General features: G+C 44.0%; 2 protein-coding genes and 2 non-coding genes across 7 annotated transcripts; 3 read left to right on the forward strand and 1 right to left on the reverse strand.

Annotated features, from left to right (window-relative positions):
* The first annotated feature begins 6,679 nt into the window (after positions 1–6,679).
* Cluh (CLUH binding protein of NUMT mRNA) lies at positions 6,680–29,382 on the forward strand. Of its 3 annotated transcripts, none has more exons than XM_006977370.3 (26): positions 6,680–6,922; positions 13,602–13,804; positions 14,325–14,496; positions 16,807–16,950; positions 17,092–17,216; positions 17,301–17,455; positions 17,554–17,679; positions 17,968–18,115; positions 18,290–18,382; positions 19,214–19,908; positions 21,581–21,807; positions 21,939–22,043; positions 22,634–22,734; positions 23,367–23,519; positions 23,605–23,667; positions 23,780–24,024; positions 24,267–24,351; positions 24,499–24,652; positions 24,731–24,870; positions 25,618–25,698; positions 25,782–25,907; positions 26,017–26,138; positions 26,340–26,433; positions 26,523–26,657; positions 26,742–26,815; positions 27,975–29,382. In XM_006977370.3, exons 1-26 carry the CDS (start codon positions 6,823–6,825, stop codon positions 28,156–28,158), a joined length of 4,050 nt encoding a protein of 1,349 aa, XP_006977432.1. In that variant the 5' UTR covers positions 6,680–6,822; the 3' UTR covers positions 28,159–29,382. The 3 variants fall into 3 exon arrangements, with proteins under 3 accessions (XP_006977432.1, XP_042138318.1, XP_006977431.3); XM_042282384.2 differs by lacking the exon at positions 6,680–6,922 and adding an exon at positions 7,167–7,412; XM_006977369.4 differs by lacking the exon at positions 6,680–6,922 and adding an exon at positions 10,198–10,989.
* Positions 29,383–36,151: 6,769 nt separating this feature from the next.
* Pafah1b1 (platelet activating factor acetylhydrolase 1b regulatory subunit 1) lies at positions 36,152–98,306 on the reverse strand. 2 transcript variants are annotated; one of them, XM_006977371.4, is made up of 11 exons: positions 98,164–98,306; positions 65,347–65,563; positions 52,768–52,852; positions 52,179–52,253; positions 51,134–51,340; positions 44,513–44,681; positions 42,424–42,526; positions 41,331–41,559; positions 39,941–40,042; positions 37,930–38,086; positions 36,152–36,338 (listed from the first exon to the last, which is right to left on the reverse strand). In XM_006977371.4, exons 2-11 carry the CDS (start codon positions 65,376–65,378, stop codon positions 36,265–36,267), a joined length of 1,233 nt encoding a protein of 410 aa, XP_006977433.1. In that variant the 5' UTR covers positions 65,379–65,563; positions 98,164–98,306; the 3' UTR covers positions 36,152–36,264. The 2 variants fall into 2 exon arrangements, with proteins under 2 accessions (XP_006977433.1, XP_076398997.1); XM_076542882.1 differs by lacking the exon at positions 98,164–98,306 and adding an exon at positions 97,347–97,996.
* On the forward strand, positions 62,774–62,880 carry LOC121831840 (U6 spliceosomal RNA). The gene has a single exon (XR_006075444.1). It is a non-coding gene; the product is annotated as a U6 spliceosomal RNA (small nuclear RNA).
* Positions 98,307–102,546: 4,240 nt separating the features above from the next.
* Positions 102,547–102,653, forward strand: LOC121831864 (U6 spliceosomal RNA). The gene has a single exon (XR_006075466.1). It is a non-coding gene; the product is annotated as a U6 spliceosomal RNA (small nuclear RNA).
* Positions 102,654–144,179: the final 41,526 nt, after the last annotated feature.

Raw genomic sequence — 144,179 nt, forward strand, 5'->3', positions numbered from 1 at the left:
CCCTCTGCTACACACAAGGTCCTGTTTTAAAAAGAGGGGCAGTGGGAGCTGGAGAGATGGCTCAGTGGTTAAGGTCAAGTATTGCTCTTCCAGAGGACCTGAGTTTGAGTTCCAGCACCCATGAGTTCCAGTTCATAGACACCTGTTAATTCCAGCTCCAGGGGATCTAACACCTTTTCCGTTTGTTTTTGTTTTTTGAGACAAGGTTTCTCTGTGTAACAGTCCCGGTTGTCCTGGAACGTGCTTTGTAGACCAGGCTGGCCTGGAACTCACATACATCTACCTGCCTCTGCCTCCCAAGTGCTGCTGGGATTAAAGGTGTGCTCCACCACACACAGCTCACATTTGCTTTTAAGTCAACAAGATTGATTTGTGGGTTTTTCTTCCTCCTCTTCTTCTTCTTCATCTTTTGTGGTCTTGGGATTGAATCTGGCATATGTACTCTACTATTGAGCTATGGTCCCACATCATTTCAACTTTATTAGTATTAATTTTTAATCAGTATTTATGGCTTGTTTATTTTATTTTGTTTTTGCCTTGAGTCTGGGTCTCATTGTGAAGCTCTGGCTGACCTGGAACACTCAAGTCCTCTGTTTCTGCTCACAAATGCTGCATTATAGATGTGCACCACCACCACCGTGCTTTAATTAGTTAGGTCTTTGATTTTTCATTATTTTTGAAATACAGGTGTTTTTCCTGCATGAATATATTTGTAACACCTTTTGTGCCTAGTGCCCACAGAGGTCAGAAGAGGGTACTGGCTCCCCTGGAACTGGAGTTATGGTTGTTTGTAAGATATCCTGGGGGGTCTGGGACCAAATCCTGGTTCTCTGAAAGAGCATCTAGTGCTTGTAATTGCTAAGCCATCTCTCCACCACCCTCCTTAGTAATGGTAGTAGTAGTTGTTGTTGTTGTTTGAAACAGGGTCTCATCATAATCCCAGGCTGGCTGGCCCCAAACTTGTTATGTGACCCAAAATGACCTGAACTCCTGATCCTCCTGCCTCTGTCTCCCAAGTGCCTGGCTATGGCTATTATTTTAGAGATGGGAATTAATATGCTGCCTAGGCTGGTTCCAAACACTAAGGCTCAAGTGATTCACCGACTTCTGTCTCCTAACTACCTGGTACTAAGGGTTGCACGCCACAACACTCAGCTTCTCCTTGTTATTTTGAACTCAGTTCTCTGCTTCAGTCTCTAGGACTCAGGTGGACCAGCACATTGTCTGTAGCAAATCCAGAGTATATAGCCCAGGCCTCTGTTTGTTCCTGGTGCCTAGTCTCTTAGAAGGGTGTGGTCTAGGGAAGAGAAGGCTCAAGCCTGGATAAACATCTGCCCAAGACTCTTGGTGTCAACTAGAGTTTGGAAAAAAAGGTGAACGAAGAAGAGGAAGGGAGAGAAGGGACGGGTTTTAGGGTTGACATCTGCCACCATGAGGTGCCAGGGGCTACTTGGTTATGCCCTGTTCAGAGCCACAGTTTGAGGTGGAGATGTGAAAGGTCAGCATGGGATAACTCTCAGAGATCATCAAATAAAAAGGAACCCTCTCATTTTACAGATGGGGAAATTGAGGCCTGGGGCTTCTCCCTGCTGTCATCCTTCTTTCCTGGCAGTTCTTCATCTTTTCTTCTCGATCCCAAAGTTCAGACCTGGAAGTTAGGGGGCTCATCCTGCAGTCCAGGGACTTTGGGGTCCAACCTCACCTCTCCAGCCACCTAGGGAACTCCACTGGGAAAGAAAGGGAGAAGTGGGCGGAACCAGCTGAGTAGGTGTATCCATCATAGCAATAATTAGGAAGGTGGGAGGCTTTGAGAAGACTAATTATGTGGGCCAGGCTTTAGCCTAAATAAACCTTCCTCTGTACTTCTACGGCATGTTTGTGTGGGGCTTCCAAAACAGGGAAACTGGGGAGCCAGGCATCCCTAAGGCAATCCAAAGAAGGAGTTATCTATGAGGGTTGAGAGGACGGGGGTGGGGGGGGTGGGAGGGTGGGGGGGCGGGGGGGCCGGGGGGTGGGTGGGGTGGCGGGGGCACCAAGGACAAGAGGTGGATCCCAGGCTGCAGACCTGTAAGGCCGGCAGACACTAGGCATGAGAAGGCTAGGCAGAGGGCTTCTCCTCCTTCTCTGAGACAGGGTCTCAAGTAGCCAAAGCTGGCCTTGAATTCCCGATCCTCTTGCCTCCACCTCCCAAGTGTTGAGATCTGAGGTGTGCACCACCACACCTGGGCACCTGAGGTAGGAAGGGAGTTTCTGTTAGCAGCCTGTGTGGACTCAGGCTGGTGGGCCTCAATCCAGCATTATGAAAATGATCCGAAGCCCTGGACAAAGGTCAACAACGCTCAGCGCTCAGCACACAGAGGAAATATCTGCAAGGAAGGCCGGGTATTATAAACACTGGTGGAGATCAAAGGTAGCACTGGAGACAACCACAAAATTTCCCCTCCTGAGCCTTGTGGAGCCCTCAGAAGGCCTGCTCGACATTCCCTATGCCTGGATCATCCACGTGGCCACCAAACACGTCAGGCACCTCACCTGCATCAGACTCAGGGAGTATGCTGGGGCCACCCGGATGCTCTCACAAAATCCCGTCTCCACAGGGGGGACATCCCCTGTTTTGGGACTGGAGAGAAAGCTCAAGAGCCTTTGTTGCATTTGCAGGGAAGCCCGGTTTGATTCCCAGCAGCAACAAGGTAGCTCACAACTGTCTGGCTCCTCTGGCTCCTGCATGCATGTGGTACACAGACAGGACATACATGCAGGTAAAATTCCCATACGCATAAAATAAATAAATTAAAAAAAACAAACAAACTCTGTTTCCTTACTCAAGAATTAGACATGCCAGTCTGGCCAAGCCAGTTTCAGTTTATACTATTATGGTTACTAGTTTGAGACAGGGTCTCATAACGCCCAGGCTGGCCTCAAGCTTTCTATGTGATGAGACGTGACTCCTGATGCTGAACGTGGGCTTCTAACCCCAGCTGCATAGGATGGGTACAGCTCTTCAAAATCCTAGAATTTCCTGACAACAAGCCAAGAACTCATCAGAGGTTAGTTAAAAAGACTGTGCTAAAACTACACACTGGGCTATTACTCAGCATAAAACGGATCAAGAAATCTCTTTGCATACTGATATGGAGCAATCTTCAGAATATTGCTAGGATGAAAAAAAAAAAATCAAATCAGGGTGTGGCTGGCTAGCTGATACAGTGGGTGAAGTGTTTGCCGCCAAGCCTGGTGCCCTGAGTTGATCCCCCAGATCCACAAGGTGAAAGCAGAGAATGCACCCCTACAGTTTGTTCTCTGACATCTACTAGTGTCCCCAACAGTAAATAAATGAATGTAACGTTTCTCCTTTGAAATCAGGGTAGAGACTGGATGCCCTATGTTTCTCTAACAAAAAGGAATGCTGGGGTGCTGGAGAGATGGCTCGGCGGCTGAGTTCTTGTTTTGAGACAGGGTCTCTGTATGTAGACTGGGCTAGCCTGGAACTCTCAGAGATCCACCTGCCTCTGTCTCCCTAGTCCTGGGAGCAAAGGCGTGTGCCTCTATGTCTGACTGCACTGGCTGCCTCGCAGAGGACTGTGTTTCTTGTCCCAGTATCCATATGGTGGTTCACAATCATCTATAAGTCCAGCCCAGGCAAAACACCCTCACACATAAAATAAATAAGTAAGTAAATAAAACTAAAACAATCCTTTTAAAATTAAAAAAGGGAATAGACTATAGGGAAAAAAGGGAATATATATATATTATATACACACACTTTACACGCTATCTCTCTAGTAAAGTATAAAAATTAGTAACTTGGGCTATTTGGATGGGAGCCAACAAGATGGGTGTGGTGGTGTGTTCCTGTAATTCTAGCGCTCAGAAGGCTGCAGGGGGATTGCTGCAAGTTCAAGACCAACCTTGTTTATGTAGTGAATTCCAAGCCAGCCTAAGCTACAGAATAAGACCCCTTCTTCCCAAAACAACCTAAAGAGCCTCTGAAGGCCTTCATTCTGCACATGACATTGCTTGGAGCTTTCTGGATCAGCAATAGACACCCCTAAACTCTTGCAATCTGTGTTTGAAAGAAGGAATAAATCACGAGTGTTAGTACGATGCACTTTTCAAAGTGTGTTGACAGCCACTGTCCGTTCCCAACAACTAGGTGAGGCTAGATGGCTAGGTGTTTTTATCTGATAAAGAAAGCACCTTTGGGTTGGGAGTGTAGCTCAGAGGTAAAGTGTTTACCTAGAATGCATTAGCCCTATTTTGACCCCCAAAGCCAGAAAAACAAACAAACAAAAGACAGGACGGGAGTAAGCTAGAAAGATGGCTTACTGTTAAGAGTGCTTGCTGCTCTTCCAGAGGACCCAAGGGTGGCTCACAACCAACTGTAACTCCAGCTTCAGGGGATGTGACACTCTCATCTACCTCCACGGGCGCGAGTACACACACACACACACACACACACACACACACACACATACACACACACAGAGATACACACTTGACACATATACACACACGGATACACATGTGGCACATACACACACACAGGGCATATACACATACATTTAATTAAAAATAAAAATAAATCTTTAAAAACAAAAGAAACAGGGCTTGGGAGGTGACTCAGTAAAGTAAAAAGCCAGCGTGATCCCCTAGAATCCCAGCACTGGGGAGATGGAAACCTGGAGAGTCCCTGGGACTTGTTAACCAACTGGCCAATTTAGCCAAGTGCTGAGCTCCAAGATCGGTAAGAGACCTTATCTCAAAAAATAAGGTAGGGTGAGGGCCACACACACTCAGTAAAAACGTAATAGTAGTTTTTAAAAAAGATAAGTTGGAGAAACGAGGCAGACACCTGATCTCCACTCGGACAAGAACACACAGACACACAGCACAACACCTGAGATCCAGCAGGATGATAATGAAATGATTTGCTCAAGTTCACCAAAAGAGACAGGTGAAGGTTACTAGGGACTGACTTCCAGTCCAGCTCAGGGGTAGCTTCACACACCACCTTGCTTGGCTTCCTTTGTTTTTGCCTGTGTGTTTTCTTGAGACAGGGTCCTAACATGTAGCCTAGGCTAAGCTCAAACTTTTTCTACTTCTCTCCTTGCCTTCTGAGTGCTGAGAGCACAGATGTGAGCCGCTGTGCCGGGCTTTCTGCCTGCCTGCCTGCCTTCTATGTGCATGTAGCAATAAAGTCTTGATCGGTTTTCCAACTTTCTTGTGCAATAACCTGAAATCACTTCTTCCTAGTCCTGGTTAACTCCCCTTTACCCTCACATAACAGCCAAAAGGATCTCTCAGACAAATGCCTCTTACCATTTCCCCCTCCCTTCCTCTTATTTGGAGGTTTCCTTCTTCAGCTGGCTACAGTTTTCATCACTTACACTCTAGGGCAAAGTGGACTTCCTATTTATTTTATTTTGACAGTGTATTACTAAGTAGCCCAAGATAGTCTTCAACTCCAGATCCTCCTGCCTCAACCAATCAAGAGCTGGGATTACAGGCTTGTGCCATCACATTGGATCCCTAAATCTACTTTCCTTTGCAATTTATAAAAGGGTGCATGTAGACCCCTTCCATCTCATCTTGAGATTCCCAGGTTCCATTAGCTCCTAGCAAGTGTAAAGACTGTGCCTACCAACCTCACAAAAGGCTTCCTCCACCTGTGCACGGAAGGCTTACCCCGCCTCCCTCTCTACCTGGAGAACTTGAGCTGTCTGGCGAGACCTGGCTCAAATTTCACCTCTGGGACTAGGGGTGGGTGTCTCTCAGTGGTAGAGACACCTTCACCATGCCAGGGGTCCTGAATTCAGTCCTCAGCAGGGCACACACGTCACCCCTTCAGCAACCTCCGACCTCACTCCTTATTCACCACCCAACCAAAGGAAGAGAAAAATAGAAACTATAGTAAAGACGGATCTGTAGATTCAGATTAATCCGGGCCTAAAGCTGTTCTCTTATATATGACCTTGGCCCTCAGCGTCCTTCACTGTAAACCAAGATATTGGTCTGGAAGTGAGAACCCATCTACTGTGCGTGTGTGTGGAGGGGGATACGGGAAGGGGGAGGCTGGAAGTGAGAGCCCATCTACTGTGTGTGTGTGTGTGTGTGTGTGTGTGTGTGTGTGTGTGTGTGTGTGTGTGTGTATTATGAGGGGAAGAGCCCGAGGTGCCCAGTACAAGTTTTGATAGTCTGTTCCTGACACTTTATGCTCATTTGCAATCCTCGCCCTGCCGCTGGCGAAGACCCTGTCTACCTTTCTCAATAATCCAAATACACTCTAGTCCCTTCCCTTCCGTAGGAAAGAGCCCACTCGGTGAGGAGAGCGCTGAGGATCGCAATAACAACGAGGACACACACGGCGCGGACTCTTGGCAGACTCGCAGGAGCAAGCCGAGGGTCACTGGGGGAGGGGAACAGCGAGCGAAGGCAGTCCTGGACGAGTCTCCACCCAAGGTCACGGCGCCCGCCCGCCCAACAGGCAGCCAACCTAGGCGACGTCTCCCGGAAGCCCCGCCTCACCAGGGGGCCGAGGCGTCTCTCCTCGGAGCCCGGACGCGTTGCCTTTAAGGCTTTTTGGAAGAGTCGCTGTTTCGGTGGACTGACAACGGCGTGCCTCGTGTTTTGTCCCTCGTCGGCCGCCGTGGGCCGGCCGGGCGCGAGGGCGGGGCAGGGGAGCGGCGGTGGGGTCAAAGGCCACAGCGCGCACCACGTGGGCCGGTGACTCCGTCCTTCCCGCAGCGGCCGCGGCGCGCAGGGCACTTAGGTTAGTGGCGCGGCGTGCGGCGCATACAGGCGAGCCGGACGCCCGCTCCCGCCATGGTCATCAAGACGGACGAGTTGCCGGCGGCCGCCCCGGCCGACAGCGCCCGGGAGCACGGCTCGCAGGCCGGCGGCAAGGGGCGACCGGGCGCGGCTGGTGAGTGGACCGGGGCCAGGGGCAGCTGGGCTTGGGACTCGGGCTGAGTCGGGCCGGAGGACTCGCAACTCGGCGTGGACGGGCGCCTTCCCTCCGCGTCCCTGTGGGCGGTACACCGGGCCGCCCCCGCGCTGAAGGTCACCTTCACTGGCACCCCCCGGCTGCGGTCGGGACTTCGCACGTGGGGTCCGTGGGAAGGGCACCCACAGCGGACACACGCGTGCAAGATCGTGGGGACACGTGCGCGCACACGCGGTTTGGTTCCAGGGTGCGCCGCCGCCGCCGCCGCAGGACGACGGACTCGGCGGCCCCACCCCCTCCGCGCCCCTGCCTGGGGAGCCCCCGGGGCTGGGGACGCTGACCCCTGCGGCCCAGCCTCCGTCTGGTCACTCTTGTCCTAGACGTTCCTGTGCGGCAGAGCTGCAGCCCGATGAGTGAGACTTAGTTTGGAGCTGCCCAAACTTGGACTGTGGGAAGAACGCAAGTTGGGGTGTGTTGTGTGGGGGTGTCTCTGGTACACTCCGAGAGACAAGGGCTGAACCCCAGGTCGTCCGCTATGGGCGCTCTTCTTTTAGTAACTGACCTGCACTTGATTTGGGGGCCGGGGTCCTGCCGGTCTGTGGGGGCGAAGCCTGGTTCTTTGGCAGGGGAGGTGTTTGTGCCTGAACTTGATCATTAACCTGCCTTATTGCGAAAAGTGGGTCAGACCAGAGCTGCTGTTTTTAAGGCAAAGGTCATTAGCGTGGAGTGGAGCGCCTAGCTCTCCCCCGTGGGGGCTGTGTGGTAGTGGCTTTGGGAGTGGCCGGGGCTTGTCAAGGGGTGGGGCCTACTTCTCTCGTACTTCGCCTGTGCCCTTTCTGTTACTTTCACCAAGTCTAAGATACCACCAGCCTTGAAGCTGGAAGCCCCTCCCTAGGCCTCCTCACTTTCCGTCAGGGCCAGGCTGGACCCCTCCGCCAGGATGTCAGTGCAGGTGCAGACCCACTTTATGCCTTGTTCTCCTCAGCTCTCCACCATAGGAACTTGTCGGCTCATCTCCATCATTCCTCCTGGCTTCAGGGAGCAGACCAGGGCTGGCGTGGGGGTGCGGATGGGCCTAACACTTGCTATACCGTTTGCCATCGCAGTGGATTTACCTTGCCTCGACAAGGCCAGGGTTTGGGCAGGACAAGAAATCATGGAAACATCAGCATACCAGGCTGATGTGGTTCTGAATCCAGGGGAAAGCTGGATAAGAGGAAGTTGGGGCTGGCTGGTTTCCTCACCATCAAAGAGATCTGAAGAGATATGAAGCAGCTTGTCCAAGGTCATAGTGATTTCATTGTCTAGGGAAGCATTTGGGCTTCCAGCTTATGGCCAGCATGGCAAACCTACCCCAGCCTGGCAGAGGGAGCGGAGACAGGCGCGCTGGTTTGTCATGTGTGTGATTCAGTGAACTTAGGAGCTGGTGGTGGAGGATTCCTGACGAGTACCCAGGATGAAGTTCCCTTCTTAGTTATGTGCTGAGGGGCTTTTTCTCGGGGCAAGGGGAGCCGGGTTGGGGTCAGGGCATAGCTCTTCAACTTGGGGTACAGGACTTCCTAGTGTGTAGGACCTTGGCTTCTCTGTCCCCAGAAAAGCTGGTATAGATAACCGAGACTCACTTTATCTTGGAAGGTACATTAACAGAGCCCCCTCCCATTCTGTTCCCCCTGGTCAGGCTTTTGTATGGATATCAGAGTGCAGGCCCCCGACCCTCAGCCCCTATTTCTGGAAGCTCTCCAGTACCTTTGAGGAGGGGATCAAGACAGGCAAGGGTCAGTTACCTTCTTAGGGAGAAAGTAACTTTTAGGGGTTAAGAGAACAGGCAGGTTTTTCAAGTTCACAGTGGTGTGTCAAGTTCCTTCTGCACAGGGGAGGGCTCCCTGAATTGGGCGTGGAAACTGAAGGGGACTGGCAGACTAGGGGAGAACTGAGGGGTTTATAAGCTCTCCAGCAGGATCTTAAAGCTCTTCTTTTAGGTGGTGTCTGGGAAAACAGTGAACCACACTTGGACCTTGAAGACCTGCTTCTGGCCTGTGGAAACAGGAAGGAAGCAAACAGGGTCTTCCACAGGCTGCCTGCTGGCCTCTGTCCCCTTGCCTTAAAGCCCTTGGTTCCTAGGATGGATGATGTATCTTCTGGGGGTCTACTTCCTGCTCTAGCCTCACCTGCTGATTCCTTAGCTAGGGTGTGGCCTGGCCTTGCCATGGTCTCTGAAGACTGTCAGACTGGGAAGGCACACTCAGGCTACTTGTGGGTACTTAGAGTCCTTTGTCAGTCTTGTCTGTGACCATCTCCGGCCCAGGGAGGGCACGCACTGTCTCTCCGCCCTGATCTGTGCTCCTGGAGACTTGAAGCAGGAGTTAGTCAGCACATGCACCGAGTGCTGTTCAGGCTCTGGCCCCATTCTGCAGAGGACTGCCTTCTTTTTCTTCACTTTCCCTAAACCCTAGGTTCTCAGAGGCACGCCTGGGATCTGAGTGCAGGGGTGTAGAGGCTTTATGGCCGGATGCACCACCCAGATGCAGTCCTTCAGCCTGGTCCCTTGGCGAGCACGACAATAGATTATACTCTAAAAGTGGTACCCAGAGGTCTGGGTTTGGGCATCTGAGACACCCACCGCTTCTTAGACTTAGCTGCACTGCCTTTTGCTTCCGTGACCTTAGACAGCCCACTTACTAGTCTTGTGGAGCTTCAGCAGTTTCCTTGAATGAGTTTGGATGGTGATCTGCACCACCATCTCCTCTTCAGAGGAGAGGACCTGGAATGAACACTGGCCCAGTGGGAACTGAACTGGAGACAGGGTTAGCATCCTTTGACATTATTACCAGTCTGCGTGCTTCTCTCCCAGGGTCAGGCTATATTTGGGGAGGGGTTAGAAGGAATGGAGCTGTCTGGACCTGGCCCTTCTTGCCTTAGGTCGCAGTGTGAGACTCAGAACCTGCTAGGGTTGAAGAGAAGCCAAGGGTCTGCTTGGCCATTCCAGGGACTGTAGGGACCTGGAGTGGGAGCTTGGCTCCCCTCCCCACACCCATGCTGGTTAGTATGGATGCCAGAGCAGTCCTCACTGGGCCCTGGCAACAAGTCAGAGGCCCTGGGAAGGCTCCCTGGCGAGGCTGGGCATGCTGCTTCTCTACAGTGCGATGGCCTTCAGCCTCTTGCTGGCAGCTCTCTTTTCCCCAGGGGAGACATTGGTTTTCTCCTGGCAGCGCACAGGCTGCTGGGAAGAGAAGAGGTAGTCTGCCAGCTTCATGGTGCAGCATGGAGTCCTGAGGCATGGGTGCAGTTGTCCTCTGGGAGGTTGGGAGCCCATCCCCCTCTCATTAGAACCAGTGACTCTCAGGAAGGGGCCAGCTGCCAGGTCACCTGCAGGGGGCAGCAGGAGCCAGAAGCCTCAGCCAGTCCCTTGACCTAGGAGGAAGAAGGCAGGGTGCTCTGTGTCGGCAGCTGGTGGAAAAGGGGTGGCTGTCTCATGGCCTGGGCCCGGGTCTGTGTTAGCTGTTGTCAGCAGCTGGCTGAAGCGGTCTTGCCCACTGCCACTGTGGGTGGAGCAGAGGAGAGGACCCCCTTGCTGAGCCCGGCTCCCGCCAGCCAGTCCCCTACGCCTTCTATCCTAAGGGGCCCAGGTACCCCAAATGCCGTGTTCCTCTGCTCTCCCAATGGCTTCACTAGCAGTGATCCCTTTCCTGAGGTGTGTAGAGAGGTGGGCCTGAGTGCTGATAGCAGTTCTTCCGAGGGTCCTGGAGCCAGTGGGGCCTCCTGGCCCGCAGCCGTCCTTCTGGCCGACCTTGAGCAGAATGGGAGGCAGGGGGAATGTGCCCTTCCCAGGGCTGCCCCAGCAGGCCTGGCCCCACTGAAACCTGAAGCCAGCTGGAGCTCCAGCTCTGAGCCGACCAGCTGTATCACCACAAGGGTTGAAGCAGAGGCCGGAACAAGAGACAGAGTCGGGCCTGGGCCTGGGCCTGGGCAGGGGAGCTGGCCGCCTTACTGCCATGGCAGTCCTGAGACTCCAGAGCCAAGAAGAACGCAGCTGCTGACTCGACCAGGTGGGCTGTGGGGCTGTGTGGACCCAATGACTGACCACAGAGATCACTTGACACTGATTCTGTGGTGGAGAGGCCTTCAGGGCTCCTTGGAGGAAAGAAAAGGGCCAGGACTGGTTGTCCCCCTGGGGAACATTCTCTTCCATCTGACTCTCCCAGGGTACAGGCCCCTGGCTTAGGAAATAGGGCTGGGGTCACCTTTCTGTCCTTTTCCCTTGTCCTCTCTATTGCAAACATTGGAGGAGCACAGACTGTCAATTGAGGTCTAGGCCTAATGCCTACTTTTGTACCTTCAGAGCTGAGAACGGTCTCTGCATTGCATGGGGGCCTTTGCAGCATCTGTCTCCATTCTAGGGATTGCCGACCTGGATGGACATCTCCAGGGACCCAGCCAGGGGAAGCTTCTCCTGTCCACACCCCCTTGTTGCTCTTAGCAACCTAGCCACCACTGTCTTTGTCTGTTCTGTCCTTAGAGCCAGACAAGGGTTCACTTTGGGTGGGTTATTCATTTCTAAGGGCTGAAGCCTTCCTGCCAGGGGTTGCTGGGTCACTGAAAGGGGCATCCTGTATGTCTTGTGGTTCTTAGATGGCACTCCTGTTTTGGAGGGGGAATGGTGTGGTGCAGATAGCATTATTGGAGGCCCGTAGTGGCCAGTGGCATGAGCTGGGGAATCTTTGTAGGTGTCACTGACCCTTTTTGGGATAAAGGAGTAGGTACTATATCTGAAATCCTAAAGGTCCTATTTACCGAGTATTAAGGGGGACAAGGAAAGGGGTGAGCTTCTCTCCATGGCCCCTGGCATGCCTCTCTATTTTGAGTCAACCTGCCTCCTTGAGGCCCTTGATTTTTGGTTTTTTTTTTTTTTTTTTTTTTGGAGACAGGGTTTCTCTGTGTAGCTTTGGAGCCTGTCCTGGGACTCGCCCTGGAGACCAGGCTGGCCTCAAACTCACAGGGATCCACCTGCCTCTGCCTCCCAAGTGCTGGGATTAAAGGCGTGCACCACCACTGCCCGGTGAGGCCCTTGATTTATAGACAGATACTACACAGCTTTGGGGTAGTGCACCCTGTTACCCCTCCTGGTGACAGGGTAGGAAAGAGACCCTGGGGTCTGGATGGGCTGGGCTGACATCTAGAATGTAACTGTTCTGTCTGTAACAGTCCTGCTCAGAGCCGGGACAGTGGGGCTGCAAACCAAGGGGGCCGCTCTGGCTGACAGGCAGATATTGGGGCCAAGGTCTCTGTTTGCCAAGTGGACATCCAGGGAGGCCTATGTTTAGCTGGGGGGTTTCTGAGCAGGTCCTTGGCTTTCTAAGGGTGGCGGGGCCTTTCTTTGTTTCTCTTAGTGCCTGGGGGGGGGATGGGACGTTCTGTCACTTGTTTCTCTCTTCCTACAGCATGTTAAGTTGGGTGCTGTTCACAAATATTGGGCTGTATGGGACTGAAATGTAGACTAGCGTTAATTAATTAATTAATCAATCGGATATCTTTGCATTGAGCCAGGGGAAGACAGAAGGTGGGGCAGAGAGCTGCTGCTGTTCACCGCCACCCACAGTGTAGCAGAGTGGCTGCTCCTGAAGGCAGCGCGTGGACTCCGGCAGTGGTGGGGCTGGGACTTCTCCCAGCAGGAGTCACTTGGGCAGGCTCTGGAGAAGAAAGTTTATTCACTTAGGACATAAGAATGAGTGGAGGGGGCTAGAGAGATGGCTCAGTGGTTAAGAGCAGTAACTTCTTCCAGAGGAACCAGGTTCAATTCCCAGTACCCACATGACAGTTCACAACTGTCTGTAACTTCTGTTTCAGGGGATCCAACACCCTCACAAAGTCATACATGCAGGCAAAACACCACTGTACATAAAATACAAATACATTATTAAAAAAGAATGGGTGAATTTGCCCCATGAACCAGTGTATCATGAGTGCGAGAGAGTGTTTTTGTGTGTGGAGGGAGACGCAATCAAGAGCGCAGAGGTGAGGAGGGAAGGGAGCTGGCGGAGCCGAGGCTGGTTTTAGGCAGGTGCCCTTGAGTCATCTGTGCTTTATCAGAAGGGTTCCAAACTGAGCTCTTGATGTTGGAAAACTGTACAAGGCCATGGCTGCAGAAGTCACTCCCTATGACTAGCTACTGGGGAGAACAGGGCCTGGGCTCTGGGGGATGATGGAATTCATTCTAACAAAATGAGCCTTTGGTGCTATCTAAGGGGAAGTCACATGTTAATGTCAGTTGTCTCTGTTGAGAAACTTGAGCCAGGTCAGCACTAGCCACGTGAGCTTACAGATGGAGCGTATGTGAATCAATACAAGAAATGAGGTTAGGAGAGGCTGAGGTCAGCCCACAGCTCAGGATCGCTAGAGAATGGATTGGAAGAGGAGATAAGAGTGTTTCCTTAGATAGAAGAGCAGTGGCCTTGCTGCTAGAGAAGGTTGACATGTGGCATTGTGCCCTGGGGAGGAGTACTGACTGGTGGCCTGAGGAACCGTGGATGGAGAAGGAGGGCACAGAAAGTTGTCTGCACATGTGCAGTGGGTGGCGGTGGTCTCTAGTAGGTCTGTGGGGTGTTCTCCCTACTGGGTGTGAGGCAGAAAGCCCAGCTGACGCAGCTCTCACCTTCCCCAGAGCCCCCCTCAGTCATGCTGTTGAATGGAGACTGTTCAGAGAGCTTGAAGAAAGAAGAAGGGACAGCTGAGCCACCCAGGGAAAATGGGCTGGATGAGGGTGAGCCTGGAGATGAGACCACTGGACAGGAAGTCATTGTTATTCAGGACACAGGCTTTTCTGTGAAGATCCTGGCCCCCGGCATCGAGCCCTTCTCCTTACAGGTAAGATGGAGGAAGATGTGCTGGGAACCAGCTTCTACTACGCTGCTGGAGAGGAGCATGTTTGAAAGCCAAGCTTTTGTCTTTGCATGTGCTGGCCTTATGGGCAGGAAGATCCTGGCTTTTGCCCAGGGTCTGGCCCAGCGCAGTGGATGAGCTAGATTCAGGTCATTGCTGCATTGCTGGGGGGGCAGCAGCAGCTGGCAAGGCCTTAGTGTTGCTTCCCCGGTCCTTCCATTCTCCACTTGAGAGATTGCTCTTGGTTTAGGCCTGGGACACTGGGGCCGAGGTCTGTCTAGTAAGCTCACATATGTGTAAGTCTGTGTACAGACACAGATGCAGATGAACATGGCGTTCCTACATGGGGCTTGGAATTGAAAATTTAAAACCCCCAAAGTAACAAAGTGGGTATTTGGGGTTTTTATTCTAGGGTCACAGGTACTTTGGCCTGGGAGCAAGCAGGTAGGTATGCTCACGCACCCTGCCATATAACTTCTTACCGGAGTGGCCTTCTCCCTCGCAGGTGTCCCCCCAGGAGATGGTGCAGGAGATCCACCAGGTGCTCATGGACCGTGAGGACACTTGTCACCGTACCTGCTTCTCCCTGCACCTGGATGGCAACATGTTGGACCACTTCTCAGAGCTGCGCAGCGTGGAGGGGCTGCAGGAGGGCTCGGTGCTCCGAGTTGTAGAAGGTTGGTAAGCTGGCGGTGGCCAGAGGAGGGCCCAGAGTTAGGTCACACAGCCTGAGAGACCCCAGTCCTGGGGTCTCTGTGCACCTGAGCACATGGGGGTGGGGCTGGTGTCTAAGTGTGCTGCTCAGGCCATCAGACCCTTTCATTTTTCACTGCATGATGCACAGTTTAAAGACCAAGAGTCTCCATTTTTAAAAATCCAGCCAGTCCCAAACTAGGACTGAAATCAGCCTATCAAATTCTGAAAAGATAAATGTTGCATCTTTAGGAACCTAAAAAGTTTTGTATTTCTCTTTTTTTTGTTTTGCTTGTTTGTTTTTTGTTTTGAGACAAGGTTTCTCTCTGTTACCATGGCTGTCCTGGAACTTGCTATGTCGATCAGAATGGCCTTGAACTTACAGAGATCTGCTTGCCTCTGCCTCCCAGTGCTGGGACTTCTCATAGTTCTTGAGGGAGGACATCAGCCCCTTGCAGAGCCATCTGCTCTGGTATGGTGAAGCTGGTTTGGTAGTACAGTAGAAGTTCCTGTAGCAACTCAGAAGGAATCCCCAGGACTGTCAGCTTATGAAGAGCAGATATGGAAAGCAGGGTACAGTGCTCATGCCTGTAATCCCAGCATTTGGGCAGCTGAGGCAGGAGGATTGCTGTGAACTGCAAGTATACATGGGCTACAGAATAAGACCCTGTTTTAAAAAGCCAAAAGGGAGCCAGGCGGTAGTGGCTCACACCTTTAATCCCAGCATTCGGGAGGCAGAGCCAGGTGGAGCTCTGTGAGTTCAAGGCCAGCCTGGTCTACAGAGCGAGATCTAGGACAGGCACCAAAGTTACACAGAGAAACCCTGTCTCAAAAAACCAAACCAAACAAACAAAACAAAAAACAAACAAAAACCCAAAAGAGAAGATAAATAAGTAAATGATGTGGGGAAAGTCTGTACCTCAGCTGACTCCACAGTTGATCACAGAACTTCTTTTCATCTTTGCAGAAAAACCATTACAAGTTCCACAAAACATACACTGTAGGACATTGTTGACTCTGGGGGGTCTTGGGCTGTTCCACAGGACTGGAGGTATCGGAACAAAAAGCCCATGGCTCTAATGGGTTCTTCAGGGCCTGTGTGGGCTTCAAAAGGCGGGTGGTAGAGTGTTCTTTGCTAACAAGGACCCCACTAACAGACAGACGGTGTGTTTGGAAATGAGAAACATACCTTATACGTTCATCATAGTAGAGTTTTGGGATTGTGTGTGTGGTAGAGAGACAGACAGACAAACAGAGGCAGGGTCATGTATCCCAGACTGGCTTTCTACCTGATACACGAATTCCTGGTCCTCCTGCCTCCGCAATTGTTGGCAGCATTGTTAGGTGGCATCACAGCTGGCTGACAGGAAAATTAAAAATGGGAAGCCCAATTAGAAAATTCACCGCTGCATGGTTCAGTCTATGGTTCCTGCTCTTCCAGAGGACCTGGGTTCAGTTCCTAGGACCTGTGTCAGGCGGCTCACAACTGCCAAAATTTCAGTTCTAGGGGTTCTGATGCCCTCTTCTGGCCTCCGCAGGCACTCCCACAGGTGTGGCCTACAGTAACACATAAACATAAATTAGCACCTATAACTAAAAACACACCTCTTTTATTTTGTTTTGTTTTAAGTTTTTCAGTATAGGGTTTCTTGATGTAACCATTCTGACTGTCCTGGAACTCACTCTGTAGACCAGGCTGGCCTCAAACTCACAGAGATCCTCCTGTGTGCTGGGATTAAAGGCATTCGCCATCACTGTCTGGCTCTAAAAATACATCTTTAAAAAAAAAAAAAAAAGCAAAAACAAAACAAAAACTTGAGCAGGCATGGTAGTCTTTGTCTGATAGTGGCACTTAGAGGCAGAGACGAGTGCCACTGTGGATCCACGCTGGCCAGAGCTACCTAAGACCCTGTCTTCGGCTTGGTCCTTCTGCCCCGCATCTTGCTAAAAAAAAAAAAAAGAGAGAGACATTTTGAGCTGGCCCAGGGGCTGCAGATTCAGCTTAGTAGTAGAGCATCCTTGCTCCACCCTGGCATTATAGGAAGAGAAGGTGGGGAGTGGTGACTTTCTGCCTGCGATCTCGGTCCTCGGGAGGCACAGGCAGCGGTAGCACGAGTGCAGGGTGGCCTGGGTGACGCAGCCGCAGGGTAGCATAGGCCAGAGAGAGAGCTTGTCTCAAGATTTCGACCAACCAGCCCCTCCTCCCCCCCATGACAGCACACTGCAGAAGTCCCCCTTGCAAGACAGGTGACTGGGAGGGCTTTAGTAATGCTCTGTCCTCTTTCTTCTGGCAGAGCCTTACACAGTTCGTGAGGCCCGAATCCACGTGCGTCACATCCGAGACCTCCTCAAGAGCTTGGACCCATCTGATGCCTTTAATGGAGTTGACTGCAACTCCCTGTCCTTCCTGAGTGTCTTCACTGATGGTGACTTAGGAGGTGCGGGGAAAATTGGGACAAAGGCCTGCAAGTCACCTCTGCGTGGGAGTTTGGGGGTGGCTGGAGTCAAGGCAAGCCAGGGCCGCATTGAGTCCCAGAAATAGTTGGTTCCTGGCTGACCACCAGCCTTGGGTCCCTCAGACAGTGGGAAGCGGAAGAAGGGCTTGGAGATGGACCCCATTGACTGCACGCCACCTGAGTATATCCTGCCGGGGAGCCGGGAGCGGCTGCTGTGTCCTCTGCAGCCCCAGAACCGAGACTGGAAGGTAGGACTCCCGAAGGACCAAGGAAGGAAGGCCCTGGTGGGGAGCCTGAAAAGCTTGTCTCCGCATGCGTGGCCATTTCTGCAGCCCCTGCAGTGTCTGAAAGTGCTCACCATGAGTGGCTGGAACCCACCTCCTGGGAACCGCAAGATGCATGGGGACCTCATGTACCTGTTTGTGATCACCGCTGAGGACCGGCAAGTCAGTATCACTGCGTCCACGAGGGGCTTCTACCTGAATCAGTAAGTCTGCTGGTCCCCCATGTCCATGGCACGTCCTCCTGGTCTGGGTCTAAGGACAGATACTCGGGGCAGCTGCTCAGTGACTCTCTTCCTTGCAGGTCCACAGCCTACCACTTCAACCCCAAGCCTGCCAGCCCCCGCTTCCTCAGCCATTCCCTAGTAGAACTGCTCAACCAGATCAGCCCAACCTTCAAAAAGAACTTTGCTGTGCTGCAGAAGAAAAGGTAGCACCTTTGCGCCGTCATTCATGCCTGTCCTGCCCTGCCTCCAGTCACAGGCTGGCCCCCACACCAGCACCTCTGCCTGAGGGAATGGTGCCCCAGTACCCAAGAGTCCCTGGTTCAGGGGGGCAGCAGCCCTGGGAGAGGGACCCATTTGCTTCCGTCTAACTTCAGGGTGGCATCTCTAGGGAAGAGATGCCAGAACAGTGGGAGCCTCAGAGAAGAGGAGCTCACAACTGGGCATTGCGCTTGGAGGGGTATCCCATTTCCCCATTCCCTCACCTGCTGCAGGGTCCAACGCCACCCGTTCGAGAGGATCGCCACCCCGTTCCAGGTGTACAGCTGGACAGCCCCTCAGGCAGAACATGCCATGGACTGTGTGCGTGCCGAGGACGCCTACACCTCAAGGCTGGGCTATGAGGAGCACATTCCTGGACAGGTGCTACCCGGCCCCGCCCTCCCAGCCAGCCTTCCTGGTGCCAGGCTCCTTCTGTGCATCTTCAGGAGGCTCCCAATCTCTGGGCCTGTCCACAGGGAGGTGGAAGAAGGGGTGGCTCAGAGCAGGTCAGGAGACACGTGCTGAGCCCGCGTCTGCCTCCCTGGCCCTCCACAGACCCGGGACTGGAACGAAGAACTGCAAACCACAAGGGAGCTGCCCCGCAAGAACCTGCCTGAGCGGCTGCTTCGAGAAAGAGCCATATTCAAGGTAACTGCATCCCCTGGGAAGCACAGCCACAGCCTGCCTTGAACTGGGCTTGTAGGTGAAGGGAAAACTGGAAGCTGGCACTGGTCCAGCTTGGTTGGCAACATTGGAGGTGAGCCTGCAGGGTTCCTCCTGGAACCACCTCAGATCTTTTCTATGGCTAAATTTGGGAACCATAAAAAGGGAGGGACCTGTCTTTCTTTGGGTATGGTAAGTTCCAGCCATCTTCATGTCCTCCTGCGAGACACGGTGCTCTCATTGAACTACATGCTGTACTTCTGGGGCCCTTCTGGGGGCAGCAGCACATAGTATAACACTTTCTGGAATTCTTGACTGGGAGTAGGGTGGCATGTGTGTGAGTGTGAGAGTCGGTTCTCTCCTTCCCTGGAGGTCCAGGGATTGAAGTAGGTGGTCAGGCTTAGTGGTACGCTCCTTGACCTGCTGAGCCATCTCTCCAGCCCTGCATACTCCCTTTTGGTCCGAAACTGTTCTTCCAGTACAAGTGTTGAGGTTTCAAAAGGGTTTTAAGAAGTGATATTGTCGGGGTTGGGGACTTAGCTCAGTGGTACAACTCTTGCCTAGCAAGCGCAAGGCCCTGGGTTTGGTCCTCAGCTCTGGGGGCAGCGGGGGTGGGGGGGGGCGCGGGGGTGGGGGGTGGGGTGGGGGGGATGATATTGTTGCCCTTTTCTAAATATGAAGAAACTGAGGCTAGAGTTCCTTGACTCTCAGGGCCTGGCTGCCTTCACCATCTAGGTGACCTGGGCCAGGATAGGATGTACCTTGGTGTTCTTATACCTGGGACCTGTCTGACCTTCCCAACCTTGGCCTCCACAGGTGCACAGTGATTTCACGGCAGCAGCCACAAGGGGTGCTATGGCAGTTATTGATGGCAATGTGATGGCCATCAACCCCAGTGAGGAGACCAAGATGCAGATGTTCATCTGGAACAACATCTTCTTTAGCCTGGGCTTTGATGTCCGAGACCACTACAAAGACTTTGGTGGGGACATGGCGGCCTATGTGGCCCCCGCCAATGACCTGAATGGTGTGCGTACTTACAACGCTGTGGATGTGGAAGGACTGTACACGCTGGGCACAGTAGTAGTGGATTACCGGGGCTACCGTGTCACAGCCCAGTCCATCATTCCTGGCATCCTGGAGAGGGACCAGGAGCAGAGTGTCATCTATGGCTCCATTGACTTTGGCAAAACAGTGGTGTCACACACACGCTATCTGGAGCTGCTGGAGCGCACCAGCCGGCCCCTCAAGATCCTGCGACACCGAGTGCTTAATGACCGAGATGAGGAGGTGGAGCTCTGCTCCTCAGTGGAGTGTAAGGGCATCATTGGCAACGATGGGCGCCACTACATCCTTGACCTGCTGCGCACTTTCCCACCGGACCTCAACTTCCTCCCTGTGCCTGGTGAGGAGCTGCCTGAGGAGTGCACCCGTGCTGGCTTCCCCCGAGCCCATCGACACAAGCTGTGCTGTCTGCGCCAGGAGCTAGTGGATGCTTTTGTGGAGCACAGGTGAGGAGCGGCTGCTTCCTGCACTGACCCCCGGCTACCTCAGGCTCATGTCTGCTCTGAGGATGCTCCTGGAAGAGAGACTCTGGCCTGCTCCCTGGAGCTGGCCATACACCAGCCTATGCCTGCCTCATGTCCAGGTGCAGAAACGCAGGGCTTCTGTCAGGTGCAAGCTAGCAGGGAGCGAAACTGACGTTCAGCACAGTGGTCCTGGATCGTCTGGAAAGCTCGTGGGGTGGGTTTGAATGCCGGGGCAGGGCTGGCTGTGTAAACATGGGGACCTATGTTCACATCCCCAAGCCATCAACATACAAGGTTGTGTAGTAGCATGTGGTGGAGCTTGTTAGCTAAAATGTACGCACAAGTTCATTAACCCCAGCACTGCGGAGAGGGTGCAAACAGGAGCTTGTTACAGGAGCTTGTTAGCTAAAATGTACGCACAAGTTCAGTGAGAGGTCCTGTCTCAAGGGAGTAGGATGGAGAGTGATACAGCAGGACTCTGTCCTCCAGTGGCTTCCATGGACGCATACAAAGCTGGGTGTGGTGGTGCACCCCTTTAATCCCAGATTGTGGTGGGGCAGAGGCTGGCAGATTCCTGAGTTAGAGGCCAGCCTGGTCTACAAAGTGAGTTCTGGGACAGCCAGGACTACAAAGAGAAAGAAACCCTGTCTCAAAAAACCAAAAAGTAAGTTGGAGGGTGATGGCGCACTCCTTTAATCCCAGCACTTGGGAGGCAGAGGGAGGCAAATCTCGGTGAGTTTGAGGCCAGCCTGGTCTACAAATCGAGTTCCAGGACAGCCAGAGCTGTTACACAGAGAAATCCTATCTTGAAAAACAAAAACAAAACAAAACACAACAACAGAAAAAAAACAAACAAGGACTCACAGCGGAAGAATCTCAAGTACAGGCCTGGGAAGTGGGGCTTAGAAGTGTTCCTGCAGCCGGTAATGAAGGCACCCTCTGCTGTGTCTCCACGGTGAACTCTTGCAGGCCGCTGGCGTTCCTGTGCTGCGAGCGCACTGTTGGGAGCCCTGCTCCGCAGCCTCTCCCCCCCCCCCCCCACGTGCCCCAGCTGTCCTCTCACTGACGAGAGTTGACTGGGGTTTCTTACTTTGTTTTTGAGGCAGGGTCTTGCTGTGTAGCAGAAGCTGGCCTGGAACTCACAGTCCTCCTGTCTGAGCCTCCCTAGTGCTGGCTGGGATTATAGATGTCCATCACACTTTGGTTTGCTCTGACCGGCTGTGTGGCAGGGTTGCTAGCCTGGCACAGGCACACATGCACTCCCACATGCATACTGGACAGATGTCCTTATGCTTACAGGTTTCCTAGTGCCAACAAACAGTTCTTACCCCCAAAGGTCTGGAGCCTGAGCCTGACCTTTTTTTTTTTTTTTTTTTTTAATTCTTTATTTTAGAGTTATTTGCTCTAGTTGTGTGTATGAATGTTTTGCCTACATGTATGTATGTGTACCACATGTGTGCCTATTTCCTGTAGAGGTCACAAGAGTGGTCACGAGGGCATTGGATTCTCTGGAACTGGAGTTACGGATGGTTGTGAGCCAACATGTCAGTACTGGGAATTGAACCTGGGTCCTCTGTAAGAGCAGCAAGTGATCTTAACCACTGAGCTGTCTGTACAGCCCCCGTGTCGTCATTTCTGCTCTGTTTTGCTCTAGGTACCTTCTCTTCATGAAGCTGGCTGCCTTACAGTTGATGCAGCAGAAGGCCAGCAAGGTTGAGACCCCCACCTCCCTGGAGAATGGTGGTCCTCCCTCCTCAGCAGAGGCTGAGTCTGGAGACTCAGTAGGACCTGAGGCAGGAAGTGAGGAAGAGGGCAGCAGTGTGAGTGGCCTCGCCAAGGTGAAGGAGCTGGCAGAGACCATCGCCTCAGACGATGGCACAGGTAGGGTTGCTGTGCTTGTCGGGGACAGCCCAAGCTGGTCCTGGCAGCTTAGCCCTAGGTGGCTCATGACCTGAGAGGGCTGTGGGGCATGGGAGCCCAGCTCTACCTCCTATCCTCACACATTTCCGCAGTCGACCCCCGAAGCCGGGAGGTGATCCGAAATGCCTGCAAGGCTGTTGGCTCCATCAGCAGTACGGCTTTCGACATTCGCTTCAACCCTGACATCTTCTCCCCAGGCAAGTGTGTGTGTCTGCGTCTGTGAGTGTGTCTGTCTGTCTGTCTGTCTGTGTGTCTGCGTCTGTGAGTGTGTGTGTGTGTGTCTGTCTGTCTGTCTGTGTGTCTGCGTCTGTGAGTGTGTGTGTGTGTCTGTCTGTGTGTCTGCGTCTGTGAGTGTGTGTGTCTGTCTGTATGTCTGTCTGTGTGTCTGCGTCTGTGAGTGTGTGTGTGTCTGTCTGTCTGTGTGTCTGCGTCTGTGAGTGTGTGTGTCTGTCTGTCTGTCTGTCTGTGTGTCTGCGTCTGTGAGTGTGTGTCTGTCTGTCTGTCTGTCTGTCTGTGTGTCTGCGTCTGTGAGTGTGTGTGTGTGTGTCTGTCTGTCTGTCTGTGTGTCTGCGTCTGTGAGTGTGTGTGTCTGTCTGTCTGTCTGTGTGTCTGCGTCTGTGAGTGTGTGTGCGTGGGGTGGTGAGTCAGTGAATGAACCCTGCAGGCAAGGGCAGAACATCATGGGATAGCCTTGGGGCCTCAGCAGCAGAAAGCTGCCTCCAGGTGGCTTCTGTCTTGGTCCTGATGTTACTTGCTTGGCTCAAGCCTTCCTGTCCTCCCTCCCCAGGGGTTCGCTTTCCTGAGTCCTGCCAGGATGAAGTTCGGGACCAGAAGCAGCTGTTGAAAGATGCAGCTGCCTTCTTGCTCTCCTGCCAGATCCCTGGTTTGGTGAGGGAGGGGCCGGAGGGTGGGGGCTGCAGGAGGGCTGTTGCAGACCTTGGTGCCTCGTGCTCTCGGGCTCTCACGTAGAACCTTCATACAGTGCTCTCGCTTCAGCACTTCCTAGCCCCTGGCTGGCAGGCCTTGAGAAGTCAAAGGAAGAGGCAGCCATAGGCTCTGCCCTGCTGAGGCTGGGATTCTGGTCCTTTGAGCCCCAGATAGCAGAGGCCTAGGATTTCCTGTTCCGTTGATCCCACTAGCTTTCTGCCTAGGCCCCTGAATGAAAGCTCGATTCTTCCTGGCTGTGTAGCCCTTGGTCAGGTGGCATGCTTATCTCAGATTGTAAGCCTCTCAGGATGACTGGAATAAAGCTGTAGCTCCTTCCCAGATGACCCTGTGCCACCTGTGGGTCCAAGGTCTTCACCCAAGGGCCAGGTTGCTTCCTGATGGCAGGGCCCTCTTTTCTGTTCCCTTTGTGTAGAAGGCAGAGACAGGTTCCGGTGCCCTTTTCACACCTGTCTCCCTCCCTCCTCCTGCATGGAAGCTAGGGCCTTAGTTCTTTCCTTCCTTAGAGCAATGGGGAAGCCCAGGCGGGAGGGGCAGAGGCCTGGGGCTGGTCTTGACCTGATGCAGCCCTACAGGTAAAGGAGTGCACAGAGCACGTTGTGTTGCCCATGGATGGGGCCACACTGGCTGAGGCGATGCGCCAGCGTGGTATCAACATGCGCTACCTGGGCAAGGTGCTAGATCTGGTGCTGCGGAGCCCGGCCCGTGACCAGCTGGACCACATTTATGTGAGTGGGGCTTGGGCAGGAGGCAGTTGCTGGCTGCAGCTAGAGGTCTGGACTTGCCCAAGACTTGGTTCTTTGACCTCCTTAGAAAATCGGTATTGGAGAACTCATCACACGCTCCGCCAAGCACATCTTCAAGACATATCTACAGGTGCTGCCACTCTTCCCAAGTTGGTGGGACCTCCCTGGGTGGCATGGGCCCCGGAGAAGAGCCCTGGGTGGGGGCCTAGGGCCATCCTGACTTCAGTCAAAACTTGGCTCAGGGAGTGGAGCTCTCAGGCCTCTCAGCCGCCATCAGCCACTTCCTGAACTGTTTCCTGAGCTCCTACCCCAACCCCGTGGCCCACCTGCCCGCTGATGAGCTGCTCTCCAAGAAGAGAAACAAGAAGAGGAAAAACCGGCCTCCAGGAGCTACAGACAACACGGCCTGGGCTGTGATGACCCCCCAAGAGCTCTGGAGGAACATCTGCCAGGAGGCCAAGAGCTACTTTGACTTCACCCTCGAGTGGTGCGGGCACAGGGGACAAGGGTTACCACAGGTGTAGGGGGCTGGGAGTTGGGGTTCAGGCAGCATCTAGGGCCTATGGTCACAGGGCAGCAGTGTACGGACTGCAGGTGACCGGGCAGAGATGTGGGGACCAGCATGGGGAAGCAGGGCTGTGAGAGTCAGTGCTGAGGGGTTCTGGAGGTCAGCAGCTGTCCAGAGTGGCGGGGGGTGCAGGGCTGCTCAGCCCCCGCTCCTACCCGCAGTGATTCTGTGGACCAGGCTGTGGAGACCTACGGGCTGCAGAAGATAACATTGCTTCGAGAGATCTCCCTGAAAACCGGGATCCAGGTGGGCCCTCGTTTCTAGCCTGGGCCGCAGGGCAGGGGAAGGGAGCTTTCTTGGGATGATAGTCTCTGGACACATGCTGGTAGGCTGGGGGGGTGCTGTCTTTCTGTGTCCAAGGCTGAGGCTTTGGGTGGTGGACCCTGTCCCCAGATTCTGCTGAAGGAGTACAGCTTTGACAGCCGCCACAAGCCTGCCTTCACTGAGGAAGACGTGCTCAACATCTTTCCTGTGGTCAAGCATGTCAACCCCAAGGCCTCAGATGCCTTCCACTTCTTCCAGAGTGGGCAGGCCAAAGTACAGCAGGGTGCGTGGCACTGTGGGCTGGGGGAAATGGGAGTGTCTCTTGCCCAGCCCTGACCTTGCCACCCGGGCTATCTCGTAGGCTTCCTGAAGGAAGGCTGTGAGCTCATCAGTGAGGCCCTGAACCTGTTCAATAATGTGTACGGAGCCATGCATGTGGAGATCTGCGCCTGCTTGCGTCTCTTGGCCCGCCTCCACTACATCATGGGTGACTATGCTGAGGTGTGTAGGCTGTGGCATCTCTGGCTGTGCTGTAGTAGTGGTTGGTGGCTCCATGAAGGGCCTAGGGGCTCCATCATCACCCTGTTGAGACGGGAGAGTGCTCTTCCTCGGACTTTGAGGTGGGGAGTAAGTGGCATCCAGAGAGCCCCAAAGTTTTCGTTTTATGAGCCAATCCAGCCTTCACTTGCTGTCCTTGGGAGAACTCAGCAGTTGCCTCTTTGCTAAGGTGGACATGACTCAGGGTAGGCCTCTCAGGGACAGTGGCAAGGGGAGATGCTGAGAGCCTGTGGTGAGTACGAGCTGTGGCACAATACCTGACCTTGGAGTAACCGGGAGAAAAGCAGCAGATGGTTTCTTCTGTTTTCTTCAGTGTTCTGTGGTTGTGTTCCAGCTGTTTCATTGGCCCCCTAGGCTTTGAGAGGGTGTTCTGGGAGTCAGTGTACACCAGGCCTCCTCTGCTCTCAAGTAGAGCAGAGGCTGTCTTAAAACTTTTCAGAAATCAATGTATATGCAGTGCACTTTTGATCTGTTTGTGTTTTCGTAGATTTTGTTAGGGAAGAAGACAAAGAACCATAGAATTTCAGATGGTCTCAAGAGTTTCAGAGACCTCCACAGTCACAGCAGCTGGCTGCCCACTCTGCTGCCTGTGTACATGCCAGTTATAGAGATTGCAGGGTAGACCATGCGGTGTGGGACGGCTCAGGTGAGGGGCAGTGAGCATCTGAGAGTGGTGCCTTCTCTCTCTAGGCACTCAGCAACCAACAGAAGGCAGTGTTGATGAGTGAGCGGGTGATGGGGATCGAGCACCCCAACACCATCCAGGAATATGTGAGTAGTCACTTTGGAATTGGTGTGTGTGTGGGGGGGCAGGTGCTTGGAGCTACTCTGACCCACCATGACCCCACCTGCAGATGCACCTGGCCTTATACTGCTTTGCCAGCAGCCAGCTGTCAACAGCCCTGAGCCTGCTGTACCGTGCACGCTACCTCATGCTGCTTGTATTCGGGGAGGACCACCCTGAGATGGCGTTGTTGGACGTGAGTGTTGGAGAGGGAAGGAGTGAACAAACAGGTGTCCCTCGGTGGACACTAGCCTTTGTGCATGGACGGGGAGGGGAACTGACTTGGCTCCTTCCCTATCCCCCAGAACAACATTGGGCTGGTGCTGCATGGTGTAATGGAGTATGACCTATCCCTGCGCTTCCTAGAGAATGCACTGTCTGTCACTACCAAGTACCATGGGCCCAAGGCCCTTAAGGTGGCTCTCAGGTGAGGCAGTACTAGCTGAGACACCTAGCAAACTCTTGGTGGCATGGGGAAGGGACCTAGTCTTGTCTTCTGCCTTTGAGAAAGGTTCTCTGTGCCCTGACCTTGAGTGGTTCCTCTCGAGCTCCAGGGAGGGGAGATCTAGTCCCTGGGCGGTCTCCACCTCTTGTCCCTCCTTTGCCCCTTATATTCTGCTCCTTCCAGCCACCACCTTGTCGCCCGCGTCTATGAGAGCAAAGCTGAATTCCGGTCAGCCCTGCAGCATGAGAAGGAAGGCTACACCATCTACAAGACGCAGGTGGGCATCAGCAGGGCTGGGAAGGTCGAGCCTGTGCTTGTGGGCGTGCAGTCCTGACCCCCCTCTGCTTTGGCCCTCTTCCTCTGTAGCTAGGTGAGGACCATGAGAAGACCAGGGAGAGCTCTGAGTACCTCAAGTGCCTGACCCAGCAGGCGGTGGCTTTGCAGCGCACCATGAATGAGATCTACCGCAATGGCCCCAGTGCCAACATCCCACCCCTCAAGGTATGGACCTGGGCTGAGTAGGGGTCCAGTCCCCTGGCCTCCTGCCAGACTGCCCTAACCTCTGGCCTTCCCCACCACTCTCAGTTCACAGCTCCCAGCATGGCCAGTGTCCTGGAGCAGCTCAATGTCATCAACGGCATTCTCTTCATCCCTCTAAGGTGAGCCAGCCCCCCACCGTTCCCCAGTCTGGCAGTCAGCCAGCCTTAGGTGCTGTGGGTTGGTTGTTGTTTTTTTCCCCTCAAGATAGTTCTCTGTGTAACCCTCGCTATCTTGGACTTACTTTCTAGACCAGGCTGTCTTTGAACTGCCTCTGCCTCCTGACTTGAGTGCTGGGATTAAAGGCCTGCTCCACCACTGCCCAGCTTAGGTTCTCCTGAGTTAAATTGGCAGAGCTCAGACTTTGAAAGTATATGATCAGCAGTTTTTTATGATTCCTCCCAGGCACTTTGTAATCCAGGAAATACATAGCTATAGTGTTCTATTTTCTATTTTGTTTTTTTTTTTTTTCCTGTCGTGAGACAGCTAACTCAGGATAGCCTTTTTAATGCTAGCCCAGGCTAGCCATGAACTCATTATGTTGCCCAAGCCAGCCTCATACCTGTGGCAATCCTCCTGCTTCAGTCTTCTGAGTGCTGGGATTAGAGTGAGCTGGTTTCAGACACACATACAAGCTTTTCGTATGTTACGGTCACAGTTGAATTATGTACCACCACCTGGTTTCTTTTAATTTTTTAGCATACCTTGCTCAAATTTGTTTTGTTTTGTTTTAGACAGGGTCTCAGGTAGCCCAGGTTTACCTCAAACTTGCTATGTAGCTGAGAATGACCCTGAGCCCCTGTTCCTGTTTCCCAAGGACTGAGATCCCAGGCTGTCACTGGACCTGGCACCCTGTTTTCCATTATCTTGGTGATCTTTCCCTCCAGTCCCTACACAGTGACTCTATTCTAGCCCCCTGTTTTTCCAGTGCAGGCAGGGCTGTGCCCATCAGCTAGCCTTTGGAGAGTACCTCCTCCTAAGTGTGGGAGATGGGGTTGGTGGGGTGGCCAGCAGTAGGAGCACCCCTTCCTGTTTTCTGCACGGGGTCTGCTGCAGAAGCCCGAGTTAAGAGCAAATTGAACTTATGGGTAGGGGTGGCATACCCTCACCAAATGCTTTGTAAAGTGTAGGGAGCACTCCACCTCTGGGAGGGGCATCCACCCATCTTCCACTAGCAGAAGCAAAGAGCTCAGTAAAGTCCCAAGTGTCGCTGTGATGGAAGCTGCAGGGTGGCAGAGGGCCCAGGCTGCTCTGACTCCACCTTTGCCTCCTAATGCTCAGCCAAAAAGACTTGGAAAACCTGAAGGCAGAGGTGGCCCGGCGACACCAGCTGCAGGAGGCCAGCAGGAACAGGGATAAGGCCGACGATACAGCTACAGATCCTGAGCCAGCGAGAGCCCTGGAGGACATGGTGGGCTCCCCTCAGACTACCAAGGAGGATCCTTCTACGAGCTCACAAGGATAAAAAAGGAGAGAAACTTGGACAGTCAGCAGCCCCGTTACCCAGTGATGCAGACAGATTCCAGGAGCAGGGGCACGCCCTGCAGATTGGGAGAGGAAGCTAGTCCTCCACTTTCCACCCCTACCCCACCCCCAGGGTCTGCCTGGGCCCGCCTGGGCCCGCCTGCCCCTAAAAGATGTTTTGCACTGGTTCAATGAATACTCGATGCAGAGGCCTAATTGAAGACACGAGGATGGAGTGTGCAGGCATCAGCTCCAGCATAGGGGCAAGTGCCCGCCAGCCTCCTGCCTCAAACAGGTGTGTGTGTGTCCATGCCTGTGGGTGTCTTGCTCCGTCCTTCCTGATAGACATAGCCCAGTCAGTTCTGAGTGGATGACGTGCAGATGCAACTTCTCAGGTCATTTGTATGTTTGACATTACGGCTGCTGCTTTTGTTGCCACTACTCCTGGGCCCAGCCTGGCTTAAAGTCCAGGTTTAAGCCAAAAAAGATGGGGGCTTTCCTGTGTCCTGGGAGGGAGGGAGCCAGATCCCTGGTAGAGTGCAAGGTAAGACCTGCAGTGGCTTCACTGTGATTGGGCCTAGCCTGCCTGTAGCCTCAGGGTAAGGGAAGGGGCCTTCAGTGGTAGACCCCACACATCCATGTGCCTGGCCGTGGCCAAGCAGAGGAGGCACTGCCATAGGCTCTGACTTGCCTCCCTGCTCCCTGTAGCCCAGGTGGGCCTAACCTCGGGGGCCAACAGTCTGAATGTATCTTCCCCATTTTAACCTGAGCTGCCTAATGCACAGTGGGAGGTAGCTGGGTGAGGGGCCAGGCTGAATCATGGATCCCAGGGAACGTGCCATGCACAGGAGTGACTGTCACCTCTGTGGAGCCAGGCTCCTTACTTGGTCTTTGCCATATAAGCACTTCTACAAAGAGGCTCTGGGGTGACAGGGCTCCTCCTGCCTGGCTGCTGTCTCTCCCAGCCTGCCTGTGTTGCTTCTCTTTGTCTGCTGTCCCTGAAGGAGATGGCCACCCTTTGAGCCTGAGGGAGCTGTTCTAGGCAGAGCCCCTGCTTGGGGTTTTGCTGGAGCTGCTGATGGATAGTATCTGTCCAGGGACCTTGTTTCAAAGGGAATGGGCGTGAGCCAGCAAGGCATCCCCACAGCTATCAAGAACGTTTTCTTGTTTTTAAACCATCACGTCTTCATTTCACATTGGAATAAAGTGAGTTTTTGAAACCTGCTGCCCCAGCTCACCTGTGTGCTCTGTGAGCCAGGCGCCTAGGTCTTGAGTGAGGCTGTCAGAAATGCTGCTAGGAGAGAATTATGTATATATTGGGTCAAATTCAAGGTTATGTTGATCAAGTGAAAGGCATGGAACTCCAGTTGTTCAGCTGGGCCCTACACAAGAAAAGCTGCAGTGAAGGGTGTGGGAGAGGCATTGGGGCAGGCTTTGGGTTCCTAGGACTTGGTAATCCTCTGACCATCTAACTGGCTAGGTTTGTGTCTCATTGCCTCCCCTTGCAGCCAGTAGGTTGGGCAACACTCGGTTTGGAAAGCAGAGTGCTGCTTTTGTGATTAGTCAGAGCCGGCTTATGCAGGGCTGGTGAAGTAGAGGGAAGAGGTGGCCAACTACTAGGCCTGAGGACACAATGGTGGCTGCTTCACAGAAGGCAGGCCTTGGGCCTCATGCATCTTTAACGTGCTTTCTTGCTTAATGATGCTCAGGAATCGCAAGATCCTAGAATCTCATTTTGATGTGTCTTTGATGTCTTAGACTTTCTGAAAAATGCCACTTTTAATTTGTGGTCCTTTTTTAACCCAATGGGAGAAAGATGTCCCTGATCTTGATACTAAGTAACATCCATAAGTGCCCACCAATGATTTGATCATTTGAGGCAAGGTCTCTAGAGCCTAGGCTGGCCTTGAAATCCCTTTTAAGCTGAGGGTGACCGTGACCTCCAATCTGATCTTCCTGCCTCTACCTCCCAAATGCTGGGCTTTCAGGGAGACCATAATGCCTGGCTCATTATGTTCTAAACATGTTTACTCTGGGTCTTGTTGGACATACATCACTTCTGGAAAGGGTGTGTGTATGTCCAACATACATACATGTTTGTTTGAGTCTGCTGTGGATGAGTTTACCTTTGTAATGGAATCAGGTGCCTACTAGTCACCATGGAGGCCCATTTTTCTAGGTTGTTCCCTTAAGCATATTAGCGTTGTTAAACACTTTGTATAGTATTGTGGGGGTTGGAGAGATGGCTCAGATGGTTTGTTTTTGTCTTTTTGATGGTTTCTCTCTGTGACAGCGCTGGCTGTCCTTGAACTCAGAGATCTGCCTGCCTATGCCTCCAGAGTGCTGGGATTAAAGGTGTGAGCCACCAACTGCCCGGCTTTAAAAATCTTAAAATTATGTGTAGATATGTGAGTACAGACACATGTGAACTCAGAGGATGATTTGGGGGAGTTGGTTCTCCTACCACAGTGGGTTCTGGGACAGAATTCAGGTCAGGCTTGTACAGCAAGCACTTTTACCTGCTTAGCCATCTCACTAGCCAACCAAATCTTTTGACAGCTCAAGTGACAAAGAGCTATTGTTGAAGCCAACAAGACAACATGAGGAATTTCTAGATGTCCTATAGCTGAGAATAAAGTATCTTGAAGTGAACCAGTGCAGCTCCGCACCTGGATCTAACTCTAAATCAAAGCAGCGAGGTACTCCACTGACAGCCACCAGGAAGCTGGATGTGGTGGTGCATGCTGAGGCAGAGCTATCACTAGACTTCCAGGATAGCCTGAGGTAGGCACAGACCACTTCAACCCATGCTACATCCTTACCCTCCCACCCCCCAAAAATTGAAGGGTATTTTCCTGGTCTCTTCATACTGAGGAACAGAACAAACAGGGTAGGCAGATATGGTGGTGGTGCATGCCTTTAGTCCCAGCACAAGGTAGGCAGAGGTGGATGTCTTGAGTTCCAGGTTTAGAGTTGTTTATTTATTTTTTTAAAAGCAGCTATTTCGCCAGTGAGACACTTTAGCAGAAAAAGGCTCTTATTGTCAAAAACCTGACTCCACTTGGATGGAAGAACCCATTCCCAAATGACTTCTGATCTTCAGAAGTGTTCACAAATATGTAAGCAAATTTAGTTTTAGAAATTTAAGGGTGGTAGTACTTTTTTAATCCCAGCACTCTGGAAGACAGGCAGGTGGATCTCTGAATCTGAGGCCAGCCTGATAAGAGCTAGTTCCAGGACAGCCAAGGCCAAAGAAACCCTGTCTCAAAAAACCACAAAAGAAATTTAAATACCAGCTATTTTCATTCCATGGCTAATGTTCATTGATAGGCCTAAGTGACCACATAGAAATGACAACAGAAAGGCACAAATCACCCATGTAGAGAGGCAGAAACTGGGGGTGTGGCTCCCAGGTACAAGGGAGGGGAGCAAGAACGGAGTGTGTGGTCTGAACTCAAAACCCTGCTATGGGACCCTGGATGGAGAGACATTTGTTCTAAGCTTTGGCAAGAAATCGACTCTCAGTAGTTTCCAGACTTAAGCCTCATTAGGCTACTCCGGAGGACATGTTCAAAAGGCTGGTCTGTACTGGCTCTTAGTAGGTCTTGGGTGGGCCCCTAGAACTTGCATGTCTAATGATTTCCCAGGGGATGATTATGCTGGCTCAGAGAACAGAACTGCTGCCAGCAGTTAATTCATGTCTGCACATGTCAGTTTTCACCAGACTAACGAAGAAGGATGTGGCATCATGGATGCAATTTTCCCTGTCTTCAGGAGGGAGGCAATGTGTGCCTTCAAAGTCACCAAAGGAAAGTGAAGTCCAACGCTAGGTTCTTAGCAGAAGTGAAAAAAGGGGGAGGGGCACATAAGTGGGAAAGCTGGCAGATACAATCCTGCCCAGCTTTTTGGCTGGGAAGGTTCCTTCCAACAGGAGGTACCACATTAACACCTGTACTGTTGTGCATAAAAGGCTGGAGACAACTAAGGATATGTGCTATCAGGATGAGACAGGGACCTAGAACAGTGATCGAGTGTGAAGGTGTATTTTGGCCTTTCAAAGGTACATTTCATAAACTTGAAAACAACATTAAGGGTGTTTACAGCTCCAAGGCAAGAGATGCTAGCTAAAAGGCTCACTTAGAAACAAAACAGGCAGGAAGCTACCCAATAGTCAGTGGTGCTAGTTCCCTGCAAGCCTATTGCTAAAAGACCCCTACTGTGCGCTGCTCCCTCCAAATAGGGAGCAGACAACAAAATAGTGCCAGAAAAGCTCCCAAAGACTCTGATGCCTATGGCCAAGTCTTGTTCTTTCTGTGCCCGGTGCCAAGAAAAAGCCTCACTTGCTACCAAGATCTGTGCACAACACAACCCCACCCCAATACCCACTGAAAAAACCCCAGCACATCTAGTTTTATAGGCATTTAATAGTTTACCAATTGGTACAATAAGATTTTTAATATGCAGAAAACATGAATAAATTTTGTTTTACACAGTCTGAGAGCAACAAATCTTACTGTAAAACACAAGAGCAATATTATATACATTCCTTGACTGATTTTGAAAATTGTGTCGTTATCTTCAGTGAACTCTTACAATCTGGGGAACTGTTCTCTCCAATGACCACCTCCGCAACGTTCATAGGAAATCAATGCTTGCCTTCATGTCAGTGTCAGGACGACTTCTAATTCGTAGAGTTTGTGTTTATTTCTAACATCTTCAGAGTGAGCTTTGGGGAGCCTGAAGGATAGGCAGGCGAGAAGAAAGCAGCTACTTACATGATACAGTGGAAGGATAAAAAGGCCAGTTCCAGTCGTGACTTGTGAGTCCAGCTTCCCCAGCCCACCCCACACAGCCCACTGGAAAAACCCAAAACCTTTCTTCCAATTTTGCCCATGTTGCTTGTCTACCAGGATATTCTTCTTTGCACCATCTAGATTAACCAACACATTGGGTTTATATACAGCTGGACAGTAGGAGTAACCATTTTAAGTGCCTTTTCCTTCTATTTCAACTTCAGTTGCTTAAGGATTATCAAGCCACCACTGTCAACAAACAAAATGTCCTTATTTTTAAATAGTTTTTCTTTAAATTAAAAAACAAAAAAATAAACTTTTTAGTGAGTGGTATCTGGAAGTTCACATGGAAACAGAAAGAGGCAAACAGGAGACTGGGCTTGGTGAACCTAGAGCCAAAGCTTTCAAAGGACTACAGTACGCCATGGCCCAGGACGGCTTGCTAACACTAGCAATTGTGGGTAGTGCTCTAGGCACACCATTGGTCACACCACATGCAGACAGGACGGTCTTAGTCTCCTAAAGTGCAAGATGCCAAGTCAAAAGCAACTATTCTCCAGGCCATGTCTACACAAACCTCTGCAGCTTGCACTCTCCATGCGGTAAGGACTTCTTGGGCACGCTGTGCTATATAAGTGGCACTGGAATGTCTGTTTACACACACAGTCAACATCATCCTAGGACACAATTCTACCAGCTTTTTATTTCTTGTGGCCAATCTGACTCGAGAAAGTAACAAAGCAGCAGTGAACCGCTAACCAATTCATAAAGTCCTCTACTTATAACCCAAACCAATAACTTTATCATTGTCCTTATCCCAGGCAAGGCACAGGGTTAGACAGCAGACAGAGAAAACAGTAACATAAGAGTAAGGGCATCAACAGGGCAGTGTCGAACAACAGTGCAAGAAACCTTTGCAAATCTGACGCCAGATGTGGATGTTGCCCCCCCTCCCCCTCATTACTCAAACAGGGCTCATTACGTTTGGATCCAGCTGTGGACCATCCCTGAGATTCAATGTTTGCTGCTGCTTAAGTGGAGGATGTCAGGTAACTCAGCTAAGCAGCAGGCTGTGGCGATCTCCCAAGTAAGGACAGCGTTGTTACAGAGCACTCCCTCCTCCACTGTCAGTGAGTCACTGCTGCAGGGAGGAGACCAGAACAGCAGCTCTGCTCCTCTACATTGGTACCATTCTTTATTGTTTCTATAAATGATGTATAGATGTTGTGGCTTACCCTTAAAACAATTCATGTTGCTACATGCTAAAACTGAATTAAAAGACATTTAAACACAAACAAATGTTAAGATGCACCATTTCTATGTATTTATATTCTTGAAATAGGACAGGAAATAGCAGCAATGAGAACAAAGGTATTTTCCATAGCTTTTGGAGAAAAATCCAGTCAGAACAGCTAAGGGAAAAAGACTTAAAGGTAAGTAGGGGTGTGAGGCAATGTTGTCCTGAAAACTAACCTACAATGTTTGCGGAATCAAGACGAAGTTTTTGTCCTCAAAAATAGCCATTTATTTCTCAAAACCCTTTTCCTTTCTAGAGACGTGTTTGAGGAGTCTTAAGAACAAACAAGTGAACAGAAGGACACACGCTAGACAGTAAGCTGCTCCTAGTGGCCTAATCTCTGTTTATCTACAGGACATTAACTCTCACTTTTTGTCCTTTCAGGAATCAAATTTCCTTTAAATACTTAAAGGGACATTTAAAAAAAATCATATATTACACAAATGAATAAAATGCAGACCAGAAAAAAATTATCAGTTAAACTGTTATTGTTATTTCATTGTTTTTGTTAACTTTTCAAATTGATTTTCTTTAAAAAAAAAAAAAAAAAAAAAAGGCTGGTTAGCTAGACAATGGAATTCTTTATTAACAACTGATAATGGAATAGTGTTCCAAAAGTCATGGACCAACTCTCTTATTCCTACTGTAGTAACTTTGGATCAAAATATACAACATATCAGGGATGTGTAAAATGTTGAATGGCCACATTAGAGTGGAGAATAAAGGAGGTGGCTTTCTTTTAGCTTAGAAAAGGCCCTCCGAGCCAGAGGTGTCAGAAGCGCGGCTGTGGTTGATACTCCACAGCAACATTTCCTCTACTCGTATGATTTAGCACTTCTTCAAAAATTCAAGACCCAACAACATGGAGGTTGTATGTGTGTGATATACATATATAGACATATCCACTTATAGATAGGTCCATATACTTATAAACATTTACATATAAACAAAGATGAAAAAAAAAACAGTATATTTCTATGCACGCTTCATTAAACCCTGTCACACTTTTTATAACTTTACGTGAAGCAGTTCAAATTGTTATCAGGTTCATGTTAGAAACTGCTGTTTCTCCTGCTCCTTTAAAATGGGCACGCAACTTTGTCAGCATTTGTCATTCTGAAATGCACATTGCACATCCCTAAAAACATCATAAACACATAGTGATTTGTACCATGACACTCAATGGGAAGATCAAATTCTACTGGGGAGTCACATCACTACACAGTCCAACAGTATGGAGCTACAACTCGAAGAGTGTCTAGTGTGGAGAGAAGCTTAGAGTAGGACAGTGTTCCTGACCTGTTTACAAAGCAGTAAGACCCAAAGGGAAAAAGGACTCACTATTAGCTGCTGAGATTTTTCTTGAGATTTACGATCATTTTCTTACATAAATATACCACTAGCCTTTGCTTGATAGGCTGCCAAAACAAACATATCCTATTGATTTGGCAAAGGGGTCATGACAAAAACTTCAATGTGTAATCCCCATTAATTACACAGATGGAGCAAAAGATTCTGAATTGTAGTCTTATTTATCTAACACCCTTAAAGATTTATTAAGCACACTTAAGTGATGTTACATAGATACACATTTCAGAAAAAGCCCTAATAACCACCACTTTCCCCAAAATGAGGCCATCAAGTCAGGCACCAACAGATAGCAGGAAGAAAAACAATAATTAATAATCCAACATAAAATGACACTGTCAACTATTCAGTTTAGTGCCCTAGTTCAATTTATTCAACTTCTGCCCTTGTAGGCCTGGTGTGACCAATGCCAGCCCAGGTTTTTAAACCCTATGGTACTTCTAGACAACATATGTAAATTTACAGTATACAATTTGGATTCACCATGCATGAATACTTTGTGTGTAACATTTAATAAGCTCAATCTACATCCAGAATAATTTACATGAAAGGACAATATTTATTTAAACAGAGCTCAAATGGGGTAACCATGGTATCATCAGAGTGCATCCAGAGGAAAAAAAGGGAGGAAGAACCAAACGAGACTCAATCAACGGCACTCCCACACCTTTACTGTTTGATCTACACTGCCAGTAACCACATAGGGTGCCGTCTTGTGGAAATCTGAAAGAGAAAAGAAAAGGCTTGTTTTCAAACCACACTAAGCCAGACAGAACTTTTTGCTTGTTTTTGAGACAGGGTTTTGTATATAACCGTAGCAGGCTTCCCAAACACTGAGATTCTATGAGCATGTGCCTCCACATGTGGATACAATATCCCTGGTTTTCTTTATATACATACCCATACTCCCTGGAAACTACTGAGATCATCAACTGGGTTAGGAAGTTGAAACTCAATGATGAAAGCCCACTCGATACCACAAGTACCATCCCAAATGATGCTCAAAAAATTGAATGAGGGCACACTCAGCATATCCATTTACTGAACAGTGCTCTAGGCTTAATACTAATGCTTTATGTGAACAACTAATACAACACTCCTGCTATTTACCAAGGGCTTTACTGTAGTCACCACAAGATCCATCCAAAATACCCTAGTATATTATAACTTAATGAATTCACTCCTATGAATTCCATATGATACTGAGGATACGACACATACAATTCCCCAAGTTTCCAGTACATGGCGGTGCTTACTTGTCATAGGAAAGCCCTAGTTTTTTTTGTGTGTTTGTTTGTTTTGTTTTTTCCTTTTTAAAAAACAGGGTCTTACCATATATCCTCTGTTATAGAGATCAGGCTGACCTCAAATTTGGGACATGAGCATCCTCCTGCCTCTGCTGTCCAAATGCTGGAGTGTGTCACCATGCCTGGATGGGGTTTGCCTGTGTTTTTTTTTAAATATTTATTCATATTTTGTGTGTGTGTGTGTGTGTGTGTGTGCGTGTTTGTACACGTATACACATGTAGGCTCAAGTACAGAGGTCAGAGGACAATTCTCAGGAGCCAGTTCTGTCCTGTTACTGTCTGGGATATGGGGATCAAACATAGGTTTTTGGGTCTGCCCCAAAGCACCTCTGCCTTCTGAACCATCTTGTCAGCTCCTTTTGTTTTTTTTTTCTTGAAACGGTCTTGCTATGTATCCCAGGCTATTATTTAAAATTTCTTTTGTTCTTCTTCTGCAGTACTGGTGTTTTTGAAACTAGTGTCTCAGTCAAGATATGCTGTTATACCATGGAGTAACACCCACAGCATTATGACTTCTTTTGATAAACTTATAAACTAACAGAAAAGAAAAAGCTAACACTCAAGAGTGTGATTAGTAAATATCACTTTCCTAAGTCTAGTTTCTAAAACCAATGTACAACAGAGAAAGTAGTATTTTTTTGGGGGGGGGGGGGTTCGAGAGAGGGTTTCTCTGTGTAGCTCTGGCTGTCCTACAATTCACTCTGTAGACCAAGCTGATCTTGAACTCACAGAGATCTGCCTGCCTCTGCTTCCAGAGTGCTGGAACTAAAGGCATGTGCTACCACCGCCCAACTGAAAGCAGCATTTTTTATTATAAGCTTAATTCTAGAAAGAGAAATAAATCTAAAGGTACTGGGTAGAACCCACAAGGGTAAAATATGCCTTTTCTATTTCACACTTAAAGAACTCAGTCATTTCTCACCTGGAAAAGTTCATAAGGTCACATAAAACTGTTACATCTGGCACTCCAGAATTCAAATGTGGGAGACCTCACAATGTGTACATACCCAAGGAGGTAACAAAGTGTTCATGCGCATTGAGGGTCTTCATGCATCGCTTGTTCTTGTAATCCCATACACGGAGAGTCTTGTCATCAGCACAACTCAAAATAAACTTCCCCCCAGAATGGAACAGAACTCCACGTACCCAATTATCATGACCCACCTTAAAGACAAAAGGTATTTGACTTATTTAAAGTAACATTTGAGAAATAATACATTTTATTTTGGTTGTTCAAGACAGGGTTTCTCTGCGTAGCCCTAGTTGTCCTGGAACTCAGAGACCTGTCTATCTCTGCCTCCAGGGTGCTGGGATTAAAACTAGACACTATCGAGTTTGAGGCCAGCCTGGTCTACAAAGCAAATTCCAGGACAGCCAGAGCTGTTACCCAGAGAAACCCTATCTCGAAAAAAACAAAACAAAACAAAAAACAAACTAGACTCTATATTAAAAAAATAAAATAAAAATTAGTTAAAAACTGAGGAGCCAAAGAGATGACTGAGAAATTAAGAGCAAGTCAAGGAGCTAGGCGTTGGTGGCTCATCATGCTTTTAATCCCAGCACTCAAGAGGCAGAGGTGGGCTTCACAGAAAAACCTTGTCTCCAAAAAAAAAAAAAAAAAAAAAAAAGGCATGTAGAGGAGTTGACTAGGCAATTAAATGCATGTATGTACTGCTACTCTGTTAGAGGATGTGAGTTTGGTTCCCAGTACCCATGACAGGCAGCTCACAATTGGCTGTAACTCCTGCTTCAGGAGGATCTAATGTTTCTAGCCCACCCAGGAACTGGCACACACATGTGCATACACACACAAAGACATATATATGTACATAATTAAAACCTGGACATAATCCAGTGACTTTATTTATTTTTTTTTTTTTTAAGATGGGTCTGGACTATGCAGTAATCCTGGCTGAACTGCAATTCTACATAGAACAGGCTGGCCTCAAATTTAGAGTGCTGGGTATTTCTTTTATTTTTGTTTTTCAAGACAGGTCTCTATGTAGCCCTGTTGTCCTGGAACTCATTCTGTACACGACACTGGCCTCAAACTCAGAGATCCACCTGCCTCTGCTGGGATCAAAGGCATTGGCAATTCACTTACAGTAATGAGTTTTCCTTTTTGAGCAGCATTTACACTCAGTTTTGGTTGACCCTGTCCTGCTCCTTCCCCACATTTTTTTGACCCCTTTTCTTCATTGCATCCCTCTCTTCCAGTATTCCCTTCTCATCAGTCCTTTAGTATACTTTACCGTGTGTCAGTCATAGTCTACAGACAGATCTGGTTAGTACCTAGTTCCTAAAATCATGAATGACTTATTATAAGACTTGCTACTAGTTAGCAATATCCACAGACCCACTTGGAATTTCTTAGGCAAACCAGAATGTCCCAATAACCCCCTTTCTTATATGGAATCTCCAATGCTGCTACAATGACTTTTAACTCATTAAGCTATAATAATTAATTTCACAATAAGAAAATAAACCGCCGGGCGGTGGTGGCGCACGCCTTTAATCCCAGCACTCGGGAGGCAGAGCCAGGCGGATCTCTGTGAGTTCGAGGCCAGCCTGGGCTACCAAGTGAGTTCCAGGAAAGGCGCAAAGCTACACAGAGAAACCCTGTCTCGAAAAACCAAAAAAAAAAAAAAGAAAATAAACCAAATAAGAAGTAGATGCCAACAAAAAGATGACAGCTAAAGAATTAAAACAGAGTAAACAAGTCTGTAAGAGCTTTCTCCTTCAGAGTAGGTATTACACAGTGAGCTAAGACACCCCCCCGCCCCCCCCCCCCCCGCCCAGTATTGACTGGTTTTATAGATTTATTTTATTTAATATTGCATTCTGTAGAACATCACTATTCCAGTATAATTACAAAACATTAAGGAGGTTTATAAATCTATAAAGGATTTATTTTAAAGTCCCAGGATGGAAATTTAGTAAGAAGCACAGAGTATCTAATCCAAAGAGTTAAAAGCACAATGAAGATGCCAAACATGTATTGAGATCATGCAAACTTACAAGAGTCATAAGGCACATGCCAGTACTGACGTCCCACATCTTAATAGTTTTGTCTCTGGAACCAGATAGCAAGAAGGGTCCAGGCTTGCCACTTTTTTTAGTCTACAGAAAATATAAAAATTATTTTTCCCATGCAAGAAATAAGTGCTTAAACAACTTCTATTATGTAATGACATTTATTTCAAATCTTGCAAAAAGGCTGTTTGCATCTATTTAAATACACAACTGTTCTGACACTATACCTAACCTACAAAGAAAAATAGGCCCTACCTAGATAACACCAACAATGATAAATGTACTGTCCAAGACTTCTGCAATCAGGGTTAGGTATATCAAGCTAAGTGACAGAGTATTCACCTAGCATGAAGAAGAGTTTCAGAGTTGGTATCAAGTCTATGCTCAAAAAGGAGTTTTAAACTAATCAGACACAGACACACAGACAGAAGACACACACACACACACACACACACACACACACACACACACACACACACACCCCATCAAATTTAATTATACACTGTATGTAACAACCACCAGAGGGCAGTATAAATTTTATTTAGAATTTATAATAGTCCAAATGAAGAGCTAACTATTAATTTAGAGCCAGATGTGGTGATGCATTCCTTTAATCCCAGTACTCAAAGAGGTAGAGGTAGCTGGATTTCTGTATATTCAAGGCAAGACTGGTCTACAAAGTAAGTTCCAGAATAGCCAGGGCTACATAGTAAGCCGCCCCCCCCCCCCGCCCCCCCAGCTGAGGACCGAACCCAAGGCCTTGCGCTTGCTACGCAAGCACTCTACCACTGAGCTAAATCCCCAAACCCTGGAAAAAATTTTAAAAAGCCATTTTTTGAAAAAAAAAAGATTCATTCAGAGCTTTATTAAGATATACGATATTTGTTTGGTTGTTTTTGTTTTTGAGACAGGGACTTGCTGTAAGCCTTTTGTCCTCAACCACTGAGGTTATAGGCAAGGGCCATCATCATACCTGGCTTTAAATGATCACTTCTCTCTTTAGTAGATGATCTCCAACATGTATCAAATCAATAGTGAGCTACTGTTTTATTTATCTATTTGTGTATGTACACAATTCATGCCAGGGCATCCAGGTAAGGTCAGAGGACAACTTGAGGGAGTTGGTTCCCAACTCCTACAATGTGGGTTCCAGGAATAAAACTCAGGTCACCAAGCTTGGTGGCCAGTGCCTCTACCTACTGAGCCATCTTACTGGCCCAATAATTGATTTAAATATTGATTTAAAATTCAGAATTTTAGGCTCAAGTCTTAGGTACTTTAACAGACATCAGACTGAGAATCAGAAAATTTACCTAAGGCTCTGTCCTATGGCACAATAAGAAAATCAAACAATGACATATAAATCACACAGTACCTCAGATCCTGTTGCTTCAGAGATGGAAGAATATGAACTTTCCGGAGCCCAGGAAATGCATTCTACCACATGCTCGTGTTCTCGGAGCTCAGCCTTGCATTCCTTTGTTGCTACAACCCATACACGCACAGTCTGGTCATTGGAACAGCTGGCTATCAGAGTGCCATCCTGATTTGGCCGCACCATACGTACCCATTCTCTGTGTCCTGTGAATGTCTTCACACAGTAGCTGTTAATGTAAATAATAAGGCACATTGTGAAATAAATGGCAAGCGTTAGGAAACTTTCCAGAAATGATACAAAATTATGAATCAGGATAAAGAGAATAGCATTAGTTAGAGAAATTACAGCAGTCAACAAAATAAATGTAAAATTTTGGTTAATAAAAGATGGGCACCAGCCAGAAGTCAAAAAGCACTAGCTAAAATAGGCTGACAGAAAATATACAAATTAACAAAATATGGAATTTAGGTAAAATATATAGAAGGCATAAAATTTTCCAAAACTAAACACATACAAAACTTCAAGTCCAGCCGGGTGGCGGTGGCGCACACTTTTAATCCCAGTACTCGGGAGGCAGAGCCAGGAAGATCTCTATGAGTTTGAAGCCAGCCTGGTCTACAGAGTGAGATCCAGGATAGGGGCAAAGCTACACAGAGAAACCCTATCTCAAAAAAACCCAAAACACCGGAAAAAAAACTTCCAAGTCTAAGGTCTACAGTCTAAGGTATATACAAAAGTATATCAGCATAAATGTTATTTAAATTCTAATTTAAACTCCGATCACCTTGGAAAAAAAAACAAAACTGAAAACAGTAAGAAATTGATATCACACACACCTGGCTTTCAAGAATCTTTCTTATAGTGCACACGTTTCTTTTAAAGAGGAAGTTATTTTTTGAGATCTATATGTATAAATATGTATAAATTGTCAATTTGGTGCTGGGGATGAAAGCTAAGGCCTTGTGCATGTTAAGCAACTATGCTACATGTCATGCTGATCATTCCAGGTTAAAGATAAAATTACTAAGCACTTAGAAAACAATCTTGTTAAAATCTTTTTGGCTAATGCTTTCCAACTAAATGTACTTACCCAGTTTGCACTTCCCACATTTTTATAGTTTTATCCCTTGAGGCAGACACTATATGATCTCCATTAGGCATGATGGCTACTGAAGAGACATTGTGGTCATGGCCTAAAACACATAATACAGGGAAACATTTAAGTTTACTGTGGGTTTTTACTATGTTATTTAAACAACTACAGAAAGTACTTTTACACTGTAAATTTGACAGGATTATAAAAAAGTAGGAAGGGAAAAAGAGAGTGTGGAAAGGGCAGAATTTGGTCCTCTATTTAAATAGTGGTTGAAATTTATCTTTATTTGATATTAATGTTCAACAGGAGTAAATGCCCTGATAAACACTGCTCACATTCCAAACTAGCTATGCTTCCTGGAAAAAGCTCAAGGTATGTATTTTTCAAGAAACTTTCCTGTCTTTTTTAAAGATGGGATCTCGGTACAAAGCCCAATTCTGCTGCAGTCCTAAAAACCTAGGATCAAGCCGGGCTGTGGTGGCACATGCCTTTCATCCCAGCACTCAGGAGGCAGAGGCAGGCCTGGTCTACAAAGCCAAAACAACAATAAAAACCTGGGATTATCAGTATGTGCCATCATGCCTCGCAAAAACTTTTTTTTTTGAGACATCTCATGTATATATGCCATGTGGACCTCAAACTTGCTATGTAGCCAAGGAAACTTTGAACTTTTTGATCCTTCTGCTTCTATTTCTTTTTTGTTTGTGTTGTTTTTTTGAGACAGTGTTGTTTTTCTCTGTGTAATAGTCCTGGCTGTCCTGGAACTCACTCTGTACACTAGGCTGGTCTTGAACTCACAGAGATCTGCCTGCCTCTGTCACCTGAGTGCTGGGATTAAAGGTGCGCGCCACCACACCCGGCTTCTACTTCTTAAGTAATGAAATTATAGGGGTTTACTACCAACCAGGATCCAACTAAGGGCTTTGTACAAGTGACAGCAGTAAGATACCCGCAACTTACAGATTTTTAGATAACACATTTACAAAAGAATCTACCAAAACTCCTTTAGAACTAATTGGATGCAATGTACTTCAATAGTTGAAAAAACTCAAACTTCAACCATATACTCCATGTAATAAGCCTGTGTACTAAATACCACCAGCTAGTCTTTTTGTTTTGCTTTCTTAAGAACAGTGTACTGTGCAGCTCAGTTGGGCTACAACTTGCTTTGTAATGAAGGCCAGCCTTGAACTAGTAGTGATTCTCCCAGCTTGGCCTCCTGCCTGCTGGAATTATGTATAGGCACCAACACACCTGGCTTGTTGTTAAATCACTCATATAGCATTTGTTCTTACATATATCTAAACAACCATATTCCACATCTTTAAAGAAAACAGAGCCAAGCCAAGTGGTGGTGGCACATGCCTTTAATATCAGCACTCGGAAGAGGCAGGCGGATCTCTGAATTCAAGGCCAGTCTAGGATAGCTAGGGCTACACAGAGAAACCCTCTCTGGGGGAGGGGAGGGGAGGGGAGGGATGGGACAGTGCCAGGTGTGGGGGGCACACCTTTGATCTCAGTACTTGAGGTAGGCAGAAGCAGGCAGACCTCTTGAGTTCAGGCCAGCCAAGTCTACACTGAGACCATGTCCCAAAAACCTAAAAATGACAAATGTTAGTATCTCCTATATACCCAGATAATTAAATTATGACTCATTTTATCTTTTTAATTCTATGACATAGGTATTACCCCCTGTATTTTCCAGATGAAATAACCTAGAGACACTTAAAGGTACCACAGCAGGAGGACTCTGGCTTCCAGCTTCCACACTAGCCGTTCTCTTGATGAAAAACAAAAGAAAAAAGAACCAACAACCTCAGTAAATTAACTGTCCTTTTCTGCTGGAGTAATCTGACCTGGCAGTTTTTCTTACCCAAATGTACTTGTGAATACAAATTAGTATTTCATGTAAACCTTAACCTCTTCTAACAAGAAAATCTCTATCACCAAAGTTTGTTCTTCAAACTTGCCCATCAGTGCAGACAACTAAGAGTTAAACATAGGGTACCTATATATGTTTAGCAAATTATTTCTGCTCTCAAGTGTCCTACCAGAAATTAAAGTACCATCCTCTACCACTTACCATGCATGGTTCTGATGCACTCAAAGCCCTGAAAATCCCATAGTTTAATCGTCATGTCTGCAGAACAGGAAGCCAGAAGCTTGCCACTGTGGTCAAAGGAAATGTCCTGTACAGAGTCTGTGTGCCCCTTGAGTGTTCGTTCAAAATCTCCAGTCTCATAGTCCCACACCTGTCAAGTGAATAGAAAAATGGTCAACACCAATCCATCACTTCCTCCTTTCACATTTACACCCAGCAGCTTAGTCTGGCACCTTACTGACTAATTAACAAATAACGATAGTAATCTGTTAGAAATATCTAATCTTCAAGTACAAACTGGCCTTTCTCAACAGAGAAAATTGAGCTCCAATTATCCAAGCAGACCTCCACTGTCACATCTGTTAAGAATCTACCACTTAAATATGCTAATGAGAAGGTACAGAAAGTCAAAACACACTAGTCTCATAGTAAGCACTAGACATAAATAAGGAAATTAAAGTACAAAAAGGATGTGTTGGGGCAATGACAGGCATTTGTATGTGTCATTCCAATTTTAGTATATGTGCTGCCAAAGTGAGCACCAGGCATTTCTATGTACAATAGTGAACTGATTTAAGTTCTTAATTCTACTAGAGCAATAGAGCACAGATAGTGAAAGGACCAAGGAAAAATTTTACAAAATACAAACTATTCCTGAATCATATGCTCATGATTAACAAAAACATTTCATCTGGAAAAGTCTTATTTTGAAAAGACATTTTTTTCCCTAAAATTATGAGTTACCAAGAATTAATATTACAGAGATATTACTCAAGAACATACTAAATCTTTGTTCTGGTGGCCAAATTGTAGTCTGATTGAAATCATTTTTAAAAATACTGATTACAGAACTTGCTTTGCATGCAACAAGTCCTAGGTTCAATTTAATCTCCAGTCCCTCAAAAAAACAAAAACATTAAAAATCCAAACAAAAACACTCAAAAATGGAAATAACGAAAAAAAAAAATCAAACACTGATTTCATGCTCTAAAATGAAACAGTTGCATCCACTTTACCCACAGTAAATACTAATTTAAATGTAATAAGGGGTGTGTGTGTGTGTGTCAATTTGGGGAAATATTTTTAAAAAAAACTTTTCTAGGCAATACATTAAAAAATAATTTATTTTATTTTATAAGTATTTTGTCTACATAACATGTATGTGTACCACATTCATACCTGATGCCCTGTGAGGCTAGAAGAGGACCCTGGATCCCCTGGAACTGGAATACAGATGGTTATAAGCCACCATGTGAAAGCTGAGAACCAAACCTTGGACCTCTGCAAGAGCAAGTGCTCTTAACTGCTGAGCCTTCTCTCCAGTCCATTTTAAAAACTTAAAACAGTCAACATAAGAGGATTGATTGATAAATAAAAAACCTACATTTATAAGGAATTTCTAGTATAAACATGATGTTATGTAAAAAGTACAAATTTATATCACACCACAACTATATAAAGTATTTTTCCTAATTTTGTTGCTGTTTTTTTTTTTTTTTTTTTTTTTTTTGTTTTTTGTTTTTTGAGATAGGGTATCATTGTGTAGACCAAGCTGGCCTTAAACTCAGAGACCTACTTGCCTCTGCCTCATAGGTGATGGAACTAAAGGTGTGCACTGTATGACCAACCAGTTTTTTTGCTTTGTTTTGTTTTGTTTTTTTGTTTTAAAAGTAGCCTAAGCTATCGTGATTTCATGAATCATCTGCCTCACTCTCTGGAGTGCTAGGAACAAAACATCATCATGCCCAGCTCTAAACGAATGAAACCTTTACCACCATTCAAACATTCCATCACTTCCATATGAAAGAGGTCACTGTGTGTTTAATTCTGTGCTGGCCTAGCTGGATTCATCCCTGAGTATATCAGGGGGGTTTTGTTTATTTTTATCTTTTGAGACAGGGTTTCAGGTGGCCTAGCCTGACCTCAAAACTTGAATTCTTGATCTTCCTGTTTCTGCTTCCCAAGTGCTAGGATTATAAACATGTGCTACCTACCACCCCCAAAACTATTCATTTTTTTATTTTTAAAGATTTTAAACATCTCTGTTTTTGTGTCTGTGTATGTGGAGATCAGAAGCTCTGGCTGTTCTGGAACTCTCTTTGTAGAACAGACTGGACTCTGCTGCCCAAGTGCTGGGATTAAAAGTGTGTAACACTACATCCGGCCTCTTTTTACTTTTTATTTAAAGACTGTCCCATTAAATTGCCCAGGCTGGCCCTGAACTTAATCTGTAACCCACACTGCCCTTAAAATTCTCTTGCCTCAGCTTCCCAAGCAGCTGGAATTTCAAGCCACCACACCACAGTATGGTTAGAGCAGTGGTTCTCAATCTTCCTAATGTTGCAACCCTTTAATACAGTTCCTCATATTGTGATGAACCCCAACCATAAAATTACTTTCATTGATACTTTGTAACTGTAATTTTGCTGCTGCTATGAATCGTAATGTAAATACCTGATATACAAGATATCTGATATTCAACACCCAAAGGGGTTGTGATCCATAGGTTGAGAACCACTGGCTTAGAACAATGCTTTAAACATACTCTGCAATAAAAACTTTTGGGGGCTAAAAAGACGGCTCAGAGATTCAGAGTACTGGCTGCTCTTTCAGAGGACATGGGCTCAATTCCTAGCATCCATGTGGCAGTTCACAACCATCTGTAACTCCAGTTCCAGAGGATCCAGGGTCCTCTCCAGTTCTCCATGGGTACCAGGCACACAAGTGGGCATAGACCTCCCCACCCCACAGGCAAAATAGCCATACATAAAATAAAAGTAAAAAACAAATAATCTTGTCTCTTCATAACTACAAATAAAACTATAATATAATGTACTGCTATGAAGAGAAAAAAAATATACATGCCTCTACTCCTGGCACTCAGGAGGCAAAGATAGACGATCTCTGTATGAATTTGAGGCCAGCCTGGTCTACAGAGTGAGTCCCAGGACAGCCAGGGCTACAGAGAAACCCTGTCTCAGGATATATTATACATATTAATATAAAAAAGCCACCAATGATGTGGCTTTTCCTTTTGCCCTATGCTTTCTAAATCACATAGACTATGCCTATTACAGCAGTCTCCCCTTATTCATGGGTGACACAATTCCAAGACTACAGGTGAAGCCTAAGAAGTACAAGTAGCATCAAAACATATACACTAGATTGTTCCTATACACACATACTTATGAATTTATATTACAAATTAGACAAGTAACATTTTAATAATAACTAATATAAAATAATCATAATCATACAGTGTGATAAAATAAACATGTAAATGTGCTTATTCTGGTATTTTAGACTGTAGTACACCAGGTAATAAAAATTATGAAAAGTAAATAAAAGGAGGACTTAATGATTTTATTACCACAACTTTCTGTTTCTTTTTTCTTTCTTTTTTGGTTTTTTTCAAGACAGGGTTTCTCTGGTAGCCTTGGCTGTCCTGGAACTCACTCTGCAGACCAGGATGGTTTCGAATTCATAGAGATCCACCTGCCTCTGCCTCCGTGGTGCTAAGATTAAAGGTGTGTAACACCCCAAACCCCCATTCCCTATCTGCAGACTATACTTCTGCTTACCAAAGTACTTTTTCCATGTCACTAAGATTTATCCAGGCTGAGCATGGTGATAAATGCCTTTATTCCCACCAGAGGCAGAGGTAGGTGGACCGCTCTGAGTTAGAGAGAGCCAGGGCTACAAGGTGACTCATTGTCTGAAGGGTGGGGAGGGGCCAAGAAACCAGGGGCTGATGAGATAGCCGGAAGTTAAGGGCACTTGCAACAAATCCTGATGAGTTCAATTCTGAAACCCACACGGTCAAAGGAGAGAACCAACTTCTACAAGTTGTCCTTTGACCTCTATATCCATGTCACAGCACACATGCATAGCAATATAAACATATACACACTATAAAACTCAATGAGGTTGAGGATTTAGCTCAGTGGTAGAGCACTTGCCTAGCAAGCGCAAGGCCCTGGGTTCGGTCCTCAGCTGGGGGGAGGGGGCGGACCTCAAGCCTGCCCCTTACTAAAGAAAGAAGTATAAAATTTTGAAGTCTTTCATGTAGTTTGTTAAATTATTGACTGAAATGTAGTAAGAATGTATACTTTCATCATCACTGGAAATTCTTGTTTAAAATGTAAAAGAGGGGCTGATGAGATGGCTCATCGGGTAATGAAAATTGCTGAACAAGCCTGGCCATCTGAGTTCAATCCTCAGAATCCACATAAAGTAGATAGAGAGCCAGGTGGGGGTGGTGCACACCTTTAGTCCTAGCACTCATGAGGTAGACACAGGTGAATCTGTTGAGTTTGAAACCAGCCTGGTCTATAGATTAAGTTCCAGAACAGCCAAAGCTTTACAGAGAAACCCTGTCTCGGAAAACCAAAAATTGGATGAAGAGAACTACTCTACCCAAATTGTCCTCTATTATATAACCATTGTGTGTGGTACACACAATCTTTACACAGAAATACACAATAAATAAGTCCCTGACTGTTTGATAAAACACATGTAATTTCAATCTACATTTTTCTTCTTGCATTAGTAGTGAGGTCAAAACTACTCAAATTACTTTTAACCTTGGTTACTCATAGTCTTTATCTCTACCTTCTGAGTTTTGAGAATACAGATACACAACACCACACTAGCAAGGCCCCTGGATTTGATCCCCAGCCCAACTTCCTCCTTCAAAACTACTACTATGAACTGTTCTGAATACTTATCATTGATCCATTTTCCTCAATTATTGTATCTGAATGTTGACAGTATTATAACTGAAAGGCTTTAAAGGTAAAACATGGAAGAGAAGTTGGAGATATGGTTCGATGGTTAAGAATACTTGATGTTCTTTCAAGAACCTGAATTCAGTTCCCAGCATCCCATAAAGGGTGGCTCACAACTTTCTGCAACTCCAGTTCCAGCATACCCAACACCCTCAACTGAGATCCATATGCATGGTGCACACACATATAAAGATTTTTTTTTAAAAAAATCTGTGTGTGTGTGTGTGTGTGTGTGTGTGTGTGTGTGTGTATGAGTGATTGAGTACAGGCTCCCTTGTAAATCAATGAGCCTCCAGGACCATCACATTAAGACTATGTAACACACTGGGCACGGTGGCACACAGCTTTAATTCCAGCACTCGTGAGCCAGAGGCAGGCAGATCCCTTAATTTTCAGGCCACCTTAGTCTACACAGTGAGTTTCTGGACAGCCAGGGCTATGTACAGAGACCCTGTCTCAAAATAAATTAATTAATTTAAAAAGAATATGTTAAACATATTCAATTTGAAAAATTGGTAAAACATAGTCACACTTAAGTCATGCCTGCATCTTAGGTAAGACTGCTGTTACTACGGGGTATAAACAATGACATTTTCTTAATGCTTTACAAGTAGAACTTAATAGCCTTAGAACAAAGGAACTAATCTATATTCTCTCTCCCTCTCTCTCTTTATTAATTACATATAGTATCCTGCCTGCATGTATTCCTGAATGCCAGAAAAGGGCACCAAATCTCAGTATAGATGGTTGTGAGCCACCATGTGGTTGCTGGGAATTGAACTTATCTTTCTATCTTTTTATGGCTTGCACAACTGTCATTTTATTATGGATAGATTAAAGAAAACTGTACATTACTTTACACTAATGCATTTTGGAAGAATGGCCTTGCAAACTACTATTTTCTTACTGCCTGCTTTAAAATATTCTTATTCTCCAAGAACAGAAACTATTCAAGGATAAGATGATCTACTGCCAAACTAAATTAAAAACACCCCAAATTTTCTCAAATACATCAGTTACTTATTGGCAGAATGCCTCTCTAGAGCTCTAATGTTTAAAATTTAATGACTAAAGTTTAAAGTCTGGCTTTAAAGTTTAGAACCAAATCACTTATGTAGTTTCAAAAGGGCAACTGCCACCAAACCTGACATCCTGAGTTTGATTCCCAGGACCCATGTCCTAGAAGGGAGAAACAACTCCCATAAATTGTTCTTTGGCAATCACACATATGACATGGAAGGTATGCATACATACACAAGAAGCGCATGCAAATAAACAACAGAGATAAACTCAAGAGCTCCCCTCAGCTTAGGTCCTTGTTTTCCAAAATCTTTTCTTTCTTTTACCTAATTTACATCAAGTCTACCTCTACGAAAAACTTGCAGCCGGGCAGTGGTGGAACAAGCCTCTAATTCCAGCACTTGGGAGGCAGAGGCAGGTGGATCTCTGTGAGTTCAAGGCCAGCCTGGTCTACAGAGCTAGTTCAGGACAGGCTCCAGAGCTACAGAGAAACCCTGTCTCGGAAAAAAAAAAAAGAAAAGAAAAGAAAAACTTGCCTCTTACCTGGGTGTGGTAATCCATGACTTTAATTAATCACAGCATTTAGGAGTTCTGTGAGTTCAAGGCCAGTCTGATAGCCAAGACTGCATAGAGTCAGTCAGTCTGTGTCTCTGTCTCTCTGTCTGTCTGTCTGTCTGTCTGTCTCTCTCTCTCTCTCTCTCTCTCTCTCTCTCTCTCTCTCTCTCTCTCTCTCACACACACACATACACACACACACACACACACACACACACACACACACACACACAGAACTTGCCTTAATTGTAGCATCTTCTGAAGCAGAGACCATAACACTGAACACAGGATGGAAAATAACTCGAGTGACTGGACTCCTATGACCACTCAATGCGTATTTCTCTGGTGGACGGGGAATCCATTCTTTTGGGTCTCGTTTCTGACCAAGAGGACCACCCGACGTAAATTCTTCTTTTGCTTCATTTAGTTTTGATTCTAATTCCATAACCTTGGGGAGGGAACATGAAGTTAAATAAAGATGCATTCTATAACATATTTGGTTTTTTGTTTGTATGTTTTTTGCTTTTAGGTAGGCCCTCACTATGAAGCTTAGAGTAGCCCAGAACTCATAATCTTCCTACATCAACTCCCAAGTGCTGGGATTACTATGCCCAGCCTGAACTATTTCACTGAAAGACAATTTTCACTTACATTTATTAATAGAGAAGATCAATGTATTTGCCTTGCTCCCTGCCATTTTTAGTGTGATGTGTCCCCACCCCCCCACCCCCGTCCCGTACCACAGTTTATTATTATTGTTAGAGGCAGTAATATTCACAACAAAAGCTAATATTTACTGAACAACTACTAGGTGCTGATACTTGTCTATGACCTTAGTATAGCTGGGCGTATATCAGAACGTTATCTATTCCAACTTTTCATGTGAAGAATACGTATTTTAGAAATGGAAGAGCATTTGTTACTTTTGTCTTTCATGTTAAAGAAAAAACAAAACAAAACAAAACTCAGAGGTAAGAATGGCTCATGTGAGACTATACTTTGAGCTCTTTTCCCAGTTCCAAGTAGTTATGTCCTTCTAAGAGCACAGGTGATTCCTTAAGCATCAACTTCTCAGTCAGGCAATGCAGACTCAACCAAGGCATTGCCCCAGGCTGTCTGAGCTATTGTGCATCAGTCATGACCTTACAATCAAAGTTGTTATGAAGCAAAGAAATGTATTTTCTAAGCTCAGATACGAGTATCAGCAGATTAATAATTTATGGTAATGCTTTCAGAAAATTTATAAGAGCACACTGACTGACCACAACAGACTAAAGAAGACTTACCTTTTTTTGTAATCTAATAACAGATGTCCATTTTTTTTCCAAAAGACCAGCATACTTTTTATCTAATTCTTCATTCTAGAGGATAAAAAGCAAGATCCTTTAAAAAATGGCTCAACCATGACATCTTTAAGCCTAAACATGAATTTTTTTTCTTGTTTTTTTTTCCCGAGACAGAGTTTCTCTGTGTAGTTTTGGTGCCTGTCCTGGATCTCACTCTAGACCAGGAGCTGGCTTTGAATTCACAGAGATCCACTAGGCTCTGCCTCCTGAGTGCTGGGGTTAAGGGTGTGCAGCAGCAGCAGCAGCAGCAGCAGCAGCAGCAGCAGCAGCAGCAGCAGCAGCAGCAGCAGCAGCAGCAGCACCACCACCACCACCACCACCACCACCACCACCACCACCACCACCTGGCTCAACTATTTGATTATACAAAAAAAGTAGGAAAATTAAGTTCAGTGCTAAGAGATCACCATAAAAACTGGCAAGATTTGAATAGCTGAATTGACCTAACTACTACAAACTTAAGTAAAATTCATCCATTAACTATACTATGAATAACTAGAGGACTGTTTAAAAAAAAAGTCAAGCATACCATATCTAATTCAGCTTCCTTTTTAAAAACGGAATATGCCTCTTCATAGCCATTTGAACGAAGATAATCTGCTATAGCTCGATTTCTGAAAGAAAACAAATTCAAATGAGTTCTAAAAATACCTGTTTCTATTTAAGGAAATACACACATTAAAAATCTTGGGTTTTTCATTTATTTTTTTTTTTGAGACAAGGTTTCTCTGTCAGCCCTGCCTGTCCTGGAACTCATTATGTAGACCAGGCCAACCTCAAACTCACAAAGATCCACCTATCTCCACCTTTCTCAAGTGCTGGGATTAAAGGCGTGTGCTGCCACCACCTGGCTTTTAAAATCTATTAAAAAGAGTAATTCTTTCCAAATTATACAAATCTTTCTTGGGGGAAAAAAAAACAGACATACTTTCAAGGGTTCTGAAACATTAGCCACTGTCACAGTGTATCTGTATTATTTTTTAGCACCCCCCCACCCCGCCAGAGATGCTAGGGACTGAACTCAGGACATCTGTGCATACTAGGCAAGTGATCAACCACAGAACTACATTCCCAGCCTTTGACATTTTATAAGTTTCTAACTTACTGCTTAGCTTATCACTTGTGGGCATGACACAGCTAAAAATATATTTCTATACCTAGATAACAATTGGTGAAAGTAACCTTCAGTTTTGCTAGTGTTCACATTGACCTTATCTTACTATTTGATATACATGCTTAAGCATTGGAGATTACAACTGAGTTTTGCATAGAGTTTCTCTGTGTATCCCTGGCTGTCCTCAAACTCAGAGATCCACCTATCTCTGCCTCCGAAGTGCTGGGATTAAAGGCATGTGCCACCATGCCTGGCTTAGAAATGTTTTGATAAAACTAGAGCAAGGATATGGAGAGAAGCTCGGTGGTTGCACATGCTTTGCCGTGCAAGCGTGAGGATTGGGGCTCCTGTCCCAGCACTCCTGTACAAGGTTAAGTGTTCTGTACAAGTCTACAGATCTAGCACTAAGGTGGGTGGAGACAGGAGGCTCTCTGGAGCTTGCTGTCTTCCTGACTAGCCAAAATATTCCAGGTTCAGGAAGAGACCCTGCTGTTCAAAAGGAACAAAAAGTGACAGGAGGACAAGCAAAGTCTTTGTCTCCAGCAGACACACATGCATACATTATAAAAATACATTTCAGGCACAATTACCCCACCACCAAGTACTTTAGTCTTAGAAATAATTCCAAACCATTACAATGGACTAAAAAATGCAAAAATACAAACAGTATACTATCTTAGAATGGCATTAATTTAAAATTATAATTCAAAGGCAGAAAAGCTGAAATGGCTTGAAATAATGTCTTTTCATGCTTCTCTTTCATTCTGTCCTGACAGAATATAGGCAAGCATCCCTGCTCTCCTATGTCAACGTTTCTCAATTATTCTGAGTCTTTAGTCACAAAATTATAGAAAAGGTTAATTCTGGATTCCTCTATAAGACTTTAAACTAACTTAAATAATTAAAAAATTAATGGCAGCTGGGTGGTGTATGCCTTTAATCCCAGCATGCAGGAGGCAGAGGCAGGTAGAGCTCTGAGTTTGAAGCCAGCCTGGTCTAGAAAAAAAAAAGTTACTACCGTGCGCTTAAACAAATTTAAATATACATATATACTGATAGTATCATTACATCCTTTGCCCCATTTTGTTTATCCTTTTGAAGCTGGGCCTTTGTCTTGGCTGGCCTTGAATTTACAGAGATCTGTCTGTCTCTGCCTCTGAGCGCTGGATTAAAGACATGTGCAACTATGTCTGGCCCTCCCTGCTTTTATAAAACCAGCATTTGTGCATCCCAGGTTGGCCAGAAACTACCTAAGTAGGATGACCTTAACTTCTGAATACCTGGCCAATTCAAGGCACTGAAAATCAAATCCAAGGATTTGTGCATGCTGTATCCCCAGCCCTCCCCAACAGGGCCATATCTGCCACTGACCTCCAATATTTCATCATAGCCAACCACTATTGTGTTTTATATGTTATCCCAGAGATAATCTACTCAAAACCTATAGTGTTCTAGATTACTGCTTATTTTTGGGGGGTGGGAGTAAGAGACAAGGTCAAACTACATAGTCCTAGTTGGCCTGTAACCACTTGATGTAAATTCTTTTGCTTCGTTTAATTTTGATTCTAATTCCATAATCTTGAGAACAACATGAAGTCAAAATAAGATGCAGTCTATAAAATAGTTGGTGTGTTTTTTTCCTTTGAAGTAGGATCTCACTATGAAGCTTAAGGTAGCCCAGAACATGATACTGTCTCAGCTCCTAAGAGCTGGGTTTACTATTTCACTCAAAGACAATTTCTATACATGCATTAACAGAGAAAGGTAATAAACTTATTTCATTTTATTTATTACTATTGTCTGTGTATGTGGGTTGAGGATGTGAGGGGAGGGGGATCAGGTCAGGTGGGTGAAAGTCAGAAGAACAACTTTTGAGAATTGGTTCTCTCCTTCCACCATGGGTTCAGGGAATCTAAACTTTCAACATCATGGTGCGACAGGCACTAAGTCACTGAGCGAGCCCTCTAATAAGATTTTCTTAAATATGCTACAACATTCCAATGAGTCTTAGGGAAGGGGGAAGCACAAGCATGGCAAATTTCTGACCTATGTATTATATTCCAGTCCATGATAGGTCCTAAGAACTGTGTCAACGGGTTATAAGATCACCCTTCATGATTACATGTCATCATACAATATTAAATTCAAAAAGGCAACTCACAATTCAACTACTATTGAGTCTTAAGATGAACACAAGTCACAGAAAGGATACTACGAAGGGCAAATGGACCTTCAACTTCACTATGGAACAAACTGCAGGCTATAATTACCAGAGACATGGGTGTGTGGAATATTCCTTTACACTGTGATTGGTTTAATAAAAAGCTGACTGGCCGGTAGCCAGGCAGCAACTATAGGTGGGACAACCAAATTAAGAATGCTGGGATAAAGAAGGGCAGAGTCAGAGTCACCAGGAGACACAGAGGGAGCAAGACATGCTGGAAGACAGGTAAAGTCATGAGCCTCATGGCAATACATAGATTAACAGAAATAGGTTAAATTAAGTTGTAAGAGCTAGTTCATAATAAGCCTGAGCTATCGGCCAAGCATTTATAATTAACACTAAGCTTCTATGTCAGTTATTTGGGAACTGGCAGGCAGGACAGAAACTTCCACCTACACCCGAGTCTTTTAAGATTCTGATACTGAACCCAGCCTTCCACCTGATAACTGCAGTAACATTTATTAAGTATATGTCATCTTGAAATTCTTTTAAATACTCAAACAGAAAAATATGATCCATTCTTATATTTCAATTATCATTACAGATACGTAATGAGCACTGGCTGCTTTTGCAGAGGACCAGGTTAGATTCTCAGCACCCATATGGTGGCTCTCAACTGTCTGTAACTCCAGTCCCAAGAAAACACTCATCCACATAAAAAGATTTATTTTATGTATGAGTCCTCTATCTGTGTGTATGACTTTATGCCAGAAGAAGACATCAGATCCCACTATAGATGTGGGTGCTGGGAACTGAACTTCTGGAAGAGCAGTTAGTACTTACTCTCAGCAGCCTCTCCAACCCAACAAGCACCTTTTAAATATCGGTTCTATGTTGTGACAGAGCAGGGAGGAGGGCTAGTTGTTGTTGTTGGTTGTTTTGCTTCTGAGATAGGGTCTATCTACATAGCTCTGGCTGGAAACTCAAGCTGTAGACCAAGCTGTCCTCAGATTCACAGAGATCCACTTGCCTCTGCCTCTTGTGTGTTGGAGTTAAAGGTTTATGCCACCAGTCTGGCCACCTTCTGAATCTTCTTGAGCCTGTTAAGTTTCCTTAGCAAGTGCCACCACCTGGCTGACAGAACAGTTTTTATCCTGAATGAACTTGATAGTCAAACATCTACAATACTGTTTAAAACTGACACACATTTTAAGACTCATTACTGGTCAAGCCTTGGCTATCCTGGGAACTCTCTCCGTAGACCAAACTGGCCTCAAACCTCCAACTCAGAAGTGTGTACCACCATGCCCAGATTGGCTTACTGTTTTACCTTTAATAAGTATAAAAGAGAGAGGGGAAAAATACTGCTACTACATAACAGTTTATAATGATTTGTTGTCTTAAATAATCAAAGTACAATGACTTTTACTGAATTTCAATTAAAATATTTTCAGGGGCTGGAAGGTGGTGGTGCACACCTTTAATCCCAGCACTCGGGAAGCAGAGGCAGGCAGATGTCAACGTGATCTACACATAAAGTTCCAGGACAGCCAAGGACAGCTAAGGCTACACAGAGAAACTCTGTCATGAAAAAAACCCAAACAAACAAACAAATAGAATCCAAGGGCTGATGAGATGGCTCAGTGGGTAAAAGTGCTTGCTTACAACCCAAGTTTACCCCTGGGACCCCATATCCCACACACTCTCGTTAAGTTGTCTTCAGACATTTACATATGTGTATGTGCATACAGACACACTAAAATATAACTAAATTTCGCTCAAAGAATAAAAAGATTAAATATGGGTTGGCAAGATGGCTAAGTGGGTAAAGATGTTCTGCCAAACCTGATAACCTTCATCCCTGGATCCCACATCAGAGAAGAGAAGAGATCCTACAAGTTATGCTCATGTATCCACATCTGCTTCTCTCTCTCTCTCTCTCTCTCTCTCTCTCTCTCTCTCTCTCTCTCTCTCTCTCTCTCTCTCTCTCACACACACACACACACACACACACACACACACACACACACACACACACACTTACTTAACTCATCCATATGCAAAATAAACAAATATAACTAACTATGTGCATGCCTGGTGCCCGAGGGGGTTCAGAAGTGGGTGTTGGATCTCCTAGAACTGGAGTTAGAATTGTGCTTGTCCTCTGCAGGAACAAGTGTTCTTATCTACTAAGCCATCTCTCGAGGCCCCAACACTAGATTTTTAGCTTGCTTTGCTTGTTTTTTACTTTTAGTTTTATTTATGTGGGTGTTTTGCCTGCATGTATGTCTATGCATGTATGTCAAAAAAAGGTGTTGGATACCCTGGAACTGGAGTTACTAACAGTTGCTAATCATCATTTGAGTGCTAGGTCAGGTATAGTGGTGCTTGCCTTTCATTCCAGCACTTGGAAGGTAGAGGCAGATAGATCTCTGTGAATTCAAGGTGAATCTGGTTTACAGAGTGAGTTCCAAGCCAGGATGAACTACAGAATAAGACTCTAACTCGAAAGCAACAGAGTGCTACATAATGAAAAATAGTGGCAAGTCAATTTTAGGAGAGGAAGAAGTAAGTAAGAGTTATGGTGTGAGAAAGGTATATGGAATTTTTCTTCATATCACTTTGTTTCATTATAAAATAAAAACTACTAAAGGCATTTAAAACTGTTTGTTGAAATGTTAAAGCATGCCGGGCAGTGGTAGCGCACACTTTTAATCCCAGCACTCGGGAGGCAGAGGCAGGCGGATCTCTGTGAGTTCAAGGCCAGCCTGGTCTCTAAAGAGAGCTCCAGGAAAGGCGCAAAGCTACCCAGAGAAACCCTGCCTCGAAAAACCAAAACAAAGAAAAAGAAAAAGAACAAAAATGTTAAAGCACATTCATTACAAAAATGGTTTTATATTGAAAAAATTAATTTTAAAGCTTGTTTAGAAGAACACAAATTGTAGAGAAGACCTTGAAATATTTTAAAATAATAATAATAATAAAAAAAGTCAGGTGTAGTGGAGTCTACCTGTAATTGAGGTAGGAGTTCTTGGTCAGCCTGGGCTATATAATAATAAGGAAAGAACTACTTGGTAACTGTTGGACAGGACATATGGATAGGAACATAGGGAAAACATCATTTCCTCTATACAAGCCACAATAAGCAACCCCAGATGGCTTTGAATATTATAGAAATGTAATAACATAATTGTACATTACAAAGTTAGAAATATTTATGTAATCATAACAGTAAGGCACATCTGAAGGATGACTTTTTATTTTGTTTTCTTTTTTCAGACAGGGGTTCTCTGTTTAACAAACAGTCCCGGCTATCCTGGAACTTCCTTTGCAGGCAAGGCTGGCCTTGAACTCACAAAGATCCACTTGCCTTGGGTTCTAGAATTAAAGGCATGCTCTACCATGCCCAGCTCAAAAAAAATGACTCCGAAGGAAAGATGCAAAGAGCATAGCTTTCATTGCACGACAATTATTTGCAATGCTTGACTAAAGTCCTTTAATAAACAGGAAAATGTAGACATCTCCATAGAGGTTGTATCAAGAGCAAACAACTGAAAAATAAAAGTCAACACAAACAAAATTTCTGACTCAGGATAAATTTAAAATAAAACATTCTTACAACTGTGGAATTACATTTACAAAAGCATCAAATGGTTTTTGTAATTGTCTTTCTGCTTTTATGAAAAAAGCAAAAGTCTCAAAGTTAGGTAGCTGAGGCAGGAATACGGATAGTTCACAGCTAATCTTGAATACATAGCAAAACGTGGTCTCAAAAAAGTAAAGAATGGGGCTGGAGAGATGGCTCAGTGGTTAAGATCACTAGCTGCTCTTCCAGAGGACCTGGGTTCCATTCCCAACAACTACAAGGTAGATTACAACCATCCACAACTCCAGTTCCAACAGATCCAAAGCTCTCTTCTGGCCTCCAAGGACACACCATGCATAAATGTAGTGTACAGACACACATGAAGGCAAAAAATTATATAGTAAATTATATATAAAAAATAGTAAATATATATATATATATATATATATATATATATATATATATATATATATATATATATATGAAAAGCAATTATAACTCACCATGCATTTAATTCAATTATTTTACAAATGTATTTGAAATAGCTCTACATGTTCTGCCTATATAATTGAAGTCTTACCTTGATTGGGTCTTGCTACATAGCCCTGGCTGGACTGGTACTATTTTGCTAGTCTGGCCTCTTTTATTTGTGACAATCCTTTTGCCTCAGCCTCCTGAGTGCCACCATAACCAATTTATTTAAAGTCTATTAATAGACAGGACCAACAGGTGGAAAAATGTGTGGTCAGGACTGATGACTTGAGCTCAGTCTCCAGGACCCACACAGTAAAAAGAACCAACTCCCACAAGTGGCCTCCTCTCTATACCACAAGTGCAGACATACACACAATAATAAATTGTTAAAAAATTAGTTTACTGGCAGGTGATATTTAACACTGAGAATCAAAATATGGGGTGCTGAGCCACCAGCCTTCCTCTTTTTTTGGGGGGGGGCACTCAAAATAGTTTCTTTGTGTAGCCTTTGCATCCTGGAATTAGCTCTTTAGACCAGACTGGCCTTGAATTCAGATATCCACCAACCTCTGTCTTCCAAGTGCAGGGATTAAAGTCATGTGCTGCCACCACCAGGTTCCTCATTTGAGTTTTGTCCCAGCTTTTAGGAATTATACCAGCATCCCTATGAAGGAATCTAAGACCCCATTCTGAGTCTGTCTTTTTTTTTTTTTAAAGATTTATTTATTTATTGTGTATACAGTGTTTTGCCTGCATGTATGCCTACAGCCAGAAGAGGGCACCAGATCTCATTACAGATGGTTGTGAGCCACCATGTGGTTGCTGGGAACTGAACTCAGGACCTTCAGAAGAGCAGCCAGTGCTCTTAACCGCTGAGCCATCTCTCCAGCCCTAAGACCCCATTCTGACTCCATGGGCATAACACACACGACACACAGACACACATGCAGGTGAAACAGCCATACACATTAAAATTTAAAAATAAAGCAAAAAACCCCAAGCCACAGGCACGTAAAATGCGCTTAATAAAGAAAGAATATACTGGTTTCAAGGCAGGCAGAAGTGGCACACGCCTACCAGCACTAGGGAGGCAGAGCCAGGTGGATCTCTGTGAGTTCGAGGCCAGCATCGTCTAAAGAGCGAGATCCAGGACAGGCACCAAAACTACACAGAGAAACCTTGTCTCGAAAAACCAAAAACCAAACAAACAAACAAAAAAACCCAAAAAAAATTTAGGAAAAAAAATTTACATATGCTTTGAAAGGAAAAGAAAAAGGGTACAGACAGTCATAAAATATGTAGTTTTAAAATAAAGCCCATAAAAAGAGAATATGAAAGAAAAAAGCCACATAAAGATGGAAAATACAGAGAATCTAGATCCTCTATGTTATTGTGTTATTAAATTTTTTGACTGATAATGAAAGAGCAATAACTGCTAAGAAACACTGGATTATGGAAACTGCTAGATTAAACTAACCTATATATTTTAAAAATATCTTGACTTCAAAATGGAAGTCAAAAGATATGATGTTTTGGGAGAGAGGTTTATGCTTTTATTTCCACTGGAAATGAGAGGCTGTTGATTTATTCCAGGTTAAAGATGATCAAGTTTGATTGAGGACAACTCTCTGAAAATCCTGACTACAAACATAAAGAATTAAACCTACAAGAATTACAAGACACATGATGAATATTTTACCTACTCAAACATAAAACAAAAAATAATATTTGGATGACTTGTATACAATGTACAGTCTATACATGTATTAATACAGAAATGTATGTAATGTAATCTTTAAAAGTTTATGCATTTTCATCACAAGGGGACAAGACACCAATGAAAACAGATGGCCCAGGTGATCCAGCACCTCAAAATGTCTCTGTCACAGTCTCCTCAGAATTCTGCACCCAAAACAGATTCAAGGCTACTGGCTGAGATGGCCCAGCCTCATAAACTACTCCAGCTACGACTTGACAGTTATCCTGATTTTTTTCAGGGTTCCCCCAAAGATACCAGCACCCACAGACAACAGGAAGTAGACTAGAGAACGATGCCCACATTCCCAAGAGATGGGATATGGATGGGTTTTGGTTATTCAATGGATTATGGGTGTTTGTCATTGTTTAAGGTTAAAAGTTGTTATTGGTCATAGTCAGAAAAAAAAGCTCAACAAAAGAGTTAACTTCAAAGATTTCTTTCTAAAGGGAAAAAGGTGAATATTATACAGAAATGATTACATAAAAGAGTAGATTCTTGAATCGACTTTAATCCAAAAACTATTAATCTCAAAAAACTTTATATTGGTATGGATTTTTGTTTATTGATACATATTTAGTCATTTTTGCTACACTATATGTATCTTTCTACTCTTGTTTGAGGTATTGTGTAACTCAATTAAAAATGTATAATTAAAAAATATAGGTTAGTAGTTAGTCATCTATAATAATCAAGCTTATAGTCACATTAGGTATGTTTTCAAGGTTAAACAGATATTTAGAAAGATAGATGGTCTTCAAACACTCCAAAGACCTACAGAATATGGCATTCAATATGTTTAATAACCTAAAGCTTTTCATGACAGTGACACGTCTGCTCCTGGCAACACTAATTTACTTCAAAAGAAGATGATGGGCATCGAAGAACCTCCATATGGAGTTTGCTTGCTTTATGGCAAAAGCTGGTCATTTGGGCAAAGGAATGGCGACTGCCAAACTTTGCCAAGACAAAGTAAGATGGTCCTTCAAAATTCCCTGCTTCTCAGAAATATCTGTTAGATATACTAAGCTTGTAGGCCAAAGTTGGATGCCCCAATGTTACATTTGGGTGACTGTCCAGGCAGCCAGATGTCCCTGTAGTTAGTTGACATTACACCCTTCTGGGGTCTTCAATGGAGTTAAAAGACTGAATAATTAGACTTAAAGTTTTCCTTAGTTATGATAAAAAGGTAAATTAGGTATAAAACTTTAGACTCACAAAGATAAATGATAGAATATTTTCTCTAAATTTGTCAAACACAAATGGACTGGATACTGTAACTGTAATTCTTACTTGATAACTGTTTTTGTTGTATATAATTTTACTATGTTAAATTAAAACATTCCTTTTTTATTTAGAGAAAAAAGGGGAAATGCTGTGGAATAATCCTTTTGTACACTGTGAAAATGTGTTGCTCTTATTGTTAATAAAAAGCTGATTAGTGCTAGCTTTAGCAGCACATATACTAAAGTTGGAACCATACAGAGAAAATTAGCATGGCCCCCGAGCAAGGATGACACACAAATTTGTGAAGCGTTCCATATTTTAAAAAATAAAAAATAAAAATAAAAAAGCTGATTATTCAACAACTAGGCAGGATTTTGGGGGCAGGGAGAATGCTGGGAAGAAGGGCAGAGTCTCAGAAGTCGAGAGCAGACGCAGAGAGAAGCAAGATGAACGTGCCATGTTAAAAGAAGGTCTCACCATATAGCACAGGGTAGATAAGAAATATGGGTTAATTTAAAATGTAAGAGCTAGTAACAAGCCTGAGCTATCAGCTGAGAATTTATAATTAAGTCTCCATGACTGTTATTTGGGAACTGGCAAGCAGGAAAGAAAAGTCCAACTGCAAGTCTCCCAGTGGCTGTATCATTAAAGAAAATGACACTTCCTCCTCCAACAATCAATAGCTTATCAAGAAGAGTCCAGGGGCTACATGGTGGTGACATATCCCTTTAATCCTAGTATTCAGGAGGCATAGGCAGGTGAATCTCTCTGAGTTTGAGGCCAGCCCGGTCGACAGAGTGAATTCCAGGAGATAACCAAAGCTGTTACACAGAGAAATCTTGCCTCGAAACACCAATAAATATGGGGGGGGGGGCTGTAAGGGAGTATTATTCTTGTTCATAGATTCAAAATTACTTGCAAAGAAACATTCTAAAGATCAAAAAAAGTCTGGGCACAGTGCCATGCCTATAAGCTCAGCTCTCAGGAGGCTAAAGCAAGAAGATTACAGTAACTTCAAGGCCAGCATGGTCCAACCCAAAAAGTTCCAAGCCAGGGTAAGCTACAATGTTGGTCCTCTTCTCAGGGGGAAAAAAAAGTCATAGGGATCCTAAAAATAAACTAAAACTAAATTGTCTCCTTGGTATTCAACTACAAAAATGAAATGCTGTAAAATATTACAAAATATGCCGGGCGTTGGTGGCACACGCCTTTAATCCCAGCATTCGGGAGGCAGAGCCAGGCGGATCTCTGTGAGTTCGAGGCCAGCCTGGGCTACCAAGTGAGCTCCAGGAAAGGCGCAAAGCTACACAGAGAAACCCTGTCTCGAAAAACCAAAATATATATATATATATTACAAAATATGGAATTTTATACCCTCACTAATGCATCTGCTTAAATGTACTAGCCACCTCATGATGAAGTTAATTACAAAATTAATAATGAAGACAATGATAAATAGGAATTCTTTCTTATAACATGAATCCTAGATAAAACAAAAATTAGGGAAGCTAGGGAGATAGCTTAGTGGGTAAATTGCTTGTCATTCAAATATGAGGACCTGAATTCAGATCCCCGGAAATTATGTAAAGAGCTAGGTTTGGTGGTACCTGTTTATTATAACCCCAGTGCTGGGGATTCCAGTCAGACAGCCTTGCCAAATCAGCAAGCTCATTCAGACATAGATACTACCTCAAAAAAGAAAACTACAGAGTAACAGTGGCTTCCACACACACATGCACAGAAGTATGCACAACACACACAAATGCACACAAAAATACGTACACATGCATATACCATATAATCACATAAAATTAAATAAAATGTCTTTTGTTGTTTTTATAAAACAGTGTCTCACTGTGTAGCTCTGGCTGTCCTGGAACTCACTCTGTAGACCATGTTGGCCTCAAATTCAGAGACCCACCTGTCTGTCTCTTGAATGTACCTACACCACTGTGCCTAGAATAATTAACTTTTTTTAAAATGATTTATTTATTTTCATTTTATGTACACTGGTGTTTTGCCTGCATTCATGTCTGGGTGAAGGTTTCAGATCCCTTGGAACTGGCATTACAGTGGTGAGCTGCCATGTGGGTTCTGGGAATTGAACCCATGGTCCTCTGTAAGAGCAGCCAGTACTTTTAACCACTAAGCCATCTCTCCAGTTCCCAACTTTTTTTTTTTTAATTAAAAGAGCTATCTGCAGCAGCATTTATCTTCCTATTGAGGATATTTATGTTTAAGATATTTTTTTAAAAAGACTAAAACTTACCAACTAATCTTATTCTTTTTGCTTTAAACTCAAACATGACAAAGAATTAATTCCATGCTAAAAGAAGGCCCAATTTTGAAGCCAAGACAAACTGTCAATACTAATATAGCCACACTGGTAGAAATAGACTTGGAAGAATAGACTTCCCAAGACGGCATTTTAACACTTTCTCTCAACTCTATCCCTTTTGTGACAAGGTGTCAGCTAGCCTAAGGCTGGCCTTGAACTTCCAAAGTAGCAGAGAATGATCTTCCCTCTACCCCATGTACCATCAATCATGCCTAGATTATTATTCTAAGAATAGAATTTCTTTTCTTTTTTTTGGGGGGGGGGTATTTTTTGAGACAGGGTTTCTCTGTGTAATAGCCCTAGTTGTCCTAGAACTACCTCTGTAGACTAGGCTGGCCTCGAACTCACAGAGATCCACCTGCCTCTGCCTCCCAAGTACTGGGATTAAAGGCATGAGCCACCACCGCTGGCTAAGAGGTTTCTAAATAGCAAAAAACAGAGAAACTTACAGTTCATCTCGTTGTCTCTGGGACAGCACCATTTTGGCTGTAATGTCAAGCTTATATGATATAGTGGTATGTCCCTCCAGAAAAATCGAAAGTTTTGTGATCCCTGGATTTGAATTAAATATGCCACTAAGTGGCTTCCACAGAGGAGAAAATGATTCTTTCTCAAGTGAATCCAATCAGCAACCAGGAAGTAGTCAACAAGTAAGGTTCATTCCACCTAAAGAGAAAAGAAAAAAAGAAAAAAAGAAAATTATTTCTCTCATTTAAAATTTGTATTATTTCTTTTTTTTTGGTTTATTCGAGACAGGGTTTCTCTGTGTAGCTTTGCGCCTTTCCTGGGACTCACTTGGTAGCCCAGGCTGGCCTCGAACTCACAGAGATCCGCCTGGCTCTGCCTCCCGAGTGCTGGGATTAAAGGCGTGCGCCACCACCGCCCGGCTTATTTCTAAATTATTAATTATAGAACATGACATAATTATATTAATATGCACATTATATGACAGTCAACCTATAGTTTAAAGAAGAAAAAAAAATCAGTCAATGCCAAAATAAATTCCTATCTCAAAAAAATAAACTATACTATGTAGACCAAGCATCCTTATGACCCCACAAGTATATTATAATTTCAGACCCATGTATGTACTCCCTAAACCCAGCCACATTTTATGCAGGTGCAAAACTACTTTTTTTTTTAACAAAGGAGAAAATATATTTATTCAAAATACTTTATGATGATGAATATATAAATAAAAACAAGCATCCAGTCTGTGGTGGCAAACATCTTTAATCACAGCACTCGGGCGGCAGAGACTGCCATAGCTCTATGGGTTTGAGGTCATCCTGGTCTACAGCACAATTTCAGGACAGACAGGGCTATATAGAGAAATCCTCTATGTGTGGCAAAACAGTACTTTTGTTGCTGTTTTTGAGACAGGGTCTAACTAGGTAGCCCTGGCTAAGACTCTTGGCAATCCTACTGCCTCAGCCTGTAGTGCTAGGTTTATAGCATTCACCACCACACTCAGCAACACAGAATTGTTTTCAAATTTAACTTATTTACAAATTTCTTTTCTTTTCTTTCTCTCTTTCTTTCTTTCTTTTTTTTTTTTTTGGACACAGGGTTTTTCTGTGTAGTTTTGGTGCCTATCCTGGAACTCACTCTGTAGACCAGGCTGGCCTCGAACTCACAGAGATCCACCTGGCTCTGCCTCCCAAATACTGGGATTAAAGGCGTGCTCGTGGTGGTGGTGGTGGTGGTGGTGGTGGTGGTGGTGGTGGTGGTGGTGCAGCAGCAGCTGCAGCAGCAGCAGCAGCACCAGCAGCAGCAGCAGCACCACCACCACCACCACCACCACCACCACCACCCGCCTACCTATTTAATTTCAATTATTAATATATAGCTACTCTAGAAAACTCCAATTCTGCCTAAAAGTGAGATTATTACTATTGTTATTTTTTTTTAAGTCAGGGATTCACTATGTAGCTCTGACTGGCCTCAAACTCAATAATCCTCCTACAGAGGATGGAGCATAAAACAAGCTCAGGTCTTTACAATTCAGTCTAGGGTCAAGAGGAATCACAAACATGTTTTTCAGAAAAATTATAGAACAGTGAATGGACTTAAAGAAAATATACAATAATGAGATAGATAGCTCAGTGGTAAAGACACTTTGCTGCCAAGCCTGACAACCTAAATCCCTGGGAGCCACATGGTGGAGAGATTCAATTCCTGCAAGTTCTTAGCTCCAATCAATCAATTTAATTAAAGCAATTAGGGCAGTAAAAGTAAAGGTATATCACAGAAGTCAAAGAAGTGTTTTTGAGGAGAGGCAATTTATAGTATCCAAAGTTACCAAATATGAAAGGATAGGCTGGCTGCATTCAATATGCAGTTCACTGATAAACTTGATGAGAATGGTTTTGGTGGAATGCTAGATGGAAAAATGGCTTAACATGCCAGAAATATTATCAATCATTAAACAAATTATTATGATTATGATGATGAAACATAATATCATAATAGCCCAGGCTGGCCTGGAATTCAAGGCAATCCTCCTGCCTCAGCCTACCAGGTACTAGATTACAGGAATGAATAACCATGCATGGCTAGAAAACATTGTTTAAATGGACAAGGAGATGGAGTAGAGATGATACCATAAAACAAAACTTTTTTTTGGTTTTTCGAGACAGGGTTTCTCTGTGTTGCTTTGCGCCTTTCCTGGAACTCACTCTGTAGCCCAGGCTGGCCTCGAACTCACAGAGATCCGCCTGCCTCTAAAACAAAACTTTTACAGAGAAATATAAGCATTTGTTTTCTGTTTCCAGATGAGATGCTTAAATGCTGATTGAAAAAAAAAAGGACAGGATGTACAATAATACCTATGTAAGTGTATTTTGTATTAGTGTAGTGAAAGAATAGTGAAAAATTGTTACCATAAATCAGTCTGATTAAGTCTCTCTGACTCCAATTATCAATTTGCTGTAAGAGGAGGGCAGAGGAACACATGAGAACACAAGCAGCAAAATCTAAGCTGTGAGAAGCCTTAGAAAACAAATGAGTAGATCATTGTGAGTTCAAGGCCAACCTGGTCTACAAATCGAGTTCCAAGACAGCTAGAACTGTTACATAGAGAAATCCTGTCTTGAAAAGACAAAACAAATCAATTAAGACAAGTGATATTCACCAGCTGCAATTTATGAACCATGTTGAGATCTAAATCCAAAAAAACTATAAAATAACGACACAAGAAATTAGAGAAATCTGAATACTGATTAGACAGCTGATTATTAAAGAATTACAAAACTCATTATTCTCTTAGTTTTGTTTATAGCTATTTTCCATATAAAGTTTTTTAAAAGTATAAGTTGGGGCTGGGGATGTAGCTCAGTGGTAGATGACTTTCTTAGCAAGTACACGGACGGCATAGACACAATTTAAGTTCTTACCACCACAGACAAATACATGAGAAAGGGATAGAAGGAAGAGGAAAGAAAGGGAATGAGATTTGGGTGCAATAAAAATGGTTTGCCTTACAAATGATCAAGCTTTAGAGTATAATTCCAAAACACAGAACGCATTAATATGTATTACTAATACCTGTACAGGTGTATTCCTAAATCTGACATTTTATCCAATTACCTTCACACACTTGGGACAGATGTAGCACACAGTAGGTGGAGAGCTTTTCCAGGGGCACAAAGCCCTGGGTTCTATCCCCAACATTGCAAACCTGTAATTCCAGCATTAGATGGGTAGAAGCAAGAGGATGTTCAAGGTCATCTGTAGCTAACAGTTCAGTTCAAGGCCTATCTAAGATATGAGATCCCTTTTCCAAACAAAATACTAAAAAATCTGAAGAACACATTCCAATTTCGTTTAAAATACAAACAAAAACTATTATGTCATAATCTATTATGTCATGAATCAATACTTCAATTTGAGTAAGAAAAGTAAAAAGTAGCTTGGTGGCGCATGCCTATAATCCCAGCACTCAGGAGACAGAGGCAGGTAGATCTCTGAGTTCAAAACTAAATTTGTTCTACCAAGCAAGTTCCAAGACAGCCAGGGATACACAGAGAAACTGTGTTTTGAAAAACCAAAACTAGAACAACAACAAAAAAAAACACAACAAACTACTTCCTCTGTTACACTAATGGCACACTGATGTTTAAAAAAAAAAAAAAAATTACACGGAAGTTTCCAGACTACAGGTAATCAGCATTCAACAGAAAAAAAGGATAGGAAACTAATTTATATGTGAGAATGGTCCTATCATTTCTTTAGATAATCAAAAAGGATAGTATTTTTTCTTTTTATTATTTTATGTATGAGTATTCCTGCCTGCGTGTATGTTTATGAACCATGTTCATGCTTTGGGTCCATGGAAGCCAGAAGAGGATAGATCCCCTAGAAATGGAGGCACATATGGTTATGGGCCACCATATGGATGCTGGGAATTAAACTCATGTCCTCTGGGATGCTCTTAACTTTTAAACCACTTCTCCAGCCCTTATATTATTTCTTTTTTGTTTGTCTGTTTGTTTTTCAAGACAGGGTTTCTCCCCCACCCCCGCCCCTCTGTGCTTGGCTGTCCTAGAACTTGGTCTGTAGACCAGGCTGACCTTGATCAGAGATCCAACTGTCTCTGCCTCTTGAGCGCTGAGATTAATGCTGATATGATGTCGTGTGCCATCACATCAGGCTTCTACATTACTTTTTTTTTTAATATTTTTTTAAGGTTTATTTATTTATTATGCATACAGAAGAGGGTGCCAGATCTCATTACAGATGGTTATGAGCCACTATGTGGGTGCTGGGAATTGAACTCAGGACCTCTGGAAGAGTAGTCGGTGCTCTTAACCTCTGAGCCATTTCTCCAGCCCCACCTTACTTCTTAATTAAACCAAAATATTATAATATTGAAGGAGATTATAATAAAGTAAAAACTTAAAGAAATTGGATATAAATTTATAGATTTCTATTCTAAAATGAATGTAACAAAGTTTTGAATATAAAACAAGGTACAACTCAGGAATGGCTTGGTGATCTTCACATAAAAAGTTTAAAAATTAGAGCTGGAGAGATGGCACAAAGGTTAAGAGCACTGGCTGTTTTTCCAGAGGACCCAGGTTCAATTCCAAGAACCCACATGGCAGCTCACAATTGTCTGCTCCAAGGGATCCAATAACCTTATACAGATATACATGCAGGCAAACATTAATGTACATAAAAAGTAAATAAATTTTTAAAAATATTTTTAAAGTTTAAATATTTAATCAAAACAGGAAACTGTTTTTTTTCCCCTCTTTTCTCCCTCCTTCCCTTCCCTCCCTCAAACAAGGTCCCACTAAGTAGCTCTGACCGCCCTGAACTCACTGTAGATCAAGCTGGCCTCAAACTCAAAGATCTGCCTACCTCACTCAGGCTCCCAAATGCTAGAATTAAAGACTTGAACCATCATGCCCAGCTCATTTTTTTTTCTTTTTTTCTTTTCTTTTTTTTTTTTTGTCTGTTTGTTTTTGGTTTTTCAAGACAGGGTTCTCTGTGTAACAAACAGTCCTGGCTATCCTGGAACTTGCTTTGTGGACCAGGCTGGCCTTGAACTCACAGAGATCCACCTGCCTCTGCCTCCTAAGTGCTGGGATTAAATGCATGTGCCACCACTATCCAGCTTCATTTTTCTTTAATATGCTACAAATCAGGTAAAATTTACTAAACAGCATTAGGAAAATAGGGATCAAAGACATATCAGGAAAGAAAGCATGTAATATTTCAAGAACCAGCCTGACATATTAGTACATGCCTTTAATCCTGGCAGCAAGAGGCAGGCAGGTCTCTGAGTTTGTGGCTAGCCTTATCTACAGAGTTTTCCAGTCTATACAATTTTCTATGTATAGAATAGACTCAGTCTCAACAAAAACAAAACAAAACAAATAAAAGAATTCAGGAACCAGGGGACCAATGAAACTGTTTGTTGAACGGGCATGTTTGCCTCCAAACCTGACCCAAGGATTCACTATTTTGGCTAGACTGGCTGGCAAATGAGCTTCCAGAATCTACCTGTCTCCACTCCTGAAGACTGGGATTCAAAACACAGACCACCAAACCCAGATTTTTACATGAGTATGGTGGTTTGAATGAGAATGGCCCCCATAGGCTCATGTGTTTGAATTCTTGGTCCTCTCTTAGTGGAACTGTTAGGGAAGGATTAGGAAATGTGGTGTGTCATGGAGCTGGGGTTTGGGGCTTCAAAAGCTTCCTGCCTATCCCAGTGTTCCCTCTCTGACTCCTGCTTTCAAGTCAACATGTGAGCTCTCAGCTGTCCCTACTGCCCTGTTTTACCATCATGGACTCTAATCTTCTGGAGCCATAAATTCAATTCAACTCTCTTTTGTAAGTTGCCTTGGTCATGGTGTTTTAGCCCAGCAGTAGAAAAGTCACTAGACAGTGGTGTTGGGAAACGAATCTCAGGCCCTCTCTCACGCTTGCACAGCAAGCACTTCACTCACTGAGCTCTCAGTTCTGAGGTTTGTTTTCTTCTAGTTACAATTAACCATGATTCATTTAGTACCATTGAAGGCCATTCATTTAACATTTGCAAATAAATGTTTTACATTATTTTTCAGTAACTCTTAGACCAAAGAGTAGGACTCAGTGTGGTAGAGATCACACCTAAAATTCTAGCACTCTGGGTTGAGGCAGGAGAATATGGAATTTGAGGCCAGCCTAGGTTACATAGCAAGACCTATCTCATAAAACTAAGTTTTTCTCAACCAAGAATCACTCCTAACAATCTCAATTGTAGTAAATCACATATTAAAGGCAAGAGCTGAATATAGATGAACTATAGAAAGTAGATTATGAGCCGGGCGTTGGTGGCGCACGCCTTTAATCCCAGCACTCGGGAGGCAGAGCCAGGTGGATCTCTGTGAGTTCGAGGCCAGCCTGGGCTACCAAGTAAGCTCCAGGAAAGGCGCAAAGCTACACAGAGAAACCCTGTCTCGAAAAACCAAAAAAAAAAAAAAAAAAAAAAAAAAGAAAGTAGATTATGAAAGTAGGTTTTGGGCTTTGAAATCATATTTATATACAAAGTTAAGTCCAATCTAGACATCCACTGCTTCTTGTACTATCAATCACTCGATGTTGTTGTTTGACTTTCACTAAAGACATTTTCTATTATACTCCCTGTGATAGTTAATTTTATGTTGTCAACTTGGCTAAGTAAGCAACAGTACTCAAATATTTGGCCAAATACAAATGTAGATGTGACCATGGAGGTATTTTAGGATTACCATTTAAATCAGCATACCCTGAGTAAGGCCAATTACTCTGTATAATATGGGTGGGCTTTAAGGAATCAATGCCTATGATAAAAGATTTCCCATAGCCTTTACACCAAAACTACAACAGCCTTAGTCTCAAATGCAGCCTTCACTTTCAAATGCATCAATTTTAAAATTAAGTAGGTCAATCTCTCTTCACACACATCCTGCCAGTAATTTAAGTAAAATATAATCCTTTATGTATATGGGCTTAGACTATCATTAAAGTGTACAGGAGCAGCTGGGCATGGCGGTTCATGCCTTTAGGAAGGCAGAGGCAGGCATGATACCTGTGAGTTGGAGGGCAGCAAGAGCTATAGCGAGACCCTGTCTCAAAAACAACAACAAAGAATACTGGAATGAATACTTTCATACTGCTTAACTTTACTTGGATTGTTCAAAGGAATCACTCCAAGTTTAATGTTTGAAATAGAAGAGAACACATACAGAAGCAAAAACTTTGTATCAGAGAGGCCTAGTTTGAAGAACTGTGTTGTTGTTGTTTGGGTTTTTCAAGACAAGGTTGCTCTGCATAGCCCTGGCTGCCCTCAAACTCAAAGAGATTTGCTTTCCTCTGCTTCCTGAGTGCTGGAATTAAAGGCGAGCACCACCACTGCCAGCTATGAACTGTATTCTTAAATAAAAGTAGTATACCAGATTTCTCTAAAAAGCTACTAAAATTTTACTGGAGGGAACTTTTTCTATCCCTTGGTACTCCTTTTGATGGACAGCAAAAGTAAAACATTGAATACCAGGTATCATGGTATATTATATACCAGTACTTGGAGGCAGAGGCAGGTAGATAGCTGTGAGTTCAAGGCCAGCCTGGTCTACATACCAAGTTCAAGCCAGCCAAGGCTACATTGATAAGACCCTATCTCTGCCCCCCGCCCCCAAAAGTAGGGCTGAAGTATGGCTCGATGGTTTAAAACACTGGCTATTCTTCCATAAGACTGTTTGAATCCCAGCAACCACATGAGACTCACAACTACTTGTAATTCTAGTCTAAGACAACCCAACACCTTCTGGCCTCAGCAGGTACTACATGCACGTGACAAAATACCCATACACATAAAATAAACAAGTTATTTTCAAAAAGCAAAAAACTGTTTCTAAGTATCTTCAACAAATGGTGCTGGCATAACTGGATGTCAATATGTAAAAGATTACAAATAGATCCGTATCTGTCACCATGCACAAAACTCAAGTCCAAGTGGATCAAAGACCTCAACATAAATCCACTTACACTAAACTTAATAGAAGAGAAAGTAGGAAGTAATCTTGAACACATTGGCACAGGAGATCACTTCCTAAATATAACACCAGCAGTACAGACACTGAGCACAACAATAAATGGGACCTCTTAAAACTGAGAAGCTTTTGTAGGGCAAAAGACACGGTGAATAAGACAAAAAGCCTATAGAATGGGGAAAGAACTTCACCAACCAACCCCACATCTGACAGAGGATTGATCTCCAAAGTATATAATGAACTCAAGAAACTAGACATCAAAATACTGAACAATCCAATTAAAAAATGGGCTAAAGAGCTAAACAGAGAATTCTCAAAAGAAGAATCACAAATGGCTGAAAGACATTTAAAGAAATGCTCAACATCCTTAATCATCAGAGAAATGCAAATCAAAACGACTCTGAGACACCACCTTACACCTGTCAGAATGGCTATGATCAAAAACACCAATGACAGTCAATGTTGGAGAGGATGTGGAGCAAAGGGAACACTCCTCCACTGTTGGTGGGAATGCAAACTTGTACAACCACTGTGGAAATCAGTATGGCGATTTCTCAGAAAATTGGGAAAATCTACCTCAAGACCCAGCCATATCACTCTTGGGCATATACCCAAGGAATGCTGATTCATACCATAAAGATACATGCTCAACTATGTTCACAGGAGCACTATTTGTAATAGCCAGAACCTGGAAACAACCTAGATGCCCGTCAACTGAAGAATGGATTAAGAAAATGTGGTACATATCATATACACAATGGAGTACTACTCAGCAGAGAAAAACAATGACAGCATGAAATTTGCATGCAAATGGATGGAACTAGAAAATATCATCCTGAGTGAGGTAACCCAAACCCAGAAGAACAAACATGGTATGTACTCACTCATAAATGGATTCTAGATATAAAGCAAAGAACAATCAGACTGCAACCCACAGAACCAGGGAGGCTATATAGCAGGGGGGCCCTAGGATGACTGTGGCTTATAGTAAGTTTTGGTTTTACTCAATTACTGGGCAAGCCTCAATCAAACATTTCACTATTAGGATAAGAATTTATACTGTATCAAGCTGATAATAGGAAAATAAATAAATAAATTTAAAGAAAAAAATGTTTCTACCCTACAACAAAGGAGACTTTTTTTGTTCTTTCAATAGACACTCAAAGATTATTCATATTCCCCAAATGAAGACAAGGTGTCTCCCTTTTTTACTTCAGCATCATAGCCATTTTGAACTAGGAATTGTTAGAATTTTATTATATACAGCTCTAACGGTTTAAAAATCTCAGCTCAGAACATAAAATCTCAGCTCAGTTGTTTTGTGATACACACCTACAAATGAAGGGAATATAAAAAAAGACAGTGGTAGCATGTGCCTTTAATCCCAGCACTCTGAGTTGGAGGCCAGCCTGGTCTACAGAGTGACTTCCAGGACAGCCAAGGAAAACACAGAGAAACCCTGTCTAGAAAAGAAACAAAAAGAAAAAAACCACAAAAGAAAAAATAAGAAATATTTGTTTTTTTTAATGATTTATTTATTTATTTTTACTTTATAAGCATTGGTGTATGGTGATATTTTATTTGTACTGAAATGTGATTTTAATTTTATGTTAATAAATAAAGTTGCCCTGGGGTCAGAGCTATTAGAGCCATAGCAAGAGCGTGGTGGTTAGAAGAGCTAGGTAGATTTCTGTGTGTTCAGGGATACAGCCAGTATTGGAGACATACGCCTTTAAGACCTGGAGGGCGGTACTTACAGGCAGTGATGAGGCAGTCATGTGGTTGGGTTTACAACCAATGAGAAGGCAGAACAGAAAGACTATTTAAACACAGACAAACAGGAAGTAGCTCTCTCTCGGGGAAGTTAGGAGCACTGCAGGAGGTAAGATTTTATCTCTGAGCTCTGACCCCTCCGCTTTCTCTTTTACATTGGCTCTGTGTTTCTTATTTTAATAAGACGATTGGTTACATCTACATTGGTGTTTTGCATGCATGTATGTCTGTGTGAGGGTGTCAGATCCCCTGGAGGTAGAGTTATAGGCAGTTTTTTTTGTAAACTGCCATGTGAGTGCTGGGAATTGAACCCAGGTCCTCTAGAAAAACAGAGCAATCTCTCCAGCCCCAAATACTTGTTTTTAAGTATTATTTTTGAGATTTTTGAGTCACATTTTTTCTTTTTAAACTTCCTTTAGCATTAATCTATGCTTACTTAATTGCAAATACAAAGAAAGGATCTGCATTGCAGAATTCATGTACAGGTATAGCGCCTGCTCAACACATTGCTTTAAATACTCTGGAATATGAAGAAGTCCTACTTTCTGATAAAGTTTCCTAGTAAGTATACTCTAATCCACTATTATTTTATTATTAAATCCACTATTATTCAAGTTTTTAAAGTCTTTATTATTTTATGTATAAGAATATTTTCCCTACATGTTTGTATACATATCATGTGTGTGTCCGGTGCCAGAGGAGGTCAGAAGAGGGTGTCAGATCCTCTGGGATTGGAGTTAGACAGCTGTGAGCAGCCATGTGGGTGCGGAAAATCAAACCTGGGTCCCATGCAGGAATAACAAATGCTTATAACAGCTTAGCCAATTTTCCAACTCTAAATCCACTCACTATTCTTAACTTAGTGGAATCTATGATGACAAAAAATTACCACATAACATGGAAACTACTATACTAAATTATACTATTGCATTGTACCATAACTTCCAACTTGGGAGTCCATTACTCTATGAACTGAAAGCTGTCAAGGGAGAACACTCCAATACCTCTACCAGTTTATGTAAAATTCAAGCAATAATTCTTTAGGTTAGAAATCACTACAGAGAAACAGAATAAATGCCACTTATGCTCTTTTCTCAAATTAATTTTGCTAAACTATTTATTTAAATTCAAACTAGAACTGTTCATCAGAATCACCCAAGGAACTCTAAAAATAACAGCTAAGCCTCATTCTCAAAAATTCAGCAGAAGGCATATAAATTTTAATTTTCTTTAATGGGTAAAATTTAATCCATATGAATTTGATGCACACCTCAATAAAGAACCATAAAGTAAACAAGGAGTGGTAGCTCATGCCTATAATCCTAGGATTCAGGAGGCCAAGGCAGAATTGCCTCAGGTTTGAGGCCAGCCTGGACTACAGTAAGTTATACAGTGTGAAACCAACCACACCCCCATTCCTACAGAAAAAAAATTAACAGACAACAGCATAAATGACAGCTAGTATTAAAAGATCAAAATCAAAAGTACAAAAAAGAGGAAATTAAGAAATATCAATGTCAGAAAATATTATGTGTGACTGGAGTATGGGTAGAGTGCTTGTCTCATATATACAAAGCCCTAAGTTTGATCCTCAGCACCATAAATTGGTTAATACTCCCCTAGCCTCTAGTTTTTTGTTTTGACCCACATGATGGGAAGAAAGCAGAATCAGTCCTCATATATGTGCTGTGGTGTGCAAACACACACACACACACACACACACACACACACACACACACACACACACATCCCATACACACATAATAAATAAACAAAAATGTGAAAAGTTTAAAAAAACAAAAACAAAAACAAATACTATTAGGGTCATGCCCTGTAAAGCTGCAAATAAAGACAAACCAGGTTCAAATTACTAGTTAGGAATATTTAAATAGTGTTAGCAAAACTTTCAGCAACTAACATAAGCAACAGACCCTAAATTTTATTCACTTTTACATTTTTATACAAAATTAAACAAAGTAACTCCTGTGATTTCCTAGTACTTTGTATACACACATTTAAGACTTTTCACACTGCACTACAATTATATGCAGCAATGTTTCCTCAACAATACTCTAAAGCAGCAACCTACATGTTTTTCATTGTTATCTCTAAAATAAATTCACAGTAATTAGCACACAATATGCAACTAGTATTCCCTAAATGATTATCTTTGGTATCATAGTAAACTCAGACCAAATTTGTTTTGAGACAGACCTCTGTGCAGCCCTGCTTGTCCTCAAACGCAAGAGATCCACCTGCTTCTGAGTCCCAAGTGCTGGAATTGTAGACTTGCACCACCACCGCCAAATTTTAATGTGCTCTTAGAAAGCAAAGATACACTAAATCACTTTATCTCTCTTCTCTTTTAAAAATCCAAACAAAAAAATTCTAAAACCCAGGGAGTAAGAGTCACCAAAGTTCAGCTACTTTGGGCTAAGTTAGATATAACTTTTTTTTTTAAAGACTGCTATTAGTATGTAGTATGTAGTATTCTCTGATATTAGTATATCAGAGAAGATTGTAAAAATCCTACAGAGGTTTTAAAAAAAAAAAACAATCTGCCTCAAAACTAAACTTCCTTTTTTCTTCTTGTTGGTTTTTGAAGGCAGGGTTTCTCTGTGTAACCCTGGCTATCCTTGAACTCATTTTGTAGACCAAGCTGGCCTCGAACTCACAAAGATCCACCTGCCTCTGCCTCCCAAGTGCTGGGATTCAAGGTGTGTGCTACCACTACCCAGCTCTAATTGTTCTTTGTTTTTTTGTTTTGTTTTTCAAATTATATGAGTGTTTTTATCTGCATATACAACTTTGTGCCAGAAGAGGACATTAGATCCTACTATAGATGGTTGTGAGCCACGATTCGGTTACTGGAAACTAAACTCAGGACCTCTGGAAGAGCAGCCAGTGCTCTTAACTGCTGAGCCTTATCTCCAAGCCCTCTAATTATGACTTTTTAGAAAGTAAAACATAAATTGGGTATAGTGATGAATGTCTGTACTCCCAGTACTCAGGAGGCCAGAGGATAGGACATCAAAGTCATCCTTGGCTATAAAACAAGTTGAGGCCAGCCTGGTATATATGAGACCCTGCCTGTAAAAAAAAAAAAAAAAAAAAACTCAAAATAAGTAACAAACTCCACTGCTTTAAAACTGAAGAGAAAAAAAACCTTAGTAATACTTAATAAAACATTCATGTGCAGAGCAGTGGCAGTGTACACCTTTAATCCCAGCACTCAGGAGGCAGAGGCAGGTAGATCTCTTTTAGTTCAGGCCACCCTCATCTACAAAGCAAGTTCCAGAACAGCCAGGGCTACACAGAGAAAACCTTGAAATAAATAAATAAATAAATAAATAAATAAATAAATAAATAAATAAATAAATAAACAAACAAACAAACAAACAAACATTCATGGAAGGGGCTGGAGAGATGGCTCAGAGGTTAAGAATGCATCCTGCCCTTCCAGGGGATTCAACTTAGGTTCCTATCACCCATGCCAGACAGCTTACAAAGCCTGTACTTCTAGCTCGGGGATCTGAAGCCCTCTTTTGAGCACCCACACACAACTGGCACACATTTACACAAACACACATACACACATAAATAAATCACGGCAGAGTTGGGGATTTAGCTCAGTGGTAGAATGCTTGCCTAGCAAGCTCAAGGCCCTGGGTTCGGTCCTCAGCTGTGGTGTATGTGTGTGGGGGGGGGGGGATCATGGCAATTCTCTAGCTAGAGAAGAATGTTCTCAAAGTGATGCTTCATGCTGATTGTTTTGGAAGTAATGAACCACATTAAAGCAAGAGAAGGGCCTGGTAATCAGTGGTGACAGGCTTTGGACTAGAATGGAAGCAATGGGAATGATTTGAAAGAGCCTTGTGGCCAAAGTACAACTAGAGGAAGACCGCTTTTTTCTTTGAACAGTACACTATTTGCTCGTGGTCTTGAAGATGGTATTCTCTTTGTCTGTGTGTTGTGTTCACAAGCATGCATGCACTTGTGTACATGAGAGGTACTGAGGCTGACAGTGGGTGTCTTTCCTCTATTGCTTTCCACTTCATATTTTTACATAAGGTCTCTCATGGACCCCAGGGCTTACCAATTAGGTACACTGGCTAGCCAATGGGCTCCGGGAATGGGCATGTCTCTGCCCTACCTCGAGAACTGGGTTTTGATGCCACCATACACATTTTTATGTGGATGCTGGGGATCCAAACTCAGGTTATTATGCTTGTGCCAAGTATTTTACCCACTTAGCCAAGTCCCCAGCCCCAAAGATGGTTTTCTCTAGGGTATGATCTTAGTCATAAAGGCAGATCCCATTTCTATTAGGGAGCAACTGTTCAGAAGTTGCTAATTAATTATCACCCACACTATTTGTCTCCACTTGTACAAATAACTTAGAAATAGGGCTGGCAAGATGGCTCTGCAAGTAAAGGTGCTTACCATCAAGCCTAATGACCTGTGTGCCATGCATCCCACATAGTGGAAAAGGAAATTCAACTCCTGAAAACTGTTCTCTGGCCTCCATGCATGAGCTATGGCATGCATGCACACACTAAAGAAGTAATAATGTTAAAACATTCTCTGCCCTTAAGAAACATACAAAATAACTGAAAGTGTAAGCTAAATGTATTTTTTCATTACTTAACTTGTTAGGCTCTATACTGTAATAAAGATTAATAAGATGCAATCCACTAAAGGAACACAAAATCCACTTAAAGGAGGTTAGGGTTGGGAAGAAGGGGGTAAAAACTATCAGTACTGTCAGAACTGTTCTAACAACTGACCAGTTAGCATTATAAAATAAAAATTTTAAAAAGGAGATAGAACTGCCAGGCGGTAGTGGCACACGCCTTTAATCCCAGCACTCGGGAGGCAGAGGCAGGCGGATCTCTGTGAGTTCGAGGTCAGCCTGGTCTACAAAGTGAGATCCAGCAAAGGCGCAAAACTACACAGAGAAACCCTGTCTCGAAAAACCAAAAAATAAAAAATAAAAAAAAAAATAAAAAAAAAAAAGGAGATAGAACTGGTTGACAATTCTTTGAGGCAGGCTTTTGAAAAGAAAAAAAAAATATTATGAAAAAAATTCAAGTGCAAATTTTTGATTAGGAAATATAGTATTACTAGAATGGCTAAGGATAGCAAACAGCTTCAAAAAGCAGTCACCAATAAGAGTGATCTGTACTCTAAATTCCAGAGGTTCAGCAGTGACAGTGAAAAAATAAAGACATGTAGTTCTCCATAGTGTCAAAGAAAACAAAACTTCCTTCTAACAAAGGTGAATCGCGCTTTAGGAAGAGGCAATACTGTACTTACTAGTAAAACCCTTAGCACTAAGCTAGGCACAGTAGAACACACCTCAATCTCCAGCATTTGGAGGCTGAGATAATTCTATTGAAGCAATCTCTTTTCACTAGTATACAGTTCTTCTAGGAGTCTTTCTACTAATAACTATACTGAATACTCTGGAAACATATGCTTGGCATTAGGCAGGATGACCCACATATTTAATCAATCCTAGCACTAGGGAGGCAGAAGCAGGTAGATCTCTACACTCTGCAAGTTCAAGGCCAGCCTGCTGTAGCATCAAGTTCCAGGCCAGTCAGGGCTACAAGGTGAAGATACGTATATCAACTTTAAATTCTTCTGCTTAAAATCTTTCTAGAGTTAGGCAGTGGTGTTGAATGCCTTTGATTCCAGCACTTGAAAGGCAGAGGCAGTTGGATCTCTTGAGGCCAGCCTCATCTACAAAGCTAGGTCCAGAACAGGCAGGACTACATTTTAAAAAAATAAAAAAAAAAAAAAAGTCTCAAACTGGACAGTGGTGGCACACACCTTTAATCCCAGCACTCGGGAAGGCAGAGCCAGGCGGATCTCTGTGAGTTCAAGGCCATCATGGTCTACAGAGTGAGTTACAGAATACGCTCCAAAGCTATACAGAGAAACCCTGTCTCTAAAAAACAAAAAATAAACAAACCAAAAAAACCTGTCTCCAAAAACCAAAAAACTATCAACAAAAACAAAATACCTTTCTAGAACCTGAGTATATAGAACAATAAATACCTGGCATTTGCACAGAAGTCCATGATTTACAGTTTTGTGTCTTTTTAAACATTCAGCTACACTGTGGGGGAGTCCTTAATAATCTGGACACAAAAAAGGCACGAATAACAAATTAAGTGTCTATAGAGAACAATACAAGTGGTAAAATGAAGCAGGCAAAGTTGCAAACTTTCTTTGGTTTTATTATTATTATTGAGACAGAGTCTTATTGTACAGGCCCTGTACCTGGATAGCCTATCCTTTCTTATCCTTACTACTGAGATTAAAGACATGCACCTCCAAGCCCAGTTTTGTTTACATGGTAATAATGTAAAGTTGCTGAAGTTTTGTCTAATTATCCAAGATGATCTGAAAAGAGATAATGCAAAGTATGTAATTTTAAATACAGCTTAGAAACTTTTTAGCTGTACAAGGCCAAGAGAAATATGCACGAAACCTCTCGTTAAGTAACTGGATAAACTCAGGTTGTTTCCATGGTCAAGGAAATTGAGGGGAGGAGGAGGAGGTTCAGGGATTTGTGATCTAAAATTGATACCAACAATATTAATTATTCTCTTTATTAAATACAAATCATAAAAATTACTAAGGAAAAATCATTAATTAATTTAAGAATTACATGCAAAACAAACTATCTCATCTGCAAATATTTTATCCATACTCACAGCAGTAAACAGTGCAATGTTAGAAACCATTTAAGCCTTATTTCTAACATCTACCTAAAAAATACTTTACTAGATGAAAATACCAAGTTGGAAAATACATGGTATAACATTCACATAAGGTCTAAAAATCTACATTGTTTAATGATACGCACGTGTATACTACAAGTATAAAACCCAGAGCCAGTGAAGTGGCTCAGCAAGCACATAAAAGGCACTTATCAACAATCTTGATGACCTGAGCTCCAATCCCAGGACCCACAGATGGAAGGAAGAAACAACTCCCACTGCATGAAAGCACAGATTGTTTGGTTTTTAAAAGGCCAGGTATGGTAGCACATGCCTTTAATCCCAGCACTCAGGAGGCAGAGGCCAGCCTGGTCTACATACAGAGTTCCAGGCCAGCCAGAGCTACATAGTGAGATCCTGTCTCAAACAAACAAAAAAGGAATATATACAAACAAGAGGAATGTCCCTCATGGAGATCTGCCTGCCTCTGCCTCCTGAGTGCTGGGATTTAAAGTGTGCACCTCCCCCCATATGCTTTATTTTTTTTTAAGCTTTGAGAGTAGTTACCTAGACATTTTTTATATTACTATATTACTATAAGTATTTTTTCTGTATATATACCATATAATAAAACATAAAAGGTGCTGTGGGACATTCTGTATGGCAAATGTGTTGCTCTGATTGGTTAATAAATAAAACACTGATTGGCCAGTAGCCAGGCAGGAAGTATAGACGGGACAAAGAAAAGAAAATTGGGGAAAGTGGAAGGCTGAGGCAGGGAGACACTGCCAGCCACCGCCATGACAAGTAGCATGTGAAGATGCCAGTGAGCCACGAGCCACGTGGCAAGGTATAGATTTATAGAAATGGGTTAATTTAAGATATAAGAACAGTTAGCAAGAAGCCTGAGCCATCAGGCCAAACAGTTTAAATAATATAAGTGTCTGTGTGTTTATTTTATAAGTGGGCTGTTGGACTGCCGGGGCCTGGCGGGACCCCGAGAGAAAACTCTCCAGCTACAAAAAGGTGCTAGAGAGATGGTGCAGAGGTTAAGAGCACTACCAGAGGACCCAAGTTGGTTCCCAGCACGCACATTGTATGGCTCACAGCCACCTGTCTTCAGCTCCAGAGAATTGGCCTCTGTGGCACCTGCATTCCCATGCACAAACCCAAACACAGACACATGATTTAAAAATAAAACTTAGTTTAATCCCAGCACTCAAGAGGCAGAGGCAGGCAGATGTCTAAATTCAATGCCAGCCTAATCTACAGGGCTACATAGTAAGTTCCAGACAGTCAGGATTATGTAGAGACCCTGCCTCAAAAAAATAAATAAATAAATAAATAAAAATGAAAAATCAACCAATTAATTAATTAAATTACAAAGAGGTGAAAATTTTAAGAATATTTTTGGCTGTGTATAGGTCTTGTTACAGGCAGATTAAGTTAGTCCTATTGAGGGAGGAGGTTCAAAACAGGATGCCACCACTGCCCAGCAGGCACCACCATTTCTTACCAGTTCTGATGATGTCTTGCTGCAAAGAATTTGAGTCAAGCAGTCATGGTTTAAAAATCATTTTGGGGGCCTAGAGGTATAGTTCAGTGGTAGAATGTGTGCCTCATGTGAGAACCTAATTTCTCATCACTAGAAGAAAAAGAAATCATCCTGTTCATTCACAAACTGACCCTGAGCAAATTGTCAAACTTCCTAACACCTATTTTGCCCATTTCTTTAAAGTTAGTACTACCCAAATGACTCAAACACTCACAATAAAGTTTAATGAAAAGAATGATGTAAAGGGTAACTCATCTCAGATTTCCCTCATATGGCTCAGAAACAGTGAAGTGGTACAACAGTAATAAAAGCAAAGAAAGAGACTGCCCGAGCAGAGAAAGAAATCAGTTTTAACATCACAAAATGGTAAAAGTACAGGTAAATTATTTATCACTTCATCTTAGAAATGATCTTCATTATTGCTACTCTAACAATCAAGTTACTATGTACTAGATGTTACCCCCAGGCTATTTAAATGCACTGACTCATCTGATACATGAGATGAAACATTTTTTACAAGCTATTAAAAAAAAAAAGGCACCACATCATGAATTCAAAGAAAAAGTTTCCTTCAAATAAAAAAATTTGGGCCGGGCGGTGGTGGCGCACGCCTTTAATCCCAGCACTCGGGAGGCAGAGCCAGGCGGATCTCTGTGAGTTCGAGGCCAGCCTGGGCTACCAAGTGAGCTCCAGGAAAGGTGCAAAGCTACACAGAGAAACCCTGTCTCGAAAAACCAAAAAAAAAAAAAAAAAAAAAAAAATTTGGAAATGTTGCCTGAAAAAGGACAATCTGTTATTTAGGCTGAAAAGGTTATGAGGAAGGACTATACAGAGTAAAAGCACCATGAAGAGGTCTGGGAAGTAGCACTGAACATACCATAGCTTACTAAGGCTAAACTACAGAGACATGGCTGGCAATAATAAAAAGGATAGAGCTTGCCGGGCTGACCTTTAATCCCAGCACTTAGGAGGCAGAGCCGGGAGGATCTCTGTGAGTTTGAGGCCAGTCTGTTCTAGAGAGCGAGATTCAGGATAGACACTAAAACTACACAGAGAAACCCTGTCTCGCAAAACCAAAAAAAAAAAAAAAAAAAGGATGGAGCTTGAGAGGGTGTAGAAATGACAATGACATTAGACACTTAAATGAAATCATCAAATAATTATTTTCTTTTTTTTTCCTTTGGTTTTTCTAGACAGGGTTTTTCTGTAGCTTTGGAGTCTGTCCTGGACTAGCTCTGTAGACCAGGCTGGCCTCGAACTCACAGAAATCCACCTGCCTCTGCCTCCCGAGTGCTGGTATTACAGGCAAATAATTATTTTCTTAAAAGGTAGAAAGTGGCTGGGCAATGGTGGTACACATCTTTAATCCCAGCACTTGGGAGGCAGAGACAGGCAGATCTCTGTGAGTTTGAGGCTAGCCTGGTCTACAGAGCGAGTTCCACGACAGCCACAGCTACACAAAGAAACCCTGTCTCAAAAGCAAAAAACAAACAAAATGGTAGAAAGCAAATGATAAAGATATACAACATTAACCTCTAGTCTGCATGTTCACACATGCACTAGCACCCATGTGTGCACACTAAAACATGTACACAGACAAACACACACAGGATAAAAAAAAGATCATAAAAAGAAAAATGACTTTTCAAAAAGAAAACAGTATCATTTAATACTAAACTAACATCTAGTGAGTACCAAATTTTGCCATGACGACTTTTACTTTCCCATATACATAGCTAATGAAAGACAATAAAAAGTAGAGCTTGGTGTGGTGGTACACCCCTTTAATCCCAGCACTTGGAAGGCAGAGGCAAGCAGATGGTTCAAGGCCAGCCTGGCCTACCCAGTCAATTCCAGGATTTCCAGGACTATGTTAAGACATAGTTCTTTTTTAAAGGGGGGGGGGGGCGCATGGGGGGCTGAGTTTCATGCGGTAAAGTTTTGAGAACAGGTTAAAACCATACAACATAATCCCAGCCCTCAGGAAGGGGAGTTGAGAGTTTGAGGCCAATCTGGGCTGCCCATACCTTAAAAAAAAAAATAAGTAATTTTTTAAAAAAGAGTTGAAGAGATATTAGAGCACTGGCTGGTCTTCCAGAGGACCTGGTCGACTCCCAGTAACCCACAACTTCTCAAACTCCAGTTCCAGGAGATCCAACACCCTATTCTGGCCTCCTCTAGTACCAGGCACAAACATGGTGCACAGATATAAATGCAAGCAAAACATTCACATACAAAAATTTTTAAAGAAAATGAAAACTGGATGTGGTTTAGGAAAATTTATCTAGCAGTTTTATTTACTATCCTATACAATTCCTTTTATTCTGTAAATTGTTTCTCAATTCCACTTCCTCACTCAAGCTACAAACTACCTACATTCTTCTCTTCATACTGCACCAAGCATTCACAATTCTACTTCCTAATCCTTTCTCCAGTCAACAATCTTCATGGTCACTATCATATTTCAAGCAGTAATCATTCTTTCCTGAAAAACTGTGACCTCCACACTACAATCAATCATCTTTGTTGCCACCCACATAGACTACATAACACACAATGGACCCAAATGCTAGCCTTTGCCAGAACGTGTTTAATGACTTCCAGATTGCCTACTAGCTATAGAGAACATAGAAATTCTATCAATTTGGCTTATATAATTTCCCAGCCTATCCCACAATCTCCTCTCCCAGACTTTACCAGCATACATACACAAAGTTTACATGCCGTGTACTAATATGCTGCTCTTTCGACTATCCAGATGATCTTCTCCAGTGTCTGCTCCAATTACTTATTCTTTTGTTGTTGTTTTGTTTTGTTTGTTTTTCGAGACAGGGTTTCTCTGTATAGCTTTGGCTGTTCTGGAACTGGATTTGTAGACCAGGCTGGCCTTGAACTCAGAGATCCTCCTGTCTCTGCCTCCTGAGTACTTGGATTAAAGGCATGTGCCACTATCACCAGCTTCAATTACTTATTCTTAAAGAGACATTTCAAAATTCATCTTTCAAACATCATCTGATGGGCCCTGCAATTAGCCCAACAAACATACACAATGTTTCTAACAAAACACTGATACAAACACATTATGTAAACACTAAATTTCCTAATTAATCATTTATTAAGAATCTAAAGGAGGGCTGGAAAGATGGCTCAGTGGTTAAGAGCACGGGTTGCTCTTCTAGAGGTCCTGAGTTCAATTCCCAGCAACCACATGATGGCTCACAACCATCCTTAATGAGGTCTGGTGCCCTCTTTTGGCCTGCAGGCATACAGGCAGGCAGAACACTGTATACATAATAAATAAATAAACCTTAAAAAAAAAAAAAAAAAGAATCTAAAGGATAGCCAAGACTAAACAGAGAAACCCTGGGGGTGGGGGAGAGTCCTAAAAGGGCTGAGTTTTGTGACACACACCTTTTGGAAAGTAGAAGACAAGAGAATCGATGCAAGTTCAAGGCCACCCTGATCTACAAGAGTTCCAGTATAGGACTACATAAAGACTCTTACTCAAAAAAAAAAAAAAAAGAATATAAAGGGAGGACTAAAGAGATGGCTTTGGATCAGTGGTTGCTCTTGCACAGGATCCAGATGGGACTCCAGCTCTCACATGGTAAATCACAGTTGCCTGTAACTCCACAGTTCTAAGGAATCCTACCTCTTTTGACTTCCTACACACATGGCATTAAAAACAAATGTTCAGGTTCTAATTAGTCAAAATACATTTTGTTGTTGTAGTTTGTTTTTGAGTTTCTCTGTGTAGCTTTTTTTGGAGCCTGTCCTAGAACTCACTTTGTAGATCAGGCTGGCCTCAAACTCACAGAGATTCACCTGCCTCTGCCTCCCCAGTGCTGGGATTAAAGGCGGATGCCACCATTGCCCAGCCTTTTATTTTTTAACTGAAGTACTTATTTAGGGCTAGATATAATGGTATATATTTAATTCTAGCCTCAGGAGACTGAAGCAAGAAGATTGCTTTAGTGCAGGAGTTGCAGGCTTGGACTAGACTACATTACAAGATGGATCTCTCAGAGCTCCAGGCCAAGCAGAGATACTAGTGAGGCCCTGCCTTAACACCCACCCCCCAATAAAGCACCAAGATCCTGTATTTAAAAAAAAAAAAAAAAGCAAACAAACCTATAAAAATGACTGTATATGATTAAACTGCATAGTAAGGTAATACTCTTATTTAAAAAAAGAATCTTGGGATAAAGAGGATGGTTTAGAAGTTAAGAGCACTCCTTCTGCCAGGCGGTGGAGGCACAATCCTCTAATCCCATCACCTGGGAGGCAGAGACAGGTGGATCTCAGTGAGTTCCAGGCCAGCCTGGTCTACAAAGAGAGTTCTAGGACAGCCAAGACTGTTACAGAGAAACCCTGTATGGAAAAATTAAAAAAGAGCATTCCTTCTTACAGAGGACCTGAGTTTGATTACTAGCACCCACATGGTAGCTCACAACCACCTATAACTACAGTTCCAGGGGATCCAACACCCTCTTCTGTCTTCTGTGGGTACCTGGCATGCATATACACAGACAGGCAAAACATTCATACACATAAAATCAATCTAAAAAAAGGAAAAAAATAAAGAATCCTACCAGGGAGCCAAGAAGTGATGGCCCACGCCTTTAATCCCAGCACTCCAAAGGCAGAGGCAAGTCATCTCTGAGTTCAAGGTGCTTGGTCTACAAAGTGAGTTCTAGGACAGGTCTACACAGAGAAAACCTGTCTCGGGGAAAAAAAAAAGAATCTAACCAATCTTATCAAAGGAGTAGAGGAGGGGGCAAAAAAAAAAAAATAAAAAAATAAAAAACACCCCAGAAAACCCACTCTAATGCACACAGGCCTGTGGTAAAACAGTTGCCTAACAGGGAAGACCCTCGGATTGATATCTGGCACCAAGTACATGCTTTACTCAAAAGCTTAATTTTCTGCTAACACTAAGTATATAGCTTTTCTGTACCTTTCAAAATTAAGCTAATTAGTCTAGATTTGTGACAAGTCTGCCATCTCATCAACTCAAGAGACTGAGGCAGGAGAATCCTAAATTGAAAACCAGCTTGGGCTATACAGTGAATTCAAGGCCAGTCTGGGTATTGAGATTTTATCTAGAAACAAAAAGAGAACTAGAGGCCAAGGAAACTTTCAAAGGATAAAGCACTTGCCACCAAGCCTGAGAACTTGAGTCTGATCCCTATAACCCATAGGGTAAGAAAGAATAGACTCCTACAAGCGGTTTCCTGATCTTTACATGCACACCTCGATACTCATGCATACACACAAAATAAATTAAAAACAAGTAGGTGAATAAATGTAAAAAGAGGGCTGGGGATATGTGTAGCTCATCAGTGGCTCATTTGTCTAATATGTAAGACCTTAGGTTCAATTCCCTTAGTATTGGGGGTGGGGGTCAAGAAATACCAAATAATACCAGTCTCATTTTCACCCTCGGTTTGCTTGTTTTTTGAGTAGGGTATTGCTAGGTAGACCAGTCTAGTGCTAGCATTCCTATAACTGGTACCAGCATATTCTCGATAAAGTAAAAGAAAGGATGGATAAGGCCAGGTGGTGGTTGCACACGCCTTTAAGCCCAGCACTCAGGAGGCAGAGACAGGTGGATGGATCATTTGTGAGGCAAGCCTGGTCTACAGAGCAAGTTCTAGAATAGCTAGGGCTACACAGAGAAACCCTGTCTCCAAAAACTAAAAAAAGAAAGAAACAATGCATAAATAGAAGATGTCCTTTAAGGACTTGGCAGAAGATGGGTGGGTGGCCCAATAATAGGCAGCTTGCCTAGTCTGTGAGAGGCACTAAGTTGAATGATCAACACTGGGAAGAAGGGGGTTGGGGGGTGGGGGAGAACCATTCAAGATACAAGGCAGAAGAGTCAGAAGTTCAAGGTTATCCTCCATTAATTTCAGGTCAGTCTGCGCTACATGAGACGTTGTATTTTAATTTCTTTATTTTTTTTTAAAGATTTATTTATTTATTATGTATACAGCATGTATGACTGCAGGCCAGAAGAGGGCACCAGATCTCATTACAGATGGTTGTGAGCCACCATGTGGTTGCTGGGAATTGAACTCAGGACCTCTAGGAAGAGCAGTCAGTGCTCTTAACCTCTGAGCCATCTCTCCAGCCCCCTGTATTTTAATTTCTTAATTTAACTTAAAAATTAGCAACTGCTACCAGACAGAGTGGTACCTGAGCCCATAACCCAAGCAATCAGGGCTTCAAGTACTAGATGTGGGCCAGGCATGGTGACATGCACCTTGAATGTCAGCACTTAGAAGGCAAAGGCAAGTGGTATCTGTGAGTTCAAGGCCCACTCCTTCCTACATAGTGAGTTCCAGGCCAGCCAGGACTACACATCAAGTCCTGTCTCAAAAAAAAAAAAAAAAAAAAAAAGCTGAGAAAGACTGACCCTCTGTACAGAAAACATCAGCCATGGTGACACACATCTTTAGTCCTAGCACTCACGAGACAGAGGACAGCCAATTTCCATGAGTTCAAGACCAGCTAGGAACACATAGTAAGGCCCTACTTCCAAAAAATAAATTAAAGAGAATTATTTTGAAAAATAACTAAGCTAAATATACTATTCAGTAATAGAACACTTTGCCTAGGATGCTATGCCCAAGGCTCCAGGTTCAATACCCAGTGAAGAGAAGAAGAGGAGAGAGAGAGAGAAAGAGAGAGAGAGAGAGAGAGAGAGAGAGAGAGAGAGAGAGAGAGAGAGAGAGAACAAAAGAAAGAAGGAAGGAAGGAAGGAAGGAAGGAAGGAAGGAAGGAAGGAAGGAAGGAAGGAAGGAAGGAAGGAAGGAAAGACACATAGCCATCTCTGTCACAGATTTCAACCATCCACAAGGTACAAATCATAAAACTTTGTTTTATTATTCTGTGCCTGTCTGCAAGAATGATGTATCCATGTGGGCCCATATGCCTTGGTGCAGCTGCAAAGGTCGGCAAACAACTGTGTAGAATGACTCTATACTTGCATGTGGGTTCTGGGGATCCAACTCAGGTCATCAGGTTTGCACAGTAAGTTCCTTTAGTACCTGAACCACCTTGCTGGCCCCAAACATAAAACTTTTTATAATGCTTTCAAAAGTTAAAATTATTTGGCCTGGGGAGTGCAGCTCAGTGATAAAAGCACATGCTTAGATTTCACAAGGCCCTGGGTTTTTGTTTTTTGGTTTGTTTTGGTTGCTTTTTGTTTTTTCCAGACAGGGTTTCTCTGTGTAGCCCTGGTTATCCTAGAACTCACTCTGGAGACTAGGTTGGCCTCTAACTCAAATGAGATCCACCTGCCTCTGCCTCCCAAGTTCTGGAATTAAAGGCATGTGCAACCACCACCTGGCTAAAATAATATTTTTAAAGCAATGTTAGGCATTGCAAATCTATTCATGCAAAATGCAGGAACAAAGTTAACAAATGCCCCCAGTTACCATTTTCAAAATTAAGATAAAAAGGATAAAGGATAGGTTAAAGAAAAGTAAGAGAAACCCAAGTGTACACACTAGATCTATCTCAGCATATGCTGCCTCTGTAAAATAATGGTGCAAGATCTCTCACCAACCCTGGCACCTTGACATTGGACTTCCCAGCCTCCAGAACTTTTCTTTTTTTTTTTTACATTATTTATTTTATGTGCATTGGTGTTTTGTTTGCATGTATGTCTGTGTAAGGGTGTTGGAGCCTCTGGGATTGGAGTCACAGACAGTTTCGAGCTGCCAAGTGGATGCTAGGAATTGAACCTGGTCCTCTGGAAGAGCAGCCAGTGCTCTTAACCACTGAGCCATCTCCCCAGCCCCTCGAGGCTTATTTTAAATAGAAGCAGCAAAACATTACCTCTGAGCTTGCTCAATGAAAGCTAGTGAACTACACCAGCCAAAATGAAACATTTTAAATTATACCCCTGAAATGTGAATGTATTTAAATAAAATAAACAGAGAAATTTTGAGGGCTGGCAGGATGGCTCAGGATATACAGCTGCTTACTGACAATGCCTGAGTTTAATCTCTGGGACTGAAATAGTAGAATAGAATCTCAAAAGTTGTCCTCTGACTTCTGCAACTCATAATGTGGAGCATGCTCCCACACCCACAACTAAATAAATAAAATGTAAATTTTAAATTATGAGAGTCTGTGAGAATTTTAGAATGTAAAATGTTCCCTTCTTAAATGGGTGACATCTGCTGTGTAGTTGTTTGACTACCTGCCCTTAATATTTGTGCTTCATGGTATAAATGCTCAACAACGAAGTATTTTGTAAACTTTTTCAAAAGAAGTCAATCACTATGAAAAGGAATCATTTGACCATGTAAGCCAGCACCCAAGTGGCACTCTAGCTACTACCTAAGTGACTTCAGGAGAAAAAAATTGGTGGAATTTTAATTCTCTCATATATGAAAATACCCATCTACCTAAAAGATGAGAAAATAAGTTGAAACGGGTACCAAATTCAACAGCACAAACTAGGCAAATGTTTGACACAGCTAAACGGTAATAGTTGAGAGACTATTTAGAAGATCCCTGACAGATTAATCCTGTTTTAACCAAAAGCCACCCATTTTCAAAGAAAAAAAGCAACCAAATTAATTACTTATCATGACTGTGCCATAAAGCACAAATACCAACTAAAATTTGTAACTCCTGTGCCAATGACAAAAATTAATAGAAATTATAGTTCTATTTAACTGACTATGTAAATTGTCATACCAAACCAGTAACATTGTTAGAACAATCCAAAAAGACTTCAGTGAAGTGACTCATTATGTTTACACAATGTGTTATAGCATCTTTCTTCATGAAATACCCATTTCTCTTGGGAGACTGCAAGAGAATGAGAAGTTAAAGGCAAGGCTCAGTTATATTTTGAGTTTAAGGTCTGGGCTATTGGAGACCGCATCTCCAAGCAAAGAAAAGAAATATACATTTCCCAAAATGGCTTTTCACAACTAGGACTCAACTTAACTTACAGCTAAGCATCTTCAGAATGTAAGGAAATTTGCTTCTCTCTTCAGTTTCTCATTGTGAAAATCTAGCTTTATTTTAAATAGAGAAACTTGTCAAATAAAAAAAGTAATGGCTGTATTGCACAAGACAAAACAGTGGCCAAAAATTTCCACTTCAAATTATTCTTTTTTTTAATTGTTTTTTCTATTGTCAGCTTGATACAGTACAAATTCTTATACTAATAGTGAAATGTTTCACTGAGGCTTGCCCAGTGATTGAGTAAAACCAAAACTTATTATACGCGACAGTCATCCTAGGGTCCCCCCTGCTATATAGCCTCCCTGGTTCTGTGGATTGCAGTCTGATTGTTCTTTGCTTTATATCTAGTAAATGATTCTTTTTTTTAAAGGCAGTGGTGGTGCACGCCTTTGATCCCATCACCCGGGAGTCAGAGCCAGGCAGATCTCTGTGAGTTTGAGGCCAGCCTGGTCTACAGAGAGTTCCAGGACAGGCTCCAAAACTACACAAAGAAACCCTGTCTTGAAAAACAAACCAAAAAAAAAAAAAAACAGGTTATCTGTCATAAAATATTTTCATCACAGAGACTTCATTTGCTTTTTAGTTTTATTTTATTATTTTTGTTTGTTTGTTTTTCGAGACAGAGTTTCTCTGTGTAACAGCCCTAGCTGACCTGAAACTCACTTCGTAAACCAGGCTGGCCTTGAACTCAAAGATCCACCTGCTTCTGCCTCCCAAATGCTGGGATTTAAGGCATGCACCACCACACCGAGCAACAGAGACTTCTATTAGAAGCAAGTAAAAATTTCTGACAGGTGTAGCTTCTTAGTGGTGGTGGTGAACATCCAACAGGAAAGCCTTGAGTTCCAATCCCAACAACCCTACCCTCAGGCACAAAACAGATACAGCCATAATCAGCTTCATTTAAAGCCAGCTAACCTCAAGTTCTTAAGAGGGGTGGGGAGGAAGACAAGTGATTGGGGGGTGGGGGAGGGATGGACCTGTATCACAACTTCAGAACTGAACATTCACTTTGTATAATATTTTGCTTTGAGCTTGTTTTTTTTTTTTTTTGGGGGGGGGGGGTTGTTTTTTGTTTGTTCGAGTCAGGAGGTCTCACTATGTATCCTGATGGTCACTATGAAGACCAGGCTGGCCTTGACCTCAGAGCCACCTGCCTCTCTGCCTCCTGGGTGCTGGAACTGACTTAAGATAGCTCTATCATACAGGACTGGCATATGGCTCAGAAGGTGAAGGTGCTTGCCACCAAACCTGTCAACATGAGTTTGATCCTCAGGACTCACAGTGGAAGGAGAACCAACTCCTGAAAGTTGTACTCTGACTTCCACAGACATCTAACACACACACACACACACACACACACGAGAGAGAGAGAGAGAGAGAGAGAGAGAGAGAGAGAGAGAGAGAGAGGGGGGGGGGGGGGAGGGGGGAGGGGGAGAGGGAGAGGGAGAGGGAGAGGGAGAGGGAGAGGGAGAGAAATGGTTAATAGCACTTACTACTCTTACAGAAGACATGGACAGATCACAACTACCTTGAACTCCAGCTTCAGGGATCCAACATCTCTAGTACTTGTACTCACTTGCACATACTCATAACTAGCCACATACACATACACAATCAAAAATAAAACTGAAAAGACAGTTCTACCATAATGACATGATCTATAATATCTATAGCTCACTGAGATGACAACTGTGGATAATATGAACCAGATGTAAATACAAGCATAAAGTCATTTACACACATGAACATCCAGATATCTAGGTAGCTTCATATATAATACAAGAGAGCAACATTTATTTTCCTTTTTTATTAGTATGTATATGTGCCAATCAGAGGCGAAATTGTGGGAGATGGCTCTGTCTACCATGTGGGTACTGGGAATCAAACTCACGTTGTCAAGCTTAGCAGCAAGTGTTAAACCATCTCACCAGCTCTATCTACACCCCGCCCCCCCCCCCCCGCCCCCCCGCCCGTTTTCCAAGACAGGGTTTCTCTGTGTAGCCTTTGCTGTCCTGGAACTTGCTCTGTAAACTAGGCTGGCCTCAAACTCACAGAAATTAGCCTGCCTCTGCCTCCCAAGTGCTGGAATTAAAGGTGTGGGGCCACCACCACCTGGCTACTTTCCTTTTCTTAAATACAGCATAACAATATGGATCTTCTGAACTAGAAAACCAACAATTATGAGATACTGATTTTTCATTCCCAGAAACAGATACTTTTCATGCTAGAGATATTTTATCCAGAAAGTTATGTATATAACTTAACTTAAAAATAGACACCAGCCGGGCAGTGGTGGTGCACACCTTTGATACCAGCACTCGGGAGGCAGAGCCAGGCGGATCTCTGTGAGTTCGAGGCCAGCCTGGTGTACAAAGCAAGATCCAGGACAGGCACCTAAACTACACAGAGAAACCCTGTCTCAGGGAAAAAAAACACCAAATACTACTGAAAGCAGTATGATGGCACACATACCTGTTTTACAGCACTCGGAAGGCTTCTAAGGCAGAAAGAGGCAATTAGAGGCCCCATTATGATACAAAAGGAGTGAGTACTTTTTAATTAAGGCTACATAGATAGTGTCCTGTAACCCCAGCACTTGCAGAGGTGGACGGTAACTACTGGAAGTTCAAGGTCAGGGACAAGCTCCACAGCAAATTCGGCCAGCCTGGGCTACAGTAAGACCCCATCTTAAAAGATGGCAAGATGGCTGAGTGGATAAAGATGTTTGCCACCAAATCTAACTTGAGTTCAATCCACAGGACCTACATGGTGGTAGAAAAGACATGATCCATGTAAGTTGGTGCATACAAACAAACATGAATGAGTGAGTGAGTGAGTGAGTGAGTGAGTGAGTGAGTGAGTGAGTGAGTGAAAAAAGAAATTCATACCAACTTCATTCACAAGTTTTTATAAATATAGGATTGTGAATAATTTTTAAAACTCTTTTCTCTGAACTAAGCAAGATTCTGACACCTGCCAGAAACATAAGCACACAAACATTGTACTCTTAAATTATCAGTAAGCTCCTGGGCAGGGGTGGGGTGGGGATTCACCATTAACTAGAAATAGTAGGGTCAGGGATATGTCAGACACAATACAGTGAAACACTAATCCCAGTGTACTCATCTATCACCCATAATAGCCTTTTGACTTTCTAGCTACATTAAAAATAAAAAATAAAAAAATTGTAAAAATATACCCAAAGTTACAAACATAAGGTTCATCAAAATTGTATTTGTCAATTTTAAAATTCTTTAAGAAGCACAAGACACTAAAGTGAGCTATGCTCTTTTATTACACATAAAGTCCTATGCAAGAGGCAGCACAAGAGAAAAGGTCTATTTAAAGAGCTCTTGACACAAAACAACTACTCTGTATTTTCTCATCTTTGATGTTCATTAAGGGAAAAAAAAACCTAAAAACAAGTATTTTTAACTAGATTTTTTTTTTTGCAGTATACCATGCTTTTTGTTGCCAAATATTCATGGCATTAGATAATTTAACACTCTTTTGGCTAGAATTTAAAAAAAAAATTAACTAGAGCATATATGTAGATGTTTTATACACACACACATATATACACAGGTGGACAATAAGTACTAGTTTTAGAGCATGGATGCTGCTTTTATTCCATTATTCAATGCCCTTCTTGAAGGAAAAAAAAGGTGGAAAGATTTACAACAGAGAAATCCCTTTGTTGTAGCTACAATTAGTATCAAATAACCTTACAAAGTATGAGGATGAAGAAAATGAGATGAAAGGGCAATCGAGCATTTCACAGCTTCTGCTGTCGCTCCCTTACTCCACCCAATCCTCCCGGCTCAATGGCTGTTCATAGCATCCACAAATATTAACCCATTTTTAAGGAGGTGGGAGGATGTACCAAAACAGGGTGTGCTCCATCAAACCAACATATGCAGAAATAGTCTGTGAAAAGCTGGGTTCCTTTCTCTGACTTTTAAATTATATATACCAGCTTTAAATTTATTGTAGGAAATCCTTCCCTCTGAAACCAAACAATGATCTTTTAAATCGACCATGAAAGAATAAATTACCCTAAATACATATTCTGCTTTAATAAAAACCGCAATTTGTAACTGCCAATTATTTTGCAGAACTATGTCCTAAAAGACAACCATTATAAATAAAAGCTGGTAAGAGCCTTAAAACCAAACCAATTTTTAAAGTTAGAGCTCTTAATGTATATTCAACATATTATTACTGGCGTACTCAACTAAAAATATTCCTGATTAAGGGACTGAATCCTGCAGCAATCCAGCTCCACTGCAAGGGAGGGGAGAATACTAAGCAAACACTGCTGTGGCAAAATGAAGCGGGGAGACAATATTACTGGTATGAAGGCCCAAACAAGGTCTCTCCACCATCCCACCCCCAGAAAATTCACACAAAACAACCCACCCTGAACAAAAAGAGAATTGCTAAAATGACCTTTCTGTTGTTGTTGGATCTTTTAAAGGTTGTGAATCTTAAGGAGTGTGTGCTTGAAACTAAAGGTCGGAAAAACAGTAATATCTTTATTTTCTCGCAATTGCCTCTTAAGGAAAGGGGGAGGGGGGATCCTTGGCATGACATCGCCCATTGAGAATGAGACCACAAATCCGGTACTCTTCTTCAAACACAATTTCTTAACCAAAGGACTGATAGGAATTAGATTCAAACTCAACCTCAACGGAAAATTTCCTGCCCTCCTCCCAAGGAGTTTCTTGCTAAGTCACTGAAAAAAAAAGGAGAGTAACAAATAAAGCCAGGCACCTTGCTTTCTCTCATTTCAAGACAGTGAAAATCACTCCTCTTTGGCTGTGTTTGTTAGAGGTAGTAAAAATAAGCCCACCATCTCAAAAACGTTTTCTCACCTGGGAGGCTAGACAGGGTCAATAGTCACAGCGTTTCCTAAAGGAATGGAGACACGGGATGAAGGGAATAGCAGAGGGCCTCGGAGCTCAGTGTTAGCAACGTCAAAAGGCAACTCCCGTGCAAGGAGCCAGCGGCAGAAAGGAAAACCCTGCCCGATTTGGAGGGTGGATGCTGCAGATCTTTACGGAGTGCAGAGGCTGGCTGAACCACCACCGCACCGGGGGGCCAAGGGCCTAGGCGGCGGGCGGGCCATCCTCCTCAGGTCGACCCCCAACCTAAGGACAGGTGGGGACCCAGACGCCTGGAAGGCCCGGTGGCTGGCGGAGCCCCGGGCGACGAGCCGCCAGCCCGCGGAGGGGTGGGGACTGCGGGGCTCGCTTCCGCGGCCCGGGAGGGCTGGGCCCTTTCCCTGAGATCAGAGAGCGAGCGACCTGCTCCCCACGCCCTTCCCACCCAAGAATACTTTTCTTGCTAAGTCACGGCGGCAGGAGGGCGATGCAGCCCGACAGGCCTCGGGTGAAGCCGCGGCGGCCCGGGGAGCCTGCAGCCCCGGGCCCGAGGACCAGAGCCAGGGCAGCGCCCTCCCCGACCAGGCCCCCCTCCTCGGTGCCTCTCACTCAACGGCCGTCGCGGCCGCCATTTTGAGAGCGAGGAGAGGAGAAGAAGAAGGAGGAGGCAGCGGCGGCGGCAGGGGGAGGGGAGAATGGGAGGGAGGGGACCGGCGCAGCCACATCGTCAGGCCGCCAGCCCGGCCCGCGGCCGCCCGAGCGCGGTGGAGGAGACAAGAGGGGAGGACGCAGAGCGTCGCCACCTTACCGGAGCGCTGCACCGCCGCCTCCGCAGGGCCTCTTCCGTCCTTCACTCCCATCCACCGGCGGGGGAGGGGGAGGGAGAGGGAAGGGAGGAAGGAGGGAGGGAGGGAGGGAGGGGGAGGATGGCGCGCTGGGCCCGGTCCCGGGGAGGGGGAGGGGAGGGCCGCGGGCGGGCTCCTCAGCCGTTCCGGGGCTCGAGCCCTAGCCCGGCGCTCGCGCGTCCTCTCGCTCGCGCCCGAGCGCTCCCCTCCGGCTCCTCCTCGCTCCCTGGACCCGCGGGTCGCTGCGCGTTCGCTCCCTTCCCTCGCTATCTCGGCCGCCGGACTCCGCCGCCGCCCCGCCGCTCCAGCTCCGTCTGTCACAGGAGCTGCCCCAACGCCCTGACGTCACCGCGCTGCCGCCGCCCCAGACCCGCCAGGAAGAGGGGAGGGGAGCGGAGGCGCTGGGGCGCATGCGCGGGCTGGGCCGAGCCTGGGCCGCGCTCCCTTCTGCAGGGTGGGCTTGGGTGCTGCTGTACCCCGGGCCGGCGGCCCTGGCTTGCGCCGCGGGCGCAGGTTTTCTTGCTCTTCTGCCCGCTGTACCCTTGGGAAGAGCCCCCTGTCCGACTGCTGGGGCTCATCACAAACTCGGTCTCTGCTTTGGCCCTCATTCCTCTGCCCAGGCGGACCGCGGGTCCCTGGCTGCCTCGAGCCGGGCCAGGCTGCTGCTCCTTTTCTGCCTGTAGCCTGTGGGGGTTATTTCCCCATCCCTCCCCCCACCCACCCCGGAAAAGACGGGGGTAGGTTGGTGGGCTTGGGCCAGAGAGCTATTGAGGTTAAGAGACAGATGGACTGCCTTGTCTCCCTTTCTGTTACAGATTTTCAACTGGAAGGAATCGCCTGTAGATGTGATTCAGCTATTCTTTTCCTTAGTCACACGCACACATCAGAGATTCTGGAAACTGACGTCCACAGAAAGACCTGGAACTTTATCCCTACAAGGCATGTCTGCGTTTTATTACATTATGAATTGAAAGAAATATTGATGACAAGTCTGGGGAATTTGTTGTCAATTTATTCCACAAAGAGACACTTGATTTTTGAAAGGGTAGGTTTGGGGCTCTAAATAATTCAATGTAGAATATTATCTTTATAAGAAGTATTGAATGAGATTACTTCATTAGTCACTTGTGTTTTCTCCCAAAATACAGACTCAGGCTTAACTGATTTTATGAAGATAAATATTGTACATTGTGATTGGGACGCTGAAGAGTTAACATCGCCCATATGAATCCTGGTGTCACCTCTGGCTAGGAGTGTGACCTTGACTAAATTACCTTATCTCTTTTGGGCCTCAGTATCAGTATAAAATAAACCTAGTAGCCAAACAAAGTGGCATATCACCCAAGCTACTTGGGAGACAGGAGAATCGTAAAGACTCAAAAGTTCTCTGCCAGCCTCCGAAACATCCTTTTTTAAAGATAATGATAGTAGTAATAAATGGTCTATGGTGGCTCACATCTATAATCCTAACAGTGAGGAGACAGAGGCAGTCAGATTGCCACAAGTTCGAGGCCAGCATGGTGGACATAGTAAGACCCTGTCTTAAAATAATAAGCCCCACATGGTGACGCCCACCTTTACCCTCAGCACTCTGGAGGCAGACTGAGGTGGGTCTCTGAGTTCAAGACCAGCCTGATCTATAAAGTGAATTCCAGGCCAGACAGAGCTATATAGAGAGCTACCCTGTCTCAAAAAATAAGCAAGTGAACCTGGGCAACTCAAAAGTTTTTAATTTATCATTTTTAAAAGGGTGAAGACACAGCTCAGTAGTAGGGTACTTGCTGAAAGAGAAAGGACAGAAAGAAGGTTGGAATAGACTGACTTGTAAGGTTTTGGGAGAATTAGATGTTGCACATGTTAATGCATCATTCCATGGTGAGGTCTCTTAGGTAACTCATGGAACCATTATTGTCTAGTGCCAAAGCCAGCCTCTTTGTATTGGGATGGGTTGTCTTTACCTCTGGAAGTGCTTGAAAAAACAAACATGAGCCAATGGCCTGCAGAGATTGGTTTTTTTCCTTCATCAACACAAGAAACTAAATTGACTAATCTTCAGAAGGCCATGTCCAGGGTTTCAGTTTTAGGATTCTCTAGTCAGAAAGGAGGCACAGAGGATTGATGCTATTACTTACATCCAAAACGAGCCAATAAACATTCAATAAATTAGACCATCCCTTACTCTAAGAATCTACCCAGCTTTCATTTTTATCTTTTAAAATATTTAATATTGCCTGATATTATACTTAATATTTAATCAGCTGAGTGAATCAGTTCTTTGCTTTTTTAAATGAATACTCTAAAAGTCAACAAAATTGCTTGGAAGCACATTGATAAACATCAATTTAATACAAATAGGTAGCTCTAATTCCTATAGGCCTTGAGATCACAGGCTTTTATAGTTAGAAAGATATAAAACTTGTATTGCATAATTATGTACTAAATTAAAATCAAATTTTATTTTTATAACAATCCTTCAAAAAACAATAGATGTCCTTTGGGAAAGATATAAAACGTTTCTCCCTGGTTTATAATTTTTCTGAACAGAAAACTCTGTTATGTGCTTAACTTGACATGAAAGCAATTATGTTACAGTTTTGTGCGTTTTTCAGCTAGTTGCTAACACTATCCATTTTAATAAACACTTATGTACTGAAAATGGAGAATTAGGACATCTGTGATATCAATCATAATTTATAAGGACTTATATAGAACCTATATCTACCAAGGAAACATTTACTAATGGATATTTTGAATAGTGTTTCTTGGGGGAAAAAAAAAACGTGTTTTCCTTAGTATAATATAACAAACTCCATTCATCTGAATTACAAATCTTTATTTTTCCAGCAGACATTTTCAAAAGGGGAACATTTGTTTCAATTGCTGCAGGAAAATTAGTTTTACTTTAAACAATTCTGCAAATAAGCTTACTGAAAGAAACACTCCAGCCGGGCGGCAGTGGTGGTGCACGCCTTTAATCTCAGCACTCGGGAGGCAGAGTCTGTGAGTTCGAGGCCAGCCTGGTCTCCAAAGCGAGTTCCAGGAAAGACACAAAACTACACAGAGAAACTCTGCCCTGAAAAAACAAAAAAAACAAAAAGAGTCAGAGACCCACTTGTTTAGCTGGGCAGTGGTGGCACACACCTTTAATCCCAGCACTCTGAAGGCAGAGCCAGGTGGATCTCTGTGAGTTCGAGGCCATCCTGGTCTACAGAGTGAGTTCCACCAAAATGACACAGAGAAACCCTGTCTCGGGGGAAAAAAAAGAAAAAAAAAAAAAAGAAACACTCCAAAAATATTGCTACTGGGGAGAGAACAAAATGTCTTCTAAATTATGGCCAGAGCAAAAATCTGTTTACAAAGGTAAAAGTGCTAAAAACTTGTTCTGAGGAACTAGGGAGATTGCTCAGTAGGCAAGGTGCTTGCTGCTCAAACATGAGGACCCAAGTGGGATGCCCAGCACTCTACTAAAAATCAGATGGATGTCACCCTCCAAACACATGTTCAAGCAAACTCCCACATGTGAACATAAACATGAACACCCAAAAGAAAAATCACTCATGTAAAACAACAACAAATCCTTTGAGACCTCTGTAATTTATAAGAAATGTCCAATGTTGTGTGTGAAAATCACAGAGAAATCAGCAGATGGAAAGAAGTTTGGGGCATGTGAGCTGTATAAGTTAAAGTCCATCTAGAAGAGCACTATAACCCACCTGACAAGGGACGGATGCTAGGAGATTCTCACTCATTAACTTGTGTACTTAGAGTTCTACAAGGCATAGATATGTCAACGTGGGTGGATCCAACTAGACCAGTCATTCTTCTCAGCGTCATGACATCCTCATGTGTCATGAACATTGGGAGGACATAAAAACAAATTAAAGGGAATTAACAGAGTCAGACTCTCAGCTTAGTTGTACGAGGAGTATGGAGAAGGAACATTTATAATCCAAAAACCTTTAAAATATACATAGAAAAATGAATTTGGGGCAGGGAGATGGGTCAGTAGGTAAAAGCATTTGATGAGACAACCTGAGTTCCATCCCCAGATCCATTGGTGAAAGGAGAAAACTGAATTCCACAAGTTGTCCTATGACCTACACACATACTCTGTGGTATACTCATGCCCACAATGACCTATGCACAATAATTAAAAAATAAAATTTAAGTACTAATATAAACAATACCAAAGGATGTATGGCATTCATTAAGATGCCACTGCATAGGTCAAGCATGGTGTAAAGTATCTTTCCTTTCCCTTTATGCCTGTTTGTGTGTACCTGGTGGATAAAGGATTAACTCTTACTTAGAAAACTTAAAAAAAAGTCTTTTTGATAGGAATTTTAGTACTCATTTTGGCAACATATATACTAAAGTTGAAACAATATAGAGAAAATTAACATGGCCCCTGTACAATCATGATACACAAGTTCATAAAGTATTCCATATTTTAAAATAATTAAAATAGGGGCCTGGAGAGATGGCTCAGAGAGGTTAAGAGCACTGACTGCTCTTCCAGAGGACCCAGGTTCAATTCTCAGCACCCACATGGCAGCTCACAACTGTCTGTAACTCCAAGATCTGACACCCTCACACATACATGCAGGCAAAACACCAATGCAAATAAAAGAAAAATAAATTTAAAAAATTAAAATAGATATTTGAAAATGGCTAAGGCTATGCTGGGGGTATATTTCAGTTGGTAAAATGCTTATCTAGAATGTGGGCAGCCCTAGGGTCAATCCCCAGCACCTGGTAGCACTTACCCCTAATCAAAGCTCTCCAGAGGTGGAGGCAGAAGAATGAAGGTCAGCCTCAGCCAGCCAGTGAGTTAAAAGGCAGCCTGGGTTTCCCGAGACCCTGTCTCTATAAACATCAGACAAAATGAAGAACATGCACTTTTGACCCTGCCTTATGATTTTAAGAATTTTTTTAAAAATCATGTTGAGGACTGGAGAGTCAGCTCAGCAGTTAAAAGTCCTTGCTCTTTCAGAGGACCCAGGTTTGACTCCCAACACCCACATGGTAACTCACAAACTTCTGTAATTCCAGTTCCAGAAGATCCAGTGCCATCTTCTTCTTCTGGCCTCCTTGAGTGCAAAGCATGCCCACACTGTGCACAGAGGTACATGCAGGCAGAAAACTCATACACATAAAATAAAGTAACCAGCCAGGCAGTGGTGGCACATGACTTTAATCCCAGCACTTGGAAGGCAGAGGCAGGTAGATCTCTGAGTTCAAGGCCAGCCTGGTTGGTCTACAGAACGAGGTCCAGGGCAGCTAGGGCTACAAAGAGAAACCCTGCTCCAAAAACAAGGGGGAAAAAAGCCTTTTTAAAAAATCATGTTTATAATACTGTTATTTTGCCTGTTATTTGTGACAAATTTTTAATACATACATATATATATATATATATATATATATATATATATATATATATATACTAGACAGTTAAGTTGTGAAACCTCACGTACCAGGTTTGACAATTACAAAGTCATAGAATATTTTGTGTCATCTGTACTTCCACACATTTCTTCTCCACATTATTTTACACGGTTATATATCCTATTAGTTCACATACTAATGATTTAGCATGTTATTTTACGTCAAAAGCAGCATACTTACTTGTTTATCTAAAGGTAGATGTCACTATGTAGCTCAAAGCTGACCCAGAACACACATGAGCCTCCTACCTCAGTCAGACTCCCTAGTGCTGGGATTAAAATTATTTGTCATTACACGTGTTTGCTCTTTAAAAAAAAAAAAAAGTGAAAAGAAAACCATTATACCATTATAGTGCCTAAAAGGTTAACAATAATTCCTTAAGGAAAATCTGAATTGCTCTTTGTTCTTTGCCTCACTAAGGGCATGGAGTGATTAGAAGTCCTGGAGAAATGGGACAAGCAACACAGTTAAACAGTCCTGAATAATAGAACTACCCTGGAATATCCGAGAACTGCTGACTATCTTCTTTCATGGATATATTTAAAAATTAATGGGGCTGGAGAGATGGCTCAGCAGTTAGGAGTACATGCTGTTCTTCCAGAAGACCTGGGTTCAATTCCCAGCACCCACATGGCAGCTCACAACTGTCTGTAACTCCAAGATCTGACACCCTCACACAAACATACATGCAAGCAAAACATCAATTCACATAAAATAAAAAAATAAATAAATAATTTTAAAAATTAATATAGTTTAGCTGGGCATGGTGGCACATACCTATAATCCCAGCACACAGGAGGCAGAGGCAGGTGGATCTCTGTGAGTTCAAGGCTAGCCTGGACTACAGAGTGAGTTCCAGGACAGCCAGGGTTTATACAGAGAAACTGTGTCTCAAAAAATTTAAAGAAAAAAAAAAGAAAGAAAACAAACAAACAAACCAAAACAAAAAATTAGTATAGTTGGACATGATTAATGTCATGTGTCTATAGTTTCAACTGTATCCCCAGTCCCTGCCTTAAATGAATTATTTTTTTTGAGGGGGGGTTAATCCCAGCAAAACCAAAGAATGGTTGATGTACACCTGTAATCTCAGCCCTTGGGAGGCTGAGCTAGGACAGTCATAAAGTCAAGGCCAGTTTAGGCTACATAGTTAGCCCCTGTCTCAAAAACAAAACAAAACAAAACAAAAAAGCCCTGGAGTTCCTCTGTTGTCTTCTGTATTGTTTGGTTTTGAGTCTCAATGGCTGTGGCTATATTACTCAATGATATAGCACTTGCCTACCATGTACAAGGCCCTAATTTAAATCCCTGTTTCCCCTGGCTCACTTAACCTCCCAACCACTGCATTTGGCTTGAGGTTAAATTTTGTGTTTCTTTGGGATCAATTTTTAGAAAGTTGGCATGTATTTTACCTTATTGCACATCTCAGTCTGCACTAAGCACCTTTTAAACTCCTAACAGCCATATATGGCTAGTTGTTACCATAGCAAACAATCCAGTTTGGAAGAGAAGAAATCTATCCAGGTAGAGAGCATATATGTATACACTGTAACTGTGGAAATCCAATCAGGGGAAGAAGAAATGTTACCAGTGTAGCTTAAATGAAGAAAGGCAGAAGATAGTTGAAGGTTAGTAGAGGGAAGCAGGAAGAACATGAATGAACCATAAAATTAAAAAGATAACATATAAGGTTTTGAACAACTTGACAGTTGAGTCTGTCCCATAAACTACAAGGCTACTGTTAGTGGTCTTTGCATGGAGGTATAAGTCAATGACTTCATCTTTAGGAGAGCACTTTCCTGGCTCCCTTCACTACTCTGCTCTTTCCCACTCCGGGCACTCTCTTCTGGTAGTCCTCCCTGCACTGGCCATACAGAGGAAGGAAGACCTAGATTCCAGATCTCCAAAATGATGATCTCAAAACCCACCAAGTCGGGAGCTAGAAAGATGGCTCAGCGGTTAAGAACACAGGCTACTCTTCCAGAGGACCTAGGTTCTATTCCTAGCACACCCATGACAGCTCACAACCATCTGTAACTCCAGTTCCACAGGATATGATGCCCTCTTATGGCTTCCACCTGCACCAGGCACACACATGGTGCATGGACACACATGTGTAGAGGGCAAAAAGTGTGCACACAAATAAGCACCGGAGAAGCCAGGAAGTTATACTTGCAGGCATCTTTCAAGGAAAATATTTTTAACCTGTCCTCCTCCTGGAATACTAGGTATGGATGTAGTCTATAACCTAGTGATCCTTTGCTGTCTGGCGAGCCAGGCTTTGCCCTTATCTTCTAGAATTTGTTTTATTTCTCCCAGACTCTTTCCCCTTAAAACTTGAGCATTACTTCTAGGCCATAATACTCATCCTTGTGAGAGATGTCATATGTACTTTACAACAGCCTAAGTGACTTCTATGTTATCTTCGAGTCAGGCCAATCCTGACTCCCACAGGCATTATGTTTACCTCAGTCATTCTCCCTAGACCAGTGCTTCTCAACCTGTGAGTCTCAAGGTGGAATATCAGATATCCTGCATAGCAGATATTTCCACTAAGATTCAGAAGGTTAAGAACCACAGTCCTGCCTTTAATCCCAGCACTTGGGAGGCAGAGCCAGGCGGATCTCTGTGAGTTCGAGGCCAGCCTGGGCTACCAAGTGAGTTCCAGGAAAGGCGCAAAGCTACACAGAGAAACCCTGTCTCGAAAAACCAAAAAAAAAAAAAAAAAAAAAAAGAACCACAGTCCTACACCCTTAGCTTGAGCATTGTTTCGAAGTCAATAAGAACCCAGAGTGCAGACATGTACTTTGTCAAGAGTTTCAGTGTAAATATGGCTTCAGCTTTGTTGTACTCACAGGACTGAGTTAATTATTATCTGAAAACTCTTTTCCACAGTTGTGTTATGCTTAAATAGGGCAAAAATAAATGAGCTGAGATCAGACTGTAGAAGTCCTGGCTCAGCACTAGTGCCGAAAAATCAGGCTGAACCGAATTTTGTTCTGGTCTCTTCCCAGATTGTTTTCCTGCCTGCTGTAAAGCCTTCAAGGACTCTCCACATATATACTTGCAAAAAAATATCTATTTATTTATTTTTGGTTTTTCATGACAAGGTGAAGTTTGTCCTGAAACTCACTCTGTAGACCAGACTGACCTCAAACTCATAAAGATCTGCCTGCTTCTGTATCCTGAGTACTAGCATTAAAGGCATGTAGTTAAAGATGTGCACCACCACTACCCAGCTAAAAAATAAAATAAATTTACAAAAACACTGTTATATTAAAGATATACTCCAGTTATAAGTCAGTCATGGTGATGCACGCCTTTAATTCCAGCACTTGGGAGGCAGAAGCAGGCAGATCTCTGTGAGTTCAAGGCCAGCCTGCTCTACAAAATGAGTTCCAGGACAGTCAGAGCCACATAGAGAAAACCTGTCTTGGAAAAAAAAAATACCCCATACTTTCTTTTTCTCCAAGACTATTTTTTTTTTTTTTACAAAATTTGTACAAAATGCTCATATGTCTAAAAACAGAATAAGGGTGGAGGGAGGAGAGTTCTAGAGTGTGAAGTAGTGGTTTGGGACCCAGACTGCCATCTACTCCACCACACTCTACCAGCAGAGGGAAGTTCACCACCTGACTACACCACATTCTTGACAGTAACTACAACTCACACCAGGTTCACTTCTTTCTTTCTCCTGCCCTCCCCAGCTCCTCCTCTTCCTTCGAGATTCCAGGAATTGAATCCTAGGGCCTTGCGTGTCCTAGTCAAATGCTCTGCCATTGAACTACATCCCCAGCCCACTTTGCTCTCTGCCAGGAATGGAAGTCGTTACTTTGCAGATACAAGACCACTGACCACCACCCCGAGCTCTGGAGCCAGTGGTTTCCAAGAAGCTGTCTGGACATGACAGCTGGGCTTTTGGAAACAGTTGTTTGAAAACTTTCTCGACAATTTCCACTTCTTCCTCTTCCTTTTCTTTTTAAATTGGTTGTTGTTAGTTTTTGTGGTTGTGTTTTGTTGTTTTTTGAGGTAGGGTCTCACTATTTTGAAATGTAGAGTAGATTGTCCTCAGACTCAAGATTTACTACCTCTGTCCCCACTGGGGTTACAGGTGTGCACTACCATGCCTGGCTCTTCAATTCTTCAACTTCTTCTTTCTTCCTCCTCCTCCTCCTCCTCCTCCTCTTCTTCTTCTTCTTCTTCTTCTTCTCTTCAATTTCTTCTTTCTTCTTCCTCCTCCTCTTCCTCCTCCTCTCCTTCTTCCTCTTCCTCCTCCTTTTCTTCCTCTTCCTCACCCTCCTCTTCTTCTTCCTCCTCCTCTTCCTCTCCCTCCTCCTCTTTCCCTTCTTCCTCCTCCTCCTTCCTCCTCCTCCTCTTCCTCTCCCTCCTCCTCTTTCCCTTCTTCCTCCTCCTCCTTCCTCCTCCTCCTCTTCTTCTCCTGGCTCAATTTCTTCTTCTAATTCATTCCTTGTCTATTTATGTGTGTCAGGCATGTCTGTGTATGTGGCTCACTGACTAGGTTAGATTTGCTGATTAGTGAACATACCAATGGGTATGCCCGGCTCTACCTCCCCAGTGCTGGGATTAAAAGCCTGTGCCCCCAACATGATACTAATAGAATCAAACTCAGTTTCTCGTGAACTGAGTTAAGCACACAGTAAGTACTTAACCAACTGAACTATCTCTTTAGGATTTTATTTTGGGGGTGTGGGAAACAGAGTCTTATGGTGCACAAGCAGGCCCCAAACTCACTTTGTAGCTGAAAATGAGCCTGAACTCCTGATCCTCTTGTCTGCATGTCCAGGGTCCTGGGTTTACAGGCACCACTGCTCCTGGCTCTCTCTCTTTTTTTCTCTTCAATTGAGATGTTCTTTTTGTTATTGTTGTTTAGTTTTTGTGTTTATGTTTGTGTGTGTGCATATGTAAGCATGTACTCATGTGTACGTGCATGTGTGTGAAGGCCAGAGGTCAATGCCAGGTGTCTTCCTCAACCAGTGTCTAACTTTTTGGGGGAGACTTTATGGTTATATTAAGTTCAAATAAAATGTGGACATGGTGCATGCAGAGGCAGGTGGCTCTCAGTGAGTTCAAGGCCAGCCTGGTCTACGGAATGAGTTCCAGGACAGACTCCAGGTGTGCACCACCACCTCCTAGCCCAGTATTTATCTTTTAAGGGAAAAGATTTTGTTTTGAGAAAGAGCCTCCTTTGTAGCCTTGACCAGGCTGGTCTTGAACTTGCAGTCATCTTCTACCTCTGCCTCCTGAGTACTGGAATTCCAGGTATGTGCCGCTGGGCCTGTCCCCCAAGGAGAAAAACAAATGGTGGGGGCTAGAGAGATGACTCAGTGATTAAGAGCATGGCTGCTCTTGCAGAAAACCCACATTTGATTCCAGTACCCACATAGTGACTCACAACCACTTATAACACCAGCTCCAGGAAGCACATACATGTATACAAGCAACAATAAAATATAAAACCATTTAAATAAACCAAAGGTAGGGGGTGATGTATTCTGTCAGTGAAGTCCTTGCTTAACATGCAGGAAGCCCTGGGTTTGGTCTCTGGCACTGAATAAACCAGATGTGGTGATGCACTTCTGTAATCCCAACACTTGGGAAGTGGAGACAGGAGGATCAGAGGTTCAACGTCATCCTCAGTTACCTATGGATGTGAGGCCAGCCTGGGCTACAGGAGACCTTATTGAGGGGGAGAAAGTAGTGTAAGGGATGGCGCACACCTTTGAATCCAGCACTTGGCAGACAGATCTCTGTAAGTCTGAGGCCAGCCTGGTCTACACAAAGAGCTCCAGGCCAGATAATATAGTGAGATATGATAGTGATATAATGATAACATATCAAAGGTAATATTTATAGTAATTAAATAATTTAACTAACTCACAGAATCAGAAAGTCAAATTGTCATATGAGGGATGGTAGGGGAGTTATTTTAATGAGTATGGAGTTTAGGTTTTGAAAGTTGAAAAAGTTTTGGAGACCTAGTACACAGCAATGAGAATGTTAAACAGCTACTAAACTGGGGCTGGTGACATGGCTCAGTGGTGAAGACTCTTGTTACCAATGGACACAGATGACTTGGAACCCATATAGTAGAAGAGGGCAACCAACTTTGGAGAGTTGTCATGTGACCGCCTCGCTGGAGTCCTGGCATATGGGGGCACACACACAACACACACATAGGTACACAAGATCAATCAATAACAATGTAATAGAAATTGTGTACACACACAAACAAATAAATCTAATAAAAATGTAGAATACTTTTAAAGATAGCTCAGAGGTTAAGAGCACTTACTACTTCACACACACACACACACACACACACACACACACACACCTAAAAATAAAATAAATATAAAAACATAATAAAAGAAGACATTGAGCTGTACAATTTAAAATTATTAAAAAAGTATATATATATATATGTGTGTGTGTGTGTGTGTGTGTGTGTATAGAGAGGGGGGGGGGGTGCTGATTCTACATGCTAGTCAAGCACTCCACGAAGGAGCTACCTACACTCTTGACCTTAAGCTATATGTTTTTATTAATACAAATGTGCTAGTAACATATTAGTATACTAAATTTAATATATTCCAATAATGTTATAATGAATGATTATAATGAAGTAGGAATGTTGGGATTGCTCAACATGTAAAAATGTATTGATATAATTTCATCATACTAACTGAACTAAAAATAAACAACAAAACTATTATAAGGCTATCCTTCTCAGTAACAAAAAAAGGCTTTAATAGAATTCAATAAAGAAAAATATCCTGTTAGTGATGGAAGCAGATGTAGAGATCCACAGCCAAACACCAGGCCGAGCTCCAGGAGTCTAGTCAAAGAGAAGAGGGATTCTATGAGCTAGGGTCATCAAGATTATGATGGGGAAACCTACAGAGACAACCAAACCAAACTAGTGGGAACTCATGAAATTTAGACCAACAGCTGTGGAGCCTCCATGGGACTAGACTAGGCCCTCTGCATAAGCTAGACAGTTGTGTAGCTTGATCTGTTTAAGGGGCCCCCTGGCAGTAGGATCAGGATTCATCCCTGGTGCATGAGGGGGCTTTTTGGAGCCCACTACCTCAGATGGGACACCTAGCACAGCCTCGAGGCAGGGGGAGGGGCTTGGACCTGCCTCTCTGAATGAGGTACCAGGCCTTACCTTATTGTAGGAGGGAATGGGGGGTGGGGGGGAGGGGAGACTGGAGGGGAGGGAGGAGGGAAGAGGGGGATCTGTTATTGGTATGTAAAATGAATAAAAAATTTAATAAAGAAAAGAAAAATATCCCAACTTAGATAGGCTGGCTTGGGATGTAGCTTGGTGTTAGAGTACTTGACTAGTGTGTGTGAGGGCCTAAATTCAATCCACAGCACCACAAAAAAAAAAGGGGGGGGGGAGGGGAAGAGAGGAAGGATAGAAGAGAGGAAATGGAGGACGAGGGAAGAGGGATACTACCGTAGACTGTAAATACTGTCAGGCACCAGGAATATGGAAGAGACAGTAACACATTTCCTTCCCCTGCAGGACTATTGAGGGTGTAAGAGTTCAGGCCTCAAACCACTCTTCCACACAGGGAAAAAAATCATACCTCTTTTCTGTTTATGCACAGGGGTATTCTGTACATATCATCTACAACATAACACGGCAAGGAAGTTAAGTATAGGCTGGTTTCACCCAACAGGGAGCGAACAATTAGTTATCCGTAGGCAGAAGGTGAAATGTGGGGGTGGGGAGACTGGTCTATTGGAAAGGTGCATTCTTGTGGAAGCCCTACCAAAGCACCAAAGCTTAACCCATACACACAAGCTAAGCCAGCCAGAGTGGATGCAAACATAAAAGCCGGAGATAATCCTGGCATAAAAAGAAATGCCTGTTCTGGGACCTTAAAATGAGGCTTCTTAATGAAATTAACAGCTGTTTGAACAAACTCTCTCTGCTTACTTACAAAGATCATAAGCTTTGTCAGGGTATCTCAGGACTGTTTGAAGCTCCCCAGGGGACCCCGGAGGCCCATATTGCCTTTCTCATTTAGATGCTTACCCAGTGGTTGGAAGAATCCAAACAAGATGCTTTCAGCTTAACATTGCAGTATCCCCAGCAAAAAGTAAGGCCAGTGTTTGCTTAGCGACAGTTCCCTGTTTTCTCAAGCCATGAATCAGCCCCATTGTCCCGCCCAGCGCTGCACATCATTTATTCTGCTCACCAGCTAATGGCAGAGGCAGGAACAAGGCAGAGAAACAGAGACTCTGGGGAAAGGGAGGAGCGCGAAGCTACAGCTCTGGTTCTGCTTTCAGCAGAGTCAGGCTTTCTTGTGGACAGCTTCAGAAAAGTCCTTGGAAACCTATCAGAAAGCTAATTTTATGGACAACGTGTAATTGATAAAATAGCACTTGGCAGCAGATAGGGATATTTTTTTTCATTCAAAGGTAAAACAGTCTGAAATGTGAATGTTATCAACATTCCTTCTATCATGTGGGGTCCTGAGGGATTGAATTCAGGTCATTAGACATGGTGGCAAGAACCTTTATCTGCTGAGCCATCTCACCAACTCCTTATGTTTTATTGTATTAAAAAAAGGAAGGAAGGAAGGAAGGAAGGAAGGAAGGAAGGAAGGAAGGAAGGAAGGAAGGAAGGAAGGAAGGAAGGAAGGAAGAGCAGGTCTGGAAATGACTCAGTGGTTAAGAGCACTGGCTGCTCTTCCAGAGGACCCAGGTTTGATTCCCAGCACCCACATGGAGGCTCACAACCATCGGTAGCTCCAGTTCCAGATGACCTCTTCTGGCTTTCATAGGTATCGAGCACAAACGAGGTGTAGAGCACAGCCACATGTGCAGGGAGAGCGCCAATATACATAAACTAAGTGCAGGAAAGGGTTTGGATGTTGTGGTATATACCTGTAATCCGAATACTCAAGAAACTGAGACCGAAAGATTAGCACAAGTTAAAGGCCAGCCTGGGATAGATATCTGGAATATTTAATAATTTTTTTCTCTTTTCTTTTTTTTGTTTTTGTTTCTTGAGACAGGGTTTCTCTGTGTTGCTTTGGTGCCTATCCTGGATCTCGCTTTGTAGACCAGGCTGGCCTCGAACTCACAGAGATCCACCTGCCTCTGCCTCCCAAGTGCTGGGATCAAAGATGTGCACCACCAGAACTGATCATATAAAAAAATTTTTAATCTTCAAAAATGTGATTTATTATTATTTTGTGTGTGAATGATGTGGTACCTGGGGGGGGGCACAGTACCACCATGCACATGAAGAGATCAGAGGGTAACTTCACAAAGTTGGTTCTTTCTTTCCACCTTTTATGTGGAAGATCCAGTTCAGGTCTTCAGGCTATGTACTGAGTGCCTTTACCTGTCGAGCCACTTTTGTTGACCTTTTTTGGTTTTAGAGACAAGGTGTTAGATAGCCCAGGCTGGTCTCAAACTCATTATGTAGCCAAGGATGTCTTCCTCAGCACTCCACATAGCACCTTCTGGCACTATGAAAGCTGGCCAGCAGAGAAAGGGTTTTCAGGTCAATTCCAGCTCGATATCTCTGTGCCCTGCAACCAACGTTATATTGTGTCCTCAGCAACGAGTTTATAATTTAGTTCTGGTGGGCAACCAAGAGTGATGACAACAGCTTTTGTTGTCTTGGGGGACTCTGGAGCCTCCCAGACCAACTTGTAGAGAGATATCCCTTTTGGCTATTTTAGTTTAATAATCCAAGTCTCTTGGGAGCAGCACTGTCCACCTAGGAAGGATACATCTATTTTTAACTCCTCTGAAAAAAAATTATAGCTTTTTTTTTTTTTCAAGACAGAGTTTCTCTGACTAATAGCCCTAGCTGTCCTGGAACTAGCTCTGTAGACTAGGTTGGCATCAAACTCACGGAGATCCACCTACCTACGTCTCCCGAGTGCTAGGATTAAAGGCAAGCACCATCACTGCCCAGCAAAAACAAAATTAAAAAAATATAGTTTTCAATTAGCTTATAGACTAGCAGGTTTCCATAGGCTTTTCATATATCCTTATTTCTGGTTAGCCCACCTATCCTTCTGTCCCCTTTCCCACTTAAACCTTTTGCAGAAAGAATTTGATGCAATCATTTATGCTAACTTTACTCATAGTCGCCAAATATACCAAATATCTGTCGGTTGGTAAATGGATGAACACATGTGATCCAGCCATACGATGGAATCTTATCCCAATGAAGAGAAACAAGTGATCACTACATCACACTGAGAGAATTTTTTTATATGTGTGTTTGTGGTGCTGGAGGTTAACCCCGGGGCCTTTGTGTGCAATGAGACTGTTCTAGTACAAGGCACCACACTCAGTCCTGAATGAGTCTCCATCACTTGGATGTTTGAGACTCATGTGATCTGGACAGAGTTTGAGCTTACCATGTAGCAAAGGATGACCTTGAACTCCTGATCTTCCTGCATCTGCTTCCTCAGTGCTTGGATTACAGGTGTGTGCCATCACATTAAGGTTTTTGGCTTTATGAGTCTGGGCAGATCTGGTACTATATAGCCCAGACTAACCTTGAAATCATGCTAATCTTCCTGCCTTGGCTTCCCAAGTGCTGGAGTTACAGGTATATGCCATCATACCTGACTTCCCTGAATGACTCTTTATGTGTTTATTATTTAGTTGTTTTATAGAGCAGGGAAGGTGTCAGGTGCTACAGTGTGAGTGTGGAGGTCAGAGGACAACTTGCAGAAGACAGTTCTTTCCTTCCATCATGTGGGTTCCGGGAGTCAAACTCTGGTCTTCAGACACCAAGCACCTTCATCTACTGAGCCATCTCACCCCTCACCCACCCCCCACCCCCCACCCACCCCATCGAATGTACCTAAGCTGGTTTGAACTAGCTGTATTGCTGAGGATGACTTTGAATTCTGATCCTTCTGCCTCCACCTCTCAAGTGCTGAGATCACAGATGTTATCCATCAAATGGCTTATGGGGTACTGAGGATGGAACCCAGATCTTTGTGCATACTATACATGTACTCTAACCAACTAAGCTATGTCCCAGACAACCCCCCTCCACACACACAGAGTCCCTAGACATCCCCCTCATATACACACACCCAACCTACATCAATCAATCTTAAAATTTTTGTGTTAACAAAAGAAGCCAGGTCCATTAAGATTCTTTTCTATGATTTTCTCATTTCATTTTGTTTTATGGCAGGATCTCCCTATGTAGCCTAGGCTGCCCTTAAGCTTAGTATGTAGTCCAGGCTGGTTTAAAACTCTTTTATCATTATATTTTTACCTTCCAAACTACTAAGATTACAGGAATGTGCCACAATACCTAGTGTATACAAGATTCTTTAAAAATCAAAATTGTAGGGACAGAAATGAGGTCAGTAGTTGCCAGGGGCTTCAGAAGAATAAGGGATTGAGCACACAGACACACAGGGGACGGGAAAGATGGAACTGTCCTATATCTTGATTGTGGTGGGACTCACACAATTGCGTATTCTGGGCAAGATTCAGGGACAAAACACTTCAAAGGAGAATTTTACTCTGCATAAACATTTCTAAATAAACGACTTTTACAAAAATAATTAGGTTTGATGGTTCTTCCTCTGTTAAACATGTTTGAGGTCTAGAGAGATGGCTTAGCAGTTACTAGTGCTCACTAATCATCTCAGAACCCACATCGTTCCATAATCCAGCTCTTCTGGCCTCTGCAGGCACGCGCACACACACGCACAGACTCACATACACACATACATATATAAAAATAAATCTTACTTTGAATTTCATGTTCTTTTTTTTTTTTTTTTTTTTGGTTGAGACAGGGTTTCTCTGTGTAGCTTTGCGCCTTTCCTGGGTCTCGCTCTGTAGACCAGGCTGGCCTCGAACTCACAAAGATCCACCTACTTTTGCCTCCCGAGTGCTGAGCTTAAAGGCGTGCGCCGCCGCCGCCGCCGCCGCCACCACCACCACCTGGCAATTTCATGTTCTTATAAGATGACATAGTTTTATTTTTGTTGTTGTTTTGTTTGTTTATTGCTGTGGGATGGTCTGTATGTCAAATTGCTCTGATTGGTCAATAAATAAAACACTGATTGGCCAGTGGCCAGGCAGGAAGTATAGGCAGGACTAACAGAGAGGAGAATGGAGAGAACAGGAAGGCAGAAGGAGACACTGCCAGCCGCCGCCATGACAAGCAGCATGTGAAGATGCCAGTAAGCCACAAGCCACGTGGCAAGGTATACATTTATGGAAATGGATTAATTTAAGCTATAAGAACAGTTAGCAAGAAGCCTACCACGGCCATACAGTTTGTAAGCAATATAAGTCTCTGTGTTTACTTTGTCGGGTCTGAGCGGCTGTGGGACTGGCGGGTGACAAAGATTTGTCTTGACTGTGGGCAAGGCAGGAAAACTCTAGCTACAGTTTATTTTTGAAACACAGTCTATGTAGCTCTGACTGTCCTGGAACTCCTTATGCAGACCAGACTGGTCTTGAACTCAATGACATCCACCTGCTTTTTCCTTCCCAGTGCAGGTATTAAAGGCATGGGCCACCATGCCAGATTTAACATGGTGTTCTTAAATGCTTAGTGTGACTATATACTATTCAAAGGACGTTAGCTTTGGGGTCAGCAAATTGGGTCAGCCAATGAGGCACGTGCTATACAAGCCTTGTGTACCAGGTTTCATTTTATTTTTATTTGTTGTTCTGTTTTTCGACAACTTGACACAAACCAGAGTCATTTGGGAAGAGGGACCTTTAATTGTTTTTGTTGTTGTTTTTGTTTTTTTCGAGATAGGGTTTCTCTGTGTAGCTTTGCGCCTTTCCTGGAACTCACTTGGTAGTCCAGGCTGGCCTCGAACTCACAATGATCCACCTGGCTCTGCCTCCCAAGTGCTGGGATTAAAGGCGTGCGCCACCACCGCCCAGCTGAGGGACCTTTAATTGAGACGATGCCTTCATGAGTGTCCATAGGCAAGTCTGTGGGGACATTTTCTTGATTAATGGTTGGTGTGGGAGGGCCCAGACCACTGGGAAGGTGGTCCTAGGCTGTAGACAAACTGAGCAGGCCATTTGGAGCAAGCCAGGAAGCAGCACTGTTCTATGGCTTCTGATCCTGCCCTGACTGAGCTCCTACCCGGCTTCCCTTGTTGAAGGACTGTGACGTGAACGTGTAAGCCAAATAAACCCTTTCCTTCCCAAGTTGTTTTTGGCAATGGTGCTTAGCACAACAGTAGAGAGCAAATTAGGACACCTTGCAACCTGAGTTAGATCCCTGGAATGCATGAAAAGATTGAAGGAGAGAACCAATTACACAAAGCTGTCCTCTGACTCCTCATGTACACCGCATACAGGTACACATGCACACAAACACATGCACATACATATGCTGTGGAGCCATCCTTTTCTATACTATGAATATGTATTAATTTCATTGGTTAATAAAATGCTGACAGGCCAGTAGCTGGACAGGAAGTTAGGTGGGAAAGCCAAACTGAGGATAAGGATGGGAAAAACGCTGCCTCATCTTTGCAGCTGTGGTGCTGCTGTAGTTCAGCCTTGGTGCCTGGCTCCCTTCGGTAAGCTGTTTGTCCTTTGTCCAGTCAGCCTAACCCACTTCTTCCTATGTGCTAATCTGGTAGTGGCTTGTTGATGAAGGGCTGCTGATGGGAATGAATTATGTGCAAGAAAGAAGTATGTGAGCCGGGCAGTGGTGGTGCGCGCCTTTGATCTCAGCACTCGGGAGGCAGAGCCAGGCAGATCTCTGTGAGTTTGAGGCCAGCCTGGGCTACAGAGTGAGCTCCAGGAAAGGCGCAAACCTACACAGAGAAACCCTGTGAATCAAGACTCCAAATTATGCTCAGGAAAAATAAACATTGTCTTAAATAAGTGTTATGCTAATCTGATATGACAAAATGGGATATCATTTTAGTATTTGTAATGATAAGTATCAAATCCATAGCCTATTGCATTTGGACAAGTGTGCTACCACTGAGATATTGCTCCAGGCTGGGAATTTCATTTTTTAAAAAAAGTCCCTTGAGGCTAGAAAAATGGCTCAGCCATTTTTAAGAACACTTACTGGTTGGGCAGTGGTGATGGTGCACACCTTTAATCATAGTGCTCGGGAGGCAGAGATGGATGAATCTCTGTGAGTTCCAGGCCAGCCTGGTCTACAGAACAAGATCTAGGACAGGCACCAAAACTACACGAAGAAACCCTGTCTCAAAAAAAAAAAAAAAAAAAACAGGAAAAAAAAAAAAAGCACTACTGCTCTCACAGAGAACCTGGATTCAGTTCCCAGCAACTACAGTGACTCACAACTGTAACTCTAGCTCCAGGGGATCAGACGCCCTCTTCTGGCATCTGAGGGCACTTGCACACATGTGGTGCACATACACTCAGGCACACACACATACACATAAAATAGACTCTTTTTTTTGGTTTTTCGAGACAGGGTTTCTTCGTGTGGCTTTGGTGCCTGTCCTAGATTTCACTCTATAAACCAGGCTGACCTCGAACTCACAGAGATCTGCCTGCCTCTGCCTCCCAAGTGCTGAGATGAAAGGTGTGCGCCACCACTGCACAGTCTTTTGTGTGTGTGTGTAATGCATTTTGATCATGTTAATCCCCTTGCCCTCTCTTGACTCTTGCCATTCCCACTGATTCCCTTACCTTCCCAATTAGTCCCTCTTGTACTTTTAAATATTTACTTATTTGGTTGATTGGCATTTTTTTTCTTGTCATTGTCGTCCCAGTCCCCGTCCCCCCCCCACCCCCCAGGTCCCCCCCCATCCCCCGCCCCCCCCAACCCCCACACGCCTTGAGACAGAATTTCTCTGTGTAGCCCTCGCTGTCCTGGAACTCACTCTGTAGACCAGGCTGGCCTCAAACTCAAGAGATCTGCCTACCTCTGCCTCCTGAGTGCGTTTGCCCGACTTAAATCTTTTTTTTGTATGTGGGGGTTGGGGAAGCACACTTGTGCCACAGCAGGTCTATGATTAGAGGACAGCCTTGGGAGTAACATTCCATTGTGGGTTCTAGGGAATCAAACTCAGGTCGTCAGGCTTGAGCAGTAAGCACTTGTACCCACTGAGCCATCTCTGAATTCTATCATGGATTATCTGCAGAAAGAAGCATGGGTGAGGGGGATTTACAAGAACATTGGCACCTCATGGTGGCTGCTGAAGAAAACCACCTCTCCCTGACCATGAACTTTTTTGCTTTTGTTAATAGCTGGAGGGACAGCTGTAAGTGCTGGGAACCGAACTCTTATATTTTTGGTAGTGAGCCTAGCCTTTGAGGGCTGAGTTATCCCTCCAGCCTGACCATGAACTTCTGATCCTTTTACCTCTACTTCTCATGTGCTGGTATTAAAGACATGTGCTGTGTAGCCCGGTGTATGCAATATTAGGGACTGAGCTCTGGGCTTCGTGCATGCTAGGCATGCACCCTACCAACTGAGCTGCAACCTTGACTTTGCTGTTTTGTTTCTTTGAGACAGTCTTGCTCTGTAATTCTGGCTGCCCTGGAACTCACTATGTAACCCAGGCAGGCCTTGAACTTGCTTCAATCATTTGCCTAGAGTACTAGGATCAATCACATGCATGTGACCTTGAGCCCAGAAAGGTTCTGGTTCCCTGTTGTTAGATCTCTCTTCCCTTGACTTTCCCTAATACTTCCAGAGATTTTTCCAAAATTATTTGTACCAGTTTTAAAATTTTTAACAGCTCTGCAAAAACATTAAAAATTGCTGGGTGGTATTGGTGCACACCTTTGATCCCAGCACTCAGGAGGCAGAGGCAGGCAGATCTCTATGAGTCTGAGGCCAGCCTGGTCTACAGAGCTAGTTCTAGGACAGCCAGGGCTACACAGAGAAACCCTGTCTCGAAAAATCAAATCAAACCAACCAAACAAACAAGACCCACCACCACCAACAACAAAAACATTCAAAATGAGTATGGCTTTATGTGTATGTTTTCACAAATACTCATCAGGCTTCTGCAGGAGGTTTCTGGGGCTCCCCAATGGTTATTTTCCAGAAGCTCTTGGTCTTGATGCCTGGACTGCTGGTTGTGGACCCACAAGTGAAGGGTCCAACCCACTGCACCAGCTATTTGCACTCCCATAGTGAGGCAAAAGGACATCCATTTCTCTCCACTCCCTATTTTCCAACCCTCTTACTTTTGTCCCTTCAGTTGGTATAAAATGGTATGTCCTTGTTATTTTCCTTTTCACCAATTACCAGCGAACTTGAACTGGTGTGAACTCATGTGTGCCAGTTACTTGCATGTTTCTATGTAGGAATTACAAACCGATGGCCCTTGACTATTTTTCTAGTGGTTTTCCTACCTCGTCTGTTTTCTTTCATCTTTCAGATGCACACATTTCATTCCCCTGTTGTGCAGAATAATGAAGGTCTCTCAGTCCTTTTGTAATTCTGTAACAAAATCCTTTAGGCTGAATCATTTATAAATAATAGAAACTTACTTCTCTCTGTTCTAGAAGCTGCGAAGTACAAGATCAAGAATCCAGTCGATTTGGTATCTAGTGCAGACCCGTCTGCTTCCAAGAAGGCATTCTGAATAGTGCATCCTCTCACAGTGGACAACAAATGACCAAAACAGACCAAACACTGCGTGAGGCTTGTTTTATAATTGTCTTAACCCATTCGCAGGGAGGAACCCTGAGGAACTGATAATCTCTTAAAGGCCTGACCTCTCCACTGTTTTCGGAGGGGTGGGAGTGGGGCAATGTTTCAGTGAAATTTATTTGAGGAAATAAAAGTGCACAGCACGAGGTGATAGGGATCATGCTTCATTCTGCTCCTGATACCATCAATGAAATCACACGGCCTGTCCCTATTGATTTGTGGTGTCATTTCATCTTAGACCAGGTTTCTATAAACGTAGCCATCTGTTTCTGAGTGCTCTATTATGTTCCTTGGGATATCCATCCTGCTTTGAGCAAAACTTTAGAGGACTGCATCAAATCAGATTGGCTAGTCTCCTATGATTGTTCTTCGTTGGAGGTAGGAGGATCTTGAAGGCATTTTTGGTTGAAAATACAACCAATCAATAGATTAATTTTTTGGAAAACTGACTTCTTTTTCCACCTCTTCCTCTTCTTTTTTTCTTTGAAACAGGGTCTTGCTTTATAGTCTAGTTTGGCCCAGACTTAATATCTTGCCTCAGCCTCCAGAGTGATGGGATTACAGGCATGTGCTAACAGGTATGGCTGAGAACTTACTTTTAAGGTAGTAAGCATCTGTGAATTCTTTCAGGGCTCCTGTAAACTCTGTTGGAGTCTTCTAATTAAATTACATTGTGAATGTATTTGTCCACTGTTGATATTTTAAAGATGGTTTTTTAGTTGAATAGCATCATAACACTATATAAAACTACTGTTTACAAAACAAAAAAAGAGTAATACCATATACAAACTTTTAAATAAAATATAGGGCTGAAGATATAGCTCAGCGTTAGAGCATGTGGTCAAGTCCCTGGGTTCAATTGTTGAAAAAACAACAACAAAAAGAAGCCTAGAGATATGACTCAGCAGTTAAGAGCACAGGCTGCTCTTCCAGAGGACCTGGGTTTGATCCCCAGCACCCACACGGAGAACCACTGTTTCTCTCATTTTTTCTTTCGCTCCCCGCCCCCCCCCCTCCCCCCGTTTCTATCTCCAGTCTCAGGGATCTGACAGCCTCTTCTGGCCTCCATGGGTACCAGGCATGCACAAGGTGTACACATACATGTAGACAAAACACTCACACGCTCATACAAAATAAAATAAAATAATTCTTTTTTTGAGATAGGATTTCTCTGTGCAGCCCTGGCTGTCCTGGGAACTTGCTCTGTAGGTCAGGCCGGCCTTGAACCCAGAGATCCACCTACCTCTGCCTCCCTAGTACTGGGATTAAAGGCGTGCGCCACCGCCACCATGCCGGGTTAATAAAATAATTTTTTAAATAAAAAACTAAGTTAGGATGGGCGATGGCTTAGCCAGTGAAGGCACTTGCTGTACACAAGCCCTCAGAACCCACGTAAAGGGAAAAGGGAAAAAGTAACTCCACGTGGTTGTGCTTTGACCTCTGCGTGCAAGCTGCAGCCCGAATACCCACACAAGTATCACACATATATCACACACATGCACAAACCATGTTTTTTTTTTAAGATTTATTTTTATTATTTCAAGTTATGTGTCTGTGTAATGTGTACATGAGTGCAGGTGCCCGCAAAGGCCAGCGATGTAGGCCGAGAAGTAGGGGTCCCTCATAAAGCTGGGGTTGCAGGCAGTTGTGAGCTGCCTGACACCGGGGCTGGGGAGCGTGAACTCTCAGTGTGAACTCTCAACCTCCGCGCCATTTTCCCAGCCCAAATGTTGAAAAAAAAAATCAAGGAAGATTGAAGGCTTGTCATCCAGAGGAAGGATGACAGCTACTTGATTGAATGATCCATACAAATCAGTATCTGCCTAACTTTCCTCTTATGTGGTCAATTCCAGACCAGACGGTGGAGCAAGTAATCATCCTGGCAGTCAGTGTTCCTGAAGAAGGAAGGCAGCTGAGTGGTTAGTGTGTAGACTGTGGGCATGTCCATTGGCATGACTTCTTTCTTCCATCCTCTGCTTTTCCCTACTGGTCTTCCTTCTACTAAACTCCGCTCTTCTTCCCGAGCAGTCTCCCTCCTCTCATGGCTTGTGTGTGTGCGCATGTGTGCGGGATCCAGTGAGTTTTATTAGTGTCATTTGTAAGAACGTGGATGGGAGTTTGTTTACAGGAGTGTAGACACCTGAAGACAATGTCTCTTCCTCCCTGATTAATAATTACCTGCATATAAATCCTCGGGCAGTTGGGGGGAATCAGCCCCTCCCTTTTCCATCACAGGGGAGTTGACGGGCCCAGTCTTGTGGTGATCTTGTGCAGGTAGCCGAGGCTTTTGTAAATGCAAGTGTAAAACAGCTATGTCATACCTGGAAGTCAGTGTTCCACACCATTCTCCCAGCTGCTTCCTTCGGCTCTTACGTTCTTTCTGCCCCTTTTCCCAGATGTCCCATGGGCCTCAGCCATCATGCTTAACCCAACATCCATTGATGAGACTTTCTTTCTGAACTCAGAACCCTGTTCATTCTAAGCAAGAGTTTTACCACTGAGCTGCATCCCAGACCTTGCAATTTATTTACTTCTTTTCTCTCTTCTTCTTCTTCTTCTTTTTCTTCTTCTTCTTCTTCTTCTTCTTCTTCTTCTTCTTCTTCTTCTTCTTCTTCTTCTTCTTCTTCTTCTTCTTCTTCTTCTTTTTTAGAAATAAGTTCTAATGGATGTTGCCCAGGCTAGTCTCAAACTCCAGGGATCAAGTGATCCTCCTGCCTCGGCATCCTGAGCAGCTGGGACTACCTGAAGATACTTGTTTTACTTAGTGTGCTCCTTTCAAATTTTTGCATTTGTTTGTTTTTTGAAACAAGATTCCCATAAACATCGTTGAACAAGTGTGTGCCTTTCCATAACGTGATAATTTGCTGAGAAGCAGTGAATTCATAAGGCTTAGCTGTTTCAATGACAACAGTTTATCATCTGACCTCACCTGTCTTGGTCATCTGGCTGAGGTGAATGCAAGTTCTTTTATTCCAATCTTACTAATATTAACTCTCATATCATATATCACACATACACAGTAACTGCATCGGCATGTCTACAAGCATGTATATGGATTTACTGTATGGGCATGTCTATAAGCATGTATATGGATTTCCTGTATGGGCATGTCTACATGCGTGTATATGGATTTACTATATGGGCATGTCTACATGCATGTTTATGGATTTACTGTATGGGCATGTCTGCATGCAACTATATGGATTACAGAATGAATACAAGTTAAAGAGGCTGTATTCAAAAGGTTTCAGCAGTGCACTGAGGGAGAGTTTGTATAAATAAGATAATGAATGAACCAGTGACGGGTAGGTGGGAGTGGGTTTGGGGGTGGGAGGGGTTGTTGCTGCTGGAGTTGCTGGAGTCAGGATTTGAGAGCAAAGCTGAAGAGTTCAGCTGTGAGGAAAAAGGCCAAATCTGGCCCAGGGCAGGAAACAGCAGGTTCAAGTCCAGATCTGGAAGGACAGACTAGTAGATGACAGACATTTCAACTAGGCCTCATCAACAGCAGGGGCCCAAGCCTAGATGGAGCTTCAGGAGAGTTAGCAGAGTCCTTTGCTTGTGAGTCCTTGCTGCACACACCTGGTATGAGATGACAGGTTGATGTGGGGCCATGTGATTGCAGTGTTCCATGTCTATCACTTTATGGGGTCCAGGTGAGAGAGGTACATCCTTATTTTAGTCTGGCCAACTGTAACTACTTGGCCCTGGTTTCTCTGATGTTTTTTAATGTAGGGGGTCCGGTGGGGAGGGGGTTCAAGATAGGGTTTCTCTGTGTAGCTCTGGTTATCCTGGAACTTGTTCTGTAGACTAGGCTGGCCTTGAAATCAGAGATCCACCTGCCTCTGCCACTCGAGTGCTGGGATTAAAGGCATGTGCCACCACTACCTGGCTTCTCTGATGATTTTAATGTGCCAATGTGCCCCCCCATCTCAATCACGCTCATAAATATGTTATATGATGACTCCTTTTCTGCTCTCTGGAATAAGTCATTTATCAGTCCATGCTCGACGGTGGTACCTGACCAACGGTGGGATCTCTGGATCCACTCACTCTCAGGCTTCAGCCATCCTTCCTTGACTCAAAATGAAGTCAAAAGCTGCTTGTAAGAGGAGTCTCCTGGGGCAAGACACAGCCTGAAAACCCACTGTTTTATACAATATTGAGTCACTTAGAGGAGGGCCCAGGCTGATCTGGATGTGCAGCCCTCACTGGCCTGTGCAGTTCAGTGGTACGGAGTACATTCATAGTCTGGTGGAGTCACCACCACTGCCCATTTCTAGAAGCCTTGTCGCCCCAAACAGTAACGCTCTGTACAGTAAGCCAGAGCCTCCTCCCCAACCCACTCTTTCCTCTTCAGGTCTTGTTACCCAAGTTCACTTTGTGGCTTTGTGAGTTTGACCCCTCACACCTGGAATGTGTAATGCTGTCCTTTGAGTCTGGCTTGCTTTACTTAGTGTAGTATTTCAAAGTTTTTCTATGCTACAGCAATATTTTTTTTTTCTTTTTAGGCTGGGCAGTGGTTAGCACACTGGGTTAGAATCCCAGTACTTAGGAGGCAGAGGCAGGCGGATCTCTGTGAGTCTGAGGCCAGCCTGGCCTAAAGAGCGAGTTCCGGGACAATCAGGGCTGAACAGAGAAACTCTATCTCAAAAAAACAACAAAAAAAAAACTATTAAAGTTAAAAAAGTGTTATTACATGTATATGAGTGTGTGTGTATGTGTGTAGGCATTCATGTGGCACAGAGTAGATGTGGAAGACAGAAATTTTCCGATTAGGCTCTCACTTTTTGTGGTGAGAGGTATGATCTTTCTCATTTCTGCTATGCTTTGTGTGCTGGCCTGGAACTCTCTGTATTGATCAAGCTGCCCTCAAAATCACAGAGATCCATCTGCCTCTGCCTTTGGATACCGGGGTGAAAGGTATGTGCCACTGTTCCTAGCTAAATTTATTATCGTGTTATGGTTGGCCAGAATTCCAAAAAGAATCCTCAAATGGCTAATATCAAATTTCTGGCAAGTCTGTATTTTTCTGAAAGGTTTAGGGAAGAATCCATATTCTTGCCTTTTCTATCTTCCAGAAGCTTCTATGTTCTTAGCTGGTGAACTGTAACTTCTTTAAAAACAGCCATGGCCCCTAGAGGAGCCTTTCTCACTCTGGCTCTGACCAGACTTGTCCCCTCTCTCACTAATAAATGTCTTCCTGATGACGTCAGCCCACCAGACTGTCTGGGGTGATCTCTTTCAACATCCTTAAATGAATCTCATCAGCCAAGATTCCTCTGGTTATGAAAGGTGACATTTTCACCAGTTTGGAAGCTGGGGACACGGACGTCTTTGATGGCTATTATTCTGCTCACTATGCCATCCAATGCCTGTAGTCACCTCTTGGTGCCCGAGGAAATCAGTTCCACAGCCTATTCTTATTCCTTCATTTATTTTTTGGTGACAGGGACTGAGCCCAGAGCCTCACAAATTCTAAGAGAGTGCTCGCAGATGCCCCCTGCTCCAGTTTTGTTTTTTTTCGACAAGATTTCTCTTTGTAGCCCTGGCTGTCCTGGAATTTTCTCTTTAGACCAGACTGGCTTCAAACTCACAGAGATCCGCCTGGCTCTGCTTTTTTTTTTTTTTTTCCATTTTAAAAAAGGTTTAGAAATTAGAAAGGGTGCTAGAAATTGAATCCTAGTCCTCTGAAAGAGCAACATGTGTTCTTAACCATTAAACCATCTCTCCAGACCCTGGCTCTTTGTTCAGAATTTCAATAAATTGCCCAGGCTAATCCTGCCTCAGCCTTCTGCATCCCTGGGATCACAGACCTGTGAAACCAGGCCCAGCTTCAACGGTATTCAGTAGTATGATTTTTAGATTCTGGTCACAAGCCATCTTTTCTATGGCTCTGTGGGTAAAGGTGCTTGCTGTACAAGCCTGGTGACCTGAGCTGGACCTGTAGAACCCACATAGACACAGGAAAAAACTGACTTCATAAAGTCGCCTCTAGCAGCTGGAGAGATGACTCAGAGGTTGAGAGTGTTCACTGCTCTCCCAGAGATCCAAGTTCAATTCCCAGCACCCACATGGTGACTCACAACCAGCTGCAACTCCAGAGAACCTGTTTAAAACACACACACACACACACACACACACACACACACACACACACACACACACAATTTCTTCATATAATATATTTTGATCATATTCTTTACCCTCTCCCAGCTCTTCCCAGATCCTATCCCCCAAATTCATGTTCTCTCTTAAAACAAAAACAAAACTCAGCCAATTCCCCTGCAAAAAAAGTCAAATCAAAACAAAAAACCAGTAAGACAACAAATAAAATAAAATGAAAAAAAAAAAAGTGCACAAAACCACACAGTGCGTTTTATGTTGCTCAGCTATTCCTGTGCACAGGGACTGGCTGTGGAGTACGGCTGAGACGCCCGGGAGGTACAACTTTTGAAATATTTTATCTTATCTGTGTTCTAATTGCCTTTGTCAGTTATAGCTCTACCTAACTGGAGGCATAATCAGGTACGTGTATTATAGCGATTATTATGTTTTCCTTTCTTTTAATGATTTTTTTATGTTTATGGATACTTTGCCTGCATATGCACCATGTGTGTGCCTGGTGCCCTTGGAGTTCAGAAGAGGATGTTGGATCTTTGGGACTAGAGTTACAGATGGTTATGAGCCACCATGTGGATGCTGGGATTTAAACCCCTGTCCTCAGGAAGAATAACTAGTGCTCTTAACATCTGAGTCATCTCTCCAGTCCCAGAGGGCAATTCAGTGAAATCAGTTCTTTCCTATGTCTATGTGGATCCTATAGATCCCAGGTCGTCGGGCTTGAGAGATGGCTCAGGGCACTGACTGCTGTTCTGTGAAGAGAATCTGCATGGGAGCGCTGTCCCTAGCAAAGCGCCTTCTATGTTATTCACCTCCTGCCGCATTACTAACCCCCTAAACTTCCTGGCTTGTTCATTAGTCTGTGGGTCAGTAATTTAGGTGGTGTCACCTGGGTGAGGACTTGTGACCTCCGCTGGAGTCTTTCTCACGTCTGTAGTAGTCACAGTGTCTCCAGCAGGGCTGGGTAGTCAAGAACAACTAACTTTATGGCCACTTGGGCATAAGCATCAGGTGGCTGGCTGCACCATCCGCCTACACAAGGTCTTTCTACTGGTCTAACTCAGTCTTGTTCATACTTTTTAAGCCTCTGCCTACATCATATTCCCTAATGTTCCACTAGCAAACTCCAGATATAAAGGATAGAGAAAAAATCTTCATCTCATGAAGGAAAACATGGCCAAACCACATTCTGAGGGGGATTTGCATAAATGGACAAAAGGAAACAATTGTAGCTCCCCACCCCCTTGAGTCAAGGTCTCAAATATTCCAATCTGGCCTTGAATTTGCTATGTAGCTGAGGATAACCTTGAACTTCCAACCTTCCTATCTCTACCGCCGGAGTGCTGGCATTGCAGATGTACACTAGCTCAACCAGTTTTTTAGGTTTTTTTTTTTGTTGTTTTTTTTTTTTAATGTGATGCTGGGGATTGAACCCTGGGCTTCTTGAATGCTAGATAGGCATTCTACCAGCTTAATTATAGCCATTAAGAAAGCAACAACAAAAGCCGGGCAGTGGTGGCGCACACCTTTAATCCCAGCACTCGGGAGGCAGAGCCAGGCGGATCTCTGTGAGTTCGAGGCCAGCCTGGGCTATCAAGTAAGTCCCAGGAAAGGCGCAAAGCTACACAGAGAAACCCTGTCTCGAAAAACCAAAAAAAAAAAAAGAAAGAAAGAAAGAAAGAGAGAGAGAGAGAGAGAGAGAGAGAGAGAGAGAGAGAGAGAAAGAAAGAAAGAAAGAAAGAAAGAAAGAAAGAAAGAAAGAAAGAAAGAAAGAAAGAAAGAAAGAAAGAAAGAAAGAAAGAAACAACAAATAACCATACAGTATCTACCATTATAATTCGGATATAAAGTAGTCCTCCCTTACAGATCCACACATTAAAGGCGTGGTCCGGCTGGTGATGCAGTTTGGGGAGGTGCTAGGGACTTTAGGGTGTGAGGCCGAGCTGGAGGAAGTGGGTCACTGCAGGATGGTTCTTGGGGGCTAGTCTGTTCCTGGTGTCTTCCTGCTTCTCTCTGCTTCTTGGTCCCCAAGAAGCTCCCGATGCAGGGATGTGCTGCTTCACCACAGGCCGGGCACCGGGAGAGCCAAACATCCAGAAACTGACCAAAATAAATCCTTCCTCCCTCACGATGTTTGTGTGAAGAGTGTGATGAGCACACCGATTAATCAACTCACCACATTTTTATTTAGCAAATACTATGCGTGTTATGCAAGTTCTAGGGATGAAAAGAAAACGAGCACATTTTCCATGCTCAGCAATGTCTGATCTCGTACAGAAGAAAGAACTGAACTGACATCATCTTGAAGTGCCACAAGAGCCCCAGGAAAGTCTAAAGGACATTAAGCAGCTTGGCTGAAGGAAGGGCGAATGAGTCACACTGGGTGGGGAACACAGTACAGACTTCCCAGAGCAGGTGACCTCTAAGGAAGGTCTTGACATTGAGAAGAAAAGCAGAGAGGGAGAAAGAAGCCAACGCTAAGTGAAAACCCAGTGGAAGAAGCTGAGTGTGAGGATCAGCCCTTGGGAAGGGGGGGAAGTTCAGATCAAGACTAACCTTCCCTACAGGGGTTGCTCAAAGCTAGCCTGGACTACAGGAGACGCTCAGATCAACAACCTGTCAGTCAGTCAGTCAATCAATGATTCAAATAAACAAAAGGAAGTAAGTCAAAGACCTAGGAGCTTGGGGCCAGAAAGTTGATCCAGTAGGTAAAGGTACTTGCCACCAAGCCTGACAACCTGAATCTGATCCCTGGGACCCACATGGTAGAAGGAGAGAACTGATTCTTGCAAGTTGTCCTCTGACTTCCACATCCCCTCCATATACAAATGACCAAATAAGTAAATGATTTTTGTTTTGTTTTTCTTTTTTAAAGAACTGAGCTTCAGTCATTCTTTACCCTCACATATGAACTTATAAGATCAAGATAAAAAGCTGCTTGTGTACCCAAACCCAGAAGGACAAACATGATATGTACTCACTCATAAGTGGATTCTAGATATAAAATAAAGAACAATCAGACTACAACCCACAGGACCATGGAGACTATATATATAGCATGGAGGTCCCTAGGACGACTGTGGCTTATAATAAGTTTTGGTTTTACTCAATTACTGAGCAAGCCTCAATGAAATATTTCACAATTAAGATGGGAATACATACTGTATCAAGCTGGTAATAGAAAGGTGGATAAATTGATTAATTTGAAAGAGTGAAAAATGAAAAAAATAAAAAATAAAAGAAAAATTTGAACTGTTTAAAAAGGAGCCAAACAAACATATTTTGCTGGAGTAAAAAAAGGGGGAACTAGGGACTCATCATTTCTCTCCACATTCTTTTTTTTTTTTTTTTTGGTTTTTCGAGACAGGGTTTCTCTGTGTAGCTTTGCGCCTTTCCTGGAGCTCACTTGGTAGCCCAGGCTGGCCTCGAACTCACAGAGATCAGCCTGCCTCTGCCTCCCGAGTGCTGGAATTAAAGGCGTGCGCCACCAACGCCCAGCCCCTCTCCACATTCTATTCTTTCCCTTGTTTTATAGATTTTAAATTTTTTATCAGTGGATTCTGCTGGAGTATCCACTGCAGATAAGCACTGGAGGGCTCCTGTTGCAAATCACCCTCTGGAGCGATGGAAGGATCTTTCTACTGGCACTTGGAGAAGACCCCATCTGGTGTTGGTGTGGGCCCAGGGTTCTGTTTATGTCTTTCCTCAGGACAATGAAGTTCCTCTTTGGATTCTTGAGCGCTGTGTGTGCCCTGTGTCTGCTGCTGAAACCCAACATGACAGAGACCTATTGGGCCTTAATGAAAAACTCTCCCCTCTGATGCCAATGGGGATTGAGTGCCCAATATGGCCAACTTTGGCAAGCATTAACGTAAGCCTAGGAACTGTAGCCATGAGATTGGATTCTCCAGAAGGTAATGTATGGTAAATACTTTTTCAAGTATGTTTGAGAATGTGTCACTCAGACACCTTGGAGATTAAGGATAACCCTGAAGGTCACTGACCTCCATTTGTTAACAGTAGCATGCCAGCTAAGCCTTTTCATTTTTACAATCCTCTTCAAGCTGGTGTAGTACCTACTTTTCAGGAGTGGCTCTGTGCAACATTTATTGGCCTCCTGAAATTCATTTAGCCCCTCCTTTGAAGATACCTTAAAATTTATGAGCCTGAATGTAGCCATTATAAGACCATTAGTTATGCTCCTTATGAGCTGCCTGTTCTTTCTTTATGGTTCTTAGTTGTTCTTTTGCAGAACTGCCAGCCTAAGTTGTGCTGGGATCAAGAAAAATGGGCCTTGGAAGTTCGTGTTCCTGGAGTTGTATCCATGCCAGTGGATGTCCACATGCTCCAGAACAGAATTTGACATTGCTGCTGCTGTTGTTGCTGTTATAGCAGTGGTGGCCACCGCTACTACTGTTTCTGGGATTACCATTTCATAATTGCTTACTACAGCTAGCACAGTGGTAAGTACAAACTCTTCTAGTGTGCAGTGGAGACCCTGGCAGCAAAAGTAGCTACCACAGTTAGTTAATCTTTCAATCCATTGGGCATGATAAATTTAATTCAATAGTTATATACATTTCGATTGGCTTTGAAAATTATAAATTTATAAACTCAAGTTCCATTTGCTTTTGAGATACCATCTTACAAGAACTCCAATTTGCAGTAAGGCTCATTAAGGAAGGGAATGGCTCAGTTGCCTTTAGCCTACTGGCTATGGGTGGGATAGGACCTCTGTTGGTCTTTTCTGTGTCGAACACACAGATTGCAAGCCCAGTGCCACTTTGAGATCTTTGGCAGCAGTTAACTCTACAGCTCACACACAATTGAGCTTGTATGATAATGAGTATTCAGAGACGGGTAATATCTGGGGGGCGCTCACCAACCTAAGACAGAGCACCTGTGTGGCCTGGGCAGGTGTCTCCATGACAGGTAAGGTGACCTGCTGACATCCCATGCAACCTAAGTCAGAAGCTCATTTTTAGTAAAAGGGGGACCTGTAGGCCCCCCCCCCCCCCCCCGTTTTGGGTAACTGTTGCCTTGCTTGCTGACCTTGACCTTGATATCCTCCCTATGCTAATTCCCTGCCAGGTTCCACCCTGAATGCTTAAGGGAAGTTCCTTGTCTGTGTATCCTGCATAATGGGCATTAACAGCTTAGATGCAAGATTGTAAAACATCCGGTAGCAAACTTCTGCCATCCGGGGTTCTCCCATTGTGCTGTAAGCCTGTATTTAAGACCTCTTCCCTCCTTCAATAAACAGTATTCAGCATTAAAAAAAAAAAAAACTGGGTGTGATAGTGCATGCCTTAATTCCAGCACTTGGGAGGCAGAGGCTGGCAGATCTCTGAGTTCAAGGCCAGCCCTGTCTACAGTGGGAGTTCCAGGACAGCCAGAACTACACAGAGAAACCCTGTCTCAAAAAAACCTAAGGGAAAAAAAGATCAAGATCGAAGCCTAGGTGGACATGATGTTCACACCTATAACCCCAGTTCTGTTTCTAGAGAGAACAACACAAACCCCTGAAATCAAGCATAGTTAATGATATATTAAATGCCAAGACCATTTCACATGAGTCTCCCGAGCTCTTCAAAATCTTTTCAGATTTTATTCATGAAATTCATTTTCCTACTGGAAGTTTGTGGACAATGGCTTTGGGTCTGGGATAGTCTTTTCTGTTTTTCCTTGATGGCTTGGATGTCAGAACTTTCTGGAAGGAAGCTAATATGGCAACTAAAATGCTATAAACAGAATGCAGAATGAGTATAAGCAGGGCATGGTGCATGGTGGCACATGTCTGTTATCCCAGCACTGGGAAGGCCTGAGACAGGAAGATTGCTGCAAGTTTGAGGCCAGCCTGGGCTACAAAATGAGACTGTTCCTCAAAACAAAGCAATAACAACAACAAAATATTAACAAGGATAAAATTGTAACAGTGATTCATAGTATACAGTTGGTGCTCTATAAATGACTGTTGAATGCTTTTAAGATGTATGCTGAGGGTATGGCTCAGTGGTAGAGCATTTGCCTAGCATGTGTGAGATCCAAGATTCAATCCCAGCACCGTAAAAAAATATAATAATGATTATAATAACAGAAAATGCATAGAAAGAAGAGTTCACCCAAGATCTATGTGTTTACCTTTAATCTGGTCACTGGAATCTATGAGATGCAGAAACATCATGTCTTCTTTTTTTTTTTTGGTTTTTTTTTTTTTTTTTTTTTTTTTTTTTTTTGGTTTTTTGAGACAGGGTTTCTCTGTGTAGCTTTGTGCCTTTCCTGGAACTCACTTGGTAGCCCAGGCTGGCCTCGAACTCACAGAGATCCTGCCTCCTGAGTGCTGGGATTAAAGGCGTGCGCCACCACCGCCTGGCGTCATGTCTTCTTATACTTACTTCTATGTTGTTTGACTATTTTTATGTCTTCTAAAAACTATTTGGTTTTATTTTATGTGTATGAGTGTTTTGCTTGCATGTATGTCTATGTATCACATGCAAGCCTGGTGCCTATAGAGGTCAGAAGAGGGCATCAGATGCTCTGGAACTGGAGTTACAGATGGTTGTGAGCTGCCATGTGGGTGCTGGGAACTGATCCCAGGCCCTTTAGAAGAGCAGCCAGTGCTCCTACCTGCAGAGCCGTCTCTCCAGGCCCTTGTTAGAATGCTTTACTCAGTCAGTGTTACTCTTGGGAGTTGAAATCTCGGAGGAGGAGCAATGGCCCAGCAGTTAAGTGTTTGTTACTCTTGCAGAGGACCTGAGTTCAGTTCCCAGCACCCATGTCAGGCGGCTAACAACCGCCTGTAACTCCAGTTCCATGGGATCCAACACACAAACACACACAGACACACACAAACACACACAGATACACACACACACACACACACACACACACACACACACGCATACACACACGCACACACGCGCACACACACGCACACGCACACGCACATGCACACATTCTATACACATTTTAAAAAGCAATAAAAACTTGAAAATTGAGGGCTGGAGAGATGGCTCAGGGATTAAAAGCACTGGCTGTTCTTCCAGAGGTCCTGAGTTCAATTCCCAGCAACCACATGGTGGCTCACAACCATCTGTATCCTCTTCTAGTGTGCAGGCAGAACACTGTATACATAATAAATAAATCTTTAAAAAAAAACTTGAAAATCTTTGAGCAAAACTGAAGGTCTCAGGCCCTGCATCTGCCACTGCTGCACCCTGCAGCTGTCTCTCCGTGAAGACTCCATGTGTGCTCAGCACTTAATGAGCATTTATTACACAATTACACCTTACAAGAACCCTATGAGTACCTACAATTATTTTCTTGTTTTACAGATTAGGAAACTGAGACCCAGCAGGGTTACATCATTTTCCCAAAGAGAAAGGTCTGAGCACTGACCCTAGGTTGTTTGGTCTGAGGATCCACTCATAATCACTGTATCACACCAAAATACCCCCTCGTCCTCATTGGCAAGGAAAAGGGATGCCTTCTCCCGGCACTGTGAAAGTAAGGCCCAAAGCAACAAGGCCGAATTCTTCAAAGCCTCAAACTTTTAACCCTTACAGATTCTTCTGTCCCATAAGACATACACATTTATTTGGAAATAAAAATAACACTATTTCCCATCAAGCCAAAAAGATGCTTCAAAAAAATGTCCTGTTTATCCTGGGGTGCCACGGGTTTGTACTTACCACTGCACAGACAGAAAACTGTTTGCCCCAGGCTGTGGAACAACCAGTGAAGGCATCGCTGGAATTCCCTGGCAGGTGAATGGAATTGGAATGTTTTTTTAACTGCTCTCAACAGTCAGACATCAGCTCACTCTGGTCTCTACCCTGGGTCCAGTTCAGGGGCTAATTCTTTCCTAAAGTAAGCATACCAAATAGCCTGTCTTGTGACAGCTGACAGATCCCCAGAGCTGCTGGCTGGCATGTGACATTCCTTAGTCTGTCCCAGCTGTCTCCGACGAGGTCAGCTCCTCGAAGCCCACGGTCCACTTTCTAGGAACGAACACACGCAATAACTGTTGCAGGGGTGCACCGCAATCCACCACACGGTTGTAAATGCTCAGTAAATGCAAAAATGTGGCCACACAAAACACGATACTGCTCAGTTGGCAGGATGCTTGCCTCTAGTGCATGACGCCCCGGGTTCCGGCCTCAGCACAGAGTAAAACCAGGTACAGTGGCACATGCCTACAATCCCAGCTCTTAGGAGATGGAGACAGGAGGATCAGAAGTCCACGGTTATTCTCAGTTACATGATGAGTTCAAAATCACCTAGAGTGCATGAGACCCTGTCTCAGAAACATTAAAAACAAACAAACAAAAAAAACTGAAGTTAAAAAAAAAATACTGGAAGTGAGTAAGGGCTGGTGTTATAGCTCTGTTGGAAGAGTGCTTGCCCAGAATGCATGAGGTCCTTGGTTTAGCCCCCAGCACCAAATAAACCAAGTGGGTAGTGCATGCCTGTAATTCCAGCACTCAGGAGGTTGGAGGCAGGAAGATTAGAAGCTCAAGGTCATCCACATCTACAAAGCAAGTTAGTGCTGGAGTAAATGAGTTCCTGTTTCAAAAAACACAAACAAATAAATTGCATGTTGCCAGGTGTGGTGGAACACACCTTTTATCTCAGCATTTCCAAAGCTAACATACTAAGATGCAGTTTTATTTCAGCCTGGACTATATATTAAGTCCAAGTCAGCGTGAGCTGCGTAGAGAGACCCTACACACACACACACACACACACACACACACACACTCTCATACACACTCATACACACACTCTCTCACACACATATACACACACTCTCAGACATACACACATATACACACACTCTCAGACACACACACATATACACACACTCTCACACATACACACATACACACACACACACACAATGGGGGGGTAGAATGAGAATCCTGTGTGGGCATTGTCCCTGACCTCGGAGCAGCCCAGGTAAGGCAGTTACTGCACTGATTTGGGAGGAGGGAGCTGTGATTCAGAGCCCCAGCTAACGCTTTGCTCAAGGCTCTGATTCTGAAAGCTGGGCCAATAACCATCAGTCAAGTCTGTTTTCAGGCCCACGCTGCAAGGTAGTAAATTTCATCTCCCTTCATCCTGCCCAATAGTCTCAGGCTAGCTCACCATCTCTCACTGCCAGCTTGGCGTCTCAGGCTAACTCAGTCTAATTCAGCTTAGTCTGCCATCACCAGGAGCCCAGAGCCAGGCTGAGAAACACTATGAACAGAACAAACAACACAATTGTGCTCACATTTGCCAGGATAGCTAATACTTTGAAAATAAATAGGAATAGCACTGCAGCAATGCACCATGGCTCATACCTGGAATCTAAATCACTGTGAAGGCACAGAGGGGCAGGAGGTTTGAAAGTTCAGTGTCAACCAGGAAAGACAATGTGGACAGGGAAAGAGAGAGAGGCAGCAGAGGAGGAAGGACAGAGGGAGGGAGGGAAGGAAGTCTTACCTGAGGAGCTTACTGACATCTGCTTAAAAATCTGAAAGAAATAAGGGCTGGGGCTGGGGCTCCATGGGTAAAGTGCATGCTGAGCACCTATGAAGCCCTGGGTTGGTTCTCAGCACCCCATAAAATCAGTCATGTGGTGCCGGTGCATGCCTATAATCGCAACACTTGGGAGTCTGAAGCAGAAAGATGGACAGTTTAAAGCCAGAGGGATAGCAAGATCCTGTTTAAACAAAAAGAAGATAAATAAAATCACACAACACACACACACACACACACACACACACACACACACACACACACACACACACACACGATCAGCCTTTAAAAAGCTAAGTTGCAGCCGGGCGTTGGTGGCGCACGCCTTTAATCCCAGCACTCGGGAGGCAGAGCCAGGCGGATCTCTATGAGTTCGAGGCCAGCCTGGGCTACCAAGTGAGCTCCAGGAAAGGCGCAAAGCTACACAGAGAAACCCTGTCTCAAAAAACCAAAAAAAAAAAAAAAAAAAAAGCTAAGTTGCTGAGAGATTACTCAGAGAGGTTAAGAGCACTGACTGCTTTTCCAGAGGACCTGGAACCCACATGACAGCTCACAATCATCTCCAATTCTAGGAGATCTGATGATGCCTCTTCTGGGCTCTGAGGGCACCAGGCATGCACATGTGCAGACATACATGCTGGCAAAACATTCATACACACACACACACACACACACACACACAAATTTGGTTTTTCAAGACAGGGTTCTCTGTGTAGTTTTGGTGCCTGTCTGGATCTCAATCTGTAGACCAGGCTGGCCTTGAACTTACAGAGATCCGCCTGGCTCTGCCTCCTGAGTGCTGGGATTAAAGGCATACACCACCACTGCCCAGCAAAAATCTTTTTTTTAAAGCAAGAGTACACGCTAGAATATGATGGATGAACACTGAAGACATTTGAGTGACATACACCAGATACTGAATGAAGTACCTGATCAGTCAAATCCATAGAGATAGAGAGGAGGACAGGAGCTGTGGTGAGGAGAAATGGGAAAACTGCATTTAACAGGTACAGAGATTTAGGTGAGGAAGAGAAAAACAGCCTGGAGATGGATGGTGACGACAGTCATGTAACCCCGTGAATATGGCTAATGCCATCAAACCGTACACTGAGAATGGTAATGGGGGCAGGGAACAGGACGAATTTCTAGCATCCCTCTCGGAAGGCTCTTCTCACCCCGACAACCCAGGGGAGGCAAAGGGCCTAAGGCATCTAGGCATACTCCCTCTTCTCTGTTACCTCGCTCCCAGAAGTCCAGCCCAGAAGTGCCCCATGGGAAAGTGTGTGTGTGTGTGTGTGTGTGTGTGTGTGTGTGTGTGTGTGTGTGTGTTTCCTGGATGGTTTGGAAGAGATCTGCTGACACCAGGCCCTGTCTGTCTCCTGTGATCCTCTCTGTCCTCTGGCAGCTGGCACACTAGTGGAACACAGTGGGCCAGGACAAGGTAACTAACTGGGTTTGCTCGGGGAGCTGGAACTCGGGTCATCAGGCATGGCAACAAGCACTCTTACCCACTTACTATCTTGCTGGCCCAGGCACAAAGTTTTGTTTTGTTTAAGCCAAATAGACGAGAAAGTCATAAAGGAAGACCAGCAGCCATCCTCTCCTCCGAGTCCTTGTTCTTTTTTTGAGACAGGGTTTCCCTGTGTAGCCCTGGTGTGGTGAAACTTGTTCTGTGGCCCAGGCTGACCTGAACTCAGAGATCTGCCTGTCTCTGCCTCCTGAGTGCTGGGATTAAAGGTGTGCGCCACCGCCTGGTTTCAATTCCTTATTATTATTAAACTGAGGAGGCACATGTGGCCTGTAACTGCCACACTAGACAGTGCAGAATCAGCGTAGAATGTCTATTATTCTTTAACAAAGATCAAATACTTACAGTGCTTCCAGGTCCTATCAAGCAAAGCAAGAAGATTAAGAGTGTGCCCTCCAGGCCCCGATGCTGGAATAAAAATGCTGCACTGTTCTTCATTTTTCCATGTGACTTTGGACTTCAGTTCTGCACTTCAGTTACTTCACCTGTAAAGTGAGATAATGACAGCAAGGACTTCCTAGGTTGTCACAAGCATCAGATAATTAATATCGACAAAGGACTCAGGAACGTTTCCAACAAACACACAGGCAGCACGCAGTAAAATACTTTGATTTGCCTGTTATTAACAAATGAACTTAGTAATTTGAAAATAAAATATAGGTGTTGTGGTTTGGATGTGAAGTATCCTCCCTGTACTCAAAAGTTTGCCAGCTTGTTTTTTTTTTTTTGGTTTTTTTTTTTTTTTGGTCTGGAGGATCTAATCACTGAGGTGAGTGGATCAAAATGACTGTGACTTACCTAAAGAATGATTACCTCACCTAAGTGTTCGTACCTGGCTGGCAGCATTGGGCAGTGAAGGAAAAGTTCAGAGGTAGAGTCTAGTTGCAGGAAGTAGGTAACTGGGAGCATGTCCATGGGTGCTACATCTTGCCTCAGGCCCCTCTCCTCTCCTCTCCTCTCCTCTCCTCTCCTCTTCCTCTTCCTCTTCCTCTTCCTCTCCCTCTCCCTCTCCCTCTCCCTCTCCCTCTCCTCTCTCTCTCTCTCTCTCTCTCTCTCTCTCTCTCTCTCTCTCTCTCTCTCTCTGCTTCCTGATGCCATGAAGTGAACAGCTGTACTCCACTGGACCTCTTCACCATCATGTTCCTCCTCACAGCAGGCCCAGAAACAACGGAGCTAGTCAAGCATGTCCCAACACCTCTGAAATGGTGGCCAGCAGTGCTCTTTCCTCCTTCTCAGTAGAAATTCTCAGGCATTTGACACAGCAACAGAACACTGACTAACTAGGTTTCTGGCTTTTCCTTTTTTCCCTTTTTTAGAAGGCCTGGCAGCCCTGGCTTACATCCCCACAATGCTGTGATTAACTAGGGCTGAATAGTGGCCTCTGAGGGAAGACGGGGCACAGACTTTGCAGTTGCCAAATGTTCTCTTTGTGGCATTGCATCAGCCTCTCCCAGCAGGCCCCTTTTTCTAATTTGTACAAAAGCCCAGTATGGGTTAGTGGGCCACCCTGGGGGAGGGACAAACGCCTGCACAAAGATCAGGAGACTAGCAGGGGATCGTTCCAGACAGTGATAGCTAATGTCCGATTCTGAGCCATAATCTGGACTGTACAGTGCTGTTGTCGTGTGCCTCAAATCTTCAGGGAAGTCTGCTGCATGAACAGTGTTTTGGGGGCAGGGGATCAAGAAATGCAGGAGTCCCACGTGGACAAACACGAGTGAGGAAAGCAGGGGTGTGGAGTGAAAAGGGAGAATTTCGAAGACCAAGGAGCCCCTTGAAACATCGGAGTTTTACAAGGAGACCTAGAAGCTGGAGTCATTGTGCCTGAGTAATGAAGAGAAGTTGAGGCTGGAGTTAATGGCAACTCCCAGGCAGACACTGGGTCATAGACTCATAGATTGGTGTAGGAGAGGAGAGAATCAGACAGGTGCAAATTTGTGGGTTCCTTTGAATTTCCATGTCTTTATTCGCTTCCTCTATTTCTTGTGAAACTAAGGATCAAACCCAGTGCTTTGCACATACTATAAGGAAAACAATTCTCATTCCAAACGTTCTTCACTTAAAGGGAAGCATTAGAGCCCAGTCTCAATACCCAACTCCTCCCTACCTCTGTTAGTTTTGAGACAGGGTCCCATTTGGCTCAGGCAGGCCTTGAAATGGCTAAGGATGACCTTGAATTCCTGATTCTCCTGCCTCCACCTCCCCAGGGCTGCAATTCCAGTCACACACCATCATATCTGGCTTTCATTATTTTATTTGGAAAAGATAGTGTCAATCTCAGTCCAGGCTTTCCCCAACACACACACACACACACGCACACGCACACGCACACGCACACGCACACGCACACGCACACGCACACGCACACGCGCACACACACACACCACGTGCTTGCTTATACAGCTGTATATTTCACTTCATTCTTCCCAGGCTGGAATTGCTACCTTTCAACACTGCCTGTCACAGAACCTGGGTCCTTCTTTGCTTCTCCAGAGACTGAACACACAAACAGTGAAGTGAAAGAAGAAAGAATGGCAGGGAAAATCTACCTGCTGAAGAAGTCTGATGACTATTACACACGGAAAGCCAAAGTTGCTCTCCAGGTGTTCAGTGGACCTGGGCCTGGACAGGGCACAGTGGAAACAGACCAGAAGCCAGGCTCAAGCCAGACAGTCAAGTGGAATCTTGGATAGTCTTTTGGCCCCGGGTTCTTGTCTTTGAAATGAATGGATTAGAGCTGCATGTTTTCTAGTTTTAATGGTCACAGGCAAAGGCTAGGTCAGTGTTGATTTGCCAGTAAGATGACTCAAACACAGATAGATTGATTGATTGATTGATTGAAAGAGTCTCACTCTGTAGCCTAGGTGGGCCTTAAACTCAGGGCAATTCTTCTGCCTCAACCTTCCCAGTTCTGGAATTACAAATGTGAGTCACTACATCTGGCTTAATAAAATTTGTTTTAGAAATATCCTACTTGGGGCCAGTGAGATCATTCAGCAAGTGTCTTAGTTGGGGTTTCTATTGCAGGGATTGAATACCATGATCAAGAGCAATTTGAGGAGGGTAGGATTTGTTGCAGTTTACACCTCTCAGGTCATACTCTATTGTTGAGGGAAGTCAAGATAGGAACTCAAACAGGCCAGGAACCTGGAGGCAGGAGCTGATGCAGAGGCCATGGAGGAGTGCTGCTTACTGGCTTGCTCTCCTTGGCTTGTTCAGCCTGCTTTCTTATAGAACCCAGGACCAGCTGAGCGGCACTTCCCACGGTGAGCCAGTGCCCTCCCACATCAGCCATAGGTCAAGATGCACCACAGGCTTACCCACAGACCAATAAGGTGAAGGCATTTTCTCAATCAAGGTTCCTTCTTCCAAAATGACGCTGGCATGTGTCGAGTTGACATAAACGAGGCAGCACAGCAGCCGGGAAAGGTCCTTATCGTCAAGCCCGGTGACCTGAGTTCCATCCCTGGGAGCCACGTGGTGGAAGGAGAGAACCAACTCTCCTAAGTTGTCTTGGACCTCCACATTGTTTGTTTTGTTTTAAGAGAGGGTCTCACTGTGCATCCCTGGCTAGCCTATAACACTCTCTGTAGATCAGCCTGGAGCTTCAGTCCTCCTACCTCTAAGATCAATCAATGCTGGGGTTAAAGGAATGTCCCGCCAGATCCAGCTGTTAAAGAAAGTTAAAGAAGAAGGAGGAGGAGGAGGGGGAGGAGGAGGAGGAGGAGGAGGAGAAGAAGAAGCCGTGCGGTGGTGGCGCACGCCTTTAATCCCAGCACTTGGGAGGCAGAGGCAGGCGGATCTCTGTGAGTTCGAGGCCAGCCTGGTCTAAAAAGCGAGTTCCAGGAAAGGCGCAAAGCTACACAGAGAAATCCTGTCTCGAAAAACAAAACAAAACAAAACAAAACAAAAAAACCAAAAAAAAGAAGAGGAGGAGGAGAAGAAAGAAAGAAGAGAGAGAGAGAGAGAGAGAGAGAGAGAGAGAGAGAGAGAGAGAGAAAGAAAGAAAGAAAGAAAGAAAGAAAGAAAGAAAGAAAGAAAGAAAGAAAGAAAGAAAGAAAGAAAGAAAGACAGGTGACTCTCTGTGAGTTCGAGGCCAGCCTGGTCTACAAAGCGAGTTCCAGGATAGACAGGGCTACACAGAGAAACTCTCTCTCAAAACAAACAAACAAAAAACCAAAACACACAAAAAGGAATATCCTATATGGCTAAGAATGGTGACAATGGCTGTAATCCCAGAACTCCGGAGGCCAAGGAAGGAGGATGGACAGTTCAGCGAGGAGCTGCAGAGATGGTTCAGCAGTCAAGAGCACTGGCTGCTCTTCCCGAGGACCCGGGTTCAATTCCCAGCACCCACACGGTGGCTCACAACTGTCTATAACTCTAGGGGATCCAACACCCTCTTCTGACCTCCATGGACAACAGGCACATGTGTGGTGCACAGACTTACCTGTAAGCAAAACATCCATACCCATACAATAAAATAAATGTTTAAAAATAATTTAAAAACATCCATACCCATACAATAAACCATCTATACCTTTACAATAAAATAAATGTTTAAAAATAATTAAAAAAAACTGGTAGAAGCCGGGCGGTGGTGGCACACACCTTTAATCCCAGCACTCGGGAGGCAGAGCCAGGCAGATCTCTGTAAATTCAAGGCCAGCCTGGGCTACAGAGTGAGTTCCAGGAAAGGCTCAAAGCTACACAGAGAAACCCTGTCTTGAAAAAAAAAATGGTAGAAAGAAAGATAGTTCAAGGGCAAGAACTCTAGCCAGGAAACTTGAGCTCTGACAGTGCCCTAAAGTGAGCATCATTGTTCTGCCACAAAGCGTGGAGTAACAATAGATGTTCTTTAATAGCATTTCAGCTCAGAAACCCCAGCGAGCCCATGCTCCGAACTCATCCAAAGGATGTCAGCCCCACTGTTTCTCCGGGGAAATAAATAAGAAAGGAATGTGGGTGTTCTCAGTGAGTCAAAAGGCGGCAAGTGAGAGATGCCTCCTGAACTCCCAGGGTTTTTCCAGCCATGTTCCCATATCTTATTCCCAACTCTTATGTCTACATTCCACAGTAGGCGCTGGCACATCTGGCGTCAGTAGCCAGACAAATGAGGAGGACCTTGAGTTCTGGGCTCCTCCCATGGCCAGAGTCCAAGGGTTGAAGAGCAGACTTTTATCAGAGTCCATTACGGGCCCGGCCCAGGTGACTACTTGGCATTGGACTTTGTTAAGTCTCCCTGAAGTGCCACTTTGGCTGGCGCTCTCGGCCCTGCTAGGCCTCGTGCCTCAGGGGACCTGTTTCTAGCCTTGCTGTAGTGAAGGTCGGGGAAGGACCCTCTGGGAGATTCTCTAGGGTGAGGGATATGCTAGGGAGGTCAGGCAGCAAGGCCCACTTTTGAAAAGTGGCAAAAAAAAAAAAAAAAGAATGGTTGGCTGAGGAAGTGTGGTGGAGCAAGAGTATGGCCTGTGGGAAGGAGCGAGAGGGGAGGCGAAGGACAGGAGTTACCACAAGGGAAAAACAAGGCTTGAACCGACAGCACAGGAATAAGAGATGGAATCTGTTAAATTTGTTTGAGGGGTAGGTGGGTCTCCATAGGAGTCAAAGATTTCAAAATGTATGAATTATCAAAACATGTGCACATGTGCATTATTGGAATATATATATATATATATATATATATATATATATATATATATATATATATATTTTAGACAGGGTTTTTCTGTGTAACCCTGGCTGTCCTGGAACTTTCTCTGTAGACCAGGCTGGCCTTGAACTCATGGAGATCCACCCAGCTCTGCCTCCTGAGTGCTGAGATTAAAGGTGTGCACCACCACTACCTGACAAGTATCTTATTTTTGTTCATCAACCTCCTATCCAATATGATTGAAAATAATGTGGGACTAGAAAAAGCACTAAATGAATTTTCAAGATGGAGTATAAAAAACAGGTTTGGTGGTACACACCTGTAAACCCAGCACTTGAGAGGATGAGGCAAAAGGATTTTGAGTTCAGGGCCTGCCTGGACTATACAGTGAGATATTATCTCAGAACAATCAAAAACAAAAGACTGACTGCAAAAAAACTTGTGTTATATATGATAATCAGCTATTATAAATATGCTGGGTGGTGGTGGTGCCAGGTGGATCTCTGGGAGTTCAAGGCTAGCCTGGTCTATAGAGCAAGATCCAGAACAGGCTCCAGAGCTATACATAGAAACCAGGTCTCGAAAAAACAAAAACAAAAAACAAAACAAACAAAACAAAAAAACCAAATGTGCTTCTTTGAATCATTGGGTGGATGTATTCTTGCACATCTGTCCAGTTATCCCCCATCTAGTTCTTCCCTTCAGATAAATTTTCAAATGTGAATGTGGTAGGTCAATATTTTTAGTGCGTGTGTGCATTCTTGAATGCATGTTGACATGCTGAGAACTTTCCCTGAGGAAAGGTTATATTAGTTTATTTCAAACAGCATTGTCTGATGCCTGGTCACCTTTATTAACAGTTTAGGGGTATTTTTTTTTAATATTAAGATCATGGCTATATTTAAGAAAAAAGGAGGGGAGCTGGTGAAATGGTTCAGTGAGGTGGTGTGTGCATATGCACTTGTGTGAAAGACAGACAGACAACAGACAGTCACACACACACACACACACACACACACCACAAATCTAATTGAAAAAATAAAGACCACGA

Source organism: Peromyscus maniculatus, chromosome 8, assembly GCF_049852395.1.
Source record: "Peromyscus maniculatus bairdii isolate BWxNUB_F1_BW_parent chromosome 8, HU_Pman_BW_mat_3.1, whole genome shotgun sequence".
Taxonomy (NCBI): domain Eukaryota; kingdom Metazoa; phylum Chordata; class Mammalia; order Rodentia; family Cricetidae; genus Peromyscus; species Peromyscus maniculatus.

What these genes read in the sequence shown, in the direction of transcription:
- Pafah1b1 (XM_006977371.4), bottom strand. Translation starts at nt 65,378, where the DNA reads ATGGTGCTGTCCCAGAGACAACGAGATGAACT. An exon ending in CAGAGACAACGAGATGAACT is followed by an intron (nt 52,853 to 65,346) that starts GTAAGTTTCTCT and finishes GTTTTCTTTCAG; the next exon opens with AAATCGAGCTATAGCAGATT. An exon ending in GCATGTGCCTTATGACTCTT is followed by an intron (nt 38,087 to 39,940) that starts GTAAGTTTGCAT and finishes TTTGTCTTTAAG; the next exon opens with GTGGGTCATGATAATTGGGT.
- Cluh (XM_006977369.4), top strand. Translation starts at nt 10,416, where the DNA reads ATGGCCTGGGCCCGGGTCTGTGTTAGCTGTTGTCAGCAGCTGGCTGAA. An exon ending in CCCAGAACCGAGACTGGAAG is followed by an intron (nt 17,217 to 17,300) that starts GTAGGACTCCCG and finishes CCATTTCTGCAG; the next exon opens with CCCCTGCAGTGTCTGAAAGT. An exon ending in GCCCTTAAGGTGGCTCTCAG is followed by an intron (nt 26,139 to 26,339) that starts GTGAGGCAGTAC and finishes TGCTCCTTCCAG; the next exon opens with CCACCACCTTGTCGCCCGCG.